Consider the following 141,681-nt stretch of genomic DNA (forward strand, 5'->3'; position numbering starts at 1 on the left):
ACCTTTACTTGCAAGAAATCTTGTCTTTTAAAACCATCTTTTAGGTGTTGAGGGTACGTGTACGGATTGTCTGGTTAAAACCGGTTTCCTTGTTTGTGGGAGAGTTTGGAAGGCAGAATGAACTCCAGTAAAGTTGACGTTCAGGTTTATTTGTGTGTACCCACCCCAGCAAGACTGTCCACTCTTATGGACCCACGAAGGTAACCTTCTTAGTGTGTTACTACTGCTGTAACCACATGCCTTGAAACGTGTCATTATGAGCACCCAGCAGCACTTCCTCACAGTTCTGCGGGTTGGCCCGTGTGGTGGCCGGTGAGGCCTTGTTCTTCAGGGCAGGGTCTTCTACTTTTAAACGTTCATGGAGGGTGGGATTAAACTATAGATGCATTTTAAAAAGATCCTTGCTTGCACGTGAATAAATCCTGTTGCAAAATTGGCCATTTTTAAAAAATTCTAAATAATAGGCTACTTTAGAAAATGCACAGAGAAGATACATATATTTCTGACCCCACACAGATTTCATTTAGTTAACAACTGCCACGTGTCTCATGACTTTCTGCTCACCCTCTCACTGTAATTACACACACAAGAGGTACTCAAGGGGAACATGCCAGCCTCTTTGGGCTTCAGTCTGTCTATCCAGTGGTTCTACAGTACCCATTTCAACAAGCACTTATGGAGCCTGGCGAGATGTTTCAGTGGCTAAAATCCTCACCTTGTAAGTGCCAGGATCCAATGTAGGTGCCGATTCATGTCCTGGCTGTTCCATTTCCTATCCAGCTCCTTGCTTATGGCCTAGGAAAGTAGTACAGGCTGCTTGGGACCCTGTACCCACATGGGAAACCCAGAGGAAGCTCATGGTTCCTGGCTTCAGATCCACTCAGCTCTGGCCATTGTGGCCACTTGGAGAGTAAACCAGCAGATGGAAGATCTTTCTCTCTGTCGCTCCTCTCCATAAATGTGATTGCATTTCCAATAAAATTAAATAAATCTTTTTTTTTTTTAACGAAACAGGTATTCAGGAAACTATAGAGAAAGTGCAAATGTTTACAGGTATACATGCGTGCTGTTTATGTAAGTAACCACGCAAACCAAGAAGTAAATGGATTTTTAAGTAAAAAATCCAAATAAAACAAAAATATTAGCTAGCTGATTTTGGAAATTCTCTGTTTGGTTTAATGAATTTGGAGCCAGGCTCCTCTGTTCCAACTGCCAAACTGCTCCTTAAAAGTGACTCTGCAGCTTTCCCTCGTCAGCTTTCACTGAACACTTGCTGTCGCACAATGAGCTCTATTTCCAGGAAACAGCACCGATTTTCTCAAAGCTTCTCTTTTGGCAGGCAGGGCGGGGGCGGCTTGCAGGGAGTAGGAAGAATTCACTCCAGCTACTCTGTGTGTATAGACATAACTGCACGCAATCCACCTGCTTCCGGTAGCTGGCTCAGCACCGTGGACAGCTCACGTTGCAGTCCACCTGCTTCCGGCAGCTGGTTCAGCACCGTGGACAGGTCCAAACGGACACTAACTTGGTAACTGTGGGGACAGCTCTGCTGGGACTGGGTTGGCAGCGCGGATCTGCTGAGGTGCGCTAGACAGCTTGCATGACACCACGGCTAGCTCTACTGGGAGCTGGGTACTGCCAATAGCTCATGAAAACACCTGGGGTGCCTCTCAACACCCTCCTCCGGATAACCTGGGAATCACTGTCAATCCCAGGAGCGAGCTGGCCACTGCTTGTGCCAAAAGCCTAGGCACTTCCATGAACCCCCTCCCCACTGCTCCTCCCTAGATTCTGGGGATGGCAAGTTCTCCCTGGGCCAACACAACCATCCAGCACTTGCCCCAAAGGGGTTCTCTGAATGCTCTCTGCAGAACACTTGTTTCTATACAGTGCTGTCAAGCCCACAGCCCGGAAGTTTCCCCGCAGTCTTTTCCTGCCCTGCCTCACCTCCACCCTGCCTCACCTCCACATTCACCTAAAATCGCTTGAGTCAGTGTGTTCCCAACCTCGGTTTGTTTGTTTTTTTTCTGTTTCACACACACGGTGTGTTCTCAATCTGACCACAGTTCTGCAATCCCACTACTTAGGTACCCATGTGCAGGTCACATGACTATTCTCCATGTCTACTGCAGCTGCCTCATGGCTGCTCTTCCCAGGCAGCCCAGAGGCACTTCCAGTACATGCACCACAAAGCACTGTCACGAGGGCTCTGAAAATGTGAACGAGAACCCGGCACAGCCCTCCCCAACCCGCTGCCACTGCCCCCCCACACCTACAAGAAGGAAGAAAGGTTCCTTGTCTTCTGGATCTCGATGTGCCTCTGGCCTTGCACCCCCATCGCTCTCCCACACCTGCTGTTCTGGCCGTCTAGCCCTCCATTCGGCTCCAGTCTGCTCCCTTTCCCTCCTGCGGATTCTCAGCATTCCCCTGGGCCTCCTCTTCAGATCTTAGCTCAGAGTAGAATCTCCTTAGGGCCAGTGCGATGGCTGTAACAGCTAATCCTCCACCTTCAAGCACCAGCATCCCATATGGGCACCAGTTCGTATCCCGGCTTCTCTGCTTCCCGTCCAGCCCCCTGCTTGTAGCCTGGGAAAATGGCAGAGTTTGGCCCCAAGTCCTTGGCACCCTGTACCCATGTGGAAAGGCCAGAGGAGGCTCCTGGCCCCTGCTTCGGATTGACTTGGCTCCAGCTGTTGCAGCCATTTTGGGAGTGAACCAGTGGATGGAAAATCTTTGTCTTTCCTTTCCATAAATCACCCCTTCCAATAAAAATAAATGCACTTTTTTTTAAAATGGAACCTCCTCACAAAGGCCTTCCCTGACCACTACAAAGTAATGTGGTCTTGTAGTAGCTATCACACTGATCTCTTTCATAGAACTCCATGCAAAGCATATTTTATTTTGCATTTATTGGATGACGTATCAGCATTTTTAATCACTAGGATATTAAGTCCATTAGACCACAGACTTTTACTTCTTGGCCGCATAGCAGATGTCTAGTGTTTGTTGAATGAATCCCTGGGTCTGAGCTAATCTTACCTTTCCCAGTTTATCTTGGAGTCCAACAGGTGTCTGGACAGCACCCCAGCACCCACATCTCTTAGAATCATGGCCCAAGATCTCCAAGACTTCCCTAGGTCAATGACTCCCTGAGCAGGGTCACAGGACTCATCAGCTAACCACATTCCCAGCTTGGTTTATTCTTTAAAAGATTAATTTTTTTATTTGAAAGGCAGAGTTACACAGAGAGCAGAACACAGAGAGAGAGAGAGATGAAGGAAGGGAGGTCCTTCATGACTGGTTTACTCCCCAGATGGCAGCAGTGGCCAGAGCTGTGCCAGACCAAATCCAGGAGCTAGGAGCTTCTTTCTCCCAGGCCTCCCAGGTGCAGGTGCAGGGGCCCAGGCAGGTGGGCCACTGTCCACTGCAGTCCCAGATGCCCAGCGTAAACCTCTCAAGGCTCCGTGAAATGAGGTCCCTCCCCCAGTCTTCTGCACTGAGCACCCTGCTGTCAGAGGAAGCCGAGAAGCCTGGATGAGGTGTTCCTCGACAAGCTCCCTCTTCTTGCTTCACCTCTGAACTATTCTGGGAATCTATCTGCCAAACATCCAAATAAAGCAAGTTTCTCAATTATGTGGCATTTGTAGAAACTGCTATGAAAAGTTCAACCTCATCCTTCCTCATCCCTGCTGGGCAAACTGGTTAACTCCTTTGTGCCTAGTTTTCTTCCCTGTAAAATAGGAATAATAGTCCCCACTTCTAGAGGTGTTGGAATTCAATGAGATTAGGAGCCAAAGAGGCCTATAAAGAATCCTTCTAATACGTGGTGGTTATATTGATGTTTTCCCCCTCCTACGTTATGTGGGTCCTTCCATTGTCCGTTATTGAAAAGCATGTTAACTCCTTAACTCACACCACCCAATGCTTTACAGCCCTAAGCGTAGCGAACAAGACAGCATAAGGGCATACGGGAGTTATTCCCATTTAACAGAATGAGGCTCAGAATGAGGCCTTAAGCACACTGGCAGTAAATGGCAAAGCTGCCCCGGCACCCCAAGCAGCCTGGTCTGCAGACCCCGCGCACCACGCCCCCTTTCCGGCTGAGTCACCGAGGGGTGCGGGCATAGTTGTGGGCTGCACCTGGGGCCGTCGGGTAGGGCAGGGCGTGAACGGGTCACCCCGCTACGGAGAGACCCACGCCCGTGTCCCCCGGGCGCTGCGCACTCACGGCGGTCTGCAGGTTCTCGCGGCTCCCTCCTCGACTTGTTTGGGTGCAAGCTCTCAGAGGAGCTGGGCAGAGGCGAAGGCCGCCCGCCTGCCCTCCCGGATTCGCCCCGCTTGCCACCCCCACCTCCCACCCGCAGCCTCCGCGTCTGCGCAGCCGCGATCGGCTCCGTGCTGGCTCTGCAGTGCCCTGGACAGGGTCTGGTTGGGGAGGGTGAGTCCTTAGCGGGACCCCCGCGAGCGGGAATGGGCGGGAAAGGGGGTGGGAGTGGGGGTCCCGCGGGCGGCGATCCGGAGATGTGCGCAAGAGTGGGAGTGAGTGGAAGCGAGTGTGTGCGCAGCGGCCCCTCGGGGATGGAGAGTCCGGCAAACGAGGGTCTCCAAGCCCTGCGGGCAGGGGTCTGTCCTGGCTTCGTGCTGTCCTGCGAGCCCGGATCTGCCTCCCGGCCGGCGGATGACACGTTGAAGTTCAGCCTCAGCTCAGCGGAGTGGAGACCCGAGCCGGTACCGAGGGCGACTCAGTGCGTCCCTTCACGCCCGAGAGTCTGTGAGTGCGCCCGCATCTTCGGGCCCCGTGCGTGCACCTGCGCGTGTGCGGTGCGTGTCGGTCTGGGCACGTGTGTGCCATTCTGCGGCGGCTGGGAGCGCAGCCTCTGAAGGGCGCAGAGAGGCGCCGCCCTGCCGCGGGTCTCCGGAAGGCGGGATCCTGGCGGGGTTTGCCGCTGGGAATGGAGTCAGTTGGGAGCAGTGCGCGGGCTGCCCCGGGACGCGCTCGGCCAGCAGCCGCGGCGGCGGCGGGTGCGGCCGGTTACTATTACTGTGAGTGGCGTCGGCGCTGTTGTTGCTGCATTTCCACTAGTTCTGCTCAGGGGTTTGGCGGGCTCGCGACCTCACCAAGAACGCGGAGGCCCAGCGGTGTAAACGCCCCCTCCCAGCCTTCCTCTGACCTTGGCCTTGCGGCTCCTGTCAACCGCACATCTGCGGTTATTCTCATCCCACGCCTTGCTCAGCTAAACCCATGACTAACGGTTGCACAGAGACAAGAGAAATAACGAAGCGCTCTCCTTTCGCTCTGCGTTCTTTCACATTCTTTCTCACCAAGGCCAACTCTGGTTTTTTTTTTCTCCCTTAAGGAAGGGAAAGAACCCCCAAACCATTCTATTCTCTATGCTGGCAGCCCCTTCTCCTTTATGGCGCGCTCTATTCCACAATGAAGTTGCAAACTGGCAGCCGCAGGAGCCATCGGTGCCTCGCTTTTCGGCACTTGAAATAATTAGCAACTTAAAAATAAGTATCCGTTTATTTGAAAGGCAGAGTTTCGAAGAGAGACAGAGAGATCTTCCATTCACTGGTGTACTCCCCGAATGTCCTTCCTAGCCAGAGCTGAGCAGATCCCGAGGCAAGAGCTCTTCCAGGTCTCCCACGTGGGTGCAGCCCCCAAGGCCTCAGGCCATCCTCCACTGCCTTCTCGAGCCATAATTGCGGAGCTGCATGGAGAGTGCGGATGGAGGGTCTCAGACCCTCACCCATACAGGGTGCTGGTGCTCGCAGGTGGAGGATTTGTTTACTGTGCCACAGTGCCAGCCCCAATCAATGACATTTTCAATGCCATTTGAAACTGCAGCTTCCCAGCGCTGTGAAAGAGGGCAGTCGCTCGTCCAGAGACGATGCCTGGGCTGGCTTGGCGGCTTCTTCACACAGAGCCTTCCACTTCTCTCGCCACTGCCCCTGTGCGGGTCCCACCTTCTCTCCCACACCAGACAGCAGTGACCTTGTGTCCACCTGGGCCTCCACTTGGGATGTACTTCTCGGAAGCCCTGTTTCATTCGACCCTTAGAAGAGGTGGAAGCAAAGACGAGGTGGGTTTTTCACACCTGTCCTGTTTGTGCAGTCTGCAGAACCTGGGGCTGCAGGTGGACTGCCATCCTTCCTTCTGAAGCTCTCCCTGCCGCAGCCCTGGGTCTGCGGCTCTGTGGGGCTTTTCTCTGGTCCCCTCTACGCAGAGCGTGGTTCTGGCACCAAGTTCTGGCCGAGAAATGGTTGGGGAAATTTGCCTCTCTGCAAGTGCCTGTGGGTGACAAATTCTCCCAGAGCCCCTGAGGGTAGAGGAGGTTACAGCTAGCCCTAACCCTTTAAAACCCTTTAAAGGCCCTTTAAAACCGTGCTGCCCCCTACTGGCTGCCGTCTGTACCAGCACCGCCGGCCTCTCCACCCTCATGACTGTTTTTGCTCTAATAACATCTGTACTCACACATGTCTACTGGGATTTTTCCCCTTAAAATCACCTCTCTTTTTTTTGCCTTCTAACAGCTTTATTTCAGTAGCTGGTGATAGACAGAACTGTGATAGACAGATACGCCCCGTCCTAACTCTCAGATGCGGTGCCTACAGTTAGATTGCAGTGTGCACTGGGGCACAGTGGCTTACACTGCTGTCTGGGATGCCTGCTGGTTGCAGTCTTGGCTGTTTTGATGCTGATGTCACTTCCTGCTAATGCCTCCAGGGCTGATGGTTCACGTGCTTGGCTCCCCACCACTCTCACGGGGAACTGGATGGAGCTCCAGGCTCCTGGTTTTGCGTTGGTCCCAGCCCTGGCTGTGGCAGCCATTTGGGGGACTAAACAAGCGCATGGAGTGTGATCTCTCTCTTTCTCTCCATTTCCAGCACTTTGTAAACAAGACTGCAGGTGACATGAGGCCTTTTCATCAGCTCTCTTGTAGTAGAGAGAAGATTGTACATGACCTGAATGGCCCCAGTGTGTTTGCAAGGGTTGTCAGAGTGGAGGAGGGACCCGGGAGAGGAGAGGGGGAGGGAGGCAGTGTGAGAATTCAACCAGCACCTGCTGGATTTGGAGGAAGGCACACAGGTAGCTTCCAGAAGCTGGATGAGGCATGGGGCTGACTCTCCCTGGGGGCTCCAGAAGGACATGGCCTGGCCACACCTTTGCCTGTGGTGCTCTGGGCTGAGGTTGTTTGAGGGCTCGTGTATCGGAGTGTTGGTCCCCAGGGTGGCCGAGGGGAAGGTGGTAGACTCTGGGAGCCTGTCCGCCTGACCCTTGAGTTGTTCTCTGGTTTACTGTTTTGTGTGTTTCACTTTTGTTTATTGTATTTGAAAGGCAGACTTACATAGAAAGAAGTAGGAGAGAGAAATATCTTCCATCCCCAAATGGCTGCAATAGCCAGAGTTGAGCCAATCTGAAGCCAGGAGCCAGGACCTTCTTCTTCTTGGTCTCCCACGTAGGTGCAAGGTCCCAAGGCTTTGGGCCATCCTCTACTGTTTTCCCAGACTACAGGCAGGGAGTTGGATGGGAACTGGAGCACATGGCTCCATGAACTTTCTGAGAACATTTTAATGCATGCATTTTGAAATTGTTTTTAAAGACACACACATTCAGAGACAGAGAGAAAGAGATTTTCTATTTGCTAGTTCACTCACCAAATGCTTGCAATAGTGAGGCCAAAGCCAGGAGCCTGGAGCTCCGTCTGAGGCTCCTGTGTGGGTGGCAGGTGTCCAAGGCCATTCTCTGCTGCCTTACCAGGCACAGTACCAGTGAGCTGGGTCAGAAGAGGAGGAGCTGGCGCAGACTGGCACTCAGATGCAGGATGCTGAATTCCAAGCCCTTGTTTAGCCCTTGCCATCACCATGTGTGCTCCGGCCAGCAGAGCCAGTAACGTGGACACGGGGAGGGTCTGGGGATGAAGCACTGACAGGAGACCAGTGATGGTGGGAGTCTCTGTGAAGTCTCCCTTTATTTCTCCTTATATACTCTTTCCCCCAAGCCTTTTAACCAAACAATAGAATGCCAATGAGTCCCATTAGACCAGCCCATTTCCTGTAGTGTTCAGCTTAACGAGTGCTGATCAACTCCTTAGCCCACAACACATGTACACCCCTCGACTAGTTTCCTACACCAACATAAGTGTACCTTTTAATTCCACACACTCAGGCTAAACAATGCTGACCCGCTGGGAGAGGACGCTTCCCTCTTCGGCACTGTCTGATTCAGCGTGTTGTCTCCAGGACAGCCTTGACCGGGCACTCATCAAAGCTTTACCATCGCGCTGGACCGCAGCGACTCCGTTCCTCGCTGCTTCCCCAGGAGAAGCGAGTGCCCGTGTGTGCACACACAGTGTCACAGGAGCGTTGACAGCTGCTGCATTCACGGTGACGATGCTGTCCTAATTCACAGGCAGAATTGCACGTATGCACAGCAAACGTGTCACCGGAAGAATGCATGCACAAATGCCCACTGATCCATGCGCTGGAACATGGTTCATTTTCAGTAAGAGTCCACGCGTAATCCTCAGGTGTGACCCATGGCAACCCGCTCAGTCTCTTCTGCTTATCTCCAGGGCCTGATAATCTCTCTCCAGGCCCCGCCTCTGAGGCCCCACCAGGCCTCCCACAGGACAAAGCATTTCTGAGCTATAACATGGCCCCTTTCTCTCATTTCCTGGCTCTGTGCTTCGGGCAATGCTGTTGAGCGTGCGAACCTGCGTTGGTACACATACCCACCTCCCAGAACACTTGTGATTTGTTGCACTTTGAGTGTCTCTGCACCACACCTATACCGTGTGAGCTGGCATGCAGTTCGTCCCCTGTGTGTCTCTTCTCTCCACTGAACACGTGAATCCGGTGGGGACAGGGAGTCTCCTTTCCATTGGTGTTGTGTCTCTGCTTCTCAGCATGGTGCCGTGTAGGTGCTCAGCAGTCACTCTGTCTCTGCCCATCGAATGTCTGTCTGTCCTTTAGGCTGTGTGTCCTGTGACGGCAGAGCCTCAGACAAGGGAGAAGGAACCTGGCTGAGAAGCTCCACCTGCTCTTTGGAGAAATGCAGAGTTTCAGTCCCGAGCAAACCCGGGGGCTGCTGGAGCCAGAACATACCAAGTCGCTGCTGCCTCGGGACAGCAGGGCCTGGGAGAAGCCAGTCCACCCAGCCTTTGCCCAGGACTGGGAGGCCGTGGAGGTCGGGGCCGCTGCTGGCTGTGACATCGGGGAGAAAGGTGAGGGGCTGTCGATGTCGCGGAGGTGGGCTGGTGGGGCAGAGCCCAGGGAGGGATTGGATGTCCAACTCCTCACTCCTCCTTCAGCAGAGGGTCACAGAGCCCCTGGGTGGCCAACCTCGCCTTGTCATCCTGAAGCCTAGTGGGTTGAGGCAACAGCTAGGCATGAGCTGTTGATTCTGCGGCCCTCTCCAGACCTGACTGGAGAGCATGTCTCTCCTGCTGCCCTCCCTGTGTGTGCTGTCTTCCAGCCAGCCGGTTAGGCTCTCAAAGCACAAAAGCATGTGCAGACGGACGGTAGAGTCGTGAGGCCAAGAGCAGACAGTGGAGGGCACCTGCCTAGGAGGGGTGACCCAAGTGGAGAGCTTTGGGGTCCACTGGGGCGTGGGGGGGATCAGATTTTGCTGATGAATGTGAGGAAGGGAAGGAAAAGAGTTATTAGGGGTGATGGGCAGGAAGTAGTGCCCATTGTTGAGACGTGAACTCTTGAAAGACACACAGGAAAGAGGGGCTGAGCCTTTTACTAGGGCTGTCTTCTTATTTTAAAGATTTGTTTATTTTTATTTGGAAGGCATATTTACAGAGAGAATGAGAGAGAGGGAGAGAGAGGGGGGAGGGAGAGAGAATCTTCCATCTGCTGGTTCACTTCCCAAGTGGCCGCAATGACCCAGAGCTAAGTTGATTCGAAGCCAGGAGTCATGAGCCTCCTCGGGTCTCCCACATGGGTCCAGGGTCCCAAGGTTAGGCTTTCCGTTACTGCTATCTCAAGCCACAAGTAGGGAGCTGGATGGGAAGTGGAGCAGTTGGGATTATATCCAGTCCTCTAATGTGGGATCCAATGCTCTAATGTGGCAGCTTGCTACACCATGGCGCCTGCTCCTTGAGAAAACTTGATTTTCTTGGGCAGGTGACAGAGTGAAGGCTCAGGCAGTGGAGCTCATCAGGTGACTCTGTTTAAGATATTCAGGCAGATCCAGGCAGCTGGTGACAGAAACGGGATCAGAATTTGGGTCTTGCATTCTCTCAGCGCCCTGAACCACAAGGTTGTCTGACTATGTGTGTGTGTGTATGTGTCCTGGGGACTCCTGCGAGCCAGCCTGGCCATCCACTCATAGCTCCTCCCCCTCTCTCCTGTCATCCCCACCCAGGCCTGACTTCTCAGGAGTCAGCACTTTCCCACGAGTGGAGCTCCCTGGAGGAGGAGGAGGAGGAGGAGGACGATGACTTGCAGGACTCCCAGGTATGGCACAGGGGCCACTCTTCCCATACACAGTTATAGCTACAGAAGATGGGCTAACAGCATCTCCTCATGCCCATGCTTAGTCCATCCCCGCTAATATCCTCACTCCCCACGACCCGGTTCTGCCCTAGCTGTGCCACCTGGTCACTGATGGGACCCGGAGCAACACCCTGAATTTCTCTCTGCTTTGAGAACCCTTAGCCGTGAAGGGCGACATCCTACTAGCTTCTTCCTGGCACTTGTGAGCTGCTCCTAAGAGCAAATGAGGGTTAACAAATGGATTGGCAGTGAGATGCTATAATTGCATATGGCAGAATGCATAACTGGTGGGGTGGTTTAGCTCACCGTGGTGGGAAGTCCAAGGTGTTGGCATCTAAGGAGGGTCTTGTAGCCACATCCCAGCAAGCAGAGGGTGCCAGGTGGCCAGGCACAGCTAGCTGGGGTCCCCCTCCTCTTCCCACAGGGCTTCCTCTAAGCCTCACCATGTCCCAAGAGCCCTGCCTCTAGGACTGTGAGTGTCAAATTTCCAAAACCTGGGCTTAGGTGGACAGAGATCAAGTAGGGCATTGGGAAAGAGAGATGAGATCTGTTTTTGGCAGGCTGCTTGCAAGAGGCCCAAGTGGCATCCTTTCCTCAGCAGCTCAGTCATGGTCCAGCTGGGAGATGGGGGGACCGCATACCGCAGCGGGAACCCTGGCGGATCCCGAGAGGGGACGTCTGGAGAAGCTACACAGAGGTTGCTGAGTTTTCGGAGAGGGACACGTGTGTGGGTTGTGTCTGAGATGCCCACTAGATATTTCAATGTGGACATGAAGTGGACAGGTGAATAATGCGGGATTCAGGAGACACATTGGTGCAGGCATAGGCATCCTTTGTGAAGGGAGAACACTGTGAAATGAAGGACGTTTATAAACTCTGGGGCTTTAGAGACCAGCAGCATTCTCAGGTTGTCATTCCACCATTCTGAACTTCTGTTCGACTAGACAGGGATGTATGATTCCCTTTTGTATGTTTGTACCTAGTCACTGTGTCATACAGTTTTCCACACAAACTCTGATGATGGGTCATCCTACAGTCCCTGCTTCCCACAGTCATAGTGGGGGCCCTTCCTTTGCAATAATAATTCTCTATTTTTCTGTTGCAGGGCTTTGTGGAGTGGTCCAAGTCCCCACAGCAAATGACAATTGTCTTGATTGTGTGTGTGGTCTTTCTGTTCCTGGTTTTAACTGGAATGCCCATGATGTTTCACATCTAACAACCGTGGTCGTGGTGGCCCTGAAACAGATGCCCGGGCTTGTGGCAAGCAGGTGTCCTGGCTGACAAACCAGGAATGGATATTGCATACTTATCTTTTGCCTTTCAAAGATCCATGGCGATAATTTTAAACAACTTTTAGCTTGACTGTGTTCCATTGAAATGAAGACATCATTGATCGCAATGCACATTATTTTGTAACATCCCTGAGAAAGAAAAATGCTAATTCCTCACGTGACACCACTAACTGGAAGCCGCCTGCTCAGTTCAGGGAAGGCGGACAGTGTGCAGTTTGCAATGAGTAGAATCTAAGGTTTACCGAAATCAAGCCATCTTTGCATTCTCCGGACGGGCGCAGCCCCGTCTTTTCCGTGCCAAGTTCTGCTTCCGGATGTTTTCCGTGGGCTCCTTCCTCTGTCTTCACACGCGAGGTCGGTGCTATCTTTGGCAGCACGGTTGAGCTTGCCTTGTGGAAAGCGTCGGTCACTATTACCAGGTCCGATGCTTCTGGATCGTGACTGAGCGTGAGAAGTGCCAGCCGCCTGATGTTGGGAAGGAATTGGTCAGCAGCGCCGTCGGCACGGGAGCCGTGGAGCAGATGTCGTCCTGAGCTTGCACAGTCCTGCCCGGCCCTGGGTTATGATTTCATCAATACCTCTTACTGTCTGGATTCATTGTGTTATTTGCAATATTCTTGCAACCTCACGAGAACGCACAGTTCCTTAGAATTGTTCGGGTTTTGCCTATGTCATGGCCACATTCCATAATCAACCCTGTTCTTTTTGTTTGCTCCTACTTTCTTCTTTCAGCTTCTGCTTGCTGTTTACTCATTAGGAGATTTTTTCCCCAAAAGATTTATTTAGTTTACTTTTGTTTTCCCAAATAACTACTGCTGGAATTTATTCATATCCATCATGTCTCCTCCTGCTCGTGTTTCCTCTGCTATCCGTTACATTGTTTCATTCATTACCTCAGTCTTTAACTTGAATACTGACTCTGTTGTCTTGCTGTTTGCTAAGGTAGCTTACTTACTGCTAACAAAGCACTTTTGGATACAGTTTTGGTCACATCTCCAGGCTTGATACCTTGTGTGCTGGTCTGTGTTGCTCTTAAATGCTATTTTTGTTGCATTTTTAGAGTGCTTGGAAACCCAGCTGTTTATTTATTGTTTAGAAATAATTCTATTTTCTCGTCTTGCTACACTGTGAAGAGGTTGTGGCCTATAACAGATCTGGTTTCAAAAGCTTCTATTGTGACTGACAACACGTCCATTTTCCGCAACTGTTTCATAAGCATTGAAGTAGCTCTGTCCATAGACGTCAGAACTTGGCGTGCAGATGCGAATTCCTTCAGTCTCCCAGCTGCACCACGTGTGCGTGTCGGCACACTCATCTCTCAAACACTGATGAGGTTACGTAAGACTGTGTTGCGGCGATTGCATTGCTCATGTGTTTTTGTAACCTTTCCTTGCTGTGTTCCACAGCTTTGGCACACAGTGCAGACAGATGCAGCCCTGTCTCTCCAGCTGTCTCACAGGCACGCAGTAAATGCTAGTGAAAGCTTCATCCTTTGTCAAGTGTGAACTGATGGTCGTTATCCAGTTAACCCCTTGCTGTGCACACTGACTTTTCCAACAACATCATCCTTCTGACCTTGTGCTGGGGCCCCGGCTGGGCCGCGTTTGGGTCAGAACAAAGGACCGGCCCTCGTGATGCCTCACCCTGCTGGACACAACCGCTGTGGAATACAATATGGAGATTAAAAAACAATTTAGCCATGTGGCCAGCCATCCCATCGCTGTGAATACAAGAGGCATGGAAACGCTGCGTCCTAAAGGCACCTGCCCTACTCACGTGGGATCTGCTGAGGTGTCTGTGCTGAAAATGTGACGAACACTCCTGATGGGACCTCTTACTCCAGAAGAGGAACCCTGTCAGTTGCAGCAAAGTGCATGGATGCAGAAGATACCCTGCTACATGACCTAATCCAGAGGCAGAAAGGCAGACATCACATGTTCTGCCTCCTATGTGCGCGCTAGAAAGTCTTGCATAAAGTGTGGATTACAGGGGGTGAGAGGCATGGGAGGGAGTTTGCACCAAGTTGAGTTTATTGACTGTGACAAGGGTACCCTAAGTATAAAGTTTAAAATAATAATAATAATAAAAAGTTTACAAGGGGGTCTGGCACCCAAGCCTTGCCCGGTGTCTACTAACCCAAGGAGGATGAAAACCAGCCAACCGGCCGTGTACCTTCTAGAAGGGTGCATGTTCTGGGCTACAAACACTCCTCTCCACGTGCAGAAAGCGTTTGCCTCTGTTGAAAGGCAGCTCGCAGCTTGGAGATACAGCCATGGAAGGGTGCACTCTATGAGCCGGGAAAGTGCAGGCCCATGGTTTTGTAAAGATCACTGCTCTGTTAAGCGGCTGATTCTTGGCCGTCCCCTTTGTGGCAGGTGCAATGCATTGGTCCCTCCTTCCCCACTCTTCCTGCACTGCCCCAGGGCTTGGCTCTCGGCGTGCAGAGCTGACAGCATCGGGCCTGGAAGCGAGCTTGCTTGTGTCCACTCTCGCCTCTGCCCTGGTTCAGTGGACATCAGGCGGAGGTGGCCCAGCGGAGGCCTCCTCAGTCAGCTGGCAGCGGGAGTTGGGGGTGTTTTCTCCAATGGAGACAGCTTGCTTCCCTGTCCCTCTCGGCAAAGTCACCCTGCGCAGGCCCTTCCTTCAAACCGCTCTGCCTCGCCTTGGTCTTTTCTTCTCTGTGTCCACCCCGTTTCATCCAAGGGCGGAGCCTGTTGCTCCGGTTCACGCACTTCAACGCAAGGTGTGATCCGAAAGCCAGTTCCTGGGAGGCACGGTGGGGGGACAATGCGCAATGCGGGTGTTTCTGCACCCTGGGGGCTGCGGAGTGGGCTCCGGCTGAGATGGCCACTTCCCGCTCATCCTTTCCTGGAGCTCTGTTTCTTTGGCAGGTCTGTGCAAGGCCACACCTCTGTCAGGCCCGCTCCCTCTGTGGCCTCCCATGCAGGTCCCCTTCCCATCCAGCTCCTGCTAATGTGCCTGGGAGGGCGGTGAGGGAGGGTCCCATGTTTGGGTTTCTGCCAACAACATGGAAAACTAATGTGAGGTTCCTGGCTCCTGGTGCTGGTCTGACCCTGGTCTGGCTGCTGTATCCTTTAGGGGAGTGAACCGGCAGGTGGCTCTTTCTTTCTCTTTCAAATAAATAAATACATACTAAAAATAAGTGGGTTTGGAACTCTGCCTAATGTCTCATTTTCACTTTAAAAATCTGAGAGGCACACGTGCAAGCCCCCATCGCCCAGGCCTTTCCAGCATGCCTGCACTGACGGGCTGGCCCACATGGAACCTGGAGGCCAGAGCTCAGTGCGGTCCCCCTCTCCATGTGAGGCCACCTGAGCCATTTCTGCCTCCCAGGGTCCACACTGGCAGGAAGCTGGAGGTGGGCACCGAACCCAGACCCTCCCATGGGGGACACGCTCATCGTAACAACACCAAACCCTTCTCCCAGGCTGCTACATTGCATTAGTATTGGAATTTCGTAAGAGGGGGGAAAAAAGCAACATATGATCAGGAACTTATGGCCATTGTAGGTTCATGGCCAGTGTAGGGCCACTGATGGGGCGAGTGGGAGTGTGGAAGGGCTCCCCTTTGAGGCACAAGTTGGGTTGAGGAGTCAAGAATACAAGCAGGAGCTTGCAAGGTGTGTGTGTGTGTGTGTGTGGTTAGCTGGGGATTTCTTTGCCGAGTCCAGACATGGTGCTTGTACGGGAGGCAGGGACTCTGCCAGCCAGCCTGGGAGACCGCACTTACAGGCAGGGGTGCTAGCGGCTTAGGTCAGTGATTACAGCCTAATAAAATACGTGGGAAATGGTGGAGCAGTTGGTAGGTGGGCAGCAGGTGTGAGCGTCTCCACCTGATATGGCCACGAGGTGGCGCCCTTGCGCAGTTTACAAAGGAATCAGACTTGCTCAACCCCCCTGGCCGTGCAATTAAGTGACCATTACCAGGATGGGTGGAGGGCAGTGGAGAGGACAGGAGTGTGCTCTAGGCTTGGCTAGCACCCTCACCCCAAAGGCTCAGAAAACCCATCTGTCCGGGCCTGCGGGAAGCCCCAGGCTCACTTATCCAAAGCGGCAGGTGTGTGTCCTGTTGGCCAAAAAGGTGAGCACCGGAGGCGCAGGACAGCCTGCCCGCTCCCCGCCAGGTCCTGCGTACTGCCCGGGGGTTCGGAGCAGCCGGCTGTGTCCTTCCAAGCAGGCCTCTTGCTGTGGCTGAAGCGGTCAGGGAGAGAGGCAGGCGTTACTCATGGCTGTGTGGGTTGGAGGGCGTTGCCCTGGTTGATGGCAGGACCTGAGAGGTGCCACCTGCCGGGATGCTCTTCCAGGGCAAGTCGGTTCTCCTGTTTTCCACTGCGGCTGCCACCAAGTCACGTTCTGATCCAAGTTCCACTTGCTTTCTGGATACCCGAAGGGATCTGTGATTTCTTTATTATTATTATTATTATTATTATTATTATTATTATTATTATCATTTATTAATTTTTTTGGGAAAGACAAATTTATACAGAGAAGGAGAGACAAAAAAATGTTCCATCCACTGGTTCACTCCCCAAGTGGCCGTAACAGCCGGAGCTGCGCGGATCTGAAGCCAGGAGTCAGGAGTTTCCTCCAAGTCTCCCCCATGGGTTCAGGGTCCCAAGGCTTTGGACCGCCCTTGACTGCTTTCCCAGGCCACAAGCAGGGAGCTGGACGGGAAGTGGAGCATCCGGGACATGGACTGGCATCCATGTGGGGCCACTGGGAGGAAGATTAGCCTGTTGCAGCACCAAGCTGGTTTTGAGTCCTTCATTCTTCGTCCCCACCCCACTCCTGCTCCTCATTCATTATCTGGGTGGCCATTATCAAGAGACACGTCCACAGTTGTGGGAGGGAGATGTGGCAGTAGGGAGACGGATGGGCCTGTTTGGACAGAGGAAGACTAGGTAAAGGAGGGCAGATGGGAGTAGGCGGGGAGAGAGGGAAGAATTTCAGAGAAATGGATTGGGAGATGAAGACAAACCAGGAGCAGCGAAAGCATGAAGAGGAAACACAGGGAATTGCTGCGCCTCTCTCCCATTCTGCCTGCAGGTGTCCTGGGGAGGACCCCTGGGGGTCCTGGCAGAGCCTGTGCGCTGGGTTGGGGGTGAAGACCCCCTCACCAAAGCCACCTGTGTGATGGCCAATTAGGGCTCCTTGTGGGGTCCCTGGCCTGGGGCAGTGGGGACGGGCAGCAGGGAGTCTGGGAATTGCCTCCCCAGTCCCTCTGTGACCAGGCTCTCCAAGGGACCAGTTAGAGGACTTCAGGAGCCCGCCGTACCGAGGCAGATCTGGGCGTCTCGCTGCCAGGAGTCCCAGACACACAAACCTCTCTTCCCCTCCCTGGGACTGGAAGGTCAGGCAGGAAGGAGGGTGTGGGTGCTGTGAGGAGGGGAGCCGAGGGGTGTCTTGGGGCACCTCCACATATGGGAGAGGCACTAGCAGGAGTTCAGCAGGTGCTCAGGGAGTACATGGCGAGTGGGCGAACAGCTAAGACCTCTCAACTCTGAGCTCTGCATGCAGGGTCCTGGGGGTGTCAGGAAGCCGCCTCAAACTCTAACGGCTGTGTCAGAATTCAGGAACCCACGGCTAAGCAGGCATGTCTCCCGGCTCAGGGTGACCCATTGGAGGGGTCGCCAGGGTTGACCTTGGGCACAGGAAGGCCGCAGGTGACTGTCATAGTAGATGGATCCCACGATGGGGAGAAGCTCGGATTTCTGTCAATGCCTGTCAATGCTCTGCTCCGGGCAGAGCAGCCAGAGTTAGGGTTTTCTATGTGGGACTGATGATTTTGTAACAGCTCAGTGTGTTTCTTAAAATATTCATTTTATTTATTGGCAAGGTAGAGTGACAGAAAGAAAGAAATCTTCCTTTCTCTGGTTCATTCCCTAAAGAGCTGCAATGGCCAAAGCCAGGAGCTTGTGATTCCGTCCAGGGTCTCCCACGTGAGCAGCAGCCAGAAGACGTGGGCCATGCCCCACAGCGTTCCTCTTTCCCAGGTGCACCCATGCAGAGATGGACTGGAAGTGGAGCAGCTGGGACTCGAACTGGTGGTCTGACATGAAATGCCGGGGTCACAGCTTAACCAGCATGTGTGCGTGTTAAATTAGACGGCCTTGCGGGGCACCTGCGCATGCGGAGAGCGCGGAGAGCGAGGGAGCACGCTTGTCTTAACAGAGGAGGGAAGCAAGACCTGCAAGGCCGAGTTGATGTTCTGTGAGTCTCTACAGAGTAAGTCGGATCAGCGCCTCCTGACCAGGTTCCCCTGTCCTTCTGGGGGTGTGGCCCTTACTGCCTGGCCCTGGAGTTGGCCCTGCAGACACAGCAGAGCCCAGGGTGCTTGGAGGAGAGGGGACGCTGGGGGAGACCTCCCGTGCACACAGCTGATCTACTCTGCGCCCTTTGTCTGCTGTCCCTGCTAGACCCTGGAGCTCAGGGAGGAGAGCTGAGGCCACCTGTCTCCGCGATGGACTGACCCCAGTGGCTGGGAGTGAGGAGGCGCAGCTGCAGGGTGAGGAAGGTGGGGTGGGGAGACCACTGGAGAGAAACATGTAGGGACAGTGAGAAACCGGGCGAGAGTGGTAGGGAGGGAAGGAAGGGAAGGAAAGGCTTCCAGAGAAGATGGGGGGGGGGGGGGGGGGGGGGCGGGGAAGAGCGGTGAGGTGGAGGGATCCCAGAGAAGGAGCAAGAGAGACACAGGAGGGCATCCAGCGGGGAATGGGAAAGGAACGGGGTGTGCGGAAGGCAGAGGAGAGGAGTACAGCCGGAGAGCGGAGAGCCGAAGAGGACGGCCAGCCGGGACACCCCCAGCCCAGAGGCACGTGCGCTGACCCTCCCCGCTGTCCTCCCCGCAGCATGGGCCAGGCCCCCTGGAACCACACGGGGACCTCCGACTTCGTGTTGCTGGGGCTGCGCGCCCCACCCTCCCTGAGACCCTTGCTATGGACCGCGCTGCTGCTGGCCTACCTGGCCACCGTGCTGGGCAACAGCGCGCTGCTGGGGCTGATTGCGCTGGACCCGCGGCTGCACCGGCCCATGTACCGTCTGCTGGCCCACCTGGCACTGCTGGACACGGCGTACGTGAGCACCACGTTGCCGCAGGCGCTGGCACACATGCTGGCACAGCACGCCCGCCTCTCCCTGGCGCGCTGCGGGACGCAGCTCTACGTGGGCATCTCCCTGGGCAGCTGCGAGGCCATTCTCCTGGCCGCCATGGCCCTGGACCGCTGCCTGGCCGTGTGCCAGCCCCTGCGCTACGCGGCGCTCATGACGCCCGCACGCTGCGCTGCTCTGGCCGGCACCGCCTGGGCGCTGGGCTTCGTTCTGTCGGTGCCCAACGCCGCGGCCGCGCTGCGCCTGCCCTTTTGCCCCGGGAGGCCCCCGGTCGACCACTTCTTCTGCGAACTGCCGGCCGTGCTGAGGACGGCGTGCGCTGACACCGCCACCAACCACCTGCTGGTGTATGGCCTGGGTACGCCCATCCTCCTGCTGCCCTTGAGTTTCATTCTCGCCTCCTACGCCCTGATTCTGGCTGCCGTTCGCAAGCTGCCCTCCACCAAAAGCCGGCTCAAGGCGCTGTCCACCTGCAGCTCCCACCTGGTCGTGGTGGGTCTCTTCTATGGCACGGTGACCGCCATGTACTTGCGCCCGCGTGCCTCCAGCGCCCTCCCTGCCACGCATCACAAGCTGGTGGCTGTGTTCTACCTGGTGGTCACACCTGTCCTGAACCCACTCATCTACAGCCTTCGGAACCGCGAGGTCCATGCGGCGGCCCGCTACGTGCTCGCCAGGCTCCCGGGGACCCGCACCGCGCGGCGCTGACCCGGGCGTGCTGGGTGCACAGGCTGCCGCTACTCGTGGGAGGCAACATAGCAATGGCCTGCGTGGCTGTGTCCTCACAAAAGCGATATCTGTGAACTCTGCGTTTTCTATGATCCTTATAGATCATTAAATATTATTTCTTGCAACCTTGACAGTGAAAATCATTTTTGGCTCGTGGGCTGTGGGATGCCAGCGCCCGACAAAGAACGAGCGACTGGTCCGTGGGATGTTTGCCCGAGGTTAGAAAGGAAAGCCTCCTGCGGACTCTGTCTTCCTGTAGTCCAGTGAAGGGTGGTGTTTTTTCACCGTCACCCGACATCAGCTCCTCACAAGGGCTTGTGGTGTGGTTCAGGTTCAGAGTAACCTCGTGGGTTGCGCATCGCTCTGGTCCCCAAGGCATCAGCCCATGACAGCTCGCTCTCTCCCTCTCTCTCCCTCTCCCTCCTCCTGTTCTTCTCTTCCTTAAGTTTCATCTTCTCCCTTTTCACCTCCGCCCTCTCTGCTTTGTCTTCCTCATTCCGCCCTCCATCTCCAATGAGTGAACCCGCAAAATGTATGCAAATGAATTTAAAAATGTTTATTTATTTTGCTTGGAAAGCCAAGCAAACAAGAGAAGGGAGGACAGCAGCATCTTCCATCTGTTGGTTCACTTCCCAAATGGCCAAAGCTGAGCTGATCTGAGCCCGAAGTTTCTCCTGGGTCTCCCACACAAGGGCAGTGCTTTGGGCCATCCTCCTCGGCTTTCCCATGTCAGAAGTAGGAAGCTGGCTGGGAAGTGGAACAACCAGGTTATGGACCGGCGCCCATAGGGGATGTTGGTGCCTGCAAGGGAGAATTAGCCTATTGAGCTGTAGTGCTGGGCCCATATATTCTTTTTTTTTCTTCAAATGAGCACTCACCTTGTTGCGTTCTGTGCAGGTAAGAATGTCTTTGCATGAAATGTGGATCCTGGCTAGACTGCCTGCCTTCCTGGACAAGCTCGCGGTTCCAAGCTCCCACCCGTGGCCAGTACGCTCCACCCGCGCTCCTGAATGTGCCTCGGCTCACGCTCCTCCGCTTTCCCACTGGAGAAGGTGGCTTGGCCTTGGAGTTGACTAAAGGGCAGAGACTCTTGAATGCTTCCTGTATCACTGCTTTCAATTGACATCTTTTTCTTTCTTCCTTTTTTTCCCCCCGACTCCTAAAAAGGGGGTGGGTGGGGGAGAGAGAGCGAGCGAGAGAGAGAACACACCAATTTCAAGTGCTCGGTTCAGCGGCATCGTTTACATCTGTGTTGTCTGGTAGCCTTTCCCATGAACTCCTATGTCTTCATGTTGCAAATTTGAAATGCTACCTGATAAATAGTAGAACACCCAGAATCCAGCAGTCCACAGTGGAACCTTTCCGGTGCCACAAGTGGAAAAGTGTATGAGAAGGAGCTGTTGCCTACCCAGAATTATTTATCATGGTACATGAAGTTACCTCTGGGCTGTGGGTGTAAGGTTGCTCATACATGGATATAAATATACATCTGTTTATGCTTCATGCACAACCTTATACATAGCATCCGCAGTGAGTGAGAATGGCCTGGTCCGCTGGAGTCCAACACTGTTGGCTGGGCACACCCCGCAGCTCCACTCCCCACACAGGGCCTTCTGTGGGAGGGGTGTGTGTGATGTGATTAGGTTCTGTAGGTGGACGGGGCCCTCACACTGAGTTAGCACTCCTGCTATTGAAATGCCGCTCTCCTGGGAGGCCGTCGGCACTCCAGGAAGCAGCTCTGACCTTGACCCTGAGACCCTGAACGCTGTGAAATAAATGCTCACTGGTTAGAGTTGCCTGATCTGAATGCTTTGTAAGACACCCTGTACAAATGAGCCAAATGCACTAACTCAAGGGAGCTCAGCTGCCCTGAGATCTTGAAGATGGGATAGCATCTTGCTTAGTTCTTCTCCACGGATCTAAGAGTTGGCCCGGAAGCTCCTGCAGGAGGGGCGAGGGAAGAGGTAGGATGTGGCGGTGCGAGTGTGCAGGAGCAGGTCTCCGGGCTGGGCCCTGGGCTGAAGGACTTCCATGAGTCCCACGTTCGCGACGTGGCCAGGGGACCAGAGTCCAGGGGCTGAGAGCGACCTCCTGCCCATGGCCACTCCCTTGGAGCAGGACACTGGGCACCCCAGCCTTGGCAGCTGCACCTCCAAAAGCAACGGCCACGTGCAGATGTTCTGGGAGGATCCGGAAGATTGGCAGGATCTGCTCTAGGGGCTAGTCCCTAAACCCTCAAGGACGCTGACAAGCCTAAGCTCCTGCTTCGTATCCCTTTGGACAGTATGTGCCCCCAGCACCCCACTTGGGTCTGTGATGTCCTCTCTTCCCTCCCAGGGCAGGGGCTGGGGGTGGGACCCCCTACCGGCTGGCCGTCAGCAGGCAGCCCCGGACAGTTGAGCCTTTGGATCAGCTCAGCTCCAGTCTTTGCAGCCATTTGGGGAGTGAACCAGCAAACAGAAGATCTTTCTCTCCCTCTCTCTGTAAATCTGCCTTCCAAATAATACATATATATATATAAACCTTAAAAATGACAAGAACCTGAGCCAGCGATCCTAGCAGTTGCTGGTATGGTAGGAGGCCGGCACACCCATCTCGCTGCGAGTACAGAGGGGTCCTTCCAGGCAGCTGCCGTGGTGGCCAAGGTGGTGGTCCATGGGACACCGGGAGGTGTGCAGGAAGGGGAGGCGTGGCCAGCAGCTGTGACGTCAGGAGGGCGTCACACTGCCTGCTGTCACCAGCCACCCTGAGCCTGCACTGGATCACACCGGATCATACTGGATCACACCCAGCACTGCAGGCAGCCCGGGACCTGGTGCAGGCAGAGGTCCTGGACAGTCGGGAGCCATGTGGCTGCTCCTGTGCTGTGAGGGGTCGGTGGGCCCAACCACATTCCAGATGCGTGATAGACACATAGATTCCTAACAGACAGAAAATGGGCAGAAGAGTGGTAGATACTAGATATCTAATGGATAGGTAATAAATAATACATGAGAAATTATTAATAGATATATACATAGATAATAGGTTCATAACAAATGGTTAATACTTAGCTAATAAATTGATGAGTCAATAATAGATAACAGGTAAACATAGATAAGTGGATAATAGGTGATAGATGAGTTTAAATAATAGGCATCTAATAGACTGATAATACATAATAGATGAGACAGAGACAGATAATAGGTGATTAATAGCCCCATAGATAGTAGACAGATAATATATATGCATATAATAAATCAGTGATTTATTGGATAGATACTAGATGCTTAATAGGTTCATAATAGACCACAAATGAATAATAGGTGAAGATTAATACAGATCAATACTTAATGAGAGAGATAATAGATAATACATGAAGAATAGGCCATTAATAGGTAGTAGATAAAACATATTGCTGGTTGCATGATAATGATATATGATAGGCAGTTAACAAGTGGATAATAGATCAATAACAGATGGACAATATGCAGAAATGGCTACATAGATAATAGACGCATAGATACTAGACCCGCCCTAGCCTTGGGATCCCACATGGGCACAGTCTGTGTCCTGGCTGCCCCGCTTGCCATCCAGCTCCCTGCTTGTGGCCTGGGAAAGCAGTGGAGGACAGCCCAAAGCCTTGGGACCCTGCACCCGTGTGGGAGACCCAGAGGAGCCTCCTGGTTTCTGGCTTCAGCTTAGCCTAGCTCTGGTTGTTGTGGACATATGGGGAATGAAACAGTGGATGGTAGATCTTTGTCTCTTCTTTTCTCTGCAAATCTTCTCAAATTAAGTAAGCAAACAAATAAATAGAAATTAAATTTCAAGTGTGGCGTCGTGTGCACCCATGGACAATATCTGCTTTTACATCGAATGAAGATAATCTTGAAAACTTTCTGAACATTTCCCTGAACACCTGCTAATTCCCAAGCTGGGTCACCTTCCTTGCCTCTTCAGTGTCCGGTTCTAATCTAGTTCCATACTTTTGTTAGCCACAGACCTTAGAGGCAGGAGCAAGGCCTGGTGTGCTTTTCTTGTTGCCAGCCTTGAAAACGTGGCCGTTCACACAGTAGGGCGTTGATTTAAGCTTATCCACACGGCCTAAAGGTAGGTTCCCAATTAACACTGCCTCTGTCCTATTCTGGCAAGCTCAACGGATTCAGGAAAAATTCCCATCCGTTTTTTTTTTTCCATCTTTTTTTTTTTTTAAACTCCACAGGGATTAGGGGAAGCCTCAGAGCTCCCTCATTTGGCTTAAACCAGCCGTCCTCCTGCTGTGAGGACAGAGACAACCTGGCGTTGTCCAGACGTGGTGGGCAAAGGAGTGAAGAAGGTCTGAGCCAGGTTTCCAACTCGGGATTCCAGGAAGATCGGGCAGGTAGGGAGTTGCTTTGCTCTGGCTGCTGAGCCCCAACTCCATGTGTGTCCCTGGGTGGACGCTCAGGCCAGCTGACCTCTGGCCAGAGCAGGAGGAAGACGGAGACCCGCACACCGGCTGATCTCACTGCAGCTGTAGGCAACACCAAAGGGTCGCTTGGGGTGGTGGGGACACAGAAGAGGATGAGGAGGGAAAGGCATTTGCAGCACAGCCAGCTTCTGCCGGGCGCTCGGCAGGTGCCCCCTGGCTTCTCTAGCTCTCTCCAGCTGGAGTCACACACAGCTTAGTCACCAACGGAGGAGCCAAGTGTCGGGAAGCATTAGAGGAAACGTTTGGCTTCATGCATTGGAGCAACTGACAGTTTGGAGTTTGAACCAAGTTCTCTGTGATTCTAAAGCCCAAATTCTTTCCATAAAAATAGCATTGTTCCTAGGAATGGCTGGGAAAGGAATGTCTGGATTGGGAGGTGGAAACCTGGGCTGGCATTCCCTGGATGAAACGCAGGCCCACTTGTGTGTTCCTGGTGCCGTCCAGAGCTCTTCCAATTTTCCAGCTTCCAGAAGTTCGACTAACCGTTCAACATCAGTGAAAAGGTCCGTCCTGCACGGGATTGCCAAGCCCTGCATGAGAGCAGCCGTTCAGTCCTGGAAGCTGAAGCTTGCCGAGCTTCTCGCTGCTGCGAGTTCCTCCCTGCACAGTAGGTTTGATTTCCATGCCAGCACTGACGTCCAACTGGGAATCAGGTGAAAAGACAATTCACTGTGTGGATCCAAACATGTACAAGTCGTTTCCAAAGAGAGACAGAGCCAGAGAAATGTGCACTTGCTTCAGAAGCAAGATGGGGGTCTGGTTGGTATATTTTCTTTCTAGTTAGGAGTGATATCATCTTGATGAATTTTTGTTGCCTCTTGAACTTTTAATTTCTCTTTTGCCACAGGTAGACAATAACCCCTAAATCAAACTTTTGTACAATCTAGATGAATGAATTAACATGCAAATCATAAAGACAATTATGTATTTGGATATCACACAATTTCATAATCATTGATAGTAACTGTTGCTTATTCTATGCCCCAAATGGGTGCATGGCAGCCATATGAGAACTAAAATAGCTCAGACACATCTATGAGGATGGGTGACTTGTTCAGAGTCTCCCAGCTCTGAAGTCGATATCCAGCCCACGTTTGGTTCTGATTTCACAGTGGAGGTGCTAGCTGAGGTCACTCCCTCACTGCAGACCTCAGACGGGGCTGTTGGGAGCTGTGTGGGTTAAGCAATGCGTCCAAGCTGATCAGCTAAGACAGGGGCAAACAGAAAGCTCCTCTGGGCAGACAGAAAACCCTGGAGCCGTTTTTCTGCAGCTGCTCACTTCCCAGCTAACTCCTGGGGAGTCAGAGCCTCAGCCACTGAGATCCTATGAAGAAAACCTCACACCGTCACCATTCATAGCCAGTCTCACACACTCCTGACTTCAGCTACAGACACCCAGCTGGTCCTGCTGATAATACAGAGTGACCCTCTGCCCTTCCCGGCAGTCCAAGGTCCCGTGGATGCCCAGGCTGTCCCGAACTGAGGCATTGGCATCTTCATTTCACAGAAACCTGGGCGAGGGGCTCAACCGCTCCCGGCTCAGATTATTCTATTTCAAACGCTGTGATGATACATCAGTAAGAGAACTCAACCCCTGAGCTAGAAGCAAAAGGACAAGGAAACCAGATGTTGGGCCAACGCACACGGAGAACCACCAACAGACATTCCCGCTACCGTTCAAATTCGTTAAGATCGAAGAGTAGGAAACGCACATGGTTTGAGGGAGACAGGGGCTTCACGCATTACTTGTTGGGAGTGGAAATTTGGTTGTAGCAATGTTGAAGTGAGCGTGAGTGTTAGTGAGAAGGCGCAGGTGGTGGTGTGTGTACGGCAGTGGGGGACTGAAAACCAAAGATTGCTGTAACCACTCGCTGCAGCTACTGGAACAAACAATGTAATAAATGCTTATTAAATGTCACGACATCCAGTATATGCAGAAAAAAGTACAGAAGATGTAAAATGTTTGCAAAAATGAGAGAAGAGTACACACATGTGGACATTCTTAGGTGCGTAAGAACTTGGAATGCACTGTGTATGACCTACTTTCTCTTCATTTTCACATTCATTTCACAAAATTCACACAGTTTTGATCCAGCGGAGAAGACTCCAGGGAAGATAAGCAGGAAATTATGTTTCTTCTTCAAAGCAAAATAGAAACAAAAGGGAAACTATTACCCATCTTCCTTGATATTATTTGAGTTTTGGGAATTTTACATGTATAATGTATAAGTTAAAATACTTTTGAATTAAAACAACCAATATAGAAGGTGCACAAAATAAAAAAAAAATTCTCTTTCAACATCATTTTAAGGATTGAAAGAATTGGGTAAATTGGGTAAAAAGCCCGACATACGATGCACACTCCATAGATTCTGCATTAGGTCAGTCTTCTGTGTTTGGGCTTCAGGAAACTCAACCTGAGTCAGGGACACAGTGACAGGGACCCAAGAACGTGAGCTGCCTCCCAAGGTGTGTGTCACAGGAAGCTGGAATGGAGAGGCCCTCTGAAAGACCCTCCCCATAGCTTCCAACTCCCGCATGACTCCTGTGCAAGCACTGTGTTGGGCAGCAGAATCAGGGAGAGCCAACTGAAGAGTGGCAACGTCCTCTCTTCCTCGTTGTCCTCTTTGAAACCTCGGGGTCCTCATCTTCAGCAAGAAGGAATCTTCAGATGACAGAAAACTTTCAAAGTAAATATATGCAAAAAGGTTGTGATCATCTTCCCCAAAGTATTTTTTTTTTTATTTTTGCAAAGGGAAATCTATTCATATCTGGACAAAATCAGAAACCTTCCTTGTTTCTTTCTAGAAAATTATCATAGTTGATTCTTCTCACAAAGGAATTTATAGGCTCCATGCAAAGTGATTGCTCATTGGGGTCGTCCTAACCTTTGTATTGCTTCTCTAACCCCACCCAGTCTCCTGGAAGCCAACATCATTCTTCCGTTTTTACAAAACCGAGGCACGAGCAAGCAATGTGCGACAGGTTGTAATAAGCAGATGGAGGGGGATTTCTGAACATAAAGCAATGGGCAGGTATCACTGGGGACTGAAGGTTGTGACAAGGAAGTTGTCCATTGTGGCAATAAGGTGGGTCCATGATGAGTTCAAATCCAAAGAATGAGTCTATGTGTCACTTGATTTTGAAAGGACCCACAAGTTGCTGCATGAAAATGGGTTGTAAAACAAATATCTCCAAGGAGAGGTAATTTCATTTGGCTTGGAGAAAATGTCTAGATCTAGATTAGGACAAGATGTGGAGAGAGATTTGCAAAGCATTATTTATATATTTTTTCAGATGGAGTTGTCTCTGGAATTGGCCAACATGACCAGAGTCCAAGAATTTGTCTTGTTGGGTTTGTCAGCCAAGGTGGGCATCAGAGATGCCCTGTTTGTGGTCTTCCTGGCCCTCTACCTGCTGACGCTCCTGGAGAACTCCCTCATCATCTACCTCATCGGCAGCCACAGGGAGCTCCACAAGCCCATGTACTTCTTCCTGGGCAACCTCAGCTGCCTGGAGATGTGCTACGTGTCGGTGACCATGCCCAGCCTGCTGGTGGGACTGTGGACAGGACCCTACCGTGTGCCCTTCACAGCCTGCATGACCCAGCTCTTCTTCTTCATTTCCCTCATCTGTACTGAGTGTACCCTCCTGGCCTCCATGGCATATGACCGCTACGTGGCCATCTGTCGACCTCTGCACTACCCACTGCTCATGCGGCCCCAGGTCTGCCAGGCCTTGGCCTTGTCTTCATGGCTTGGTGGGCTGGTTGTCTCAGTGGCCAAGACCACATGCATTGCCAGCCTTTCCCACTGCGGTCCCAATGTCCTCAACCACTTCTTCTGTGATGTCTCCCCTCTGCTCAACCTGTCCTGCACCCACGTGGCCCTCACAGAGCTGGTGGACTTCATCTCTGCCATCGTCATCCTCTGGGGTTCCCTCCTCATCGCCATGGCCTCCTATGCAGCTATTGGTAGGGCCGTGTTTCGCATGCCATCAGCTGCTGCCCGCCACAAGGCCTTCTCCACCTGTGCCTCCCACCTGGTAGTGATGGGCATCTTCTACTCGGCCACAATCTTCATCTATGCCCGTCCCAGCCGCATAGAGGCCATGGACCTCAACAAGGTGCTGTCAGTCATCTACACGGTGGTCACGCCCATGTGCAACCCCGTCATCTACTGCCTGCGTAACAGGGAGGTCCAGGTGGCATTTCAGAAGACCTGGCACTGGCCCTGATGTTAGCCAGCTGACCGCACAAAGAGCAATCTCAAGTTATCAATATTCTGTTATTTTATTGAGATGGAATTCCTATGCCACAAATGTCACTCTTTAAGCATGTGTCAGTCACACTACCTGAATCCTTTAATGACAGAAGCCCCAACACACTAGAAGTCATTTCAGCCTCCCACTTCACCCCTCAGCTCTTGCGAGCAATCCTTCCACTCTGTATGGTTATAGATTGGCTTGCTCTGCACGTATCTAAAAATATTAATATGCTCTGTGCGTTAGTGTGACAGCTTCTTTCAATGAGCTTGATGTTTTGAATTTAATACCTTTTTTAGTATACATTCGTGCCTCATTCCGTCTTATAACCCAGTGGTATTCCATATGAATAGCCTCTTGTGTGTGTTCTGCTTTATGATTCATTGGATTAGTAACACTTCCTAGCATGGACTAATGCCATGTTAACACATGTGAACAGCTTTTTGTATTGACAGTTGTTTAAAATTCGCTTGAGACTTGCTCTGAAGTGGAACAGCTAGACCCTACGTTAATCTTATGTTTAACTTGCTGAGTATCTGCCTGGCAGTTGTCCCATGTAGTGGACACTCTACTTTTTAAATAATGTAAACATTCATAAATAAGATAATGGTTAAATAAATTATAATACCTTCCTATGGTGAAATGGAAGGAAACTAGCATATATATATGATATATTTGCTTATTTATATGTATATATATATTTACTTTCTTGGTAACATAAAATTAAATCTTTGAGGAAATTTTAAATATTTAGTTACAAGTGTAAAAACTTGTACATGTCTGTAAATGCATGCGTGTTTTTTTTTTCTGAGATGCTTACACTCAGACATTGAAGTAGAAACAGATACGGTTGTGCAGCTGCTTAAGCTGAGACCTGAAGCGCCTGCCTCCCACTTGGAGTGCTGCTTGAGTTCCCGGCTCCTCTCAGTCCAGCCCATCTTCCTGCTGATGCTTCCTGGGAGACACTATGTGATGGTTCAGGTTTTTAGGTCACTGCCAATCTTGTGGGAGGCGCAGATCAAGTTCTGGGCTCCCAGCTTTGGCGCGGCCCAGCCTTGGCTAGTGCAGACATTTGGGGGAGTGAATCAATACATAAAAAGATCTCTCTGTATCTCTACTTTTTCATGTTTTCTATCTTTCTGTCATTCTGCCTTTGAAACAAAACAGGAAACTATACATTGAATGTTTTGAGGAAGCTCTACAATGTTTTTTGGAAATTCCTGTAACAATATAAGTTACTAATTGAAATTTCTATGATGTTTTGAACTTCTTTTGGCAGTATGTATGAAAAACATGGTGTGTGGACTTGGTGAGAATAGTATGGTAAGAAATTTTGTGCCAAGAAAATAATTTAGGAACCTTACGGCAATCCAGCTGTGAAAATGTTCATAATGTTTCATGTTCTGTTGCAGAAATACTTGAAGAAGTCTATTCAAAATAGAGTGAGGACCCAGCACGGTGGTCTAGCAGCTAAAGTCCTCACTTTGAATGGGCCAGGATCCTATATAAGCACGAGTTCTAATCCTGACTGCCCCATTTCCTGTCCAGCTGTTTGCTTATGGCCTGGGAAAGCAGCTGAGGATGGCCCAAGGCCTTGGGATCCTGCACCTGTGTGGGAGAACCAGAAGAGCTCCTGGCTCCTGGTTTTGGATCAGCGCAGCACTGGCTGTTGCAGTTACTTAGGGAGTTAATCACTGGACAGAAGATCTCTGTCTCTCCTCCTCTCTATATATATCTGATTTTGCAGTAAAAGTAAATAAATCTTTAAAAAAAAAGAGTTAAACTGTAGCACTCCACACAAAGGAATCCTACAGTGGCATGTAAAAGTAATTTTTGTTGACTCCATGAAAGATGTCAGTTACGCGTTATGATATAGAAAAGTCAGCCTCCATGCCAAAATGTACAATGTAGCTATGTTACAATCTTCCAGACACTGTGTGTGCGCGCGGGTCTGAAGTGTGAGGATTTGGAAATATGTTCTCTAAAATGTCAATGATACCATCGTGTGAAAGATACCACCAGTGATTTGCTTTGCATCACTCACTTTGTGGCAAGCATCTGTTGTTTTTTTGTAATTAATGCTGCCATATTAAAATTCACTTTGATCTCTCTTTTTTCCATTGGGTAAGACTTAGTCTTATTGACCAGGAAATCAAGAGGAGAGATTACATTTTGATTTCAGCATGCTAGAGTCCACAGTGCCTCGGTGTGTCCTGCCTGGCACACCTAAGCGAGCTGGCTCTCCATCTGCTGGGAACCCGGCCCTTCCTTAGAGGCCTGTTTTACAGTTGCCTTCATGTGGACCCCGATGGCCCTGGAACCCCTGCATGAAGCAGTTCTGGGGTCCTCAAGTAACACAATATGAAAACAAACAACAGTGGGCCTGGTGTGATGGCCTAGTAGCTAGATCCTCGCCTTGCATATGTAGGGATCTCATGTGGGCGCAGGTTTGAGTCCCGACTACTCCATTTCCCATCCAACTCCCTACTTGTGGCCTGAGAAAGCAGTAGAGGATGGCCTAAAGCCTTGGAACCTTGCACCTGTGTGGAAGACCCGGAAGAAGCTTCTGGTTTCAGATTGGCTGAGCTCCAACTGTTGTGGCCACTGGGGAATAAGCCAGTGGACGGAAGATCTTTCTCTCTGTTTCTTCGTTTTCTCTGTAAGTCTGTCTTTCCAACAAAAATAAATAAATCCACGTCGGAGACCCTGGGATGGGTGGGAGGCTTGGTGTGGTTCTCCTTTTATCTCCCCTCTTACCCTAGGTACAGAAAAAAAGAGAGATAGAGAATGTGGAAATAGTGGTCTTACCCACTTTCCTGTAGCCCTTGACCCTTTGTGCCCTAATCAACTATTAAAGATTATCAAAATAAATAAATAAATCTTAAAAAAAGCCCATGAAGAACAGGATGTGTGCAATGCAGAAGGGTGGAGCTCCTCAGCTCCGCCTGGTGCCCCTGCCCAGAGCAAGGCCTGGCACTTAGTAGGTGCCTCGTGAGATGAGCTGAATACGAGAATAATTCATCAAGGGAAGGAAATGTCTCATTGAGGTTTACATTTCCAATTATTTGTGGCCATCAGAACATCTGCTACTTCGAGAGACCTGACTGAACTTCGGGTTCCCTCAGCATCTTTCACGTAGATTCTCAAGTTTCAGCCTCGCGAAGGGAGGTGTGGAGGCCATGAGAAAAATGCTAATCCAAAATACTGAGTGTGAGTTTTAATGTGTTTTATTTGGTTGGACAAGAGGCAGGAGGAAAACTCAAAACTGAAATTTGACAACTGAATTTTTTAGTACAAATTTGCATTGGTATTCCAGATGGAGAATATTGTGTTGGTTGGAGAGCCCTTGCCTGAAAAAGGAAATTTGAGTTGCAGACATCCAGTGCTTCATGTTGAATGTCGTTGTGGTAGCTTACACATCTCACATGCCATGGGAAGAAGATACTCTACTTTTCTGAGAATTGACTGATATTATGTTCACCCATTTTTCTCCATACCTTTTATCAGGCAGAGGGAATTTTCTAGAGCACTCCAGAATTCTGAAGGAATGATATCCCATATATGTAGCTTATATCATGTATTCTTTTTAAATCCCCACATTCCCCTCCTCTGAATACTGGCTTGTTGCCTGTCAGTTACCACAGGATGTTGTATCAGTCGGCATCCTGGGGCTAAAGTGAAAACAGAAGTTATGTTTCCAGAAACTTTGTAACGATGGCACCCAGCACAAGTCCCAGTACCTAATAGGGCTTCACATGCCTGAGGACGGACTTGGAGTCTACCTTCATCTCCCCAAGTCCCAGTACACACTGATGAAAAGGTTTTTCTCCACTCTGTTCTCTGAACCCACAGAGATTAGGACTGCCCTCGAAGGTCCATCTCTTGGACTTAAGTGGGTCCTTCTTCTTGCAGCTGGTGTAAGGACAGAGCCCTCTTGGCAGCTCAAAACACATAAATGAGGAGAGGCAAATGGTCCCTCAATGCTCAGGGCTAAACACAGCTTCTCTCACTACAGATGATCTGGTAGGAGGTCTGTGGACACATCAGCCAGTGTTTTAAGTCACTAGCACCTTCTTCACCTCTTGCCATGGATAGAAAGTAAGTATTGTGAGTATTGAAAGTAAGCATTGTAAGACTTGTTCCTAGAATCTATTTTAGGAAAGAAAATCAAAGACCCATTTCATTTAGTTTTGAGGAAAGAAGTTACGTTTTATTTGGAGAAGAAAGGTAGTAGCCTACATCCTATCAGACACTGGTGTGATGCTGGACGCTGCCAGGGCCATACAATCTATGGGCGTTAGTCCCCAGTGGCTCTGTGGAGTCAGGATTACTATTTTCATACTGGAGAAGTCTGCCTGGAAGACCAGAGCGATTACCCAGTGTCACCGGCTGAATGTACACAAGTCCTGGGCTAAAATCCATTCTGCTTGATTTCAAGGCTCTGATCTTGAGCTGGTGGCAATACACTTCACGCCAAGATTTATGAGTCCACTTGTTGGTCAATACTAATATTTGAGATGTCACAGACAAGAAGATGAATGGCAGTTCAAAAGGACTCGCACAATGTAGGGGTAAGTATCGTTTTGTGAAACTTATGTTTTATTTGGAAGTGTGATGATGGAGCATGTGTCTCTGTGAGTCATTCACACATAAAGCGTATTTCGTATCATGTTCCCTGGGAAAATGTTTAAGCGATGCTGCACCGATCTGGCCAGTGTTCAATGCAGAGGCAATAAAGGAAGCTATGATTGTGTAGCGTCTTTTTATTCCTGGTGGAAGTATTGTCATTTTAAGTAGTGGGGAACTTAAACCTTGAGAGTTTAAGAATCTTTTTTGTGGTCACCAAACCAGCAGTCACACACTCGGCATGGCAGAGACTAGAAACCAAGTAGACCAAAACTGTATCAGACACCAGAACAAGTCAGATGTGACAAATGTTTGCAAAATGGGCTCAATTTTTTGATCATCACCTAATAGCCCCAAATTTGCTGTTTTTCTCAGTGAGTTTTAAATTTTTGAATTAACATGGAATACTTATACATTTTGAGGGGTTAATGAACTATTTCAAAACATGTCTGCAGTATAACTGTATTGAGTGATTCGCTTTTCCTCTATTTCTTCATGAGTAGGTTAAATCGAGGGTATTCTAAGGCATCTCATGTTATCAGAGGCATGCTAACATCAAGGAGACTTTGTAAAGAAGTTGAATAATAGATGGGCAGAGAGCAGAGAAACAAGGGCAGAAAAATGATGCAAGACAAAGTGGATCACAGAAGGAAATAAAATCCTGCTGAAAAGATGAGCAGGAAGGCATTTCAGCACCAAGGACACCTCCACAGACCCGCCCACGGGTCAGCATCCGCCCTTGCTCGGAGCCGTGGAGAGTGTGGCCAGCTGAGAGCCTGGGCCGCCCCTAGGGAACGCACCTGCACCAGCACAGCTGATGCGCTTGGAACCTTGAAGCTGCAGGTTGGTCTTTTACCGCAAAGAGGACAATCTTAACAGGATTGTCTCCACCTAAACCGGCAGACTTGCAAGTATTCATGCTTTTCCTTAATTTGGAAGGTGAGGAACTAAACATTTTTGAGGGAAAACAATGCTAGGAAGAATGAGAGGAGAGGGCCACTTGTGCTCGAGGGGTGTGAGGGTGGGACAGAGTGTTAACCTTAAAAGAGTTCTCAGAAGTCATGCCTCATGTCTTCAGTCACGTCTCAAAGGGGGAGCAGATCTGCTGGGAGAATTAGGGATGCGCCTAAAACAACTGGTGCTGGTCATTAAGGCCAAGGAAAGAAGGACATAGGAACCACACTGCCCAGACAGTCTGTTTTTAAAACGGGCATGCATAAATTGGACTCATTTCTGTGACTCTTCACAAAAGTAGAAGCTATTTTTAAAACAACTTTCATGTGGATGAAAATGCGAAATACAAGCTTAGAGATCAAAATGACAATGTAGCAAATCCTGCCCACGCATGACCCCTTTTGGAGAGAATGTGACAACTCCCTTGAGAAGCCCTCTGTGCCTACCCCGTTCCTACACGCTGAGAGACAACCACCATCCTGAGTGTCCAGTCCACCAACATCTCTTACAACAGGTGCTGGCATTTCCAAACAATATGCTTCTAAATTTCCTGCGTGTTTTGTCTGTTACAAATTTAATAATACTGTTCACGTATTTTTGTAAGTTTCCTTTTGCTCAAGGTTATGTCTCTGAGGCTTATTCGATAGTGATGTTAGATTTAATTCATTCCTATATTTACAGAACAGTACTTCCTCACTGAATGAACCATGATTTACCCGTCAGGTGTATTGCTACATAACTGGAATATTTCTGCACAGGTTTTCCCTCTTTTTTTTTTTTTTCTAGAAAAATAGTACGTTGTTCTGGGAATAAGCTGTGATAGAATTCTTGAGACATAGTCACATCTTAAACTTTACGAGATCAAATTTGTTTCTGATGTGACCATACCAGTTTAGACTCTGAGAAGCAGTTGTAAGCATTTTCACATTTAAACAATTATTTTCAGGCGTTTACATTGGTACCAATTCTGTGGGTATGAAATGGTCTCTTCTTCCCCTTTATTTTTTTGGTTCCTAATTATGTGAGTGTATTTCCAAGCATCGAGTCTTACTGTCCGATGAAGAGTAGAAGAGTTTATCTGGGTCCTTTACCTTTTTTTTATACTAGAATATGTCTTATGCATTGACAAAATTGCTTGTGTATTATACACAGTGAGCTGTTACCATTTCTCTGTAGTACTCTAAAAGTTGGTGGAAAGTGCATTTAAAACAAACTAATTTTGGTACAAAGTTTTTGAAATCCATGTATAGATTTTTAAAACATAAATGTCTTTACATTACCTTTTGAAAATAACTTGTATGTGCACATTTCAATTATCTGAGCCAAACAGCTTTTAATCACATTATGCAGAAGCTTCTTGACTTACAATTATATTTATCGCATATTTTTAAGCTTTAAAAATTTGAGTTTTAAAGATTTAAAATTTAAGGTTTTTTTTTAAATTATTTATTATTTAACTTCATTAATTACATTGTATTATGTGACACAGTTTCATAGGTACTTGGGTTCTCCCCACCCCTCCCCAAACCCTCCCACCATGGTGGATTCCTCCACCTTGTTGCATAACCACAGCTCAAGTTCAGTTGAGATTCCCCCATTGCAAGCGTAAACCAAACATAGAGTCCAGCATCTTGTCCAGTCAAGTTCAACGGCTTCTTAGGTATACCCTCTCTGGTCTGAAGACAGAGCCAGCAGAGTATCATCCCGATCAATTGAAAGCTCCAACATACCATCAGCAAAAATTTACATCATTATGGAATTAATTGACATAGTAATGAGTAACCAATATGTTAAAAGTAAATGCGAGTTCCCAGCCACCTTCTGTGACCACCTCATTGACATTTCAATTTTAGTTTATACACAACATATAACATTCAAAACATAACATGTTATACATAACATCATATCATCTTAAATTAAGGCAAACATGTGGTATTTAACCTTTTGGGATTGGCTCATTTCCCTTAGCATTATGGTTTCCAGTTTGGCCCATTTGGCCACAAAGAACTGCATTTTGTTTTTTTTAATAGCTGAGTAGTATTCCATGGAGTAGATGAACCATAGCTTTCTTATCCAATCCTCTGTTGATGGGCATTTTGGTTGCTTCCATGTTTTTGCAATTACTGATTGTGCTGCTATGAGCATAGGAGTGCATGTTGGTTTCTCATAAAACAATTGTTCTGGATTTAAAGATTTATTTATTTTTATTACAAAGTCAGATATACAGAAAGGAGGAGAGACAGAGAGGAAGATCTTCCATCCGATGGTTCACTCCCCAAGCGGCTGCAACGACCGGTGCTGCGCCGATCCAAAGCCAGGAGCCAGGAGCCTCCTCCAGGTCTCCCAGGCGGGTACAGGGTCCAAAAGCCTTGGGCCGTCCTCAACTGCTTTCCCAGGCCACAAGCAGGGAGCTGGATGGGAAGTGGAGCTGCCGGGATTAGAACCGGCGCCCATATAGGATCCTGGCGCGCCCAAGGCAAGGACCTCAGCCGCTAGGCCATGCTGCCGGGCCCTAAAATTTAAGTTTTAACTTTAAAATTTTTGTGCATATCAAAGTTCACTTTAATGATTTTTATTTTTACATTTTATAATTTTTTTTTTAAAGATTTATTTTTATTTTTATTACAAAGTCAGATATACTGAGAGGAGGAGAGATAGAGAGGAAGTAGAGCTGCCGGGATTAGAACCAGCAGCCATATGGGATCAAGGCAAGGACCTTAGCCACTAGGCCACGCTGCCAAGCCCTATTTTTACATTTTAAAGAAAGCTAGGTTTAATTCTTTTACCTTATTGTTGTTTTCTAAGCAATTATGAAAACATACTTTCGGTTTTCTAAACTTTCAGAGACTTAGACTTCATATGTGTGATTTTGGTTAACCGAAATAGATTTTTTGAGCATGCAGTATAATGCAGGTGTTCAATTTTGTTTTTAAAAAATGAAGATTAATAGCAGTAACTTTAATGATTTATTTAGTTTAGTTTTTATTAAATTGTGTACTGACCAGATTAGGGAAACCATAGCTTCCCCTGCTGGTACGTCATGGTTATAGTCTGCCGTTCCTTCCTGTTTTTTCCCTCTATGAAGTTTATCCAAGAACCATTTCTTGAAAACTTGTCTCTTTTTCTGCTGCTTTGCCATACGAGTTATGTCCTAAGTCAGGTTTCTGTGCACAGTTTTGCCCAGTAGACTGGCAACAGGTGAAGAAGTTAGCACTCCCCAGCACTGATGGACGGCCCTCAAAAGGCATTTTCATGGTGTTGCTAGGAATGTTATCTGATGTAATATCGGAGACAAATCTAAGGTTTTCAGGGAAGGCTCCAGAGATTCACTTATTTATTTTTATTTGAAAGTCATATTTACAGAGAGAAAGAGAGACTCTTCCAGCTGCTGGTTCACTCCTCAAATAGCCCCCAAAACAGAGCTGAGCCAATCTAAAGCCAGGATTCAGCAGCTTCTTCTGGGTCTCCCAAGTGGGTGCAGGGTCCCAAGGCTTTGGGCCGTCCTGGACTGTTTTCTCAGGCCATAGGCAGGCAGCTGGATGAGAAGTGGGGCATCCAGGGCATGAATTTGTGCCCATATGGGATCCTGGTGCTTGCAGGTGAAAGATTTAGCTGCTAAGCCATTGCACCAGTTCCCCATTAACTTTTTGGAGTACTCTTGTATGTTATTGTTCTTAAGGGAGGTGTGGTTAGAAAGAGTCAGGGAGAAATTTTAGAAAATTCCTGGTCTTTCTAGATAACTGTCTCCGGCAAAGCTTTTTCTAATAAACAGTTGCAAATCTCTTTCAAAATTTAACCCAATTAAGAGAAGCATTCCCCCAGAATAAGGGAATTGTGGGGCTTCCTTTATCAAAAATGGTGCTGGTGCTGTGAATGTTAACGGCACAGCAGGCTAAGTTGTCCCTTGGGAGGCCCACACCCTATACCAGCCTGCCAATTCTGGAGTCCTGACCAATCCACATTGCCGGAGCACCTGAGCTGGCTGACCAAGGAGGGAGGCCTGGTGGGAGTTCCCGCTTCCTGGCTTTGACCTGGCATGCGTGTTGAGCACATCTGAGCAGTGAATCAATCGATGGAAGAATCCTATCCTGGTCTTGTTCTCTCTCATGGCATCTTCTGTATTCTATGAGTCTTCAATATTAGTGTAAACAGATCCTTGGGTCCTCACAAAATTTTGAAAACAAAACAAACAAAAACTAAAATGCCTAACCTAGAACAATCACTTAAGATCAACAAAATTAAAGAGGACAATTATTGCTTCATTAGGAAGCATCTTCTGATTACTCTGTTTTAGTATCCACAAGGATTGGAGACATCACAGGAATAGATTTTCTCCTCCACCTCACAGACAAGGATAATAAACGTTGAACACCTTGTCCAAAAGTCTAAACTTAGTGCATAAAGTAACAGTCCTCTGATTGCTTTTTTCCCCCAATTGCTCCTCACTGTCCCCCCTGACAATAGTTAATCAGCAGCAAATTCATGTCACCTCCACGGGAACTCGGAAACATGCCCGCCAGCCTGCTTACTCTGTTGCTTTCTGCATGGACCAGGGTTTTGACAAAGCTCTCTCTTTCTTCTCTAAGATGGAGATGCCTCTGGAATTGGCCAATATATCCAGCAACCAGGATTTTATCCTACTGGGCTTGTCTGTTAGGCAAGGAGTAAGGGGTGCCCTGTTTGTGGTCTTCCTGGCCCTCTACCTGCTGACGCTCCTGGAGAACTCCCTCATCATCTACCTCATCGGCAGCCACAGGGAGCTCCACAAGCCCATGTACTTCTTCCTGGGCAACCTCAGCTGCCTGGAGATGTGCTACGTGTCGGTGACCATGCCCAGCCTGCTGGTGGGGCTGTGGACTGGTCCTGTCCACATGTCCTTCTCAACCTGCATTGTCCAGCTTTTCTGGTTCACCTCTCTCATTGGTACCAAGTGCACCCTCCTGGCCTCCATGGCATATGACCGCTACGTGGCCATCTGTCGACCTCTGCACTACCCACTGCTCATGCGGCCCCAGGTCTGCCTGGGCTTGGCCATGACTTCATGGCTTGGTGGGCTGGTTGTCTCTCTAGTCAAGACCACATGCATAGCCACTCTGACCTACTGCGGTCCCAATGTCCTCAACCACTTCTTCTGTGACGTCTCCCCTCTGCTCAACCTGTCCTGCACCCACGTGGCCCTCACAGAGCTGGTGGACTTCATCTCTGCCATCGTCATCTTCGGTGGCACATTGCTAGTTGCCATGGTTTCCTATGTTACCATAGGAAGGGCCGTGTTCCGCATGCCATCAGCTGCTGCCCGCTGCAAAGCTGCCTCCACCTGTGCCTCCCACCTGGTAGTGATGGGCATCTTCTACTCCGTGGTCCTCTTCATGTATTCCCACCCGCACCGCGTTGCATCCACAAACCTGAACAAGTTGCTCTCGGTCCTTTACACAGCGGCCACGCCCACGTGTAGCCCGATCATTTACTGTCTGCGCAACAGGCAGGTCCACGCAGTGCTGCGCAAAACGCTCCGCCAGCGCTCTGCTTCTTTGGAGAATTGACTTCTTCTTGCCCTGATTTCAAAGTTTTCACCACCAGAAACGCGTCCCTGAGTTTCAGAGGTAACCAGGAATCAAGGAACATGGCTTCAGCCAATGTGTCAGGGATTTTGAAAAGCGAAAATGGTCATGAACAGAAAAGCTATTGGCAAAGAAACACAATCATTTGACAGCCTCCAAAATGATTAGCAACACATATTGGTTCTGGAAATTAAAGATCAAAGAGAAAACTGTTTTACTCTGTAATGAAACTACGATGTTCATAAATGTGCATGTATAGGATAATGTGGTGCTTACCTATCTCTTCAGAATATCTATTGGGAAATTGCAATACATGATATCTTGGGAAATATTTAGAAGCAATTTAAATGCCCACACATGGAAGATGATTTCAATTATGTTACACGCATTCTGTGAGATCATGTGCCTCCAAGGAAGAGGTGAGATTACAACTGCAGATACTGACATGGGAGATGGTTTGCTACATTCTTGAGTAAAAAGTTAAAGAATCAATTAGACGAGTGTGTTAACATTTCATAAACTTGTAATGATAATGATAATCATTAAAATGTTACGTTAATATGTGGCTGGTTTGGTGGTGTAGCAAGATAATCTGTCTGCAGTGCAGGCATCCCACCTGGGCTCTGATTCTAATCCCGGCTGCTCCACTTCCCATCCAGCTCCCGGCCTGTGGCCTGGGAAAGCAGTGGAGGAAGTTCCCAGTGCTTGAGGCCCTGCACCCACATGGGGCATCAGAAGCTCCTGGCTCCTGGCTGCAGCCTGGCCTGACTCTGCGCTAGCAGCCATTTGACCGGTGATCTCTCTCTGGCTCTTCCTCTCTCACTGTAATTCTGACTTTTGAAAATAAAGCAAATAAATCTTTTTTAAAAATGTGATTATGTGACTTCATCCTCAGAGAGGAATCTGAAGGTGAATTTATCAAAGTTCTCAGCAAGAATTTTTAGGTATGGAGCCACATGGGGCTCATAGTCTGTTTCCCATAGTAAACACTATGTATTCAGCTGGTGTTACCTTTATTAGGGTACCTGTAAAAAGGCTGTGGAAGAGCTGGGCGGCGTGGCCTAGTGGCTAAAATCCTCGCCTTGAGAACGCCGGGATCCCATATGGGTGCCGGTTCTAATCCCGGCAGCTCCACTTCCCATCCAGCTTCCTGCTTGTGGCCTGGGAAAGCAGTCGAGGACGGCCCAAAGCCTTGGGACCCTGCACCCGCGTGGGAGAATTGAGGAAGTTCCTGACTCCTGGCTTCAGATGGGCACAGCACCGGCCGTTGTGGTCACTTGGGGAGTGAATCATCAGACGGAAGATCCTCCTATCTCTCCTCCTCTCTGTATATCTGACTTTGTAATAAAACTAAATCTTAAAAAAATGCCGTGGAAAATGCAACGAATTAGCTAATTTAGTTAAGCATTTTGAAATGCATTTTTTGTAACATTTGTCCTCATAAACCTTTTGAAGACTCCTAATGTATATGAATTTCAATAAATTCTCCCTAAAACTAACACCTTTTAATTACATTTCCATTAATTTAAAAGATACCCTTGCATAAATAAATAGATAAATATAAAGGAAAACACAAATTAATGCTTTTTAAATGAAAATTATGTGGGTGAGCTCTCAAGGGAAATAAGAATATTCTGCTATTGTTTTTGAGAGAGTAAATCAGCACATTTTAGAAGGGTGACTTGCTAATCAATTAGAAAGTCCTTGAAAATTTGAATGCCTTAGTACTCATTAGTTGCATTTTATACATTTACCATGGTACAAAAAAATGTAGTCAAGACAGTGAACAAAAATAGCCATCCAAGGTTATTTATTTTCACAAAGGCAGCCTATTAGTTTATTACAATAAAGAGAATCAACATGACAGGTAAGCCCAGGAATTCTATCTGAATTCTTTTAGTAAGGAAAAATCAAGAAGGAAAATTTATGTATATGAGAATGAAAAAGAAATCACCTGGAAAGACACAAAATTGTAAGACATGGGGAAAGCCCTCTCTTCGTAGGAATTAAACATTGAGGCAAGCTGGGTGACAGATCCCATTTGAAATGTTCACACACTCTGATATGGCAGTTACTATTATTGTGCCTTCAACCTGAACAGAAAGTAGGTTGGTGGTTTCTTGTGGCTATGGGTGGTGGAGAAAGATTGTTTGGAATTACTTCTATTTCAAAAATTTTATTAATGTGTTTAAAAGGCAGAGTTGAAGAGAGGCAGAGATGTTTCACCTGCTGATTCCCACCCTGGTTGGCCACAATGGCCGGAACTGTGCTAGTCCAAAGCCAGGAGTCTCTTCTTGGTCTTGTCTCTCACAAGGGTGCAGGGGCCTCAGTACTGGACCATCTTCCACTGCTTTCTAAGACCATTAGCAGGCAGCTAGATCAGAAGTGGAGCAACTGGGATTTGAACCAGTGCCTGCATGGGAATCACTTTTAATATGTCCAGATTTCTTTCATGGTTCATGAACATGCTCTGAATTTAAACAGTAATGATGCTTGTACAACTTGTGGTCCAAAACGCTACTAAATTATACATGGTTTAAAGGTGAAATTTATAAACATAAGAATTATTTAAACATCAAGGCAAGCTATTAATATCTTGAAATTTTCACCAGGCCGGTTCAACAGCTAACATGAAGACCAATGCCAGGTCTTAAGGAAAGCTGCTTGGAATTCCTTGTTGCGCAGGCAGTAGATGACGGGGTTGCACATGGGTGTGACCACCGTGTAGATGACCGACAGCATCTTGTTGAGGTCCATGGCCTCTATGTGCCTGGGACGGGCATAGATGAAGATTGTGGCTGAGTAGAAGATGCCCACCACTACCAGGTGGGAGGCACAGGTGGAGAAGGCCTTGTGGCGGGCAGCAGCTGATGGCATGTGGAACACGGTCACTCCGATGAATACATAGGAGACCATAGTCAAAATGAGGCAACCCCAGAGGATGACGATGGCAGAGATGAAGTCCACCAGCTCTGTGAGGGCCACGTGGGTGCAGGACAGATCCAAAAGAGGGGCTACATCACAGAAGAAGTGGTTGAGGACATTGGGACCGCAGTAGGTCAGAGTGGCTATGCATGTGGTCTTGACTAGAGAGACAACCAGCCCACCAAGCCATGAAGACAAGGCCAAGGCCTGGCAGACCTGGGGCCGCATGAGCAGTGGGTAGTGCAGAGGTCGACAGATGGCCACATAGCGGTCATATGCCATGGAGGCCAGGAGGATACACTCAGTGCCAACAAGGACAATGAAGAAGAAGAGCTGGGTCATGCAGGCCACAAAGGAAATATGGTAGAGTCCTGTCCACAGCCCCACCAGCAGGCTGGGCATGGTCACCGACACGTAGCACATCTCCAGGCAGCTGAGGTTGCCCAGGAAGAAGTACATGGGCTTGTGGAGCTCCCTGTGGCTGCCGATGAGGTAGATGATGAGGGAGTTCTCCAGGAGCGTCAGCAGGTAGAGGGCCAGGAAGACCACAAACAGGGCATCCCTTATGTCTGGCTTTGTGGAAAGCCCCAGCAAGACGAACTGCTGGACCCTGGTCATGTTGGCCACCTGCAAGGAGTTCTCCATCTTAGAGGAAAGCAAGCAATCTTGTTAGCATTCTGGTTCCCAAAACAGCACAGTCATAAAATAGTGACTTATGAAAAGTGGGAGTGGGTGAAGGAATAGAAAAAATGAGTTTGTGTCATGAGTTGTGATTGATGTGTCATTCTAATATGAAATGTTGGTAACGGGGGACACAGGTCTGCCGTCCTAGTACAAGATGCTAACACTTGTGAAGAATGCTTGCATTGCTCCACAATTTCAATTTCAGAAGCTATTCTGAAATAAAAGGTTTTAAAAGCGGGATGTTCGCAATGCTTGGAGACCACAATACCTTTGCCAGACCGTTTTCTTTGGTAGCCTTTTAAAAATCCTTTTTTCAAGGATTTATTTATTTCTATTTAAAAGGCAGGTTTACAGACAGAAGGAGAGACAGAGAGAAAAATCTTCCATTTGCTGGTTCACTCCAAAAATGTCTGCAATGGTCAAAGCTGAGTCAATCTAAAGCCAGGAGTCAAGAACTTCTCTGAGTCTCCCTCACAGGGGAAGGGGCCAGACTTCGTCTGTGTTCTGCTGCAATCCCAGACCATGAGCAGAGAGCTGGATGGGAACTGGAGCAGCCAGGACAGAAACTGGTGCCCATATGGATGCCACTGGAGGATTTTTCTGTGGGGTCGTGGTGTCAGTCCCTGGTATTTTTTTGTTGCAGCGGAGAGATTGAATGTGAGGTTGGACATCTGAGTTATTTGCCTTTCTTCTTATCAAGTCTCTCATCTTATGCAAACAATTTCACTACGGAAGTTTGAGTAGCACTTCCTGCCATAATAAATCAAGTTGTGGATACAATCTTATAACAAATTAGAAATAAGTATGTTGCAACGCCAATTTTGGAAATGTGAACTCTTTAGGATTTTTGTCTTGTTGTCATATGCAAATGATTTAAGACTATTCTGTAAGAATCAGAGTAGAGTTTCCTTGTCAGCTCTCTTGTGTCAAAAATGTTCCTCTCTTAATTCAATTTTAATTTCCGGAATTATGCTTTTGAATCACCAATTGCAATTTTCAGAAAAGCACAAGACTAAGAATTTTATTTTATTTCCAAACCTTTATTATTGCATATTCTCACGTATGATATTCATACCGCCACAGAAGTAATCGCTGACATAAACAGAAGCACATAGTCAAATAATGAGCATTTCTGCTCATCGAACTCCAGCTCTGTCAACAATCTGCCGCATAACCCTGTTGCTTCCCTTGGGTCATTCCAAGGGCTGGACTAACTGTGCATGAATGACACAGTTGGGACGCACTTCTGTTATTCTATGCCAAATCCATTCAGCGCATCTTCTGTTACAGCAGAAAATGTTTCCTCCTCTGAGGACCTAACTTGGTCCTTCTGAGCACAGTTTATCATTGCCAGCATCATTGGAGTGCATTTAGGAAGTCCCCGCCATGTGGCAATGGGATGAGGGCAGGGAAGAGGTGGCTGCGTTTGAGAAAAATGGGCAATGAACAAGCAAGCAAGAAAAAAAAAGATAAGGGAATTTCAAAAGGATTGCAACCTATGAAGACATACAGGATAAGCCCACAGGGCTCACTGGAGGAGGCTGTTAATGTCAAAATGATTGAGACAGAGGCACCCCTAGCATGGGAGTAGGGGGGAGAGGTTCCAGGGTGAACAGCAGCACCAGGAATGGTGAAGCTGCAGGGAGCTGCTCTCTGATGCCACATGAACCTGTCCTCCCAGATACACACAGTTGTGTTTCCTGGCTCTTAACTCCCCCTTGTTTTTAGTCCGTTAACCACATGTTTCTTCACACTGTGAGCACAGTTTAGCACAGCTCAATGTTACCAATAAACGCCATGACTGTCCATGGCTCAAGGCGGCTATGCTTTCCTGGACCAGCTGCCGGCTGAGGTGTCCAAGCTCAGGCCACAGTTCGGGACACAATCCTGCGACAGCCCTCGTGACAGTGTCCTTCCTGTCCCTCCTGCTCACATTCACCTCGGCCATGACCGCATGTCTGGGTTTGCCTCCTGTCCAATGACTTCAGAGGCGAGGGAGTGTGTCCTGGGTGCCAGTACTAAAGTGTGCAAATACAGCCTGGAGGGTGTTGGCAGGTTCCTGAATCCTAGCCTTGCAACGTTCAGACACTATTTCATTCCATAGTCCTGCTATCCTTATCAGCAACATATGGCCTGGATGCAGAGATGTGGCGCTGCTCTGTGAGCACTTTGAGTGGTTACGCTTTCTAGCTCTGTGCCTTGAACACGACCGGCCTCTCCAAGCTGGGGAGAGCTATGCCATTCAAATCAAGAACACTGATATTCCACCTCAAATTGTCTGTGCTGCCTGCTTATGGAGTGGGGCAGAGCAGACTCCGGAATTTTAAGGCTTGAGCTTAGAAGGTTCATGTTATATGAGTTTCAAACTTCTCATCCTAAATGACACCCAGAGTTTTTGTTATTAAAAAAAAACTACTGATGAGAAAAAAGCTTTGAGAGTCTTTCATCCCACACCATTCCGATTAAGTAGATTCTGTGTGTCAAGAAGGCAGACAGAGTGCCAGGGTCAGAGGACAGATGGACAAGAAGAAGCCTGGATTTTAACCTCAAAGAGTTTAAAAACATTGAAACAATGTGATGCTAGCAATGTTTGCAAATGTGCTGCATCCTCCTTGGCTTACTCTGGAGTGAAAGCGTGACTTCCATCCTCTGGAACTGGCCAGTCACACACAGTAATGCTTATCCCAAGACCCACCTCTTGTGGTTAACCTCAATGTGGTTAAGAGGGTTCGAAGTCAGATTAGGGGCTAGCTCTCCATGTCTAATGCTTGAGTCTTAAGGAAGGCACCTGACCTGCATAGGTTGCTGTGGGTATCAATGCTATAGCTACACCTACCTACCAGTGCTGAGGGCTCCACCAGTTAATGTGACGAAAGTATCTGGAGTCAGTACCTGATACACTTTCGTGATCCACCAAAGAAGTATTCCTTCTGTCTTTGTCTGCTAGGAATGGCCGCTGTTCTCCTCACCTAATGGTGAACAGGCATCTGTCAGATGCTGCACCCGGAACAGACGTGAAGCCCAGGCAACTTCAGCTTCTGTCCAGAGGAGCCTGTCCTTGGGCCGGGAACAGCCATCATCCCCCCTCCTCAGCACTGTGGCTCTGGACTCCAGGCACTGCGGCAACTGATTGTCCACATTTGATGGGGAGGCAGGGTGTAGGCTCAGCAGGACGTGGCTCCTTGGAGGCCTCACTGATCTCTGTGGATTTGAGCAATTGATGCAGAGGGAAGCTTTGGTTCAAGTGGCACTTTGCAGTGGCTGATGGGCACATGGAGCCAGCCAGCCTCCAAACCAACCTCAGTGCGAGTCTCCATGCACGCACCGATCATGTATCTCCAGATACAAGGTCTTGGACAGGGTATCAAGATGAGTAAACTCAGTGTTATTAATTCTGTGTGTAGGCTAGCACACTGTCATAGAATCTAACATATACAATTTGCTCATAGAAGCACCAATGGGCCACAAGACAGAACCATTTAGTACATATTAGGTGCCCAGAACATGCTGCCCAATGAGATCACAGATACAGAGATTTGTGCATCCTGTTTGTAGCAACACTAAATGTGAAAATCATCTAGGCAAATAGCAAGTGATGTATGGAAGAGTAGGATATAACATATGCAAACAATGAAATAATATCATCCTTGAACAAGAAAGGAAATTCTCAGACAATGATATGTTATGAATCATAATAATTTAAGCAAGTCACCACAAAGAGAGAAAAACAATTGTTCCACTTATAGGAGGTACTTGGGATACTAGGATGTTAGAGGCAGGAAGAATTACCAGGGAATGAGGTGAAGGAGGCAGGGAACTTACTGTTCAGTGGCCAGAGTTTCACCTTCGTGGGTAAGGAGGAGGATGACTCACCTCAGCGCCAATGAGAGCGAGGATCAGGATTTTACATCCATGTGTTGTGTGCTCCACCGAGGCAAACTTAATTCTTACATAAGGTGGACTGTTACACAGACAGAAGGTATGTGATCAGAGTCTCCCAAAATTCACTTGATTTCTCCAGCAAATAAATGAATAAATACTGTAGGAAAGCTATGCCTAGACCTCAATATTATTTTCAAAATAATAATGTTTATTGTTCAGAGTGCCACATTTTGATACATGCATACTATATGTATCTATCAAATTAAATGTTTCCTCTTGTTTGACAGTATTTATTATGTAAAACATGCAATACATTATGATGAACTGTGGTCACACCACAATACTGTGTGACACTAAGAACTTACTCCTTCCAAGTCTGACTTGATTTCCATTATTTGGAAAATAGATGTTGAATTGTGAACTATGTGTTCTTTCATCCTTTCCTGGGTAGGTGATGTCCACCGTCTTTTCACATGGACGGTCGTTTGGTCCAGAGGGGAGGAGCGCAGGCTTGAGAGAGCAGGATCAGAGTTAGGGCAGCATTTTGTGCAGCACTGCGTGGACCTCCTTGTTGCGCAGGCAGTAGATGACGGGGTTACACAAAGGTGTGACCACCGTGTAGATGACCGACAGCACCTTGTTGAGGTCCATGGACTTGATACGGCTGGGACGGCAGTAGATGAAGAGAGCTGCTGAGTAGAAGATGCCCACCACCACCAGGTGGGAGGCACAGGTGGAGAAGGCCTTGTGGCGGGCAGCAGCTGATGGCATGTGGAACACGGTCACCCCGATGGCTGCATAGGAGGCCAAAGAGACCAGCAGTGTGCCACAGAAGATGACGATGGCAGAGATGAAGTCCACCAGCTCTGTGAGGGCCACGTGGGTGCAGGACAGGTTGAGCAGAGGGGAGACATCACAGAAGAATTGGTTGAGGACATTGGGACCGCAGTAGGAAAGGCTGGCAATGCATTTTGTTTTCACTGCGGAGACAAAAAGCCCACCAAGCCATGAAGACAAGGCTAAGGCCTGGCAGACCTGGGGCCGCATGAGCAGTGGGTAGTGCAGAGGTCGACAGATGGCCACGTAGCGGTCATATGCCATGGAGGCCAGGAGGGTACACTCAGTGCAGATGAGAGAGACAAAGAAGAAGAGCTGGGTCATGCAGGTTGTGAAGGGCACATGGTAAGGTCCTGTCCACAGCCCCACCAGCAGGCTGGGCATGGTCACCGACACGTAGCACATCTCCAGGCAGCTGAGGTTGCCCAGGAAGAAGTACATGGGCTTGTGGAGCTCCCTGTGGCTGCCGATGAGGTAGATGATGAGGGAATTCTCCAGGAGCGTCAGCAGGTAGAGGGCCAGGAAGACCACAAACAGGGGACCCCTTATGTCTGGCCTTGTGGAAAACCCCAGCAAGACGAACTGCTGGACCCTGGTCATGTTGGCCAACTCCAGGTCCCTCTCCATCTGTATAGAGATAAATAAAATGTTGACACTCGGGTTCCTGAAGCAGCTTTATGGTGAGATGAGTCTTAGGGTGTGTCTTCAGTGCACAGGACTCAGTGACACTGCCAGCTTGATCTCTGTTGATGGCTGAGTGTTAACGAGGGAGCAGCACTAGATCTGTGAGACAAAGTCTGCTCACGGTTACTGCTCCAGATAAATACGTGACCTTGTAGAAATAATTTCCCTGTGTGAAACGTGGAGACGAGCATTGTAAGTAAACCAATGATTATTCAAACACTATGCCAAATCATAAGTAGAATTATTCTTATTTCAGTTTTGAAACATATGCATTTTTAGCAGTTACTTTTTCCTTTCCTAAACTCAAGAGAGGACCTCAAATGTGTCCACAAATGTAACATATAAGACCATTATCTTCCTTTTCCCAAAAATACCCTTTTTCTCTTGACATGATTTTAGAGTTGATGCTGTGTGTCCTTACAGTAAGGACCAGATGCAGACATGACCACTTCTCTTTTACTTGAGCACTTGAGTCAGTCCAGCTATATTTAATCCTAGTAATGAGACTTTCAGCTGCTCCCTGACTCTTGTATCTAGGTCAGGACAATGGGAATGTTGCCACTTGTCCCTATTGGTCAAAGGGGGACTGCATGAAAGCACACCTCAGAGTGAGTAGCTAGAAATCAAGCTCTTGTAAGAGTTCATCTCACTGTCAGTGCTGTTACCTGGGTGAGCCTCAACCTTGGCTGGTGTTCTCTCCTCGTGTGCTCGGTAATGGGCTCCTCAAGAAATCAGATGATGGTTGCATATGTTGACGGTCTCCGTGACCTGAAGGAGAGCCATCATCTAGCCAGATTCTGTTCCCCAGGTGGACTTTCCCTTCACTGCAGAGTGGAACTCTCTCATAATCTGAAGTTACTTGCTACATTCTCAGCTCATCTGCCTAGAATCTTTGTGCCCAGATATGATTCTGTGTTTGTCTTCCTATCCGTGAAACGACTAATTCAGGAATCATGCTGGCCAAGGACAGCCTGTCTTACTCAGTGTACATAAAAGTTTACATTAACATACAACAGGGCTGTTTCATCTCAAATACATCTATGGGCCATGAACTGTCAGAAGTGCCATGAGCTAGAATGGGGATGAAGTGGGGGATTTGAACCACGACATTTTCAAGCTCTGTGGTGTAAGTAGACCACACATACCAGCATGTCTACATTTTATGTTCTTCAATGGATCTGGTGGACAGTTCTGAAAAGAAGACATACCTACAGCCAACAGGCATGTGAAAAATGTCCAGTCTCACTAGTCCTCAGGAAAATACAGATCAAAGCCACAAGTAGATCTTACGTTCTCTTACTGCCTACCATCTAAAAGGCAAAGTCACAACATCTGATGAGGCAGCAGACCAATGAGAACGAACAGGAATGTGAATTAGCACAGTGTGGTGAGTCTTTAAAAATTAGAGTATGGGTCTGATGCAGTAGCTTAGTGGCTGCAGGTTTAGCCTTGCATATACTGGGATCCCACATGAGCACCAGTTCATGTCCTGGATGCTCCACTTCCCATTCAACTCCCTGCTTGTGGCCTGGGAGAGCAGTGGAGGACAGCTCAAAACCTTGGGATTCTGCACTCATATGGGAGACCTGGAAGAACTTCTTGGCTTCTGGGTTCAGTTCTGCCATTGTGGCCACCTGGGCAGTGAAGCAACAGAACATCTCTCTGTCTCTCCTTCTCTGTATATCAGCCTTTCCAATCAAAATAAATACATCTTTAAAAAACTGGAGCTATATTTGCCATATAATATAGCAATGCTATTACTGGGTATCTACCCAAAAGATAACTGATTTGTCTATTATTATACCACAGAGATGCTATCCCAGGGTATATTGCAATTCTATTCACAATAGCTAAGATACGGAATCAACCGTTAGGAGCTGAGTGAATAGTGAGATGTGGCAGATATACACAATGGGATATTGTTCAGATATAAAAAGAACAAAAGTCTGTAATTTACAGGGAGATGGATGGAACTTGAGGACACTCTATTAGATGAACTATTCCAGACACAGAAAAGCAAACCCAACAGGTTCTAACTCACATGTGGATTAACAAAGCTCTGTATGACCATGGTATGGTGGCTCATGCGTGGATGTTAGCAAAGCTCCGTGTGACCATGATATGGTGGCTCCTGGAGGTAGGAGAGGTATGAGGGTAAGGAGAGTGCAGGATCCTTTGTAGGTGATACTACCCTGGAGGAGCCTTCAACTTCTGTGCAGCGATGCCAGGAGGAGGCAGCTTTCCAGCGCAGCCCGGGAGGCGCTGTCCGTGGTGCTGAAACAGGCACGGTCACTCTTGATGCTCCGTGTTCTGGATCGCTGGGTTGCTGAGTTAACTATCCACACTGGGACAAAGAGACAGACAGGTGTGGTTACAGAGACCTACCCGACCTCTGCAGATTTATAGAAGAGGCAGAAGGGAAGGCTTTTTTTTTATGTTCTGCAATGCCTTGAGGGAAATAGTAGCAAAGGATAACTCTCCTCTCCCACAACTGACTGATTTCTCCCACAATTCAAAGCTCTGGGCTTTGAGACTGGAGTATTAATATTAGCACCAAACAGCCCTAGCATTTACTGAGTCAGCTGAGGCACAGAACACATCAACATTGAACCATATGCTGTTTTCAATTCAGGTTGAAAAATACTGATGGCACAGAGAGCCACAAGATAGAATCTTCTAGTAAAGCTAGATACTGAGAGAATATTTATTATTTAAAACAGAAACTGACATTTGTACAGTCTTGTTCATAGTAGAACCATGCATAACAGCCACATTTATAATCTAATCAATGAATAAATGGAAAAACAAAATGAAGTATATATTTACCACTAGAATAATTCCTATATATGAACATATATGTAGTATGCTATAGCATGCATATGTATAATTTTATATAAAACATATACACATGCCTTATCTGTACATGCACATATGCGTATTTTCAGATGCAAAAAAAAAATTGATGCACATTGGAGCTCTTCAAAAAGTTCATGAAAAATGTTTATTATGAAAAACCAAGCATAGATTTTCCCCTCAAATTTACACCAAGGTAAACTTATTTTTATTCTGCTTTCCATGAACATTTTGAGTTATTTCTTGGTTTCGTCCCCTGAGAGGTTGGTAACAATGTATAGACTATGCCAAGATATTGGTTCCTATGTCCATCTTTTTAATAAATGATATATTTATTTTCATTGGAAAGTCAGATACACACAGAAGAGGAGAGACAGAGAAGAAGATACCTTGTCCACTGATACACTCCTCAAGCAGCCACAATGGCCAGAATTGTGCTGATCCAAAGGCAGGAGCCAGGAGTCTCCTCTAGGTCTCCCACACATGTGCAGGGTCCCTAGACTTTGGGCCATCCTCAACTTCTTTCCTAGGCCACAGGCAGGGAGCTGGATCGGAAGCAGGGCTGCCGGGATTAGAACCTATGCCCATATGGGATCCCGGAGAATGCAAGGTGAGGACTTTAGCCACTAGGCTACTGTGCCGGGCCCCTTGTGATCATCTTTTAATAAAAGGAAATTGTCTTGCATGCTACACTATATCCAAGACATTACAGTGAGTGCACTGGAAATAAACGATCATTGGAGACTGTTAAGGGCAACCAATGGATAAAAGCCACCTGCAAAGAATCAATCTGGAATAAATATACCTTGTCTTTCTTCCCATGCTTAAACATAAACATATATTTATTCTTATTTAAGAAGAGATTATTTATCTCATTATCAATGTAATATACTAAATTTAAGCCATCTGACATTTGTGGACATTCAGGCCATTTTTGATTTATTCATTGCAAGCAATGAAGCAGCAAATAATATGATAATTACCTGTATTTGTGAGAACTTAGAAAATCATTGGGTGCATTTTTAGTAGTGAAAAACTGTATTATTAAATTCATGTTAAATATTCAATTTAATATGGATTTGTTGATTTGGTAGTAAGGTTAGACATTTTTTATAGGGGTTACCAGATACTCATAATTTATTTTAGATGTCGTGCTTTTTCATAGACTTTCCTGGTCTCTGTCATCTCAGATTTAACTAAAGCTCAGTAAAGCTCCTTACATGAAAGATTTGAATCAAGGAGTGAGAGTTCAAGGTTTGGAACACCAGAGTCATGAACATTTGAGGGTCTTGAGCAGCACTGCGTGGACCTCCTTGTTGCGCAGGCAGTAGATGACGGGGTTACACAAAGGTGTGACCACCGTGTAGATGACCGACAGCACTTTGTTGAGGTCCATGGACTTGATACGGCTGGGACGGCAGTAGATGAAGAGAGCTGCTGAGTAGAAGATGCCCACCACCACCAGGTGGGAGGCACAGGTGGAGAAGGCCTTGTGGCGGGCAGCAGCTGATGGCATGTGGAACACAGTCACCCCGATGGCTGCATAGGAGGCCAAAGAGACCAGCAGTGTGCCACAGAAGATGACGATGGCAGAGATGAAGTCCACCAGCTCTGTGAGGGCCACGTGGGTGCAGGACAGGTTGAGCAGAGGGGAGACATCACAGAAGAATTGGTTGAGGACATTGGGACCGCAGTAGGAAAGGCTGGCAATGCATGTGGTCTTAGCCACCGAGACAAAAAGCCCACCAAGCCATGAAGACAAGGCTAAGGCCTGGCAGACCTGGGGCCGCATGAGCAGTGGGTAGTGCAGAGGTCGACAGATGGCCACGTAGCGGTCATATGCCATGGAGGCCAGGAGGGTACACTCAGTGCAGATGAGGACAATGAAGAAGAAGAGCTGGGTCATGCAGGCTGTGAAGGGCACATGGTAGGGTCCTGTCCACAGCCCCACCAGCAGGCTGGGCATGGTCACCGACACGTAGCACATCTCCAGGCAGCTGAGGTTGCCCAGGAAGAAGTACATGGGCTTGTGGAGCTCCCTGTGGCTGCCGATGAGGTAGATGATGAGGGAGTTCTCCAGGAGCGTCAGCAGGTAGAGGGCCAGGAAGACCACAAACAGGGCACCCCTTATGTCTGGCCTTGTGGAAAGCCCCAGCAAGACGAACTGCTGGACCCTGGTCATGTTGGCCAACTCCAGGTCCCTCTCCATCTGTGCAGAGACAAACAGCACAGCTGGCTTGTGGTTTGTACAGAGGCGCAGTAGTAAATCTACAAAGTTGGAAGAACTCAAACTGCTTGGCTTAACGACTCAGTTGCTTCTGTTAAAAATGGACTGATATGGGGAGACGTGTTGTAGGTTTGTGAGATAGCTTAAACCTGGTTATTGCAGTTACCATTATTACTGAATCTGTGAGGGAAAAAAATGGACCATTTGTCTATTAATAAGATATGAGGCAAACTAATCCTCTACTTACTGCTCTGGCATCCCATATGAGTGCTGCTCCTGCCCTGGCTGCTCCACTCCCCATCCAGCTCCCTGCTGATACCCTGCGAAAGCAACAGAAAATGACCCTAATCTTGGGCTCCTGTGCCCATGTGAGACATGAAAGAGGCTCCTGGCTCCTGGCTTTGGAGGGCCCAGTTATGGCCAAATGGAGGAGCTCTCTGTCTCTCCCTGTTGGTCTTTCTGCAACCATGTCTTTCAAACAAAATAAATAAAGCTTTCAAAAAATAAAATTGAGAGAATAGCATTTGCTTCTCAGAAAATTAAGCTAGGAATGGATTTAAATCTAGTAAACTAAATAGGAAACTAAAATTATTTTCATTTTAGTCTTGTGAAGTGATATTCTCTCTAGATTATTTTTTCTTTCTTTCTTTTTTTACTCCACACATCAATTTAGGAGTATTGGAGATAGAGCAGGAATAGAGTAAGACTGTCACATTCTTACTCTTTTAGTCTAAATCTTTAAATGAAGACTCAATCTCTTCTTTTCTTAATGCAATATTGTGTCTTAGAAGTATATTCATCTGTGGATTACCAACTGTAAGGGCAGTTTTCTCTCTGGGGTGAGATTCCTGCAAACGTGTTTTCTTCAACCTGCGTCATCACGTGCCCACTTGCATATTATTTACTCATGATTATATTTGAGGAAGTTGAGGCTCATAAAATAGATTATTCATTCAAACTGGGGCCCCATTTATCTCAAAAACTTCTAAGATTTATGGAATCTCTTTTTGTGCCCCAAAATGGGCAAATGAGTTGGTTATATTTTTGAGTTATGTTCCACAGGGGAAATGTAATAGATTAACAGTAAAAAGCCAAAACCAAATCAAGTAAATAGCACTTGTATGCTTGATGGTTAGCAGGGCAGTTGCTCAGCATGACTTCAGGTGCTAGCTTGAATGTTAAATCCTTCAGCTGCTGATATAGGTGGGCGGGTCTGGGTTGCACACAGGGCAGTGCACTGGACATCTGTCCCATGACATGACACTCTCACTAACAATGTGTGCTGATATGAATGCCGTGTCATGGAGCGGGCTTTCTCTTGGTGGGTGCCCCATAGTGATCAGCCCTTGTGGGGACCTCTTCTACTCCCCCACAGCATCCTATAAATCATGGGGTGAGCATGGCATGGTGCCTGGTGTAATGAAAATAAAGGAATCCATGTGAGGAATTTACCAGGAAAGAACCTGAGTGCCAAAGCAGTGTGTTTGGACTTTGTATAGTGTGCGACCTGGATATAAAGAAGATGTGATGGAAGTCTGGGATTCACTCAGCAAACACCAAGGCCTTCAAGCACACACTGCTGTCATTTGGGGATGCTAAATGTCTTCCTGGTCCCATGCTGAAAGCACCCATGAATTATCTCAGGGTTTTTTTTTTAATCATATGTGCCTCTATGTCTATTTCATGATAGATAAAGAGAGATAGAGAACTATACCTGAGGGCTAAATCGGAGTATCTCCAAATACTGAGTCAGTACCTGATACCCCTGGGCGTTCCGTACAAGAAGGGCTCGTTCTTCTGTTGCTTGTCTTCACCGCCAGAAAACAGTGTCTGCCCTGCACATGATGGTGGGACAGGTCCTTTCTGGATGACACTGCACCTGCAGGCAATTCGGGAACTCTGATGAATTCATATTCTGCCTTCCTGTTCCTCTTGGATTTGAAATGTGCACAACAAACCCCGTACCCTTGTCTCTCTTTGAGGGTCTGGGTGCTCTGTGTTGCTGTAAGAGGCAGGAGCCAGGGTTAAACTGGAGTCCTGGACCTTGGAGACGTCCCTGGTCTCTGAGGATTCGGACGGGTGGAAAGAAAAACTTCTTTCTAATGACCTGTGGAAGCTGAGTGGGGCAAGATGGAAGGAAGCCAGCTTCTGAGCCGTCTTCATCAGAGCCGTGTGTGTGGATTGGCTATGCTCCAAACTTCAGGCCATGTGTCAGAAGTCCAGGGTACAGGGATGTGCAGTGGACAAGCCCGTCCTGTAGTTGGTCAGCCTCGGGGGTGACTGAACACACAGACACAGAAACATGATCATGAGGTGTTCTGAGAAGCATGACGGAGGCTGGGGCCACAGGACAGGAAGTAGTTGAGGCAGACACCATGAATCAGGCAAACTTCCACTCCTGCCTTGTCCAAACTGTTTCCTCCATGGAAAACTGCCTTTTCTCATGGGGAAATCCAAGACATCTTTCGAATTTTAAAGTGAACATCACTATTAAAAAAGAAAGTATTTACTAACTGCAGAGCAGTGAGGTCTGATGGAATGACTTTCACATGCCCAGTGGGACCTGCAAAGTGCTGGCCAGACATTCACACTCTCAAACTAAGGTTCTGGAGAGTCGGGTATCGACATTTGTGAAGTTCATCTCTTGCCCATACACAATCTTTTAAAAAAAGATTTATTTTATTTTTTATTGGAAAGTCAGAGATATAGAGTGATTCACTCCCCAAGCGACCACAATGGCTGGAGCTGTGCTGATCTGGAATCAGGAGCCTAGAGCCTCTTCCGGGTCTCTCACAAGGGTGCAAGGTCCCAAGGCCTTGGGCCATCCTCTACTGCTTTCCCAGGCCACAAGCAGGAAACTGGATGGGAAGCGGGGCTACTGGGATTAGAACCGGGGCCCACATGGGGTCTTGACTTGTATAAGGCAAGGAGGACTTTAGCCACTAGGCTACCTTGCTGGACCCCCATATACAATCTTTTTTCCTCCATATACAATCTTAACTTGTCAATTCAACTCTTTTTTTTTTTTTTTTTAAGATTTTATTATTATTGGAAAGTCGGATATACAGAGAGGAGAGAGACAGAGAGGAAGATCTTCCATCAGGTGTTTCACTCCCCAGCTGAGCCGCAACAGGCCAGTGCGCGCCAATCCGATGCTGAGAACCAAGAACCTCTTCCAGGTCTCCCATGTGGGTGCAGGGTCCCAAAGCCTTGGGCCGTCCTCGACTGCCTTCCCAGGCCACAAGCAGGGAGCTGGATGGGAAGTGGAGCTGCCGGGATTAGAACCGGCGCCCATATGGGATCCCGGGGCTTTCAAGGCGAGGACTTTAGCCGCTAGGCCACGCCACCGAGCCCCAATTCAACTCTTTTTTTTTTTTTTAAAGATTTATTGTTATTGGAAAGCCGGATATACAGAGAGGAGGAGAGACAGAGAGGAAGATCTTCCGTCCGATGATTCACTCCCCAAGTGAGCCGCAACGGGCCGATGCGCGCCAATCTGATGCCAGGACCAGGAACCTCTTCCAGGTCTCCCACACAGGTGCAGGGTCCCAAAGCTTTGGGCCGTCCTCAACTGCTTTCCCAGGCCACAAGCAGGGAGCTGGATGGGAAGTGGAGCTGCCGGGATTAGAACTGGCGCCCATATGGCATCCCGGGGCTTTCAAGGCGAGGACTTTAGCCACTAGGCCACACTGCCGAGCCCCAAATCAACTCTTAATCTCCCTGTCAAATAAAGTTGCTCTGCTTTCCCCCTAGGTCGCTAGGCAGACGTCACTAAACCCAGGGTAGATCGAGAACATCCCCCCAGCAGAAGCATTATATTACTGCTGTCACACAAGCACAAAGCCAAATATTTTCAGAAAATTAAGCTAGAAGGTTCACATTGCATATCAGCATGGAAACTGTCATCTAGCAGATCTTCAGTAAATCCTAGTTTATCCCATTGTAAATAGAGAGGACTAAGTTTTCTGCTGTAACACTCTCCATGCTAAATTGTAATTATTGTATTTTTCGTATATCCCATGAAACATAATTAGTTCAGAAAAGGAAAATTATCTGTAATCTCTGTGTCTCAAAGGGCTTAAAGTGATGGTGAGGGGCAGGAAAACCACATCACAGCTTCAAATTCTCCATGAAGCTCCTGACTTCACAGACAGCACTCAGCTCTAGAAGGTTTTCGCATGGTGCAGGCAAGAGGAGGACTATGGAAGGGAAATGGCCCACAATCCAGTGCTCCACAGAGTTAGAGGGAATCTTGACACGTTCTTTGGTTGCTGGAGGGCCTGGGCCAGTGATGAAGACACAGAGCCAGGATTTCTGAGTCTGCACATTTCTCAAAGTCAGGAGCCACCAGGTCATGTTAGAAGGACAAAAAGCAAAAGCAAAAAGAAGGATGTTCTTCAAAGGATGTGCAAACGTCATCTAGGCAACCGCTGGGTCCACAGAGAAGCTCTAGTGTCAGGAAGGTAGGTGAGGGTTGATGCTGTGTTGTTTTGACTTCTTTGGATCTGAAAGTAGAAGTTCACTCTGGATTAACTAAGTCAATTAAAATGTTGTTGAAGACAGTGGAGTTACTGGTGGGAAATCAGGTCGGTTTCCTGCCTTGGTTTTGGGATTAGTATTCTGCTATGGAGCCAGGGCAGAGGGAAGCCTTGTGATGAAACTGATAGACAGAGGGCTCCAGGGTGGGGCTGTTCCCATAGAAACATCCACGCACAGTTATCCATGTGGGCAGAATGGATGCTAGCCAGGAAGAAAACCAATACCCGTGGAAAATGCCTATGTCTGTCTTGGTGGACACTGGCAGATCATCATTTCTCCATTTGCTCTCCTGTGCAAACTGGGCAGATGGCTAGAATACCATTTCTAGACCCCAGCTGCCAGGCCAGCTGGAACTGAGGGTCATATGACTCTACAGGCCAAGGAGGGCACATCTCAGCAGCAAAGCTCTCCTGGTCTTGTCAGACTGTAGACCATCTTCTCAGTAGCTGGATTCAGACTTCTGTGTTGGCTTTCTTTTTCTCTTCCTTTCTTCTAAGGATGTATCTTGCATGCCAATGGATTTCCAACACTTTACACTGCCATTAGCTTGGATGTGTGTTCTAAATATTCATGTCTGCTCACCGGAGTTCACAATTTGTTAGGTAAGAGGCAGGACCTGCTCATATGTGTATGTAACAATCAGGACCCATGACGTGTCTGTACTGCTTCTGGAGTGGTGTGAATCAACCTAACAAATCTATCCATCCACCCATCCACCCACCCACCCATCCATACATCCACCTATCCATCCACCATCCATTCATCCATCCATCCACCTATCCATCCACCATCCATTCATCCATCCATCCACCCACCCATCCATCCATCCATCCACCCACCCATCCATTCATCCATCCATCCATCCACCCATCCACCTATCCACCCACCCATCCACCCATCCATCCACCCACCCACCCATCCATACATCCACCTATCCATCCACCCACCCACCCATCCATACATCCACCTATCCATCCACCCACCCACCCATCCATACATCCACCTATCCATCCATCTATCCACCTATCCATCCACCCACCCACCCACCCACCCACCCATCCACCTATCCATCCATCTATCCACCTATCCATCCACCATCCACCCACCCATCCATCCATATATCCACCTATCCATCCACCCACCCACCCACCCATCCATAAATCCACCATCCACCCACCCATCCATCCACCCATCCACCCACCCACCCATCCATACATCCACCCATCCATCCACCCACCCACCCATCCATACATCCACCTATCCATCCACCCACCCATCCATCCATACATCCACCTATCCATCCACCATCCATTCATCCATCCATCCACCCACCCATCCACCCATCCATAAATCCACCATCCACCCACCCATCCATCCATCCACCCACCCATCCATCCATCCATCCATCCATCCATCATCCATCCATCCACCCATCCACCTATCCATCCATCATTCATCCTCCATCCATTCATCATTGTATTGGTTCTTTTTCTCTGGAGAACTCTAGCATACTCCCAAGAGATCAAGGAGCATATCCCAGTTTCCAAAAGAGCCTGAAGCAGTGCTTGATACAAAACAGGTGTTGATTACACAATCAAGAATTTAGGAAACAACCTTTGACAAGGCAGACATTTTGAAAGAAGTTACTTGATTGAAAAGAATAAAAAGTCATTCTGCTTTATTCAAGGGAATGAATGTGAGGACAGAAGAGATTCTCTTGAACATCAGCATTGAGCATCATCTGAAGCTAATTACAAAACTGGTTACAGAAATTTGAGGTGCTGCATGTTGAATTGTGCCTACCACATGGTAAGTTCTATGCATTTGTAACAACAATGTTGATAGTAATAGGGGCCAGTGCGATGACTCAACTGGCCAAACCTCCACCTTGCAGTGCTGGGATCCCATATAGGTGCCGGTTTGATTCTCGGCTGCTCCACTTCCCATCCAGTTCCCTGCTTATGGCCTGGGAAGGCAGTGGAGGATGAGCCAAAGCCTTGGTACTCTGCCTCCATGTGGGGCACCTGGAAAAAGCTCCTAGCTCATGGCTTTGGATCGGCTCAGCTTGGACTGTTGCAGCCGTTTGGATAGCTCAAGAAGCAGATGACCCTGGACTAGAGTCACTAACACACGCCACTACCTGAAGCTTCCTGCAAATAAGCAGGATGTTCTAAGACACTGAAGTTGAATAGCATTCTGCTGATGGCAGGCAGCTCACAGACACACTGTAATTGGTCTCACGTAGTTTCATTTGTCCACTCCTACTAAGTAACTGTGACAAGAGACTGAGTCCTCGGCCACTTGCCTCTTCTTTGTAGAAAGGGAGAAAGGCCACCACCATGACTTTGGAGGTTGCAAAAACAGAAGACAGGAGACGATCAGAGGGCTGTGCCCAGCCATGGCGTGTGTGTCCCGGGGCGTCAACGACTTCTGGCTCTGAGAAGCGGTCCAGAGGAGCTCATTTATGGGGTCCAATCCCCTGGTGCCCACAACACATGCGCCCTAGGGCAGCCTTCACCTCCTTGTTCCGGAGACTGTAGATGAGGGGGTTGAGCATGGGGGTCACCAGGGTGTAGGACAGGGACACCACCTGCTTGCTCTCCGGGGAGTAGCTGGCCTTGGGTTGCAAGTGTATCACCCCCGTGGTGCCATAAAACAAAATCACCACAAAGAGGTGGGAGGCACAGGTGGACAGGGCCTTGTGGCGCCCGCTGGCAGATGGCATCTGCAGAACAGTGACCAGAATCCTGCCGTAGGACGTGGCGATAAGGCAGAAGGGAACCATGATGACCAGCACTGTGGCCGCCAACACGTTGGTCTCGAAGACCCTGGTGTCAGCGCACACGAGGCTCAGCAGGGGCGCAATGTCACAGAAGAAGTGCCGGACACCGCGGGGCCCGCAGAAGGGGAAACTGAAGAGCCACACGGTGAAGACCAGCGCCACGGGGATTCCGGCCACCCAGCAGGCGGCGGCCAGCATGTTGCACAGGCGCGGGCTCATGACAGCGCTGTAGCGCAGGGGCCTGCAGATGGCCACGTAGCGGTCCCAGGCCATGACAGTAAGAAGGAAGCACTCGGACGTGACGCAAGACAGCACCAGGAGCAGCTGCAGGGCGCAGCCCGCGGGCGACACGCCGCTCCCGGGCCGCAGCAGGCTCAGCAGCAGGCGGGGCGCCACATCCAGCGAGAAGCAGATTTCCACCAGCGCCAGTTGTCGCAGGAAGAAGTACATGGGCGCGCTCAGGGCCGGATCCAGGCTGGTGAGCGTGGCGATGAGGGCGTTGCCCAGCAGCGTGAGCAGGAACATCACCAGAAAGAGGGGCGCGAGCAGCGGCCGCAGCGCGGGCACGTGCGCGAAGCCCAACAGCACGAAGTCGTCAGCCCAGCTCCGGTTGGCCCAGGCCAGAGCTGCCCAGGGCATGGACATGGGCGCCGGGATGAGTGGGGCCCTCACCCAACAGCGCGAACAAAGCCTGGGGAGGGCAGAATGCAGGCAGAGGTGAGTGAAGGGAGGCGGTGAGAGGAAAACTGCACCTGTGAGGCCCTGTGCCCACATCGCAGGCTGCACGAGCACCCAGGGTGAGGTCTTATCCGAAGGCAAGCCTGACTGTGCCCCCGAGGGCGTCCCCTGAGCAGGTTGGAGACATGGAACCAACGATCCACGTGAATGATTCGTGACCGCACCTGCTGGCCTGGCCCGTGTCCACCTCTCTAATCCCTGCACAGGGCTCGTCCCACCTCAGGACCCCTTCCCTCCAGCTGCTTTTCTCTCTGCTCTGTTTATTTTGTATCAGGATTTTGGTGGCGTGCTTTTTGGCTCTGTTCCCATTGCCTAAAGCGCAGCCTCGCAGACATCTGGCCACGCACCCAGACAGATCTGCTGCCCCTGTGTTTGGCCCTACTGGCTCTTTCTCTTCCTCCAGGTCTGCACTTCAATGTCTCCTTCTCAGGATCGCCCCTCCTGGATGCCAGAAATAACACACTGACCACTTCCCCCTGTTGTCTGCATCAGCTGGTTGCAACTGACAGTGGACACCACGAGGCTAAATTTCAGTTCGGGTCAGGAAAGTGTGTTTCCTTCTGTCAACTCGGAACCTCATGGAACCGACTGCTTCTCTCCTGGTGATTAATTAGCGATACTGCAGCACCCAGTGCTGTCCCTTGTCTCCTACAGAGATTTGGGTGAAGTTGTAAGCATCACGGCTAGCCATGGCCGCAGGCTTCCATGTTTGTTGAATGAACCCAAGCCCTTCCATTTCTCTGTTTACACCTAGGAGGAGGCTTGAGTGAGTGGTCACGGTCGTGGTTTTCAATGCATAAACCTGTGTGTCCATTTGTTTATTCATTCATCCAGTCTTGGCAGATACTCACTGGATGAGGCTCGGAGCTGGGGTCTGGGGTGACTAGGAAGTTCAGTACTATTTGCTGGCCTTGCAAGCCTTAGGGAAGCAGAGACACTCTTCCTCACAAGGAGAGGTTGGGGAAAGCTTTCTATGGTGGCGTTCCACCCCTGGGTCCCTTGCCCAGCTCAGTTACTGCATGTGCAGCGCGTTTTATGTCTGGAGGCTGGTACAGTCAGTGTCTGGCCCACAACAGTGATTGAGTTTGCACACTTACTGCGGTTCCTTCTACACTTGGGCCAGTGTCCGACACACACAGCAGAGGTTCACAGAGTGTTTGTTGAGTGACTAAGGAAGAGTACTGCTCTCATTTCTCTGCTCCCTCTCCTTGTATTCACCCCCACCCTCAAGCCATCAGTCACTGTTCATTTCTGCCACATGCTGGTTCTTCATGTTGCACTTTCTCCATAGAGCCTCTGAGTTGAGCCAGTCTTGGCTCACACATCTGACCACACAGACTGATGCTGTAGTCAGAGCGTAAGGGATTGAACACCACTTCTGTTGAAGATAACTCCCTGGGGCTGGCAATTCTTCTCTCCTAGTTAAACTTTCCTCAGTTGTAGGAGGGCTCCACTATGAAAGGGCCTGTATCTCCGGACTGTGGATAGAGAAAATTAAGCATCCCTCTCAAAGTCAGGAGGAAACTGGAATTCTTAAACAGCTTCCAGAGTCGCCCAGAGTCACACACAGCCTTTGTAACTTACCAGATTCTCACACTCACTTCTGAAATGGGGGTGGTGGGAGAACAACTCACTCTCTTCTCTAGGGGCCACTACATGGTACCATCTCCATGGCAACCTCCCTGGCCCAGGTCATACTCAGCCTTTTACATCAACGGGTCATGAGCTCATAAGCTCATGGCTGACTCCCCTGCGTCTACTCTTGCCAGTAGTCTCAAACTGTTCATCGCTGGAGTGATAGGACTGGATGCATCAGAGAAGATGGCCGAGTGACTGTCACTCTTACGAGAACCACGGGACCTCGCTCCTTCATGCCCACTGCCAGATTGCACCTTGTTCTGACAGGCAGGTTTGGATCCCTGAATACCTCTCCAGGGATCTGTATGAACCTCATGGAGTCTGGACATTTCCCCTGATCTTGTTTATTCAGCTAAAATTTGCTGAGCAGCTGCTCTGGCTCCAACATAATGCCAGGCAGCCGGGATTCCCTACCAAGGGTTCTCAGGGTGCCAGGACAACGCCAGGGAGCAGGATCAGGAGGCTATTTGAGTAGCCCCAAGTGTCAGGAGTATCATTGGCTGGAGCTACAGCACTCCATGCTTACCTGAGGAGATGTGGGGACGCTCAAGATGAGTTCTGTAGGTGTTCCTGATAGACTGGCTCTGAGGGATGAGGAATGGAGATACATAGACCCACAGGTGATCAAGGTTGGGCCTGGGGTGGGGACAACGAGGCACTGAGCTGTGAACAGGAGTGTGTGAGTTTGCCGAGACTTCGCAATGGGACTGCATCGGATGCAGGTGTGCCTCAAGTCTGGGGTTCAGGGGCAAGCCTCGGCGTGAGGCCGCTTTCCAGCACAGACCAGACGGGCTTGTTCACAGAGGCCGTAATGACCTGAACCCTTCACTTCAGCTCTGATGGGCGGAGGGGCTTTAGGATGCTTTGCGTTAACACGGACTGCCACCTCTCGGTGTGCTGTTGTTATCATGATGTGGGGAAGCGAGACACAGAGAAGTTGAGTAAATTTGCCCAAGTAAATGGCAAACAGTCCAGGGTGGCCTCTACACACAGTAGATGCTCAGAGTGGCTTATAAACCAATGAATCAGCCTCCTCTTCCCCTGCCTTATCTGCTGCAGATCCCCTATCCCCTACTCCTCGTCCCTCCTCATCTGTGGAGGACTTGTATCTGCATTTACAGAGTGGGAATGGAATGTTCCCCACAGGCGGGCTCCATGTGAACCGTGGCATTGTGGGAAATACTCAGAGCTGTGGTTCCAACCCAGGACCCCCTCCTAGCCTCTTTGGGTATTCATCCCCTTACAAAGTCCAGGGGGTGTCTTTCTATGTGAAGATCTGGTCCAAAACACTACATGGAGACTGCAACGCAGAACTGTACTGTCGACGTGAAGCTATGAGAGTAGGTTTTCAGGATTCACACACACACACACACACACACACACACCAGTAGTAACAGGTGATGGGAGTGTTGGCCAACAGGAACACACTCTATTTCAGAACGTACACACCTATCAGAATGTCCCAGTGCATACTTCACATATGTGTACCTCTTATATTTCAATTACACTTCAGTGAGACTGAGGGGGGAGCACAGACCTGAGAGTTAGGGCTGTGATCACCTGATGGGATGTGTCAGAGCCCAGCGGCCCCCAGCCCTTGGTGGAAATCTCCAAATGGAGCAGCAGCCAAGATCCTTGCGGGATAAAGCTAAATGGGTAGCTACTCTCACCATAACATCTTATTTGTTTAGGGCCCAGTGCGGTAGCCTAGGACCTGAAGTCCTTGCCTTGCACATGCCAGGATCCCATAAAGGTGCCAGTTTGCGTTTCAGCAGCCCCGCTTCCCACCCGTTTCCCACTTTTCTTATGTGGCCAAGATGTAGCTATCACAAAGAAAGGACAAAGGGAGGAGGAAGGGAGCTGGGGAGAGGGAGGAAGCAGGTGCACAGGTAGGTGAGAGAAGAAGAAAACACAGAGCAAGCAAGGGAAGAGGGTGAGAAGGGATGGGAGTGCCTCACAGTTAGGTTGTATCAAGTTTTCTTGGAGGTGAGTCACACCCAGCTTACCTCCTTCTCCACCTGCTCCATGCCTCTGGCACTGCTCTCAGGCAACGTGTGAGACCAGAGATGCAACCGCAGGGCTCTCACTAACCGCAAAGCAAATCATCGGACGTCCACATCTCCCACCTCCCAACAGGAACCACGCTGGGTCCCCGAATGACCAAATGATGTGCTTTTCCTAGGAAGGACAAAGATGAGGACTCACCTAGCCTGTCCACAGCCTGGCGACTCGGCAGACGGCAGGCGCGCGGAGATATCGACCGCCAGCCAGGGACCTGGGGACTGGGCCTCTCCCTGAGGACTGCATAACTGAGGCTCAGTGCCTGCTCAGCATGGCCACACCATCCCCTGAGAGGCGGCCCTTCCCTTCTGTTCAGCCCTCATGGAACACGGAAGGGTGGCCCCCCAGGACATGTACTGACAGGAATCTGGAGTGAGGAGCCGGAAAAGTAGGGCACCAAGGTACCCCAGTGTGGGACCTGGGCATCCTAAAAACTGGACTGCATGCCATCTGAGATTCGGCTGCACACACGGGCTCACTCACATTCTATGTCAGAAATGAATTTACCACTTGGATGAGATTCAACACTCCCAGGCAGAAGTGTGAGGAAACGTGCTAGGCTTCTAAACAGAGCACCCATCACGTCACTCCTTACGGCACACGTGCACCAGGCAGCTTTCTCCTGAGCTGTCTCACGGGGGCGACATTGGAACGTTTCCTGTTGGCAGCTGTGGAATGTGAGATTCCTATTTGCTGGCAGACAAGCCTGAGAGGTCCCAGAGCTGGGAAGCCTGGAGTCACATTCCAAGGGTGCCTTACAACTGATACCTTAGGGAACGTGACAAGATCACCAAAGGAGTGTCCACCCCCCCACCCCCGCAGTGCTGGGCTGGGAAATGCTTGCTCAGTGAACCTACTCAATGTTGCAGCTGGATTGTTGCTGTTAGTATTGGCTCTAGCTTGGGGATATACCAGGGGGCAGGTGCAGATACAATGTAGCAGGGTTTCTGCTCAATTTAGTTTTAAAAAACAACCCCCGGACCTATTGCTCTGCTACCCCTGACTGCATTTCAACTGACTGCTCTGACAAGAGCTGCTGTCTCATTGTCACACTGCTTCATCTTAATTTCCTACTAAGGTTTATTTTCCACAACTGATGCCAGAATTGCATTTCTTCACCCCATTAATGCATTTTTAAACCATTGAATCCTTCCTGGGAACATGTACTAATATTTGTTCTTAAATGATTCTTACTTTATTCTTTACAGTATTTATTTTGAAGGGAGGGAGAAAGGGGGAGAGAAAGAGAGAGAGAGAGAGAGAGAGTGTTTCTGTTCACTAGTTCACTCCTGCAGAATGGCCTCAATGACCAGGGCTGAGCCAGGAGCCAGGATGTCCATGCGGGTCTCCCAGAAGGGTGGCAGGTGCCAGTGTGCCTGGGTTATCATCTGCTTCTCCCAGGTGCACCAGCAGGGATGGGAAGAGGAGCGGGAGGAAGGACCAAACAGAGGTGGACTTGAGAGTTTGGGCAGCAGCTTAGCCACCACCCCAGGAGGCCCTGCCTGGCTTTCTGTTCTCTGAGGAGTCATTGCCTCCCCAAGCCGTGCGGGAGAGTGTGCTGCACCTTTGGGAATCTTTTCATGTGATCCAAATCAATTACTGTGGCATCCAGGCATCAGACGTGTGTAACTTTGGCATATCAGAAACACAGCAGGGTCTTTTGGTTTTATTTTAAAATGTTTGATCTTCTTTTTTGAGAAAGATTATTGGGGAAGCAGATGTTACCTGAAAAGCTCAGTGGGTTCTTTCCTCAGCTTAATATAGAAATCAAAAGCCAGGAACCAGCTGCAGATAGAGAAGTTTATTTGCAAAATAACCAGCTAAGGTGGCATGGGCGGGAAGAGGGAGAGCACCTGCCAAGAGAGGACTGGGAGGTGGGGTGCCTCTGGAAAGGAGAGAGGGAGAGGCCCCGAAGGCTTGCGGAAGGGTCTTGGGGCTTTAAACCTTCCCTGACTCCTCCTTGTGGGCAGTGCTTGTCCACCCACTCAAAGGTGTGGCCAAGATTTCAGCAGACCTGGATGGTCTCAGACACCCCTCCTGGAATCCCACATACTACTTCTGTAGGGAAGGGCAGAGATGTCTTCTAGCTCCTTCCTGCTAGCTCCTTCCTGCTGAAGGGCATCCTTCAGGTCAAGGGGCCCCTGGTGTGTGACAGAAGTTGACCATCGTACAAGGTTGCACGTTCAGAGCCATCTGAAGTCTGAAGACCCGTGATCAGGGGAGAAAAGACACAAGGCAAGTGACAGTACAGGGTCCACAGACAGCCGCCACTGAAATACCTTTCCCACTAAGAACTTACACAGGAAACAGGCGTCTGAGGTTGATCCCAGGTGTGAGTGAGATTTTCAATTGTAGCTCTGTGATAGGCAATTCCTGCCACGGACCCAACATTTTGGCTGCTAAACTTATTTGGCAGGTGCTTTTTCTTGGAAAGCAGCTTCAAATCCTCCAGAGATTTGCAGGCTGGTTTTGGGGAAGTTGGTCGACTGGGGGTGCTGGGCTCAGACTGTACGGTCCGTTCTACCTCATGGGAAAGCCGCCTTGCACTTCAGGAGCCAAGACTAAGCCCATAGGACCTTCACTAATGTCCATGCCCCAGTAAAAAGAGCAGGTGTCACAAGAATGCAAGCGTGGGGGAGTGGAGATCTCTCCAAGTACAAGCCAGTGGTTGAGTAAAGCAGCATTCGAGAAGCTGCCCAGAGATGCCCTGTACAGTTTCCTTGGGAGAGGGATCTCAGACCAGGAGAAAAAGGCAAGGCAGGAAAATCATTGATTTCCAATGACCCCCGTTGACTTCACACAGTTGTAGCAGCACCACGGGGTCTTTTTTCCTGGGGTGGGTGCGCTCACAGCAGCCAGCATTCCACTGTGGCGCCTGTCTTTCCGCCTTTTCTTCTCCAAGTCTCGGTTACGCTGCTGAAAAGCTGGCGTCAAGAACCACAGCCTAGGGACCAGACACAGCACTGTGACATGCAGTGGGAGCATCTTCTTCCTGAGGATGCATTTTACTCATTTGAAAGAGTTACAAGGTGAGCCAGAGACCGAGGAGATCTGACCACTGATTCACTCTCAGATAACCACAATGGCAGCATCCAGGAGCTCCATCTGAGCCTCCTACACGGATGTAGGGACCCCAGGACGTGCCGCATCGTCTGCTTGCTCAGCCACAAGCAGGGAGTTGGGTGGAAGTGGAGCAGTCAGGACATGAACCAGCACCCATATGAGATGCTGGCAGTGCAGGTAGCAGCTTGAGTCATCGCCAGCCCTGGATGTGAGCATCATAACCAGTGTTTAATTGGCTCAGCTGGACGATTACCCCAGTTGCTGTCTTTAACTGTGTAAATTGCATATAAACATGGTCACCATGTTTTTGTGTGCAGTTCAGCAGTGTTAAATGTATTCACACTTCTGTAAAAGAGTTTTTTGTTTTGCAGAGATTTTTCATCTCACAAAGCCACAGCTCTCCTTTCCTTCCCATTCCGAGTCCCTGAGAACTGTCTGCTTTCTGTCTCATGAACTGATTTGAGTTATTGCCCGTAAGTGGAATCATACAGCATTCATCATTTTGTGACAAGTTCGACTCGCCTGGCATCACATCTTGCTGTCGGTCTACACTGGAGTGCGTGTCAGAGTTCCAGTTCCATTTAGGCAAGAGTAACACCCCATCGTATGGACATGGACACCTTCTTGACTCATTCACCCATGTAGGAGACCCAGATGAAGCTCTTGGCTCCTGGCTTCAGCCTGGTTCAGCTCCACCTTTCTCTCTCTCCCTCTGTCTTTCCTTCTTTCTCTGCAACTTGAACATTCAAATAAATAAATACACTGTTTTTGAGCAAGATACTTCCTGCCAAGAACTGGTGTTGGAGCTGAGCGCTGGGGGAGGAAGAGCTAGCGCCTAGCAATGCACGCTGAGCCTCTGTGAGCAGAGGAAGGGCATGGGCCATGGGCTGCTGCTGTCGCATCAGGAACTGGGGCGCTAAGTAATGGAAAGTTTAAGAGAATAAAGGCAGAGAGAGGTTTAATCTTGCCATCAGAGTAGAAGGCTTTCGGGAGGGGGCGCTGCAGCTGCTGGCACGGCAGTAAATGCTGGTGTGGATGGCTTCAGGGACAGAAGCCAAGGGGGTGTGTGGGCGAGTGGGGAGAAAGGTAGGGAAGTCCTATCAGAAGACTGGATACGAAAGAGAAAGGAGTGGCCAGGTCCCTCCAGCTCTCACAACAGCCTTACTATTCTCAGTTGTGAGGCATAGCATGGCATGGCCAGGCATCGGCAGGCATGGCAGGCATGGCAGGCACAGCATGGCCCGGCATGACACAGCCAGGCATGGCACAGCAAGGCACAGCATGGTCTCACTGACATGCGGCGTGTCAAAAGCGAGAGTAGCATGGTGGCTCTCAGAGCCCAGGCTCAGTGGGTAGTGGGGAGCTGTGACTGGTCAAGTGGATATCCACACGAGTTCTAACTTACATTATGGCAATTCTAGCTAATAAATATATAATGTATAGGGCTCGGCAGCGTGGCCTAGTGGCTAAGGTGCTCGCCTTGATCCCATATGGCCGCTGGTTCTAATCCCAGCGGCTCCACTTCCTTTCTATCTCTCCTCCTCTCAGTATATCTAACTTTGTAATAAAAATAAAATAAATCTTAAAAAAACCCAAAAAACTTTAAGGTTGATGCTGAAATAAATCATTAAACCATAGTTCATTATTAAAAAAAAAAAATATATATATATAATGTATAACGTAAAAGACTAAGACAGTCGACTTTCAAGGGTCTCGACAGAAACAACAGAGTGTTAGGTAAAGTCTGTGCTGACTGGCCTGAGTTGGCCATTTCAGGATGGACTGAGATACCACAACATCAGGTGATACACCTCCCCGTATTCACTTGCCCGGTTTTACTTCTCAACCTAAATAATCATTCATAAATAACCGGGACAATGTGGTGACAATGGAAAGAGGCACACAGTGTTAGAACCAGACCCTGGCAGCGTGCCCGGCTCAGGCGGGAACACTTGCCGCATCAGCCAAACCCAAGACCACTTGCCCCAGACATCCGGGCCAAGGCTGGGAGGCACATCTGCGCGGTGGAGAGGCAGCCGGTACACGCTCCTTCAGGAAAGGTGTAACAGAGAGAGAGACAGACAGACCGACACACAGATCTTCTATCTACTGTTTCACTTCCCAATGGCCACAGCAACTAAGGCTGGGCCAGGCCAAAGCCAGGAAACTGGAATTCCATCGTGATCTCCCATGTGGATGCAGGGGCCCAAGGACTCGGGCAATTGGCTGCTGCTTTCCCAGGCCATTACCAGGGAGCGGGATTGGAAGTGGAGCAGCCGGGACTCCAACTGGTGTCCAGATGACATGCCTGCCTTGCCGATGGTGGCTGAAGCCAGTGCACCGCGAAGCTGGGCTTGGTGTTTTTTAGTCCATTTTTCTTTGGAAGGTAAATTTTATTTTTTCAAATTTTTTAAAGATTTATTTATTTTTATTACAAAGTCGGATATACAGAGAGGAGAGACAGAGAGGAAGATCTTCCATCCGATGTTTCACTTCCCAAGTGAGCCGCAACAGCCGGTGCTGCACTGATCCGAAGCTGGGAACCAGGAACCTCTTCCAGGTCTCCCACGCGGGTGCAGGGTCCCAAAGCTTTGGGCCGTCCTTGACTGCTTTCCCAGGCCACAAGCAGGGAGCTGGATGGGAAGTGGAGCTGCCGGGACTAGAACCGGCGCCCATATGGGATCCCGGGGCGTTCAAGGTGAGGACTTTAACTGCTACGCCTCGCTGCTGGGCTCAGAAGGTAAATTTTACCTCCAATGAAATACACAGGTCTTCAAGGTAATTTCAGTAAGATGTTACAGTTGTACGCAGGTATGAAACTCAAATTTCCTTCAAGAAAGGGGCCATCACCATTACACTGAGAAGCTTTTTCATCTTGCTTTCCAGGAAAGTTCAACCCGCTAACAGGAGAAAGTCTGATTTGTCCTATCTTTTCCAATACATTGGTTTTACCTCTTTCACAATTTTGTAAGAATGGAAACTTAAGAAGTGGTGCAGTGGCCTAGCAAGCTAATCCTTGCATTGCAGTGCTGGCATCCCATGGGGGCACCAGTTTGTGTCCCAGCTGCCCCACTTCCCATCCAGCTCCCTGCCTGTGGCCTGGGAAAGCAGTCGAGGACGGGCCAATGCTTTGGGACCCTGCACCCGCGTGGGAGACCCGGAAGAGGCTCCTGGCTTTGGATCAGCTCAGTTCTGGCCTTTGCAGTCTTTTGGGGAGTGAATCAGCAGACAAATGATCTCTCTGTCTCTCCTTCTTTCTGTGGCTCTGTCTTTCAAATAAACTAAATCTTAAAAAACATAGTCAAGTAGTGACTACAAGGGTATAACAAAAATTTGTAGAAAATGGAATTAAGATTATTTTGGTGCCAAGAAACACTCGTGTGCAGCGTTATTGTAATTTACATCATTCACAAGCTTTTTGTGTGGACGGATTTTTAACATTTTACACATGAAAATAAATATTACATCAAAAATAAATCTAGTTACTCCATGTCCATGAACTTGTTGAAGTGTGTTCTTGCTTGTTCCCCCTCCCCACCCACTCATTTCGGGTGATGGACATCACCAAAGGACATCACACCATGCCCCACTGGGTGTGAGCTAGGACTGGGTCGGTCTTGGATTCTTAGAAGCCTAATTGTTTGGTCAGTGTTCAACTTGGGCCAGATTGGTAAGGGTGGGCTTGCTTAGCTACCACATCTGTCAGGACAGACCAAGCAGCTGCCGTGACCTCATCCCAGGGGGGCAGAAAGAGAAAGCAGTGAGGCCTTGACGGGCATGGGGCCTTGGTTCCCGTACACCCTGCACACAGGAAGTGGTGCAGTGTTAGCTCGTAACTAAGCACATCCTCCCAGGCACTGTCAATCACCACCAGAGCAGTTGTAATATCCGATTCCAGGTACCCGCTATGCCCATAACTGCCTCACAGTATTGTTTAGGGAACAATGACCAGGAAAAGTCTGCATGTGACCAGTATAGATGCAACCTTTAAAAATCATTTTCAGTTCATGATGGATTGGCTGCATGCATGAAGAACCCACGGACAGGGAACACAAACTGTGGGCCTCGCAGGTGAGCTGACCACCTAGAAGACGGGCCCTGGGATGGAACAGTCAACCGAGTCCCGTTCTTTGTGCTGGATATCATCATGTTGGGTGAAGGAGCCAAAGACAAATGCCACATGCTCTCTGTCCTGTGTGGAAGTTCAGCAAGAGTTGATCTGAACTATGGATAGTGAATACTACACCCTGGGAGAGTGGGAGCGAGAAAGGAGCAGGAATTCCTGGGCACCAGACCTAGTCAGACGGGAGGGAGGAGGGCTACTGTTCCCCAGCGCAGCAGGTAAGCTGTAGTGTGGCTCTACCATAAGCAGGATGCCAACCAGGAGCTGACACCTAGGTGCCTTGGCAAACAAAACCCTCAGGCACAAACTCAGCAGACAAAACAGCAGGCAGATTTTCACAGCCAGGTGCCCGTGGCTGAGTGCTTGGTTGCCCTAGGCAGTTTGCCAGCAGCCCTGGCGAGTCTCTGTCTGCTCTGGTTCGGCACTCAGCACTGAGCTGAGCCTCCGGGGAGGAGGCGGGCGGGGAGGGCTTGCAGGAGCAGCGGCTTCTTCTCTAATGAGTTCAGCAGGTCAGAAAGTTTCTTGTCAATTCCCAGGCCAGTCTCAGCTCCTTGCTCCTAACGAGCTGGGGCCCTGGTGGCTCCAGGCTCCACCGCAGGGACCTGGCTCACATTCCCAGCTCCGGGTGACTTAAGAGTTTTAGTCCTTGGAGAGCTACCAGAAACTTCAACCTAATGAGGCTTTTCTTGGCCATACAAGAACGGTTTGTTGTGTGGAGCTAAATTGGTGTGGGGCTCCTGGAAGTCCCCACTTGTGTTAGCAGATGAGCAGCGACCCGGTGGACTCGGCGCTCGGTGCGGGGAGCTGTCTGAGGTCCCTGCAGCCTTCAGGGCTGTGTGTGTGTTACACCTCGAATCAGGTTCCTCTGTCCCTCTCTGGACCTTGAACTGGAACACTGCCCAAGCTGTGATGCCGGGGCTGCTGGCCTTCTGCCTGCGGTCATTCCTGAGGGCACAGCAGTCACCCAGCCCTCCAGGCGTCCACTGTGCCGCACGGGCTCCCGCTGACACTTTGCACCCACACAAAGCGGTGTCTCCAGCGAGGCACCCACTGCCTGCCCAAAGCTGTGAGGGCCTCCCCTGCTCAGCTCCTCCCTTCACAGCTGAAGACAGACTGTGGCTTCATGCCTGCAAATCTGCCCTTCCACTAACTCCCACCCACCAGCTTGAGTAAACAGCACGGCTCTCCACTCAAGTTCACGGGACCCTACAGCATGGTAGTGGGCCAAAGCTGCTAGGGGTGGCCTTGTGGCTGCTCAGCCCACTGGCTCTGTGGAGTTGGGCAAACCTTGTTCTGGGCTCTGGTGCCTTCTCTATCAATTTTGGGAGAATATCTGAAGCCAGCTGGTTTGACTCAGTTCCGAGCTGGGAAAGTGCAGGCGTCTTCCTGGTTTGCGGTGAGGACTAGGTGCTGCCTCACCTGGGCAGAAGGAGAGGGAAGGGCGCAGCTGCTCCCGTGAGGACTGGCCCGTCCTTCACAACCACGTGAGTCCCTTCAGCATGGAGCCGCCATGACCCAGGTCCTGACATCATCACCGGCTAATTCCAGAACATTCCAGTCACAGCAAACTGAACAGCTGTACTGTTAGTCATGCTCATTCGCTCAGCACTCACCCCTGAGCCACAGATCTACGTCCACTGTTCATGGCTAAACAATGTTCCAGTGTCTGCACAGCCAATGGGCGGCTGGTTTATTTCCATGTCCCTGTTTCTTGATGTCACGGCCAAACTTCTGGGGCTTTTCTGAAGTAGCTATTGAATGTGTAATAAATCAATAAACCTTGCTCAATGTCATACGTCCATATGTGTACCACATACACATGTGTATGGGGGCCCCTGGTTTCCTTCACTGCTTTGTATGTATTTGGTATTTTCCTTGCCACTCTTTTTTGAGTCAGAGCTCCTACCTTCATTCTCCATATCAGCTGGAGAGAGAGCTAACATTCCCTCCTGAGCCAGCGGCAGCGGCTCGCTGTGTGTGTTGATAGATACCATAAGACACATATGCGTATTTACTGGGGGTGGGTGCGGGGTAGCGAAACTGCACACAAGGCTGTGGTTGCCTTCCAGGGAGGCCGTCCACAAGCTTGCACTTCCCATCCTGTCTCCTGGCGCTGGGGTCCGCAGGCATGCGAGGCTAACTGGCCACAGCACTGGCTTCTGTGGCCTCAGCACACAGGGAGGTGTAACCCCAGCCCAGCGCCTCCCGGGGTCCCATCCCTGCGCCCCACCGCCGCAGCCGCAGCCCTGCCGACACAAACCCCTGCGCGCCACCGGGACGCACCCAGCCCGGCCGCTCGCTCGCTCTTTTCACTTGCGGTGTTCGTGCGTCTTCCCTGCCACTCCGCTGAGTCTCCTCGCCTCTGCTATCTCACTCTGAGGTCCTTACGGAAGCTCAACCCCACTCATTATATTAGCACAGAAATGGGTTCGTTTAGTCTTGCCCTAATGTGGATGTTGTAGACAGTAGTTTGCAAGCCTGTGGTGTGCTTCCCACATGGTCTAGCGGTTAGGATTCCTGGTTTTCACCCAGGCGGCCCGGGTTCGACTCCCGGTGTGGGAAGGTTGTAGGTCGCACAAAGTTGCTGTTTTGGAGGTGGGGGCGGAATTGCGCAAAACTTTCTGCACACGTGAACTGTTTTACGAAATACTTTGCCACCGCCATGCTAGGTGGAAGCGGTTCTCAGATCCCTCAGAAGTGCTTTGCACAAATGAAGACTAACTAGCAAGACAAAAATAATCAAGAGATGGTATATCCTGGACGACGGTAGTTTAAAGGTTAACATCGGGGGCGAACCCAGCGCCAGCTGCTCTGGCCGCAGGCAACCCCAGGAAATGTGGGTGCTAGGGTGGGTCCCTTCCTGGGACCCCAGCCTCCTGATCTGCGGTAAGAAATTTCCCATTCCCCACACGCAGACTGGGGCCACCTCCTGGCAGACACCTGGAATCCCTGTTGTCCTGTCTTCTTTTTTTTTTTTTTAATATGGAACACTTCACGACTTTGTGTGTCATCCTTGCACATGGGGCCATGTCTTCTTCTTTTTTTAAATGGCTATTTTAATAGGAACAATTTATGAGACAGGCGTCATTTCAATAGCTGCGCTATGGACCAGCCACAGCCATTTGGGGAGTGAATCAGTGGATAAACGATCTCTCTCCCTCTTTTGTAACTCTGCCTGTCAAATAAATAAATCCCCTTTAAAAACTGCCTTTCCTTTGTCTTAGCAATTGTATTTTAGCAGAAACTGCCCTGTTCACATATGCAAAGACTACATTTGCCATTTGTATAGACACCATAAGAGCAAAACACAAGGATTAATGTATCGGGCATAACCAACTGGAAAACAAAACCCAGCCACAAACACGGCCCAAGCTCTAAACTAATGAAAGGGAGGAGGAGAGAGAGAGACAAAGTCTTCTAACTTACACGAAGAAATAGACAAAAACGTATTTAATAAACCATAAAATGTCATAGGAGGGTACAAGATCAGTCTCAGAGCTGTTTGTCTTGGCATCGAGGTGAGACCACATGGAGGCCCAAATGGAGGCCCACATGGAGGCCCACCTGGAGGCCCACCGAGAGGACCACGATGGACGAAGTTCGTCAGCCATCTGGTGGGATGCTGGGCAGCCGTGTGAAGAGGTCACACATTTCCACGTGCAAGCCCCATGTGTTAGAAGTTAATCCCCATCACCAAGACATGTTGCTAAGCAATGAACACACACTGAAGGAGCATGGTTTCTGGACAGAAAATGAGGCTTTTCAACAGTATTAACCATGACAGTTTTTGATATTTTTTGAATCCTCTAGAAAGTTTGTATCTGGGGACCTGTCCTGGTGAGCTAGGTTAAATCCCCGAGAGCGAAATGGCTGAGGCAGATGCCACCTGTCAGGGCCAGCTCCTACAGAACTCAGGGGTGCTGGCGCATCCTCAGGGCTCTCCGCGCCACAGCCTATAAAATGGGGACCCACACCCGGGGCGGGAAGCCCCCGCCCGGCCTGGACCAGCCTTGCCCCTGAAGGAACGCTTCAGTTCACCACCAGCCCATTCATCCAGCCTCACACCGCGAGGGGCGTGTGCCCCATTGGCCTGGTAGGTGAGACCACACCCAGCGTGGTGGCCTCTGCGTCCACCACGTGGCGGACCCTGCGCCCAGAGGCCTCTGCATGACACCTGCACCCCGGAGAGCACTCTAGCGCCAAGCGCCTCTGTTTTTGTTTGTTTGTTTTGTTTTATTTTTTAAATCTGGGAAATGGGGATGTTAAAGCAGTTCTTGCCTGGGGGGGTGAGGTGGCAAATGGGTGCCTGACCCCAATTGCACTGCGGTAGTAGGACTCAGGGCATGTGACCTCAATCCCACTTCCCCCCTAAACTAAACCTCAGTTGTTGTCAGATGTTAGCTGGGGAAATCTAAGAATTCATGGAGGTCGAATGCAACCCCGCTGCTCCCACGGGGAAGGCGGGGAGGGAGTCTGCACTACACTCAGCTAAACCTGGGAGCCGCCCCCAGCCCACCCCCCAGCATGACCACACCTGAGCACGCTTTGACCGGTGGTGCCACCACACAGGCACCCTTCTGCTCTCCTGACTGTAGCACTCTAGGGTGTGTACTGCTCCACAGCGGAGATGGCGCTGCCCGCTCTCCGAGATGGCCTTGTCATGGCCCACCACGGAGGTGTGCCCTGAGCTGGCTGCTCCCAGCCCACGAGCGCCGTCGACAGTGAGATTACCCGCACTGTTGAGTGCCTTTGCTTGCCTGTCTGTCCAGGCTTCCTCCACACAAGTTCTACCAGAAGCAGAGCTGCCGGTTCAGAGTGGAAACTCGTTCTTCAAGTAGTAGGACCTCGTGCGGTTCCTGTTAGCAACAGCTGCCGGCCCTTTGAGGAAAACATAGTGAATGAACAGCGAAGAGGAGAGAGTGGTGATTTCGTTGCGGGTCCAGCTCAGACATGAATACGCACTACAGATGGGGAAGGAGGTTGCGGCCGAGGAGCCCTGCTTTGCTGTCCTGTTCACTGGTTTTACCTTCTCCAATTCGGTTTGATCCCCTCGGGAGTGGGCTCAACTTGGAGCTTTTCAGTTATTGTGAAAACTTGGTGACAGAATCTATAGAGAGCCTTAGCCAAAAACAAAGAATGAATAAAACTAAAATATAACTGAATCAGGACTCTCCAAGCGGCACCGTCTAGCCTCATCCCATAGGCTCACTGTAGGGAAAACCGAAGCCCGGGGGTGGGGTTCAGGGTCAGGGTCAGGACCTCCCTGACACAGAATGTCCGTGTCTCACGCTGGTGACTCAGCCAGGGGGACCCAAGGAGACTCCCTAGGTCAGGGTTTCTCAGCCCTGCTGCTCCTGAGAACTGGGGCCACGTCATTCTTTGCTGTGTGTGGGTAGTTAGATCCTGTACGTTGTAGGATCAGTGGGGTACAGGGTACCTGTGCATCCCAAGAGCGTGCTCCCAAGGTGCGACAGAAGCACTCCTGGGGGCACAGTGCTGTCTGCAGCGAGCTGGATGGAAGCTGACGCTGTGAGACTGTGGGTGGGCACCCCGTGGAGGTGGGCCAGACCCTGGAAAGGGAAGCTTCTCATACGTCCCCCTGTCCTGGAAGCCAGGCTTCTGCGGCAGAGCTGGGATTGAGCCTCTAACCCATGACACAGCTTACCTCTGGCTTGTGAGAACCACCCCTGTGACTTCCAGGCTCAGAAGTGGGGGACTGGATCCGCTGACCAGTGGACTGGAGCTGTCCAGAGACAGCCTTGCAAAGGCTGCATGTGAAGACAAGCGACCGGAGACACAGGCAACGCGCAGACACGTGGCGAGGAGTGGAGCTGCCTCCCCGTGCTCTGTGGCAGGTTCTGGCTGCCTGCCTGTGCCCTGGGCGCGGAGGGGCGCTGCCTCCCCATGCGTAGATGCTGCCTTCATTTCCCTTGGCTCGTTTTGGAACTGCAGTGCATACTTAGCCTCTGCCTGAGCAGTTGGTTCTGCCGAGTTGTGATTTTGACATTCTCTCTCCCACTACACATGAAGCTATGTCACCGCTAGACAGGAAGTAGTACCCACCAGGTATGTCTGAAAACTGTCTCACATGGATACCTGCACCCTGTGGGGGCAGATTTCCTCTGACCCTGGGTGTAGGATGCGACAAGGCCATGAGTGGCAAGGAGCTGTGGCCGGGAGGAATGGCTGTGGGTCGTGATGTTTCGTCCCTTTCCTCTGGAACATTCTTACACCTTGCTCAGTCCGTATACTTCCAGCAGCCCCTTGGCTGAACGAATGTGAGCATGCACGGACAGGTGAGTGGATGCCTTACCCAGCCTTAGAGAGGAGGCGTGCCCGGGCTCCTGGTGCTTCCCGGTGAACCCTGGCCACACCGTGCTGACAGAGGAGCGAGCCACTCAAGGGCAGGCTCTGTCACTCCACCTGCACAGCACGGACCAGGGTGCAAGCGGAGGCAGCCACATGCAAGAAAGAGACACTGAGCACAGACGTAGAAACTTCCCCTGCACAAGAGAGAGGAATTCCACACTCTCTTCCCAGCAGTTGTCTCCTTAGGGTATCAGGGTTCTCCACTGATATGGCAATAGTCTAAGGTCACATCCCTGTTCCCACTGCTGAGCAGCCCCTGAGAGGCCAGGATGTCCTCAGGCGGCCAGAGGTGAAGGACGGGACACAAGTTCCAGCAGGGAGTTATCTTGGAATGCCACCTGCAGCTGAGGCCTGTGGCCTTGGCCCGTCAGCTCAGCCCGCTGATGTCTACGCTGATGGTCGCTGGCACTCTCACCGACAATGCCTAGACTAGTCAGTCATTTAGAGACAGAGCAGAATGGCACTTGCCAAGGCTTAGGAGTAATTATGGGAGAACGGGAAGTTTTGTGTAATAGACACGGATTTCTCAGGATGAGAAACTTCCTGGAGAGCAGTGTGGCAATGATCTCAACATCTGCCATGCGAGGTGTAGCCAAACAGCCAATCCCTGGATTCTGTGTAATCTGCCCCGAGCCCTCAGTGTGTCTGAACCTCAGTGTCCTGCTCTGTCACTTGAGAATAATGAAAGATACGTGGTTCCAACAAGATCCAGAGCTTGGCAGGCTCCCATTAGAGGCCTTAACCAAGAACTGAGTATTAATATTAGGCTCTTCATCAATGCGTGTTTCTTGGCTAGCTTTCCAATATGTTCTGTGGACTGACGGTGCTATGTGATAAAACATTCATGAGAGGATATCTTACACTTTTTATTTCAAATGTTTACTTAGAGAGAGGAGAGGGAGGGTGAGAGAGAGAGACAGAATTGTCTAATTCATTCCCCAGGACTTGCAACAGCCAGGGTTGGCCAGGCCCAAGTCAGAGGTAGGAGTTCAGTACAGGTGTCCCACGTAGCCATTACCTTCTGAACAAGAAACTGGGTTGTTTGCAAGTTGAGCCTGGTGCCAGTGCGCTTAGGCTGGTGGGGGCAACAGAGGGGCAAGGAGCAGAACTTATGGGTCTGCCTAACAGCCTGGAAGTCAGGGAGCAGCACGCATGGTAAAACCAAGTGTGAAACCAATGGCCTCCCTGCTATGCAGAGTTTTAAAATGTGAATTAACTGCCAATTTATAAAAGCCAGAAGGTTTCACCTTAGAAAATCTGGAATTCTGGCTTCTCATAAAAAATTCTGGGAATCTGGCATTCAGACCACCACCACGGGCCAGAGCCTAGCTGCCTCATTTGGAAGGAAGGCCGGTTCTCCCGACCCCCACCCCCGCTCAGCCACATGCACTAACTCATGTATCTGCAGTGCTTCTGTGGGCAATCGGGCCGGAGACGCTCGTGGCAGACAAACGAGGCGTTCATGCTTGACGGAGAAGCACCTGGGCATCCCTCCCAGAACGGCACGTCCACCCTTGCCATCTGTCCCTCACAGGCCTTGTTACCGCGACCTCACTTTCACGCACGGCTCGTGACTGTGCCCGGCGCCTCAGAGCATGAGTAACCTCACCGAGGTGTCTGTATTCGTCCTCCGGGGCTTCTCCTCTGTCTCCACGCTGCGGCTGCTCAGCGCGGCCGTCCTGCTGCCCGTTTACCTGGTGGCGACTCTGGGCAATTTCTCCATCACGGCTGCCGTGATCTTGGACGTGCGCCTCCACACGCCCCCAACACCTGTCCCTGGCGGACGTGGGCTCCATCTCCAGCACCCTGCCCTGGGCCCTGCTGGCCACCGCCGTGAGCTCAGGGGAGATTTCCCGCCCTGTGTGTGCGTTCCAACTCTTTGCCTTCACCTGCTTTGGGTCCACGGAAAGTTTTCTCATCACATTGTCTGGCCATCTACAGGCCCTTGGTGTATGGGACAGCCATGAACGCCCGGACCTACCTCTCCTTGGTGGTGGCTGCCTGGGCCAGCGGCCTCCTCTTCTCCACCTTCCACATGGCCAACACCTGCTCCCTGCCCTTCTGCGGCCCCAGGGTGATTGACCGCTTCTTCTGTGACATCCCGGCTCTCCTGCGCCTCGCCTGTGCCCACGTGGACGCGCACGAGGCCGCGGGGCTTGCAGTCAGTGGCTGCGTGGTTATGAGCTGCTTCGTCCTCGCGGTCCTCTCCTACGCTCGCATCTTCGTCACCGTGATCGGGATCCGCTCAGCGTCCGGACGCACGAAGGCCTTTTCCACGTGCTCGTCCCAGCTGGCCACGGTGCTGCTGTTCTACGGCGCCGGAAGCTCGGCCTACATGCAGCCCCCCGCCCGCTACTCCGCGCTGCAAGGGCGCGTGGCGGCCGTCTTCTACGCGGGTCTCACGCCCACCCTGAACCCACTCCTCTACAGCCTGAGGAACAAAGACGTCAGGAGGGCACTGCAAAAGCTCTGTCTCCGCGCACTGCCCCAGAGCTGATCTCTGGTTGGGACGGCCATTTGGGGCAGCGAACCAGCGGATGGAAGCTCTTTCGCTCTGTCTCCTTCTCTCTGTATCTCTGCCTTTACGATAGAAGTAAAATAAAAAAAAAAAAAAATTTTTTTTAAGAACATAATAGGATCCACACTGGAGAGAAATCCTATGGAGGCTAAGTTACAGAGTCCTTTTATAAAAGTAAGCGTATATATATTTTTTCTAAAACATTATACATAGAGAATCTTCATGTCATCCCTCAAGATATTTGAATGCTCACATTGGTCATCAGTCATGGACCCTCCAGGTCCTCCTCCCAGGTGTGGTGACTTGTTCCCGGGACTCGGGGCAGGTGCTTTGTGTTGACTCTGCACCCCACAGCAGAGAGCCTGCTAGGAGAGCTGGCTCCTGGGCTCCAACCCCGCCTCCTGCCAGTGACACCTGCGACTCACGTACTCCTGTTTTGGGCCCTGGCTTCAGCTTGGCCCAGTTAGCAATGTTATGGATTTTGGGGGTGGGTTGCGGGAATGACCCAGTAAGTAGAGATCTCTCTGTGTCTGTCTGCCTGCATTTTAAACACGCTGAAAATAAGTACACGCTTTTAAAAATAAAAGCAGCCAGTGACCTCAGCATGCATTGTGCTCACAGTGTTTTATCACAGAGCAAGAACAAGAACCAAAATGAGCAGCTGAAGAAGGCACATGTGGGTGGGCAGCGTTTGCCGTGAGTTCCCAGAGCTCTTCGGGTGCAGTCCGGAAGGATGCGCTCAGTTCCTCTGCAGTGAGCCACGCCAGCCAACGCTGGCTGTCGCCCAGGGAAGGCCACTAGAGGCTGTGCCCGGGGTCTTTACTGGGGGGATCACAGGCAGGCACCATGTCCCCAGTACACCTCGAATCTCTAGATTCCCAGAAGCAGAGTTGAGTCACTCTTACCACCTCGGCCATTTTGCACACTGCAGAACATGGCTTCCTCGCCGAGTTTTCAGAGGTCCCAAATGCCAGCAGTGCAGGTTAAACCGTGCACTAGCTGATCCACCTGCTGGCTTCTCCCCATCAGACCTAAAGCTGCCTGCTCCCGGACGCCCGATGCCCTCTGCCGACATGCAAGGCTGCTTCCCAGCCATGGAGCGGCTCGGGCTGCTCCTGCTAGGACATTCATTCCCACTGTTGTTGCCACTCCTCCTCCAGGTCACCTCCTCAGAGTCTTTCTTAGGCCAGCCTTTAATCAGCCCTCCTGCTCCCTAACACCTTCTCCACCCACCTACCGATGCTTTTCCTCACAGCACTCACTACTTACTGAGTGCTCGCTTCCCCTGTGCTACGGATTAAAATTAGAAAAACGATGATGCTTAGCAAGAATTGAAGATTCACATGCCCAGGAGGCCCAGGACTTCATGCAAATGGGGAAATGGGCCCTATGGCAGAATCCTGACAGCATACACATAAAAATCTATACAAATGCTACTCCAAAGGGCCCCCCTCCTGTGCCCCGCGAGGGGACCAGGTGGAGACCTGTGCCTGTAGGAGCCACGTGTGTCCAGCCTGGGGTTAGTCCAGGTGGCTGGAGGCTCTTTGGGACTCTTCCACTGTTGGCAGACGGCAAGGAGCCCCAGGACTCAGGGGGCCAGGACTATGGAGAGATATTTTAATATTGCAGCATAGTGAAACACTACAGAAGGGAAAATGCTTGCCAAGGTTACAGAAAAGTTATCTCAGATACAAGGAAGAGATAAGGTCATTCCCAAACAAAATTCTGTCACAATTGGACCTGCCTTACAAGAATGCCAAAGGAGTCCTTCAAAGAAGCAGATACTAGCAAATAAGAAAACATCAGAAACAAAACAAAACAACTCAATGGTTACAGTCACAAGGCAAATTCAGATTGCTCTAATATTGTAAACATAGCAGGCAAACCATTTTCATCTTCACTTTTAGACTAAAAACTATAATAATCATATTAATATGCTACAAGAGAAGGTAATGCTGAAAGAAGTAGAATTTAACATCAAAAATTCAAAACTGTGGAGCGGAAGGAAGCAGAAATATAGTTCTTTATTAGGATTGATTATCTTTGCTTTTTTTTTTTTTTTTTGTCTCTTTCTGTTGTTTGTAATCAACGTTAAGCTGCTGTCAAGAGGGCTTGTTAACACCAAGTTTTCCATAACGGTAACTACAAAGTCTCTGTGTGAAAGACTGAAGTGGCTGGGTGCCAAGCCCCATGTTCTACCGAGTATGCCTGCTGACCAGATGACCCGGCGCTTGAGGAGTTGGAGCTTCCAGAAGGTTCCAGGCTAAGGCCAAAGTGCTAATCCATGCCCCTACCTCTCTAACGGCCCCGATGAGGATCGGCATTCACAGAGCATCGGTGGTGTGGCTCACAGCAAGCTAACTCACCTGGAGGAGGACGCCAAGACGAGGCTGTCCACCTACAAGCACATGGGGGACAGAACAAGCAGCTCTTGGCACTTGGAGTTGAACCAGCCGGCATGCAGTCAGGGTTATCACAGCAGTGGCTTCAATGCACCTAGGCTGACTCGGAGATTGGAGAGTTCTTAGGCAACTGGGAAACGGACCCCCTTCCCAAGATGCTTGCTCTTATGAGGAATATTACACAGAACTCGTCAGAAATCCCACAACTGCAATCACACGTCTGTGACTAAGAAAACTTGACTCTGAGAAATTACAAATCTTTATTGATACAAATCCTTGAATCAACAAAAGAACCACATTTTTCTGGGTGCCAAAATTAAATGTAACAATATGCAAGTCCTCTAATTCACTGTAGGTTCATGACAATGACAGACTTTTCAATAAGCATAAATTTACAATTAGAACTAAAGTGTATATTTCTCATATAAAGATACATACATGTACATAAATACTTTTCAAGGCACAATGGTGGGAGACTCATTAATATATAGCTGTTAAAATTTAATGGAATATAGATCTAAGATAAACTGGCAAGCCAATGAAGTGATGTATATGGTCCATATGTAGAACCTAAAAATACTATTGCTATATTGATCAGTTACTAGAAGTTGATATTGGAGCAATTAACACTGGGGAAGAAGTAATTTTCATTCTTTGATTCACTTAATACACTGAGGCAAATTCAAAGATAGCTAAAGTATATTTCAAAATGAAAATGCCGTAATAGAACATTCTAATATTTAGAGGGTTAGATTTTGTTGGTTTTCAAAATAAAGGGATTGAACTACATAAAAAAATGAAATGCTGTCAAAAAACAATGCAAAGATAATTCCAAAAAAGCCAGAAAAAAGTTACGGTGAAAATGAAAATAACGTTTTCATAATACAAAGAGATTGCTCAAATCGATAGGAAGATGTTAAATCTACATTGATATGAAATAAGATAATGCAAATAGAGGAATATTGCTTATGAAATGTATTTAAAATTTTCAATATCCTTAAAAATGAAACACAGTTAAAATGAGATGCTCTTTCCCTATTAATTAAGTAAAGTAGAAATGTTATTAAAGATGCCAGTTGAGGATGTGTGCTACACACTGCTGTTCCCAGCAGTAAGCTGATGAAATATATTCCAAAGGAGCATGGGTATATTAAGAACCTTGGAATCATTAGACCTTCTCACCCAGCAAATCCTCTCTGGCAAACCTATTTTATAGAAAAGAAAAAATCCTACATTTAGAAAAATGTTTATGCAACAAAATTTTCATAATAGTATTTTTGATTATGGGACATCACGACTAAATCGACCATCCAAATGGGAGGGGGTGTATGCGTGCGTAAGTGGATACACCACACTCACTGGGTATGGACCGCAGCTACCAAGCAGGGCACAGGACAGACAAGGCGCTGGTGAAGGCGCTGTGGACAGCAAGGCAGGCTACTGCAGCTGGAAGGGTCGCAGCTATATGACAGTCACCTGTAAACATCTTAACACAGCTGAAGCAGTGATACGATCAAAAACCCAGAAAAACACAGAAAATGAGGTTTTGTCCCCACAGTACTCTACAGAGGCAACCATCTTTGTGAGTCCAGTGATAATTCTTATATTATAAAAAATATTCAAAGTATTCATGATAATAGTTTTGTTTGGGGCAGAGGGCAGGAAAGATCTTGTGCCTTTTCCCTTTAAAGTCTGGACTGTCTTGAATGGGTCAGGCATCACTTTAAAAATGAAAACTAAGCATTTCAAATCCTCTAACGTATCTTAAGAATCCCATACTTTAAAACATGTATAATGAGTTTGGGAAGCTGCATGGGAACAGTCACTAACCAGGCAGAAGCGCTCGGCTCCGCACAAGCTCAGAACATCCGAAGCAACAACGCGTTAGTCAGCAGAGGATCACTGCTTCGGCCTACCCTACAGGCAAAGGTTTAAGATTTAGGTTTAAAGGGATAAGATAGGGCCCGGCGCGGTGGCCTAGCAGCTGAAGTGCTTGCCAGGATTCCATATGGGCACTGGTTCTAATCATGGTGGCCCCGCTTCCCATCCAGCTCCCTGCCTGTGGCCTGGGAAAGCAGTCCCGGACGGCCCAAAGCCTTGGGACCCTGCACCCATGTGGGAGACCTGGAGGAAGCTCCTGGCTCATGGCTTCGGATTGGCTCAGCTCCCTGCTTGTGGTCACTTGGGGAGTGAATCATGGGATGGAAGATCTTCCTCTCTGTCTCTCCTCCGCTCTGTATCTGACTTTGCAATAAAAGTAAATAAATCTTAAAAAAACGGGTGGGGGGGATAAAATAGCTGGTGATGGTCAAATTGTTCAAAACACATATTTACTTCTATCAGGGAGGGTGGCCGCACTTCTTACGTGACCTTCGCTCACGTGTGCTGTCTGCTGTCTCCGTGCTGTGAACGACTCCCACCTGTGAGCCAGAGGCAGCCTGGCTGGCTGGCAGCATCCACACACTCGGGGGGCAGTCGGCCACCCACTGGGCAACCCTGGCCCCTTGGCTGGGGGCTTGGATGACACAGCCCTTCCAGAAACACACTCCGCAGGACCTTCCAAAAGCCACGGCGACGTTTGCTAACATTTCATCTAATAACATCACCTGCGGAAACCTACTTTAAGAAGGACAGCTGTGAATACAGCACTCTGCTAAACACACACTCATGCAATTAATTAATAAAAATTTTCATTACAAACACACAGGAAAAAAAAACAAAAAAGGAAAAAACAAAACGCATGGGGAAAGTAGAAGTTTCAATCTGTAATGTTATTTTAAATATCACACACAGAAAAATTATTTGTAGAAAGAATACTAAAATATGTGGTTGAATTGTGATATCTAACTGGTTTCCAACTTCAGAAGTCATTGCCACTGATGACACTTAAAAAAAACCCCAAAATCACAAATATTTCATTAAGATCAGCTACTGGTTGTGAGTGTTGGGCACACTTGGGCTCTTTTTCAAGATGAATTTTAGGCCTTTCAACAGTAGCAGGAGGTAGGGCTATCCCCATTATTCAGGAAAACAAGGTTTAATGGGCTCCTTAGGAGGCGGTTCAGAACCCACAGCCTCCCTTCTTTAATGTAACTATATCCCTGAGCTTGTACTAGTGGAGTACTAGGACTATCAGGAAACCTACTTACCTTTTGTGCTTTCCAGAGTTTTCTCTAATACGCTTCGTATAATTTGGTCAGGAAACTGTGGTTGATAAAACTAGGTCATAACTGGGATTCTAACGAACCACCTTATCTATGGCTCTTTTTCCATATCAGAGTTTAGTTCTATTATTTCTTAAACTATGTTCATAGTGCAATACAAATGCGAAAACAAATATGTACTTTTCTAGGTTTTTCTCTCCAAGGAATATATATTAGCCGTATTGCCACAAAACGAAATATGAATGCTGCTAAATTTTAGCAAATTAACCTGATTAGAAGCATAATTTTCAAACTGTCAGATATGTTAGGGATTGATTAGGAGAAGCAGGGAAGTAGCTCTTTACACTGTCCTTGGGAGCCCACTTGGAAGCAGCGAGCAAGGTAGCAGCTACAAGCGGGGGTGGGGAAGAGGCTGGGTGTCCATTACTGGGTAAACTGGAGTTAACTGCTAGGACAGGAGGCAGTGTCCATGCACGTTCTGCGCATTCCAGCCATTGCTGTCAACATTACCACCACGGCCATGTGTGGAGGAAAAATATCCTAAGAGAATTCTCCAGTTTCCCTAACAAAAGCTCCATAAAAAGCCACGTGCCCACACCCAGACCCCCTCAGTGAACAGCCAGCATGTTGTAATCTGAGCGGAGACCAGGCCAGGCTGATGAAGGAGAGACGTGTAGAGAAGGCTGTGAGATCACCAAGAAGCAGCTGACACCTTGACAGTGAAAACTTCATAACCTCACTGCCAATACTCAGCGCAGCGGCTTGGCGCAAGATTTTAAAAGACAGCGCTTTTGAGGAAAGCTGGCATTGTTGCCCCATTTAGTTTCACGAGATGAAAAAGTTTTGCAGAACTGTGAAATAACAATGTGAATGTATTTAATACTACCGAACTGCACTGACGGTAAATTTTAACTTTTTTTTTTTTAACCATAATTACCAACAAGCTGAAAACTATCAGTGCTTACAAGTTAAAAAAGCATCAAGTCTAGTTGTAAGAGGAAGGCTTGGGCTGTTAGGACAGTTCAGGGACAGCATCACCTCCATTACCTTCAGGGTCACACAAGATATAGCTGGAAAAAGAGGGGAGATTGTTTCAGATGAAGAGAGTCGTGAGAGATCAAACAGCCAAATGCAGTTTATGGATTTGGATCAGAATCAGCTAAGCCAACCGAAAAGGACATCTTAGAGACAGTCGGGCAAGTGTGATTACAAGCTGAGGAAAATCAGCTGAGGAGATTTAACATTTTCCTTTCCATGTTGATGCACTTAAAAAGTTTTAAAAAGATGATTCTATCAAAAACATATAAAGCAACAGTCTAGCTGGAATGCAGATTTAGTAAAACTAGGGAGATCTTAGAGCTAGCACTGTCTGTTGCAGAGTCACACATAATTTTTGAATTTCTTGACCTTGGAGCTACTCATTACAAATCAGTCCCACAAACGGCCAGTTGAGAGAACGCAGGGGCGAGTGCCCAGCATCTGCTGCTTCCAGGCAGGGAACCAGCAGGGTCTGAGGCTTTCGGGCCCCACGAGCACCACGGGAAGTGGTATTGATCACCATTCAGGCCAGGGCTGAGAGCTTTCATCACCATATAAACATCGAATGAAACACATTTTTTGGTGCAATTCAGGGTGATGCCCTTAAAGAGCAAAGGGCGATCAGCACAGAGACAGAATCTTAGGTGTGGCTGGGTGTGCCGATGACGCAGTCCAATGCAGCAGAGACAGACTACTTACAAAAGGCTTCAACAACCTAAGGAAGAATAAGGAAACTCCAGCAACCGCCAAATAACTGTACTGGATTAGTAACAGTTTGACCGGAGATGAGAAAAATTACGACAAATCATACGACAAAAATAAACTTCCTAGAGTTAGTGTCTCAAAAAGTCATCACCTAACCCTAAATTGTGAGAGAATCTGGCAATCAGAACCTCACTCAAAGACAGCTCTCTGAGTCCTGGTACCGCCAGCGTCCTCCTTCGATCTGATGTGAAATGATGCTGAGATTACTAGATAGGAATACGGCTGCGGTCAGTATATTAGTCTATCTTTTCTTCAGAGAGAATATGGGCAGAAATATTTTTTAAAATCCTGTCCCATCACTTGCAACCATGGTGAAACTGACAGCTTGGCCCCACAATATTCCTTAAAAGGTCAAATAAGATAATAAACATGACAACGTTCTGTAAACTACAACGCACTTTGTGGAAGAATCAATCTAGGTTTGCAAATCTTTTTACCAGACACTATGCTGACAAATTTTAGTGGTAAAAATATTTTATGTAAACTTTTCTATAAAAATCCAAGCCACAGACAAGTCAGTGTAGAGCCTAACATCTACAATTTTTTTTTTTTTTTGGTCCGAGGTCAAGACCAAGCTTCTGTTTGAGGAAAGCTTCTGAAGGAAGTCTATCTAGTTCCTCCTGTGCATTAACAGCTCTGCAAGCCTTTCTCTGGTATGATTAGAGATACATGTTCTGAGGCCCCTCCTTGCAACATTCTAAAGTCACACCATGATGGGTTTTTAGGTTGCTAGGGTGTGAGTAATACCTCAACGCAGAAGGATCAAAGGTACTAAGAAACATGTGTTCTCTGACTGAAGGGTTCAACAGCCATTACAATGCAGGGCTTTCTCTTGAAAATGGAATTGATAATGTTTGGTGAGGTACGAGGGTCGACTGTAACATTTCCCACACAGCTGACACTGGTAAGGCCTCTCGTGAGCATGAATTCGATAATGCTGAATGAGATGTGAAGTCTGACTGAAGGTTTTGCCACAGTCACAACACTGGCAGGCTTTCTCTCCAACATATCCGTGTTTCCGTTGGTAGCGAATTAAATATGTCTTGCTGCGGGGCAACTTGGGAGGAACGATGTCTGCTGTCTTGTGCGCTTGGAGATGTTGCAAAAGGTGCACATTTTGAATAAAAGCTTTGCCACACTGCAAACATTCATAGTAGTCTTCCCGGCTATGAATTCTCACGTGTGCACAGACACCTTCGGGATGGACGGGAGGCTTTGGTTTGTCACCGCATCGAGGAGGCTTCCTAACAGAGTGCGTCCTCCGGTGTCTGATGAGGTGCGGCATGAGATAGAAGGCTTCGCCACACTGCTGACATCTATAGCGCTTCTTCCCAGTATGGATCTGCTCGTGCCTCAGAAAGGCTATGCGGGTGCTAAAGGTTCTCTTGCAAAGTTCACATGTGGGTTTCTCTGCTGCCTGTGCCCTGGTGCTTTCCTTGGGATTCTTCTCTAGAAAATTCTCTGATTGTTCAGTACGGTTACAGTTTGTCTCAAAATTATCACTGCCTTGGCTTATCTCGTGTGGGATCTTAGAATCACTCATTGCTACAGAACTTAAGAGTTTCTCCTGGCCGTGCTGGTGCAATTCTGATGGATCACCAATGGAAGGCTCTTCTAGATATTCATGCAAGAAGTTATCTACTGTTGGAGTCTCCATTTCTGCCACAAATGACCATTTTATGGGTAGGTTTTGTTCTGGGATTACTTCTTTGGTTTCAGGTCGCTTCTTATGATCTAAAAGAAATGTAAATTTTCTCTATTCTTTTTGCTCACAGAAGCACATCATTGTACTAGACAGAAGAAAGAAACCAAAAATAACAGATGTTCTGGAGGTTTGGGAATTTGGGGGGAGGGAACCTGAAGAGAAACTGGGAAAACTATGGCCAGAAGACTAAGCAAGGTCGAGGTGAAGCAGACAGAAGAGAGGCCGGCTGCTCAGGAGGAGGTCATGTTGATAGTGGTAACAGAGACGTCACAGGAAGACAAAACCAGAGGATAATCTCAGATTGGGTTTTATCAGTATTTTCCAAACTATTCTCAGTAGATCACTAATATTCCAAAAAACTAACAGCTTGGACCATGGAGGAACTTCCAGTGTAAATGTGGGACACACTGTATAATATAAATCATGTATGTTTCCTGTAGGAATCTTTAATAGATATTCTGAATCTCAATTAGGGAAAATATAGAATGCATTTTTCAAAGTCATTCAAGCCTGTTTTTTTAAAGGAAAACTATTCTTTTTTCTTGGCTCCTAATCTCTTGATTTACCTAAACTACAGTGCCAGTGACTTAATTCCCTCCCATTCAACATTTACTAAACATCTGTGCTGTTGCCCAAGCAGAGCCAGCAGACAGTTGTGAATAGGACTCTATAAAATGACAGAGCAGCAGAGCCAGAGGAGTTGACTCTGTTTAGGAAAATATCAGTGGAGGCAAAGGGTTCTGGGCTCAGCAAGCCACAAAAGCACTGGTAACTCTGTAAAACAGCTCCAGCTAAGAATTCTGCAAGTTAAACAGTGAGGCGATCCAGAAACACAGAATTTTAGTTGGAAGATGTGGGGCAAACGAGGCTGGGATGCAAACTTCAAGAACTTCAATTTCTGCAACACTTTGATTTTCTCTTGAAAGTGGTAACACTGGTCAAAATTTGCTGCTTTGAAAATCAAACTCCCTAACTAGGAAAAAAAATTTCATTCAGAGTAGAGTTCTATATTCACAACTCTACCAACACCTGCTGGTGTGGATGTGAGGCGAAAGGAACTGTACTTCACTGTTGCTGGGAGTGTAGGCTAATACAACCACTATGGAAGTCAATATGGAAAGTTCCGAGAGAGAACTGAAAATTGACCTGCCATATGACCTAGTTACCACACTTTTGGGAATATAGCCAAAGCAAATGAAATCTGCATATGAGAAAGTGACCTGTAATCTTACATTTCCAGTGCACAACCCACAATAGCGAAGACCAACCAAGAGACTCACTGAAGGGAGAGTGGGTAGAGAAAGTGTGATACATCTACCCTATGGATTGCTACTCTGCCATTAAAAAAAATGAATTTGGCCCTGGCATAGTAGCCTAGCTTCTTCCACACCTTGCACACGTCAGGATCCCATGTAGGCGCTGGTTCTAAAATCCTGGTAGCTCCGCTTCCCATCCAGCTCCCTGCTTGTGGCCTGGGAAAGCAGTCGAGGATGGTTCAAGGCCTTGGGGCCCTGCACCTGCGTGGGAGACCCGGAAGAGCCTCTGGGCTTCAGACTGGCCCAGCTCCAGCCACTGTGGCTGCCTGGGGAGTGAATCAACGGATGGAAGATCCTCCTCTTTGTTTTTCCTCCTCTATGTACATCTTTCTTTCCAATAAAAATAAATAAATCTTAAAAAAATGACATTCTACCATTTGCAACAAAACAGTCCCAACTAGAGACCGTATGTTTAGTGCAATAAACCAATCCCAAAAGGAAAATAACATGTCCTCTCTGATATCAGGCAACCTTCATGCAAAATATAAGAGCAATAGGTACATAGATAAGCATGCATCTACACACATTCATCTAGAGAAACTGACTAAAACAGACCATCACATTGAAAAGTGAAGATACATTGCAATATGCCACTCTACTCCTGAATCAAGATGGATTCCAAATGAAACTGTTACATATATCTTGACAATAGGATGCTGGACTTTCTGTCATTGTCTATACTTACAATTTCGCAATGCATTTACATAGCATAATGATGGATAGAAGACTGATTTTTGAAGGACTGTACTATTACAATAGTACAGGGAAAACAGTAAGGAGGGGTAGGAGAACAAAGGTGGAAAGGGAAATCCCCGAGCCTGTGGAACTATATAAAATAGATAAAAATTAAAAAAAAAAAAGAAACTATACACAAAGAAGGCAAGTCTAAGATCTGGGGGCTAGTGTGGTGGCTCAATAGGCTAATCCTCCTCCGTGTGAGCTGGCATCCCACATGAGCGCTGGTTCATGTTCCAGCTACTCCACTTCCAATCCAGCTTTCTACTTAAGGCCTTGGAAAGCATCAAAGGATGTCCAAAGTCCTCGGGACCCTGCGTCCACACTGGAGATCTGGAAGAAGCTTCTGGAATCTCCTGGTTCCCAGCTTTGGACCATCACAGCTCTGGTCATTGCAGCCATTTGGGGAGTGAACCAGCAGATGGAATGCCTTCTTTCTCTGTCTCGCTTCTCTGTGAATATGCCTTTCAAATAAAAATAGATAAATCTTTTTTTTTTAGATTGTGGTTTGTAGGGGACAGTGATGAACACAGTGGTCAAATCAGACAGCTGAAATATGTGAGCGGAAACTGCAGAGCCAGTGAGTAACTCAGATCACCAAGAGGAGGACTGCTGGATCCACGAGGAAACAGTCAGTGAAGAGAAGACTCAAGGATGAAAGGTCAAGAGATGACCCAGTTCTGACTGATTTCTTGGTTTTCCTAACCCCAACTCATGTTCAACATTTCAACATGTTTTGCTACTTCTACTTTCAGAGAATTCCTGAAACCAGAAACCATCTACAGTTACAGCACGTCTCTGCCATCTTTAGCCTGATGGAGTTCAATAACCTTGTTAAGCTGCTTCTCTGATTGTCATTCTTTTTTTTTTAAGATTTATTTATTTTGATTGGAAAGGCAGCTATACAGAGAAGAGGAGAGACAGAGAGGAAGATCTTTCGTCTGATGGTTCACTCCCCAAATGAGTGCAACGGCCAGAGTTGAGCCAATCTGAAGCCAGGAGTCTCTTCTGGGTCTCCCACGCAGGTGCAGCATTCTTTTTTTTTTTCTTTTTTTTTTAAAAGATTTTATTTTTATTACAAAGTCAGATATACAGAGAGGAGGAGAGACAGAGAGGAAGATCTTCCGTCCGATGATTCACTCCCCAAGTGAGCCACAATGGCCTGTGCTGTGCCGATCCGAAGCTGGGAACCAGGAACCTCTTCCAGGTCTCCCACGCGGGTGCAGGGTCCTAATGCATTGGGCCGTCCTCGACTGCTTTCCCAGGCCACAAGAGAGCTGGATGGGAAGTGGAGCTGCCGGGATTAGAACCGGCTCCCATATGGCATCCTGGGGCTTTCAAGGCGAGGACTTTAGACACTAGTCCACCGCACCGGGCCCGGCCACATATTTCTAATGGCTACTACACAATTCTCAAGTGTCAATGCTACCACCTCACTCTCTTGCTCAAAACCTTCCACTCCTTTTGAATCTCACTCTGGTAAAATCCACTATCCTTGCTATATCCCTACATGGGCCGGCCCTTGTCTGCTTCCTCATTTTCTGTCCCCCTCCACTTCACTCAGACCTCTTGTATCCAGAAAAATCCAACCTGGGAAACTTGAAATTTGTTGCTCCTATTGACTGTAACATTCCTCCTAAGAATTTTTCATCAAACAACTCATCATCTCATTAAATTCTTCCCCAGATTTTCCCTAACTACCCCATATTAAATAAACATACATATGCCATTCTCTATCTGTATTGTGGTCAGATGCAATTATTTTTCCATTTGTTTTCAAGCCATAACCTACAAGTGCAAGCTCTATGAAGGAAAGGATTTATATGCCTTGTTAATTATTGTAACCACAGAATCCAGGACAGGTGCCTGACCCACTGTAACCTAATAAATACTTATGAGATAAATTAATGAATTTCAGTGTGCTAAAAAAAAATCACAGCTTGGAAAGACAATGAAGTAATAAAGAGGCAGGTAGAGGGATATCCTTGGTAACTCCCTGTTTTTTATTAGGGCATTCATTTCTCAGGAGATGGAGGGGGAAGGCTGTTTGAATTGGTATTATATTGGATACAGCTGTGGGTTCAGGAAAGGGCTGTAATTCCGAACAATGAGACATCAGGAAACGTGCTGGGAGTGTCGCTAAGGAAGGCATTCCTGCTCTTGAGAATGTTTCTTGGACATATCTTTCTTCAGAAACAAAGAAGACACTAAGAATTTGCTCCCAGAGTTGAAGGCAGAGTGGAAAGAAAATTAAATTAGGTCTTCGTTGACATCTCTAAACTTCTCGATCCGAACATCCTTGGTCATCCACTGTTCCTCAGCTGACCTATATTGGAAACTAACAAGCCCCCTTTGACTTAAGACAGTTGGTTTCTATTAACTGAAATTGAAAATGAATATTACTGCTAGCTTGATACATAGTGTGATACAATCCAAAGGAGGGATTTCATGGGGAAAGCCTTTGGCTAGAAGTTAAAATGCCAGTTGTGATGCCCACAACCCATTCAGTGTCGGGGTTCACTGCCCAGCTCTGGCCCCTCATGTCAGCTTTCTGCTAAAGTCCACCCTGTGAGGCACCAGGTGATGGCTCCAGTAGCTGGGTCCTTTCCACACCCACAGGAGAGACCTGGATTGGGTTCCTTGCTTCCTGCTGCAGCCTGGTCCAGACCCAGCCACTGTTGGCATTAGTGGGTGAATCAGTGGCATCTCTGTCTCTGACAGATACATACCTAAATAAATAATTGCTAAGTGAGATTTCATGATGAGGGTAAGCACTATTAGATTGCAGCCACAATGTGTGGAGAAGGTAAAGCTTAGAAGGTTCCTGTTCTAAGCCTTATGATGTAGGCGTAGAACATTTAGGTCAAAGTCTTTGAACAAAGTATGTATGAATATTGTGTTGGCAGAAGTGGGAGGACAGGAACCAGGTGGCAAGAGTTGGCAGGGGAAAAACAGGAAGGAGAGGAAGGCAGAGGAAGGGAAGAAGGGGCAGAGAAAAGACAGTGTTGAGGAGACAAGCCCCTGAACTGAAAGCACACAGAGGCCTTTCCCTGGTAACTCCCTGACCCTGTTTCTCATTCCTCCTTCCATCTCCCTGGACATCAACAGTGCCTTCCCAGGATTCCACCTCCAGGGACTATCCTCACCACTCACCTTGACATAGCCCCGACTTGCTGTCTTCCTTCACTGTGCATGACTCCTCTGTCCCTTCCTGAATTGTGTGCGACTCCTCCTCCTCCAGGTATGAGATAACATCGGGTTTAAGGAATTGGCACCCTGTTGAAGAAAGCAGACACGAACTTGGGGGAATAGTAAGTTCCAACTGGGTTCGAAAAATTGGGATAATAAGAAAGGAGAAAATTCTTCTGGGAGTAAAATGAAGCCTGTTTTTAAATTTATTAAGCAATGATTCTTAACGACTTTGTCCCTCAAGGGGCGTCTTACAAAGTATGGAAATCTCTCTGGTTGTTACCTCCCTGGGAGAAAAGCAGCTGCTCCTGGCCTCTGGAGGTTGGAAGCAACGGTGCTGTTTAACGCACAGCCTCTCTGCCCCCCAAAGCTAACAGTACTGAGATAAAACAAAACAAAACAAAAACAAACAAACAAACCCAAAACCTGCTATTGAATCAACACTGGAAACAGCGAGACGGCAGTCAGGTGCTGAGCTCTTCAGCGAGGGGAATCTGATGGAGCAAAAGCGAAGCTTTCTCACAATAACGTCCGTTCCTCCTCTGTCTTACAAGGCAGCTGTTCCTGCCCCCGTAGTTTCGTTTCCCCAACTGTGATCGTCTGAAACACACTCTGTTTCTTGTTTGCTTTCTGTCTCTCCTCGCTGGAGTAAACCATCTATGAAATTCAAGATCTTCATTTACTTTGTTATTCTAATGCCTGCGCCCGACCTGTCACACTGTGAGTCAGCTGACAAACTCACGAATGACCTCTACAAATACCATTCACAGCAGTATTTATTTTCCTTTAGATCACTTCTCATTTTTAACTTAAATATACTTATTTTAAGTGCAAGCATCAAATCAATTCTATAAATGGAAATTAAAGTTACTGGCAAAAAGGACAATAAATAAGACTGAAGCTAAGGTTGTTGAGTGCTAGTTGGCTTCTGTTGCCTGTTTTTCTCAGACTAATTAGTTTATTTAAAATTTTTGAAATGTAAGTTTTGATGGTGTTTACATAGTTGAGAAGGATGCATGCCCTTGTGGATCACTAATTAGGGTGGGAGGGGTCGAGGATCAGGGGAAAAAGGATGAGACCATTGTTTCCCAGCTTCTTCATCTTCTTTCTGTATCTGGGGGAACGGAGAAGGGGAGACGCTGCACCCCACATCCTAACTGCAGCAGAACTCGGGGTTCAGGGAGGGCCACCTGATGTCATTCCAGGTCCCCAATGTGGAGCGTGCTCTGAGTGGTTTTAATAGTTCTGAAATGCTATCAGTCTCGCTGATCCAAGAATGAGGAAATCCTTCCAAGGTCCACTGGCTGACATAGTCCACCTTAGAGTCTCCGTTCACCCAGAATATTTGCTGGTCATGCTTGGCTGGGGTAGTTGTCCAATTTGTTCTGCCTTCATCCTCTGCACGGTACCAGATGTCCCCTGCAGGCTCCGATGGACTGTCCAATCCTCCATGTGTATTTGGGCATCAAATCCACTTTCTCTGTCTTAGCAACCAAGGAGGCCCAGGTCTGACACAGACTCCACGGTAGACCACAGATCCTGTGGATTCCCCCATGGCTGGAGTTCTGAGTCCAGCGGTTCAGTTGCTGAAGTCCCCAAAGAAACCTCATCTGAGATGACCCCAGACCTGACTCTTGTGTGTGCCAGCCAGTACAGGGTCCAGCTCAGTCTGTCACCCACATGAGCCTACACACACAAGGATGTTTGCAGTTGCTGGGTCAGTTTTGTCTCCAGCCCTATCTCTTGTATCAGCCAATGGATGCTGCAGCCCAGCCCAACCTTGTTTAACACACACTCGGCCCTCATGTACACTAATGGGAACTGTAGACCTGACCCCAACCCTGGTTCCTGTGCATGCCAGTAAATGAAGCAGACTGGTCCAACCTGTCTCGCATCCCATCCAGCTCTTGTACACACCAACGGGTGCTGCAGCCTAGCTCAGCCCAACCAACCCCAATATCCAGCCCACACTTATGCTGATGGATGCTACTGCCTGTCCAGCCAGGTCTACCTCCAGCCCTGGTTCTCACAGTCACTAGTGGGAGTTACAACCCATGAGAGGGGTGCCCATAGTTTCCCTTCTGGGCCCACTCCCAGTCCCCAATCTTGCACTTTCCAGGTGGTTCTGCAGTCTAGTTCAACAGGACTTTTCCCCATTCCCAGCACTTGCCTGCTGACACTGCAGCAAAGTCTGATCAGCTTGCTCAAGGCTTTGGGTCTTTTTTGCTTAAACGGAAGATCAGCAAGCTACAGAGACATGGTAATACATGGTAACACCCAAGTGATGCCTTCTGTCTGATATAATCAGAGTCTGAAAGAAAATCACGGGGTCTCATTGTAACTGCTGATTACACTATTGTACATTGTCCATGTACTGGCTAGTCATCTTCTATTTTCCTAGTGCACTTATTCAACACTCGAAAAAAACAATATCCCGGGTGATACACAAGACCTCTTAAATAAACCCAAGACCTTCAGTGCTTCAAGAAACCAAGGGCTCACAAGAAGACAGAAATGCCTCCAGGTCACTGCCTGAAGCTGAAAAAATGAAATGGATGTATTCCCAATATCTTGACACTTAGTCCTCTCTTTTAAGCCACAAAATCTAGTCATCTAGGAAAGAGCATAAAATCAGTTGAAAAAGCCATTTACCAGGGGAGTGCGTAAAATACATCGGAAGAGGCAGTTCCCTGTGGCCAACACATTCCGGTTACGATTCCACATCCCTGTGGCAGGTGGTTGAGTGCATCTCTCTCCTGACCAGGTCTCTTACAGGAGAAGAGCATCAGGTCACGCTGGTTGGATGGTGTTTTCATGTTTCATATCTCTACGTCTCCCTAAGAGCCACACAATGGGTATCACGGCACTCGACAGAGTCTTCCCACTCATGAGGCGAGGCGACGGTGGCACTGCCGGACGTGGCACTGCCGGACGTGGAGCGACCAGTGCAGACTCTTTTTCTTGCCCAGGTTTTTTCTTTCTTCTTTTTCCCTTTATTTTTGACAATCTTTACATAGTTAATTAGGGCACAAAGGGTCAAGGGCTACAGGAAAGTAGGTAAAACTATTACCTCCACATTTTTCTGTTTCTGGAGTAAAGAGGGAGATAAAGGGAGAAGCCCCTCCCAGCCTCCCACCCATCCCAGGTCCCCGATGTGGGGCATGCTCCGAGGGTCTTGCTCAAGTGGTTTTGATAGTTCAACAGTTCTGAATTGCTGCCAGTCTCACCACTCCAAGCACGATGAGGTCACTGCAGAATCCACTGATTGACATAGTCCACCTTAGAGTCTCCGTTTGCCCAGTTTTTCACTGCCAACACATGGCTGGGGTAGTTGGTTGATTTGTTCTGTCCTCTGTTGTGGTGCCAGGTGTCCTCTGCAGGTTCCTATGGACTGCCATATCCTCCATGTGCACCTGACTGTGCAGTCCACTGCTCCGTCTGAGCCTCTGAGGAGGTTCGGCTCTGACACGTGCACTCCATGGCAGACCATGGCACCTGCACTTCTCTTCATGGTTAGGGCTCTGAGTCTGGCAGTTCGATTTGGGGGGATCCCCAAAGAAACTTTGTCTGAGGTGTTCCCAGACCAGATTCTTGTGTGTACTTGCCAGTACAGGGCCTGGCACTATTGCAGACTCTTAAGACTTGAGGCCAGCAGGAGTCTCTGGGGATCCCTGACTTTTCAAAATTCTATTGCTCATTCAAAAGAATCTATCATTTCAATCCTGCAGGTACACTGAGACCTGATGAAGCAAGCCTCTGTCACCAGAGGAGACCGCAGTCAGAGTGCTCAAGGTCAGGCCCAGATCCAACACCTCATTCAGCATCGCCACACTCAGCTTCCTCCTCTGTGGAATGCCAACGTCATAGCAACAAGAAAAAGAAGCATGCCTCCCTCTCACAGCACCAGTCTGAGAACTGAAGGGGCGGAAACAAGTCAAGTACTTAGGCCAGTACTGGCACTTATTAACAGCCAGTGTTACCTACTTCATGACCAACAGTGAGCTTTATATTAAAATACGCCCTCTGATCTGGGTGGAGACTCACTAGCCCAGCTAGCCATCACTCTAGTGGGAAGACATCTTTCGGCATCATGACAGCTGAGACCTTCCGGCATCGTAAGCAGCAAACGAGCTCCATGGAGGATGCACACTTACCAATGAAGACCAGGTTCTGGTAATTCTCCAGTGTCACCTCGCGGTAGAGTTTCCTTTGATTCGCAGTAAGGCAGCTCATCTCCTCAGGACTGAAGTCCACAAACACATCCTCGAAGGTCACCAACTCCTACAACACCACAAATACTCTTAAAAGTCAAGGAGTTGTTGCCAGGGTGTGAGAAGGGGCTTGATCTGTCAGGCAGAAAGCTGTCCAGTGGTCTACTGAACATCTAGAATTGCATCTTCCTCTGTCCTGTAATCTTGAGAGAAGTGGGAACATTTTGGAGACACTTCCTGTTGCTAATTAGCACAGATTTGGTTGGCAGAAAAAGATCTTTTTTAAGCCACTCAACAAAGAAAGCATGAATGTGAATGTTTAAAAGTTCACAGTAGACCCCAGCCTCAGCCATCAAGAAACGAATTTAAATTCTGGCTAATTCTTATGAACTCTATGAGTTCCTGTAGGAGAAGCCTCAGCATTCCCTACAGAATTTCTTAACAAGGTACGAAGAACAATCAAAATCATTAACTCACTTTGGACCAGATATCCTGTTCCAATATGTTCATGTGTACCTTGAGAAATGTACAGGCATGTTTCTAACATTTTGTAAAATGTTCATAAATGTTTTTTACATACAAATGTCAAGACAACTCAAAAAATCCCATTTATAATACAGAGATACATATGGTATGTTATACAATAAAATAATATTCCAATAAGCCAGTTTTATTAATACATATGTTTTGCTTTTTAGTGAAAACTTTCTAAGACTTATAGAGATTAATGAATATTTGGTTAAACTGGAAGTCACGGGCTGGTTTCTGAGCTTCTACAGGGTTTATTTTGCTCACACGGATATTTTTTTTAATGAGGATGATTCTTAGGAGAAAATATCCCGGGACAGTGTTTCTCAGTTTTCCCTTAGCTCCTCACCAAAGGGTAGGGCCCCAGATGCTGCATATTCTATTCTCTAAATAATAGCTTTATTGAGATATAATTCACATACATACCACAACATTTACCTACCTAAAGTATACCAGTCAAGGATTTTTAGTATATATACTGGGTTGTGTTAACCATCAGGCCAATTTGAGAATATTTTAATTACCCCAAAAAGAAGCCCTGTACATCTTCAGCGCTCACTATCCATCTCCTTCCAATCTCCCCCAAGTGCTCAGCAACCATCAATCTACTGTCTACCTCTTAGAGATTTGCTTATTATGGATATTCCATAGAAATGGAATCTCATGAAATAACATACAAAATGGTGCTGTACTGGTAAAAAGAATGAGATGTTTCATCCATAAGAATCAGTATTTTGATACACAGTACTAATTATTTTCACTTTCATCCACAAGCAACACAAATAGGCAGTGAATAAATGAGACAACCTTGTTGTAAATCTTGTAAGAGCATAATGAGAAATAAATTTCATGTTTGTAACTTTATTAAAATATTATTCACAATTTTAGAGGAACTAGTTGAATAGTAGGACATTATTTTTCATTTATAAAAAATATTCTGGGCTAATCTATGAACTCCATTTTCTCAAATCTCACAGTGTAGAAATTTAGATGAAATAGGGTGGTCAATAAAATCCACTTTGTTCAATTAAATATAAATTACAAACAACAAATAATTTTAGCATGATTATGTCCCAGACATACTTATGCTAAAAGTTTATTTGTTGCTAACTTGAATTTAAAATTTAAATGGCTGTTTTTTAGGATTTGTTTGTTGAATCTGGCCAGGCTAAATAACAGCCAATCAGTGATAAGTACGTGTTAGGCACAGACTCTGACGCCAGCTGGCATGTCAGGGTTCATATCCCAGCCTGACACAACAGACGTGTGGACCTTCCGCCCTGTACGCAGCCCTCCTGCTCCCTCCCCTCATCCATGATATCATAAAGCACACGAGGACTGTTTTGAATAAAACACAATACTAAAAGCCGAGTAAGTTCAGATAGAAAAAGGAAAATATTGAAGATGTAATATGTGGAACGGGGAGAGTACAACAGAGAAAAATAAAGCAGAGAGATGCAACAGAAGGAAACCACACCTCAAGCACCCAGAGGAAAGGTTCAGTTAAGTGATATTTTTACACAGACTTAAAAGAAATGAGGACTTGATTTACTTCAACACAGAAAGTCCAGAACTCAGTCAGGTAAGATTCTCATCTTTGTGAATCAACTCAGAGGAAACTTGACTCACCTGGGCCTCGGTCACTGGTGCGCTGTCTAACACTGCTGCGTTCTTTCCTGCACGGTCAGAGCTGTCAGCAAGGACACCTAGAGGGGAGAGGAACAACCTGCAGGAGAGACCTGCCACCCCACGCTACCCCACGGGAGGCGGAAGCATTACTGAAGCTCACACAGTAAGACCACAGAAACAGTTTAATTCAATACAGCACATAAAAAAAGCTGTTCTGGTCAGTTACCACTAGGAAACACTTCAAGGCTTCCCTTGTTTCCAAGTAAAATGAACTCTCACCTCGCCACCCGCCCATCTTCCCCTAATTAGTGATAATACCTTTACTTCTAAGGGCTCTTATGCGCATGAAATATTTCCCATCCATGGCACACAGTTGGTATTTTTAATGGCAATTTTTTATTATTGAGCCCTGCCTACAATGTTTTGACTCACTGGCATGAAAGATGACCACAATTCCTTCCAAAGCCTGAACTCCGAAGGTCGTCACTGCCCACAGCCTCTTTGTAAAGACATCTCATTACACTGCTGCTACTTTTTCATCTCCTAGGGAACTAACTCTGTTTCTCTTCCCCTGAACTCCAGCTTCACTATAATTCTATGCCATTGGTTAAGTGTCTGACCTTTTTAAGACATCCTGATGTCTGCCTGGGGGGGTCTAACACCATAACCAAGAGAAGGATGCAGAAGCCAGCAGCCTCTGTCTTAATCCTGACTCTCATTTAGTAACTGCAGAATCATGAGCAAGTTAATTGACCTATTGGTGTATCTGTCTCCTGGTCTATAGAATTCCTATTCCAAGGTCCTTACAAGACATTTTAAGTGTCAAATATTAGTGTTTTAAAAATTATTTTTATGAAACATTGGTGGACTAACCATAATCTTTAATCCTTGAACTGTGATAAGCCTTGAACCATTAACAGTCTTCATTTTAAGTTCATTCTATATTTATTATATTTTATATATAAGAATGTGTATTATATTAAGAATAATTAAGACCTATGAAGTCGCCAGCCAACTTACAAGCTACAACATTACCAATAGTCCACACGTACCCATGTGCTTTCCGGCTGTGTTCCAGCCGTTCCTCCGCAGGGGACTATAATATTTGTATTTAACTATTCTCTTGTTTTGTATATGTGTGTTGGTTTTTATTTAGTAATATTAGTTGAAGGATTATGAGGATTCGATGGTTTTCTTGTATCATTCTTAAAATGCCTTCCAATCTAGTAATTTAAGTTTCTAAGAAGTCAGCACATTTTGGAAAATGCTGAATTTCCAAGCTTCGTATCTCCTACACTTTAGGTCATCTTGTAAAAATGATGTGGCCAGTCAACAAATCTTTTTTGTTCTTAAATGGAAAAACTAAGCTGAGGATCAGCTTTCCCCAACTTTGCACTTGGATTAGTGTTCTCCATATTCTGGGGAGAGCTGCAACTTTGTGTATTGTTTCATTTTCTGTTGATATCAAAGTTTATGTTGGAGAAGGAGGACCTCGAGGGAAGTAATAACATTAAACAGCAAAGCTCAAACCTCAGGCTTCTTGTGTCTCACATGAGATTGGACATCTTATGCTGGATATTTAAATGTACTCTTTCACGCCCTCTTTAATGCACCAGCTCCTCCCACGCGCAGGCACAAAGCCCCACCCACTGCGCACTGGCTCCGTGGCCGTGCCCTTCCTCACCTTCCTCCCTGTGGGCCTGGATGAAACTCTCCACCAGGGTTCCTGCCTCCTTGCTGTTCCTGGGCTGCCTCCATCTCACCCACGCCCCAACTGCTTTTGGCAAGGTCACCAGGAACTGCCGCAACACCAACTGGTCGATTATTTGCTCCTTGGTATGGGTCTCTGGCTGCAGCCACTGCCGGCAGAGCTCCTGGATTTGGTCGAGAGCTTGGTGAGGCCCAGTCATGGACAAGTGCTGGAAATGCCTAAGCGTCTCATGAGAAACGCCCAGAGTTCCTGGGTCCGCCTCTTGAGCACACGGAGGAGCAACACGAGCACCCCTCGAGGTAGCCTCGCCTTCTGTCCCACGCATCATCTTGACAGTTTGGTCCTTACAGGATGGATGGACTCTCCAAGGCAGGGAACTCCGGCGCACACTCAGGAAGAAGCTGGCAAGGCTGGTATTGAATACAAGATTGCAGATACCTCGGGACCTGCAAAGATGACACAGAGACCCGCAGAGGGCTTGCACACTTAGTGCCACAGCAGAACATTTCACAGGACTGCCTAATCACACACACAGGGCAATCTCTACATGTAAGACACACGTGATGCCTTTGTACCATTCCTGGGTGCAGAAAACCCACAGGTATAGAATCGTGTCAGAAATGTCACTAAAGGAAAAGGAGCCTAGAACACAATGAACTAACCACCTGGATGAAGTGCAAAGAATTTTCATTGCTTAAGAAATTAGCTCTTTGTTAGAAAATCATCAAACCTTTGACTATAATGTAAATTAAAAACATGTTAAAAGAAAGAAAGGAGAGAGGGAGGGACAGAAAGAAACGGAGGAAATCAGAGAGGCAGGAAGTATCCTTAGATTCTTAGAATTCTTTCTGTGAACTACAAGAAATCGTTCTGTTTTTATCAACATCATGCACTTGCTCTAAGCCTGAGAATCTAACATATTAAAAATGCCTTTAAAAATAAAAAAATTAACACGTTAAAAACCAACCATGTATTATACAGAATAAAAAATATATTCACAATACATACATCATTCATACACAAAATACGTGAAGAAGCCACCCAAGCCAGAAAGAGTCAGACTAAATAAGAGTAGAAAGGCTACAGGCACTACATAAAAAGCAGCTCAACAGGGCCCGGCGAGGTAGCCTAGCAGCTAAAGTCCTCGCCTTGCACATGCTGGGATCCCATATGGTCCCTGCTTCCCATCCTGTTCCCTGCCTGTGGCCTGGGAAAGCAGTCGAGGCACCTGTGTGGGAGACCCAGAGGAAGCTCCTGACTCCTGGCTTGGATCGGTTCAGCTCCAGTTGTTGTGGCCACTTGGGGAATGATTCCTCTCTGTCTCTCCTCCTCTCTGTATATCTGATTTTCCAATAAAAGTCAAAAAAAATTAATATATTTTTTAAAAGGAGCTAAACAGTCCTAAAACAAAACAAGGCTCAAATTCATTAGTTATCAGAGAGATGTTATTTAAAATCACAATAGATGCGATGGCCTAGTGGCTAAATTCTTGCCTTGTATCCACCAGGATCCCATATGGGTGCCAGTTTGTATCCTGACTGCTCCACTTCTGTTCCAACTCCCTGTTTGTGGCTTGGGAAAGCAGTAGAGGACGGCCCAAAGCCCTGGGACCCTGCACCTGTGTGGGAGAACCGGAAGAAGCTCCTGGCTCCTGTCTTCAGATTAGCTCAGCTCTGGCCAACGCGGCCACTTGGGAAGTGAACCAGCAGATGAAAGATACTTCTCTCCGTATTGCCTTCTCTCTGTGGATCTGAGTTTCCAATAAAAAATAAAATAATAGAATCACAATAGATATCACTGCATACTTTCCAGAGTGTGTAAAATGAAAAAGATAATTTTAAGTGTTGGCAAGAACACAGAGCAGCAGCAGAATCCACAATATGTTCATACACTTGAAATCTAAACATAAATGAGAAAATGAATGTATTTCACTGTTGAGTAAAACAAACAAAACTCAAAAGATTTGGGCCTGGTGTGGCAGCCTAGCAGTCAAAGTCCTCTCCTTGAATGCACTGGGATCCCATATATGGGTGCCCATTCTAATCCTGGTGACCCCGCTTCCCATCCAGCTCCCTGCCTGTGCTCTGGGAAAGCAGTCGAGGACGGTCCAAGACCTTGGGACCCTGCACCTGTGTGGGAGACCCGGAAGAGGCTCTGGGCTCCTGGCTTTGCATCGGCATGGCTCCAGCCATTCCGGCTGCTTGGGACATGAATCAATGGACAGAAGATCTTCCTCTCTGTCTCTCCTCTTCTCTGTATACCTGACTTTCCAATATAAAAAATCTTAAAAGTTCATATTTTGTGATTGAATGTACATAAAGGTCCACACTAGGAAAATATATAGATACATTTAGATTTTATAGATAACGGTTATTGTCAGAGGGGGAAGGTTTGTAGTTACTGGGATCAGGATGTACAAGGGGCTTCTGGGATGCTGGTAGTATTGTTATTATTTTTTTATTTGAAAGCCAGTTAAAGGGAAGGAGGAGGAAGTGGGAGGAGGGAGGAATAGAGAGATAGCAGTCTTCCATTGACTGGATCACTATCCGAATGGGCCGTGACTAACAAGGTTGGATCAGACTGAAGCCAGGAGCCAGGAGCTCCCTCTGGGTTTCCCAAAGAGCAGTGGGGCATCCAGCTCACCCTCTGCTGCTTTTGAAAGCATATTATCCAGAAGCTGGACTGGAGGATTGGAAGTGGGGCAGCCAGGACACAAACCAGGGCCCACACAGAGCTCCAGCATCAAAAGAGGTGGCTTAACCCGCTATGCCACAATGCCAGCCCCTTCTATTTCTAAATGTAAGAACTCATGATAGGAACACAGTGTGTTCCATTTCTGTGTCTATATATATATTTTTTCCCTACATACAGAATACAAATAAAATCAGTTAGGTATATATATAAGTTAGTAATTATATAATAATATTATTTAATCATAATAAATATATATAATTATATGTTAATTTTATTTATATTTTGTATGTAGGGAAAATCTGTATCATTAAATGGAAAAACAGAAAATAAACAGAAAATATTGTGATACAATACAAATGCCCATTTAAAGCATAGAAACATATCCCGGAATACTGCACCAGGATATGATTGCTTATGATTGGGAATATTTTCTAGGCAATTTTGTACTTTCTTCTTCACAATTGTTTTCTAGTCTTAGTGTTCTATAATGACCCTTCTTTTCGAATTAGGAAAATAGAACCTACGTCTCTCTTCTAGGAAAGCTGCGCTTTAAGAAATCGTAAACAGATGCCATTTTTAGAGAAACATTTCTCTTTTCTTCTTGGTGACCTTCACAATTAAAGCCATCTGTGCAAAATCAACTATTCGTTCAATCTTTTTGTTTTCAGTAGTTAAAAATTGGTCTATTGTATTACATGTTCTTCAGTCTAATTTCTTATAATAGTTCCCTGGAAAAACCCACTTGCTTGAAATTGAACTCTATTAACACATACTGAATGGAGTATTCTTAGAATACAAGAACTATATTATATGACATCACTCTCTAACCAGTTATATGGCTTACTCATTAGTATTTTCATTGTTTTTATTATTTCTTATTGTTACCTTCTCCATCTCATCAGAAGTACTAGCTTTATGTCCCCGGTGCTATTAATTATATGTTAATTTATGATTATTATTTTAATTCTTGGTTCCTTCAATTTTATCAATTTTTGGTTACCCTGAAAAACTTCGATATAATTACATAATTTTTAAATTCTTTCTTGAGCACTAAAATATATTTATTCATTATATATCAAAAGTTGGGGGATGTCAAATCTTTCTGTAATTTTCTCAATAATTCATAACTGCTCTTATGATTTCTGAACTGCCCAACAGTTCCTTAGATCTCCACTTTAAACACTCATCCTTATCTCTATAGGACAGGTGTTTGGTCTGACAGTTAAGATGCTAACCTCCCACACTGTGGTGTCTGGTTTGATAACACACTCTCAGCTCCTGACTCCAGCTTCTTGTGGAGCCCCAGGAGACAGTGATGACGACTCCACAACTGGAGTCCAAGCACCCACCGAGGACCCTGGGACTGACCGTCCAGCTCCCGCCTAGCACCCACCCAGGACCCTGGGACTGACCGTCCAGCTCCCGCCTAGCACCCACCCAGGACCCTGGGACTGACCGTCCAGCTCCCGCCTAGCACCCACCCAGGACCCTGGGACTGACCGTCCAGCTCCCGCCTAGCACCCACCCAGGACCCTGGGACTGACCGTCCAGCTCCCGCCTAGCACCCACCCAGGACCCTGGGACTGACCGCCCAGCTCCCGCCTAGCACCCACCCAGGACCCTGGAACTGACCGTCCAGCTCCCGCCTAGCACCCACCCAGGACCCTGGGACTGACCGCCCAGCTCCCACCTAGCACCCACCCAGGACCCTGGGATTACCATCCAGCTCCCGGCTAGCACCCACCCAGGAGCCTGGGATTGACTGTCCAGCTCCTGGCTTTGTGCAAGGATCAATCTCAACTTTGGGGAGTAAACTGACAGACAGGAGCACAACCTCCCTGTCTCTCTCTCCTCTCCGCCCTTCTTCCTCTATCTCTAATAAATATATCAAACATTTAGAGAGAGAAATATATTCTCTATAGTTAGAAATAGATGTTTCTATAATTTAATGTAAAAAATTATGAATCTTTAAAACAAAATGGACAACAACTTAATATCCTGAAAGGAGAAAGGTGGTTCTTACACTTTATGTCCATTTTCCCTCCAGAGATTCTGATAGAAAGCATAAGGGAAATCATGATATTAAACAGTCCTCCCTCCATATTCACAGAAGATGGGTTCCAAACTCCAGCCACCAAAAGCAGCAGATGCTCAAGTCCCTTACAGAAAATGGCCTGGCTTGTGCACATAACCCACATCTCCCGCACATGAGAGTTCCTCACTAACGCAATGTAAATATTATGTAAACAGTTACACTGTATTGTTTGGAGAGGTGTCAGGTTGAGGCAGAGGGAGGGGCTGCACTGACAGCAGAGATGAAGGGCTAAGGAAGAAGATGGGTGGGGCACAGAAATGTTCAACTGTTCATGCGTCATCTCTTTAGTGATGATGGTTAACGACAGTATGCTTCCCCACTTCCAGTGCAGCGCCCTGCTGACGGCTGGGAGGACAGTGGAGGACGGTCGAGTGCTTGGTCCCCTGCAACCGTGTGGAAGACTTGGAGGAAGCTCCGGCTTCCAGCTTCGGGCCAGCCCAATCTCTGGCTGCCGCAGCACTTGCAACAGTGAAGCAGCAGGGCCCGGCGGCGTGGCCTAGCGGCTAAAGTCCTCGCCTTGAAAGCCCCGGGATCCCATATGGGTGCCGGTTCTAATCCCGGCAGCTCCACTTCCCATCCAGCTCCCTGCTTGTGGCCTGGGAAAAGCAGGAGAGGACGGCCCAAAGCTTTGGGACCCTGCACCCGCGTGGGAGACCCGGAAGAGGTTCCAGGTTCCCGGCATCGGATTGGCGCGTACCGGCCCGTTGCAGCTCACTTGGGGAGTGAAACATCGGATGGAAGATCTTCCTCTCTGTCTCTCCTCCCTGTATATCCGGCTTTCCAATAACAATAAAAAAAAAAAAACAAAAACACAGTGAAGCAGCAGATGCAAGGTCTCTCTCTCTCTCTCTCTCTCTCTCTCTCTCTCTCTCTCTCTCCCTCCCTCCCTCTCCTCTCCTCTTTCTCTCTGTTCCTTTCTCTCTTTCTCTGTAACTCTGCCTTTTTGAGTAGGATAGGTACATCTTTAAAGAAAAAAAAAGTTGCAACAAAGAAGACAAATGGTTACCCTCACCACTATTGCCCAAGTTCCAAGAAGCATAGTCTGGAAAGGGATGCACTTCCCACTTGAAAAAGGAGGAAGTCAGCTACCAGGTCTTTATTGATTCCAGAGCCAGAAAAGGCCCCACACTTCCCAGCCCAGGACTGCTCTCACAGACTGGGCTTCTGGAAGGACATTAATCTGGAGGCCAAGGAGCTGCCCTAGCACCCTTCCCATCACAGTGGCACAGCACAATGGAGATGGACTACCTGATACGGAGTAGGGTAAGCAAAGAAGCCGAGGACTAGGCCCTGCACAGCAAGACACATGGTGACCTCTAAAGAAGAGAACTGGGCCCAGCGTGGTAGCCTAGTGGCTAAAGTCCTCACCTTGCATGCACCGGGATCCCATATGGGCTCTGGTTTGTGTCCCGATTGCTCTGCCTCCCAGCCAGCTCCCTGCTTGTGGCCTGAGAAAGCAGTAGGAAAAGGCCCAAAGCCTTGGAAGCCTGCACCTGCGTGGGAGGCCAGGAACAAGTTCCTGGCTTCAGACTGGCTCAGCTCCTGCCGCTGCAGCCGCCTGGGGAGTGAATCAACAGATGGAAGATCTTTCTGTATCTCCGTCTCTGTGTATATTTGCCTTTCCAATAAAAATACATCTCAAAAGGAGGAATAAGAAGAGGGGAAAGAGTAAAAGGAAAGAGAAGGAAGGAGCTAAGTGGGCCAGCACAGTGGTCTAGTGGGCTAAGCTTCTGCCTCCAGCGCTGGCATCCCATATGGGTGTCAATTCCTGGTAGGTGCTAGGGCCCCTGCGCCAGTGTGGGAGACCCAGAGGAAACTCCTGATTGCTGGTTTCAGATCAACACAGCTCCAGCCATTGCAGCCATTTGAGGAGTGAACCAGCAGGTTCATGATCTCTCTCTTCTCTATTTAAACATACCTTTCCAATAAAAATAAATCTTAAAAAACCAAGCAAGAACAACCACAAAAACCAGAAGACGAAGAAGAAAACTAAGCCCAAAGCATCCACTGTTCTTTCTCCTTGAGATAAACCGAGAACCAAGAGGGACTCCTGTGAGTTTAACAAGGATAAGGCGGAAGCCCTCAGCACTGCCCATTCCCAGTAGACACCTGAGGCTGTTCCACTGGAGCACCCTGGGCTCCCTGCAGACCTCAATCCAGTCCCGACAGTTTCAATGTCCCCTCATCACTATCCAGCCTTGGGAAAGGAGCTCAGCCCACGCTGCTGGCAAAAAAAAACAAAACAAAACAAAACAAAAAACTCTGTCTTCTATAAAAAGAACTAACAGCCAGTGTTCCACTGCTGAGAGAAGAGCAGGTAGCAGCGGCAGCATTCTGGGCCTGGTGCATGCCAAGTTTGTGTTAACTAGACCAGTATGCCAGCAGAGCTGCCGGATATATACAGCAGAGGGAATGCCAGGCTGGGACGTGCCACTCTGCCCCCAGGTGGAGGGACTGCAGACTGCCTGGGGAAGGAGTTTGGGGATGGACTGGAGTGGGAGAGGCTAAGGACTTACTTGACAGGGAAGGAATGACTTCTGGAGTCTTCCACAGACTGAGCCACTGCCCTCACAGGTAGACAAGGGGGCTGAGATGGAGTGGTTTAGAGGAGGGGTGAGGGCAGGTTGGGATCAGGCCAAGGCACCTGCCCATGTGGGAGACCTGAGCTGGACTAAGTAGCATGGCCTGTTGCCTGATGGCACACACCAAAGCTGGAACTGGGGGACGTTCCTGACTGGCCTAGGCCAGTGTATCCACCCACATATGTCGGAGCAGTGGGTGGGCCATGTTAGACTGGGCCACAGCATCCACAAGAATTGAAGAGAATCAGATCTTGGGGGCAGATTCTGTAGAATTGCAGGCTTGCCTCTGTTGAACTGCACACCCTCAGGTTTACATGCAGAGAGTTAGGGGTAGTGACAGGCTGAGCTATACAAGAGAACTCACCTGACACTTCTGGGGGCTAGGGTTGAGGTTGGTGCTGGGAAAAGGCCAGGAAGGGCCAGACTGCCGCACCCACTACCACATGCAAGCGCTGGGATTGAGGGCAGATCATGCCAAGTAGGGCCACTGCCCACACTGAAGTATGTGAGACCCAGGGTTGGAACGGCCTTGGTAGGGGAGCCTGGGGAACACCCTGCTAGACCGTGGCTCCTACTGTGGAGTGTAAGCGCTGCGGCTGGGGTGGGCCAGGCCAGGAAAGTCTCCAAGACTCAGGTTTGTATGGGCTGGGTTTGGTGACAGACCAGGCTGGGCAAGGCCTCAGCACCTACTGGCATGCATGAGAGACAGGAAAGGGCGTGGGTCATGCCAGGCTGGGTCAAACGACCCACCAACATGTGCAAGAACCAGGGTTGTTACTGGTCTTAAAAGGGCAATTCTAGGGACTTGCCTGCTAGGCTGCAGCTCCCACTGGTGAATGCAAGAGTCAGGGCCTTGGGTGGATCAGGCTGGGCAAGGCTGCAGCACCCATTGGCATGCATGCGGGCTGGGTCTGAGGACAGGGCAGACTGGTCTAGGCTCCAGCATTCACTGGTGATTGCAAGAGCCAAAATGGGAGTGGGACAGGCTGGACTAAGCTGTAGCAGCCATCTGTGAGGGCTGTAATGGTGTAGGCTAGTTGGGCTAGGCTGCAATAGCTGCAGGTGAGAGCCAGGATTGGGGGCTGGCCACCTCAGACTGGGCCACAGCACTTACTGGTACACAGGAGATTTGTTACTGGGGGCAAACCTGATGGGGAACTTGGGGAACTCCCGTGTTAGGAACAGCTTGCACAAGTAAGCAGGAGAGACAGGGCTGGGAGTAGGCTACACCAGGCTGGCCTATAGCACCCAATGGCATACATATGGTGTTGAGTGGGTCTGGGGGCAGGCCAGTCAGGGTCAGTCTGTAGCACACACTGGCATGAGTGAGAGCCAGGACAGGATGCAGGCCAGGTCGAGTTGGAATGCAACACCCACCAGTTCACACGATAGATAGCTGGGGGTGGCCTAGGCTACTGCACTACCAGCGACAGTAGGCTATAATATCTGATGGTAAATGGGGGGGGGTTAGGGCAGGCTGGGCTGAGCCAGGCTACAACACCTGATGGTAAATGCCAAGACTGGGGGGTGGACCATCTCATACTGGGCCACAGAACCTGCTGGCACATGTGAAACCTGGAGCAGGGAGTAGGCCTTGCAGGGGAACTTTGGGGTCTCCCTTGCTGGGTTGCTGGGTTGCATGAGAGCTAGCATGGGGGTGGGCCAGTCTGGGGACAGGCCAGGCTTGGCTATGTTGCTGTACCCACTGGCACGCGCAAGAACCAGAACAGGTGTGGGCTAGCCAGACTAGGCTACAACACAAGCTTGCAAGTGCCAGGACTAGGTGTGAGTCATGTCAAGTTGAACTACAATACCCACTGGCAGACACAGGATCCAGGGCTGGGGATATGCCTTGCAAAGGAACTGTGGGTACTCCCCTGCTAAGCTTACCTATCACTGGTGAACATGAGAACCAGGGCTGAGGGGCAGGTCAGCCTGGACAAGGCAGTGGCACACATCAGTATACATGAAGGCTGGGTCTCGGGGTGGGATGACTAAGCTAAGCCACAGGATCCAGGGGTGTGCATGAGAACTTGATGGGATACAGCTTGGCTGGACTAGGCCACAGTAGAGGCTGGAATGTGCAAAAACCAGGGCTGGAGCATGCCTGGTGAGAGTTATTGGGGGTCATCCCCAACTAGGCCACAGCATCCACTAGTATGTGTAAGGACTGGGTCAATGGCAGGCCAGCTGGATTGGGCTGTAGCACCCATGGGTTCATGTGAGATGTGCATTGGAGTGGAACCGACTATGTAGCTGCATCCACCAGCATGTGTGTTGGCTGGTGGAGGTAACAGACTGAACATGGCCCTGCACTGGCTGGCACACATGAGTTAAGTCTGAGGTCACCCCAGGTGAGGTTTCTTGGGGATGTCCCCAACTAGACCACTGGACTCAGACCCCGGCCACAGGGAAAATCACAGGATGTGTGATCCAACCTTGGAGCTCGTGTATCAGGACTGGGCCTCCTCAGCTGCTGCCTGTGCAGTGGGCAGCGTGCCCAGATGCACACAGGGGACACGGCAGCTAGTCAGAACATCTAGGCCAGCACGGGATGTCAGCTGCCTTTTCAGAGGGTGGAAAGCAGATTAGGTCAATGGAAAATTGGCCAAGCTTTGCAGCATGTTCCTGGGCCTGTGGTTGCACCAAGGTGGACTCTGTCAACCAACACACCTTGGAAGGATTTTCTCAACCCTGCAGCAATGAAAGCAATCACTTCTCTGAAATCACTCAAGTAACACTCTTAGAATACTCTTCCCATATTGGGGTTGCAAAGATGTCACCAAATGGCTATCCCATATTCCTGGGTGTTGATGTAGTCTGAGAGCAAGGAGTGGCCCCTTCCCTGTCCTCTCCTGCAGACACAAGAGAAAAAAAAAAAAAAAGCAACTCTGAAATATTTGTCCCACTCACCCTCCATATCTGATCCTCCTCACCCCAATCAGAGGTCCATATGGGCATGCATCCCTCTCAACTATGTAAATAATGTTAAAAAGAAAACTTTTTTAAAATGACAGTTTCAAAAATAGCAAGAGAAATACATCAGGTCACCTCTAAAGGAACCTTTGTTAGAACAATGTCAGAGTTCTCAGCTGCAACTTTACAAGAGCAGATCATGAAATGGTTGAAGTTACGAAAGAAAGTAATTCCCAGCCCAGAATACTGTACTAAGTAAAGCTAGCATTCAGAAAGATAGAAACAAAAAACTTCCTGTGACAAAAACTGAGTGAGTTCCTCACCACCAGATCAGCCCGAGAAAAAATGCCTAAGGAAATCTTACATGTGACATTAGATACAAAAAGCTGAAAATGCTCGTGAAAACATGGGTCCTGATGAGGCTGCAGCGTCCATTGGCACACGAGGCTGGGTCTGGGAGCAGGCTGGGGTGGGCTGGGCAGTGGCACACGTGAGAACCAGGCCTCTCAGGAGTCAGCCCATCAGGCCACTCCACCTGCTCCCCAACCTCAGGGAGCACCACATGGACTTCATAACACAAGCTGTGGGACTGGGACCCCCACTGCAACTCAAAGCTCAAGGAAAGACAACACACTGGCATGCACATGGAAGACAGAACAGCCAGCCTCTCTGATTCAACAAAGGACCTTGAATGTCTCACCAAAAGATGGAAACAGCAGGTCGGACAACACTACAGGCTGAAATTTCCACCAAGTCATTAGGTTATGGACACGCAGAAACAGACATAGACAGCTGGCAACTAGGAAAGGCAGTATCTCACACATGGTACCATGTCAGAACAATTGAGACTATGCAAGTAACACCCTCAGGATAGCACTGGCACTGTGCTATCACCCTCAGGATAGTGATCTGGCAGCAAGGAGGGGCGTATCATCTCCCTGACCCACCCCACAGTCACAGAAGGCAGCATGAGGTCTCTTCCCTCAACCACCTTCCCCCATCCCTTCCCATCCCACCCAGAGACTTCCATGGGTCTGCAATCCCCTCACCCATCCAGTACATTTAAATTTAGGAATAACATGAAAGTGCAAACCTTGAAAGTAGATACACAAAAAATAAAGACATACATAATGAGTCACTGTTACATCTTTCAGGATTTTGTTTGCTGTAAATTTAGATAAATGTTTTTCTTCATCCGCATTAACCAGGACTACAGTTCTGCAATTTTCACCCATGTACTACAACTAGCTTTTTATAGAAGAATTACGTTGGTCTCTTAAAACGTGTTGGGGGTGGGTGTTTGGCAAAGCAGTTAAGATACAACATCCGTGTGCAAGTACTTCGATTTGAGCCCTGGCTCTAGCCCCAGTTCTGCTAATGCAGCCCTTGAGAGACAGCAGGTCGTTAGCTGGGCCCCTGCCTCCCATATGGGGAAACCCCTGGCTCCAGCCGGGTCCAGGCCTAGCTGTCCTGGGCTTTGGAGGACTGAAGCAGTGGACAGGGTCTCTCATCTCTCTCTCTCCCTCTCTTGGGGTGTGTGTGTACATTTCTACCTTTCAAATGGAAACAATTAGTTTTAAGAATTCAAGTAAGTTGGAAATGATTCACTCTCTACTATCTAAAAGAACATATTACTGGGCTACTACTGGTTCATTTTATTTTTTTTTTAAAGATTTATTTATTTTATTACAAAGTCAGATATACAGAGAGGAGGAGACACAGACAGGAAGATCTTCCATCCGATGATTCACTCCCCAAGTGAGCCGCAATGGCTGGTGCGCGCCGATCCGAAGCCAGGAACCTGGAACCTCCTCCAGGTCTCCCACGCGGGTGCAGTGTCCCAATGCATTGGGCCATCCTCGACTGCTTTCCCAGGCCACAAGCAGGGAGCTGGATGGGAAGTGGAGCTGCCGAGATTAGAACCAGCGCTCATATGGGATCCCGGGGCGTTCAAGGCGAGGACTTTAGCCGCTAGGCCACGCCGCCAGGCCCTACTGGTTCATTTTAAAATGTTTGGTGAGTTAGCATCCACCAAGGAAACTATTCAGGCAATCAGTTATCTCCAGAGGAAGATTTTTAGAATGAATATAATTTCTTAAATATTCATAAAGTTATTTACAATTTTTAGTTCCATTTCAGTTTTCTGATTTTGTGTTTTTAAGAAACACATATATTCCACAGAAGGCATCAAAACTGGTACAAAATCATTCAACATCTTTTTAAAATCCAAACTGAGCTGCCCTATGATACACCAATCCCACTACCAGGTATATATAACTAAATGAAATGAAATCAGTCTGATGAAGAGGTAACTGCAGGCCCAGAGCATGGCACAGTGACGAAGTCCTCACCTTGCATGTGCCAGGATTCCATATGGGCACTGGTTCACGTCCCAGCTGCCCTGCTTCCCATCGAACTCCCTGCTTGTGGCCTGGGAAAACAGTAGAGGACGGCCCAAAGCCTTGGGACCCCACACCCACATGGGAGACCCAGAGGAAGCTCCTGGCTCCTGGCTTCAGATTGGCTCAGCTCCGGCCACTGTGGTCACTTGCAGAGTGAACCAGCATATGGAAGATATTTCTGTTTCTCCTCCTTTCTGTAAATCTGTCTTTCCAATAAAAATTGATAAATCTCAAAAAAGGAAAACAGGTAACTGCACTCCCATGTTTTCTGCAGCTTTATTCACAATAGCAAAGATACAGAATCAACCTGTGTATAAACATTTACACGGATAAATGCCGTGTGGCCAATACACGTAATGGAATATTATTCAGGCATTTCAAAAACTTGAAATCTTGTCACTCGGGATTACATGGCTGAAGTTAAGAGAACATTATGCTAAGTACAAGCCAGGCACAGAAAGACAAATACCACATGATCTCACTCATTGCGTAATTTTCAAATGTTGTCTTCTAAGTGGAAAGCAAGACAGTAGCTGCACAGGGCGCGGCTGGTCTGGGCGGGTGGCAGTCCATGGGCACACCGAGGCGGATGTGTCCCACGGCTGGTCTGGGTGGGCGGCAGTCCGTGGGCACAGCGAGGCGGATGTGTCCCACGGCTGGTCTGGGTGGGCGGCAGTCCGTGGGCACAACGAGGCGGATGTGTCCCACGGCTGGTCTGGGCTGGGAGGCAGTCCGTGGGCACAGCGAGGCGGATGTGTCCCACGGCACAACAGGAGGCCACAGCAAGCAACAGCGCCCCTTGCAAAATGGCTGCAAGGCTGCACTTTGGATGTTCTCATTACCCAAAAACCGACAAGAGGGTGACAGACATGCTATTACTCTAATTTGATCTTTATACAATGTATATCTGTGTCTGTGTGGAAGCACCCTGTTACATGTTGTAAACATGGATTTGTCGGTAGAAATTTAAAATACAGAAAAGAAAAGAAAAAAGCACTGAGGCAGAAGAGAAGCAGCAGGAAAGTGGGGCAGGAATGAGGGAGATGGGCAAGACGGGCCAGGGCAGCTGGAAGGAGACAAAGGAGCGAGGCTCAGGCATAGGGGACCAGGAGACAGGTGCAGGGCAAGAGGGAGGAGCCCAGAGGCGAGGTGGGGTTGGGCAAAGGCGAAGCCAAATAGAGGGGTGGCCTGCTGGGTGTGGTGGAGGGACCGCGAGAAGGCCTGCAGAGCCACAGGGGTGTGGGGCCAGGGATGCTGGGGCAGGGCCAGCTGGGGTGGTGGGGCCACGGATGCTGGAGCAGGGCCACGGGGGTGGTGGAGCCAGGAATGCTGGGGCAGGGCCAGCCGGGGTGGTGGGGGCCACGGATGCTGGGGCAGGGCCAGCCAGGGTGGTGGGGGCCACGGATGCTGCGGCAGGGCCAGCCGGGGTGGTGGGGCCAGGGATGCTGGGGCAGGGCCATGGGACTGGTGGGGGCCACGGACGCTGGGGCAGGGTCAGCTGGGGTGGTGGGGGCCAGGGACACTGGGGCAGGGCCTCGGAGGTGGGGCGTGGGGCCATGGATGCTGAGGCAGGGCCACAGGGGTGGTGGGGGCCAGGGACACTGGGGCAGGGCCACGGGGGTGGGGCGTGGGGCCACGGATGCTGAGGCAGGGCCACAGGGGTGGTGGGGGCCAGGGACGCTGGGGCAGGGCCACGGGGGTGGTGGGGGCCGGGGATGCTGGGGCAGGGCCACGGGGGTGGTGGGGCCACGGATGCTGGGGCAGGGCCACGGGGGTGGTGGGGCCGGGGATGCTGGGGCAGGGCCACGGGGGTGGTGGGGCCACGGATGCTGGGGCAGGGCCACAGGGGTGGTGGGGCCGGGGATGCTGGGGCAGGGCCAGCCGGGGTGATGGGGCCAGGGACACTGGGGCAGGGCCACGGGGGTGGTGGGGCCACGGATGCTGGGGCAGGGCCACGGGGGTGGTGGGGCCGGGGATGCTGGGGCAGGGCCAGCCGGGGTGATGGGGCCAGGGACACTGGGGCAGGGCCACGGGGGTGGTGGGGCCACGGATGCTGGGGCAGGGCCACGGGGGTGGTGGGGCCGGGGATGCTGGGGCAGGGCCAGCCGGGGTGATGGGGCCACGGATGCTGGGGCAGGGCCACGGGGGTGGTGGGGCCACGGATGCTGGGGCAGGGCCACGGGGGTGGTGGGGCCGGGGATGCTGGGGCAGGGCCAGCCGGGGTGATGGGGCCAGGGACACTGGGGCAGGGCCACGGGGGTGGTGGGGCCACGGATGCTGGGGCAGGGCCACGGGGGTGGTGGGGCCGGGGATGCTGGGGCAGGGCCACGGGGGTGGTGGGGCCGGGGATGCTGGGGCAGGGCCACGGGGGTGGTGGGGCCACGGATGCTGGGGCAGGGCCACAGGGGTGGTGGGGCCGGGGATGCTGGGGCAGGGCCAGCCGGGGTGATGGGGCCAGGGACACTGGGGCAGGGCCACGGGGGTGGTGGGGCCACGGATGCTGGGGCAGGGCCACGGGGGTGGTGGGGCCGGGGATGCTGGGGCAGGGCCAGCTGGGGTGATGGGGCCAGGGACACTGGGGCAGGGCCACGGGGGTGGTGGGGCCACGGATGCTGGGGCAGGGCCACGGGGGTGGTGGGGCCGGGGATGCTGGGGCAGGGCCAGCCGGGGTGATGGGGCCACGGATGCTGGGGCAGGGCCACGGGGGTGGTGGGGCCACGGATGCTGGGGCAGGGCCACGGGGGTGGTGGGGCCGGGGATGCTGGGGCAGGGCCAGCCGGGGTGATGGGGCCAGGGACACTGGGGCAGGGCCACGGGGGTGGTGGGGCCACGGATGCTGGGGCAGGGCCACGGGGGTGGTGGGGCCGGGGATGCTGGGGCAGGGCCAGCCGGGGTGATGGGGCCGGGGATGCTGGGGCAGGGCCACGGGGGTGGTGGGGCCAGGGGGACGCCAAGCCCGGACTCTGCGGGCGGTCAGGGGGACTCTGCAGCCCAGGCCGTGCGCCTCAGAGCCGGCCTGGCCCTCGCAGGAGCCGGCTCTTGTCCCAGGGCCGCCTGCCCGGAGTCCTCGGCCCGGGCCCTGCTCCTCGGGCCTTGGGCGCGGCTGACCCCGCGACCTCGACCTCGGCCCCTCAGCGCCCCCGCCGAGCCCCGCCGGCCTCCCCTCGGGGCCCCCGCAGCTCTAACCTTGGCCTTCCAGACAGCAGCGAGCACAGCCCTCGCCCGCACGTCCTGGCAGTGCGGCCGGCGCGGCGGGACTCCCGCGCCTCAGGCAGGGCGCCTCCTCAGGCTCCCGTCTGACAGAACCCCGGCGGTTTGGCGCCTAGACGTGGGGGCGCATGCGTGGTGTGGAGTCTGCGCAGGCGCCGTGCAGGCGCTGAGCCAACCGGGCCAAGTGCTCGAAGCTTCCCTGCCGGCGTGGGAGAGGATGTAAAGGGGGCTGGGGTCCCCGCGCCCTCCTGTGCCTCCTCCAGACGGGGAACATTGTCTGGAAGATTTAAAAATAAGCTTTTCACAATGGAGATCTTTCTTCCCGTCACACGTGCCGCAGCCACCAAGGCGTTAGCTGATTAGCACACGCATGCGGATAACTCCGGTAACGGCTTTCAAATGTCTTCCCAGAATTCATGTATATGAAAGGTGTGCGTGTTGTACAGGCTAAACATTTTACACACAGATACCTACATGTGTTTGTTCTGTATGCTATGCATGTGTAATTCATACTGCAGTGCATAATTATATTTGTTAATACAGAATAGCAGAGTTTTATTTAAAATGTGGTATAATCTGTAATGTGACACCTGGGTGTGTATAGTATAACATGATAGGTAAGATAAAATATGCAATTATATTATACATATATTGACATTTTTGTGGCCATACCTTCAGAAATTCCTTTTAAAGCTTTTTTTATTGTTTTCCACAATCCATTTTTGTTATTTGACAAAAAAAGGGACAGAGAGAGCTTGTGTCCACTGGATCACTTCCTAGCACTGGCTAACGTGTAACAGCTGTGGCTAAGCCAATGCTGCCCGCCAAGAGCTAGAAACTCAATCCTCAATCCAGGTCTTCTGTGTTCGTGGCAGGAATCCAATTTCGTTTTCTTTTTCAAGCGGCTAACAAACACATGAAAAATGCTCAAGCTCTCTGGCAATAAGGAAAATTCAAATAAAAACAGCCTAACGCCAGAAAGAATCGCCCAGATACAGAAAATTACCAACAACACCTGCTGCTGAGGCTGTGGAGAAAAGGGAACCCTGCTCACTGCTGGTGGGAATGCGGCTAGTGCAGCCACCATGGAAGGCAGTATGGAGAACACTTTCAGGGAATTAAAAATTATCCTACCATACGACCCAGCAATACCACTTCTAGGAATATATCCAAAAGACTTGTTATACAACAAAGCAACATGCACCCCAATGTTTATTGCAGCACAATCAGCAATTGCAAGAACTTGGAAGCAACCTCAGTGCCCAGTAACAGAGACTGGGTAAAGAAACTGTGGTTCATCCACACTATGGAATACTACTCAGTGATGAAAAACAGAGAAATGCATTACTTCGTTGCCAAATAGCCTAACTAGAGACCATAATGCTAAGGGAAATGAGCCAATCCCCAAAGGTCAGATATCATATGTTTGCTCTAATATAATATGATGTCAAATCTAGACATATGTGAATCTTACTCTGTGTTAATCAGTGTTATTCATACTTACCTGTACCTAATGTAACAAGAACTTGTGATGTAATTCATTAATTAACCATCCACAAGAGGTGGATTATTTATAACCACCTGTGATTGTCAGTGTCCACATATAACTGTTATTGATATGGCCCATAAACAACGAAGGCCTAATCCTCACTGTACCTATATTAGGGCCCCAGGATACAAGAATTAACCTGCAATGAAAAGTTATTCTCCTACATGGCTGGGAGATACTCCAGTGGAAAAATGATGGACTTGGGAAAGTTCACGATGGACACACATTATGATTCTAGAGAGAACAGAGGGGAGGGGAGGGAATTTGAGGAAGGGGAGAGGAGAACCCACCACCAACTAAATTATATCAAAAAACAATAAAAATTACCAAAAAAACCTTTATATTTTTTACTGGAAAGTCAGATTTGCAGAGAGAAGGAGAGACAGAGAGAAAGATCTTCTGTTCATTGGTTCACTTCCCAAGTGGCTGCCATAGCCAGAGCTGAGCTGATCCAAAGCTAGGAGCCAGAAGCCAGAAGCTTCTTCCGGGTCTCCCACGTGGGTACAGGGTCCTAAGGTTTTGGGCCGTCCTCTACTGCTTTCCCAGGCCGCAGGCAGGGACAGTCAGGATACAAACCGGCACCTATATGGGATCCTGGCATAGATAAGGTGAGTACTTCAGCAACTAGACTAGCGCACCGGGCCCCTAATTTCTTGAATCATCACCACTTCCACCCAGAATCGACACTGGTAAGAAGACAGAAGCTGAGAAGCAAGCCCAGGCACTCCACTATGCAACGCAGATGGTTCAAACACTAGGCTAATTGCTCTACCAGAGAAGTTATTATCATATAGTTCTTTATAGTGCTTGTGTTTATGTTTGCATAAGTACATTCTCACATGGTTTTTTTTTTACACAAAAAGAAAGTCTTTTAAAAACCCTTCTGTGCCTTTTTTTTTTTTAAAGGCTCATTTTATCAGGATATTCTGGAGGAACTTTTGATGTGGCACATATGGAGCCTGCTGGTTTTTTCAGTAGTTGTTTGAGCTTTGCTGTGTGCGTGTGACCTGATTTATTTAACCAGAGTCTGTTTGTTGCACTGTTGAGTTCTTTCTGGCTCTTTGGTTGCTACAACCAGTGATGGCTACACCCATCAGAATGACTGAAGTCCAGCCTCCCCCAGGTCTCGCATGCAGGTGCAGGGTCCCAAGGCTCTGGGCCATCCTTGACTGCTTTCCCAGGTCACAAGCAGGGAGCTGGATGGGAAGCGGAGCCGCCAGGGTATGAGCTGGTGCCAATATGGGATCCCAGTGCATGCAAGGTGAGGACTTTACCCACTAGGCTACCGTGCCAGGCCCATCCCCAGGTGATCTTACACAACTACCAGCTTATATGAATGTGCCAGCATTCACATTGCTGCATTAAGCTTTTTAAATTTTTCTCAAAAGTCTTGTTACAGTATCCTTGTCTTGATCAAGGTGGAACACGTTTTAATGATTCTCTAAGTCAGTTGCATGTAACAAACACACATTTATTCAGGGCTCAGGATATGTCAGCATAACATAGTGAAACATGTGCAGCAAATATTTTATGCATGATGTTTAGGGTGACAACTATATAATGGCTAATATATCTCAAAGTCTTGTTATATGCCACCTAGTGGTCGGACCCAAGATTACCAGATAGTTTTTTTTCCTCACAACAAGCCAGTTTACAGAGTAAGAAAAACCACGCTTAGAGTCGTTTCTGCAAGACACAGGCAGATAATATTGGTGGAATGTTGAAATTTTGGTCTGTCTCTGACCTGGATGTTCGTACATTCATTCCAGCTGGAGTGGGCAACAGATACAGAAACAGAACCACAGGTCCCTCAACTGGAGAGTCAGAGTATTTTGAGGTTCTCGCTGATTTTCCGAGTATTGGCAAACTGATCGTAAAGTTTACATAGAGAAGAAATACAGAGGAAGACAGCTGGAGGCCCGCGTAAAGTTACAGGAATCCAGATGGTGGAGGTGTAGACCTGTGGGTCAAGAGGGCGGATTGGGAAGCACAGAAACGGGCTCCAACTCCAGGGATCTCGGGACAGGGGCAAAAGCACTACGATGGAGCAGACTGCGTCTTCAGCGGATGGTGCGAATAGCTGCAAATCTACATGGAAAAAACCACCTGGCACAAACCCACAGATCACAACAAACAGAAACAAAACAGCTCATAGGCCTAAATGTGGGGTGCAATGTTGTAAGACCCCAAGAAGGTAACAGGAGGAACTATCAGTGACCCGGTTTCCCAAACACACACACACACACACACACACACACACACACACCAGACCAGCCTCATAATTCTTAGTTTGTGGGATCCTACAAATCACGTGGCCTACCTGTTTTATTCTGACAGCTCGTAACTTGAAACTTATGTAAGTTCTCTGAGCTCAGCTTACTAACCCGTTAAAAACCATGCATCATTTAATTGGGGGTTTAATATGAAGAAATATCTATTGAGCATTTAGAACAAGCGTCGAGCTGGAATATAGGCAGGACGGTTTGAGAGCTGGCTACACTTGCATTGCTTCTATGGTGTGCGGGTTGAGAGATGTTTTATTTCACCCAGGCCCACAGCTTCCTGAAATGAATCAAGTCTTCTAACTGGATCTCCTACTGGGTTCTATTCTTTCAGCATCCTTCTGTCATGACCCTAGCCCCTGGCCCTGGACCTCATCTTCCAAGGGAAAACCTACAAGTGACACATCTCCAGGTCAGAGCTTGGTGCTTCAGAGTAGCAAGGACAAAAGTCGTTGGGAAGGGGGGTGGGCCCTGGCAGGATCAGCAGGGGGACCCGCCCCAGCACGCACTGTGGGCTTGGACGGGGTTCTCCCCTAGGGGCCCATGTGCCAGAGGCTTGGTCCCCAACGTGCTACTCTGGGGGCTCACAGGAACTTAGAAGTGGCAGGGTCTTGTGGGAGTTCCTGAGCTCACTGGGAAGCTCGGGAGGCTTTAGAGTAATTCTACACACACTCTCATACACTCACACACACATATGTATATACACAAACACCCTCTCACACGATGACTGTTTAGCTAAACACACACACATGCACGCACACACTCACACACACTCATAATCCCAGAAACTCAGAGATGCATCCAAAGACCCAGTCACAAAGTCTAGCCCCCCAAAAGCAAACAACAGGGACCTGCAGATGTACACACTCCACACACACACACACACACACACACACACACACACACACACGTGCATACAAGCGCAAGGTCATGCTGGAAGCACATGCGTTCCAGATCATCATGTGGCCCTGCTCAGGTGTGCACACCTAGTGCCCCTAGCCCTACCACAGCCAAGTGATCACTGTCACCTGCAGGTCTCTGAGCCACTTCCACATGCTTCCTCCTCTGTGGCACCCCAGCACCTCCAGAAGGGTCCCTCAGACTCCACACCCACACACAGCCCTCGGGATCCCCCAGTGTCTCTTCCTATGACCCAGGGGTCACTCACATACCTGAGGCCTTGACCTTCGGCTCACTTTTCTGGTGTGCGAGAGCCCACTTGGAGGCTCCCCCTAAGACTACTGTGCCCGAGGACTCACATTTCAAATCCCGCAGCCCTCCTTGCCCACATTCACCGCTGACCTAAGGCACCATGCCCTGTGGCCATCCTGGCGGCTGGCCCACTCTCTTCTGATCCCTCCTTCAGTCTTGTCTCTGGGCAAAACAAGCCTACCCACCTAGAATCTCATTACAGTCCAGAAATGGCCTCTTACACATACCTTCTTTTGTCCCCTTCTCCCAACTCCACTCCGTCTTGTAGGCCTCATATACCAGCTGGTCTCACACCCCGTGTCCCTTTGGGCCTCCCTTGACTGCCCGCCAGTCCTAAGTCACCCACTATGTGCCAGCCCCAGCTCCCTTCTTTCTCCCGTGTTTTGAATGTCCACAGAAACCTCAAGACCCGGAGTCCTCTATGGCTCAGAAAGGCTTAAGGGGTGATGGCTGGGGTTCTCTGCCAGGCCCTACTCTGTACTCTTTGGCCTGAAAGCAGTATCCCTCCAGGGGATGCTGGGGTCTGCCCTGGCCCTGGCAGCCCCTCCACTCATGGTCTGCCCACGTGGCCACCGTCAGTGCCTCGGTCCTGGTGCAGGGGTGCCTTTGCAGCGCCAGCCAGAACTGTCCCACTGACTCTGATGGGACGGGTATGGGCTTGCCCAGTGCTTTTCCATGGCCCCAGAACCAGGAGAAGGACCAGGCAGCTCAAGAGGCTCAGTGACAAGTCCCCAGTCATGGCCCCAGTGCCCAACCCCTGGGTTTCAAGGGTTTGGAATAACAACTGAAACACAGAATAGGCAGTTCCTGTGCAGACAACAATTTTATTACTATTCGGGGGATAAGAATCAGCTGGACTCTCCATCGAGTTTGGTCCTGTCTTCCCGTCACTGGGGGTCCCAGTCCTCTTCTCCCAGAATCTCACCCTGACCAGTCCAGACTCTTCAAGAGTTAAAAGTGACACTTGTTTATTGTAACCCCTCAAAGGAAAAATAAAGAGACAAACAGGTCCCCCAAGCCTTCCCTCTGGATCATAGCAGCCTCTTTGGGATTCTTCCTTCAGGGCGTGTGGGAGAAAGCAACTCTGCCTTTCTCCTACGTTGATCAATCTATCTTGGTGACACTTCTGTCTGTGGAAAGTGGGGCAAGCACAGACACAGCACCGCAGCTGAGACAGGCTGATCAGAGGCCTTTCCAGCAAGGAGACTTGACAGGCGCACCTGTCCACAATTTCCTTCCTCCACTTTGGCTTTGCTTTAGCTGGTGTGAGCTTAGTTTCAGTTACTTGCAAGCAACAAGATGATGGTGAATATAAACAGCTACAATTCTATCCTTATACAAAAGAAGGTCCCCTCCCTCCCACCCCTCCCTCCACACCTCACCACAACCCATTCTTCATACACACACACACACAATTCACAGATAGAAACAGCAACCATTACGCAAAGAGATTCCCACACACAGTCCTCCTCAAAGCTACCCTGAGCTGGTTTACAGAAGGATGCGGCCATGTAGCCCGAGAGGGTTGCTACTGAAAGCCCCAGCAGAGTCCTCAGACTTACTCACCAATGGTCTCTCCACCCTCATCCCAAGTCATCTATGGACCAGCGATGAGAAGGCGCCAGAAAGAATCCAGAGCGCCTGAGTCTATCGCTGTATGCTCACTCCTGCTGCTCTAGGCCTCTTCCAGGACAAGCATAAAGCCACAGGTTGAACACGCTGGGGATTTCCACCTTCTGCCTCCAGGAACCAAACCTCGCACGCCCACCAACCCCTAGGCAGACGCAGATTCTGGCTTGATTGTTGCCCTGCCAGGGCTTCTCAAGCTGTGGGTGGCACTGGGTTATGGCTAATGGGATTGACTGAGGAGGCTATGGCTGGCATTTTGCTATGAGAGAGGATGAACAACTTAAAAATAGAAAAGAGGTAAAGAATACTCACTTAACATACCTATCAAGTGTGCACAGACACTATCTGAGTGCACACACAAACACAGGGAAGGGGAATATTGAACACCAACACCAAACATCTACTCTCAACTCAACGGCACAAACGTTCAAGAGACTCTGCCCTCGAGTTGATCTCTAACTCAGTTCATGTCAGCTCTGCTGTCGTTCAGAGAGGAGGTCGGCCAGCTTTCCCTGTTGCATAGCAGGTGCAACTGGCTTTGAGGCTGCCAGATTTCTGTCCCAAAGTGATGCTGCTGTTGTATTCCCAAGAGTGTCCAGGGACAGTTCAGAAATCAGTGGACACAGCTGTACCAACAACACCTTCTAGACAGCAGGCTGCAATTGGGATTTCACACTATTGCACAACCCCGGCCTTTTCAAGAGTTACAAAGTGATACTTGCTTATTGTAACTGCTTAAATGAAAAATAAAAAGACAAACAGTTTTATCCTTATACAAAAAGAAGGTCCCCTCCTGCATCCCCCCCAACCCATTCTTCATACACACACACAATTCACAGATAGAAACAGCAACCATTACACAAAGAGATTCCCACACACAGTCCTCCTCAAAGCTACCCTGAGCTGGTTTACAGAAGGATGCGGCCATGTAGCCCGAGAGGGTTGCTACTGAAAGCCCCAGCAGAGTCCTCAGACTTACTCACCAATGGTCTCTCCACCCTCATCCCAAGTCATCTATGGACCAGCGATGAGAAGGCGCCAGAAAGAATCCAGAGCGCCTGAGTCTATCGCTGTATGCTCACTCCTGCTGCTCTAGGCCTCTTCCAGGACAAGCATAAAGCCACAGGTTGAACACGCTGGGGATTTCCACCTTCTGCCTCCAGGAACCAAACCTCGCATGCCCACCAACCCCTAGGCAGACGCAGATTCTGGCTTGATTGTTGCCCTGCCAGGGCTTCTCAAGCTGTGGGTGGCACTGGGTTATGGCTAATGGGATTGACTGAGGAGGCTATGGCTGGCATTTTGCTATGAGAGAGGATGAACAACTTAAAAATAGAAAAGAGGTAAAGAATACTCACTTAACATACCTATCAAGTGTGCACAGACACTATCTGAGTGCACACACAAACACAGGGAAGGGGAATATTGAACACCAACACCAAACATCTACTCTCAACTCAACGGCACAAAAGTTCAAGAGACTCTGCCCTCGAGTTGATCTCTAACTCAGTTCATGTCAGCTCTGCTGTCGTTCAGAGAGGAGGTCGGCCAGCTTTCCCTGTTGCATAGCAGGTGCAACTGGCTTTGAGGCTGCCAGATTTCTGTCCCAAAGTGATGCTGCTGTTGTATTCCCAAGAGTGTCCAGGGACAGTTCAGAAATCAGTGGACACAGCTGCACCAACAACACCTTCTGGACAGCAGGCTGCAACTGGGGTTTCCCATCATTGACCCACCCTCCAACAAACACCAGTTTGTGCCCATTCCAGTTGTTAAAGAATTCAAACTACTCTTTGTGCTCAAGAGTAGTCCAGATAGAAATGTAAACAAGCAAACTTTTTCAAAAAAGGCACATTAGGTAATAATTTGGACCATGTCCACGTGAAGGAGTATAACACAAAAAGAACACTTGGGTTAGCAACGGAATCTCACTTCATGTGAAGGCTTGGCATTTTTTAAAGCAAACGTTCTCAAAAACCTCAACTCTCTAAAAAACAAAAAAGATAGTTCCAATTTCATGGGATCCTGGTAAGAATTAACGAAGATAATCTGTAAAAAAAAGATTAGCACCATGCCTGATGAATAGAGTACTCAGTAAACATTTGATATTTATCAGTAATATTGTCAGGAATACTCCAGGAATGAGAATGTGGCCATGCGGTGAAGCGCTTGTAAATTCTGAGAGCTGAAAGTGACCAGAGAGTCCTGGACCCATTCCTCCACATCGTGTTTATGAAATCCCATATTTTGGAGGTGAGGGGGAAATAGAAATTCAGTCTCTCAAAGCTGTGCCCCATTTCTCTGCTTTTTCGGGACTTGCTGTGTGATCAGTGGAGTGACTGGAGTCTCAACAATTGCTGGCCAGAACTTCCTGTGGTGCGGGAGACGGTCTCCAACTGCACTGAGATGTCCAACTCGAGAGCGATGGTTGTCTTCAGTGTTCTGTTGGCTCATTTAAATTCACGTATGCACATCCAGTTGGTGCTCCTCTACTGGACAGTACAGAAGATTCCACCCGAATTCCTTGTAAGAGTCAGTTACCCACAGGGCTTTGTCTCAGCTTCTCGAAGCGGTCACCAAGGACATTTGCTGCAAGGTTGTTGATGTGGGGGAACTTCCCCTGCAGCAGCAGGTGCATATCAACATCTTCTGTTTCTGTCCATGGCAGCCAGCTGTGAGAAGTGTCGAAAACTGGACATGGCACATATGTGCCAGATGTGGAAAGGGGTAGAGCTGTCTGACGATTTGAGAGTTATCGAGCCATCAGCCAACCTCTGATGCGAAACAAAGACAGCATCCACTGCCCTCTCTAGTGGTCATAAAGGTGTGAGGTTTTGGCTGACAGCCCTTGGCACATTATCGGGACACCTACTACGGCTCATCATCATCCTCGTGTATCCGGAGGTGGGACATCAGAGAGGCCAGGTGCTTGAAGGATTTACCGCACTTGCCGCAGGGATCGGTCCTCTCCTGAGAGTGGACTCTGTGGTGATTTTTCAGGGTGGTCCTGTCAGTGAATCCTTTACCGCACTGGAAGCACACGAAGGGTTTCTGCCCCGCATGCAACCGCTTGTGCCGTTGGATGCTTGACTTACAGCGGAAGTCTTTGCCGCAGCCCTGGCAGTGGTACAAGGGCTCCTCCGTGTGGCTTCTTTGGTGATGGAGGAGGGCCTCCTTGCTGGAGAAGACTTTCCCGCACTCCAGGCACTCCTCCCGCATCTCGGGCAGGTGCAGCTGCTTGTGCTCCAACAGGTGGGAGCCGTTCCGGAAGAACTGGCCACACTCATTGCACTGGAAGGTTCGCTCTTCCTCATGGAGCCGCAGATGCTCCGCGAGGTGTGAGTTGACCCGGAAGTTTTTTCCACACACCTGACAGCAGTACGGCTTCTCTCCCGTGTGGATCCGCTTGTGGTCCCTCAGGGAAGAGTTGCGGCCAAAGCATTTGCCACACTCACTGCACCTGTAGGGCTTCTCGCCGGTGTGCACCCTGAGGTGACGTGTCAGCTTGGTGCTCTGCCTGAAGGTCTTGCCACACTCGTTGCATTTGAAGGGCGTCTCCCCGGTGTGGATTCGGTGGTGACTGCTGAGGGTAGAGCTGCTGTTGAAGGTTTTCCCACACACCTTGCACTTGTAGGGCCGCTCCCCCGTGTGGATCCGGTAGTGCGTGAAGAAGTACGAGCTGTGCCGGAAGCACTTCCCGCAGGCGTCGCACTTGTGGGGCTTCTCCCCCGAGTGGATGCGCTGGTGCTCCACCAGGTGGAGGGTCTGGTTGAAGGTCTTCCCACATTCCCGACATTTAAAGTGGTTCTTCCCCTTCCTGGCAGTCTGGCGACGCTTGGTGAAGCGCACAGCATTCTGGGCTTTGCCAGGTACATCGTTCTGTGGAACCTCCTTTCCTCGAGAGGTGCCCGCTGCTGCTACGGCTGCTGATGTGCGACCTAATCGTGTCGCCAAGGCCATGGGCTCGTGCCTTTGCTGGCCAGGCAGGCTGGTTTGGAGAGACTCTGCAGCCACACTTGGGCCAGATTTCCTCTCATCCACAGATGGCCCGTCCTGACTTTCTGTTTCTGGGCTCATGCGCAAGGGCGCACTGCGCTGGGTCGCCCTCATCACCTTCTCCTGCCTTGGCGTCCGTGAGCTGCCCGACTTGGGAAGTTGTGTCTTCTGTTGACATCCTTTATTCTTGTCTGAAAAACAATTTAGAAAGTACATCTGTAAAACTTCTTTACTCGGAATGTTTTAGGGAAATATACCATACAGAAAAGCTTTAAAAAATCATATCCAGTTTTGATGAATGTTCCCTTTGCACATCCGCACCCACCGCTGTCAAGTTAAGATGAAGGAACAGGATGTGAGCAAAGCCTCCACTCCACTCTCAGCCAATCAGCAGTCGGCCAGCAGTGGAGTCAGGACGGACTTGTTCACCCAGTGCTGATGAGCTGTGCCTGCCCCTGCACAGCGTCCCAATGGAACCCAGTGGAACCTAGCCTTTCGCAAGCGGCCTCTTGCACTCAGGCGTTACCTGTGTGACAGCCATCTGTAGCATTTTGTGTCGTTGTAAGTCAAGCATTTGTATGTACGCATTTGTATTCTGTGGCATAAATATATCTTAATATATATTTTTAACGGTATTTATTTATACAACTGAAAGGGGGAGTGGAAGCCTTCCCTCTGCTGGTTCACTTTCTTATTAAACATTTGAAAATTTGAAGATTCAGCAGTTTTAAAAATTGTATAATAAAATAGGTGTTGACAGGTGTTTTGGGTAGAGCCCAGTGCAGGGTCATTCTGAGTAGTGCCGGTGTGAGTTTCCTGTACATCCGTCGTGTGCGCATGTGCCCAAGACTGTGCACATCTACTGGAAACTGCCTAACAGGGTTGGGTTTTTTCCCTAACCAGCTACACCAACTTGTGATCCCATTAACAGTCTACAAGAGTTCCAGCTGTTCCACATCTCTTACCAACTGTTGCCACTCAAAGTGCACATCTTGAGGGGTCAGTGTTATGGTGCAACATTGAATTCCAGGCCCTTACTTTCAGCCTGGCCCTGGTCCCGGCCCAGCCCCAGCCCTAGCTGTTACAAGCTTGTTGGGAGTAAACTAGTACATGAAAAATCTCTCTCTCTCTCTTTCTCTTATCACTACCTTTCCAATGGATGAAACAAATCTACAGAACATTAACTTTGGAGGTTATTAGTTAATAACCTTTGAAGGTTAACTAATAACCTCCAAAGTAGTAGTATTGGCAGGTACAGCCCAAGCACAGAGCCCTCATGAACAGGAGTACTGATCCTACCAGAAGCGGACAGAGAGCTCTGGAATCACACCTTACTTTGTCGTCCACCGTGTGAAGACACAATGGAAAGTCAGCCCTCTGCAACTATGAAGAGGGCCTTCCCCCAGAACTTTGCCCTTGGACATCAATTCCACAAATACAAGAAACAAATGTATGTTATCTGTAAGCCACCTCAGCTTTCGTTCTAGCAGCCGGCACTGGACACAAAGGCCTTGCCAATGTCCTGATTCCCATTTAAATCATCCAGGTGGATTTGTAACAATGCCATTGGAGGCTGATCTGGAAAAAATCTTTAAAACATGGCTTAAGTGTATCCATTATAAATAGCAACAAAAATGAAATTGGGGAAGTGGAGACTGGAAGTAAGAAAGAATATTACTGATTTTTTTGGTAAATATCATTTATTGCTATTTTGAGACTTATATTAGACGCATGCATTGTCAGTTAAAAAGAACTTTCAATGTTGTACATTCCTGAGGTTCAGCATGTGGTGTGTGATAGCCGTGGTATTTAAGCAACGTTCTTTCTTTTATATATAGACAGCTGTAACCTGATAAAAACCTATAAGTTCAGATATACTGAATTCCTATAGCTGTTTAACCTGCACAAAAGAAATTCAGGAAACAGCTTTTCCAGGAGAATCCTCTCATGCACTCAAATGATTCTTCTCGGAGGAGGATTTGAGGATGCAGTCGTCAGCTTCCTGTTAGTGCATCCTGAGAGACAGCGCGTGATGATCCAGGGCTCGGGCTCAAGCCCAGCCTGGCCATGGCAGAGATTTGGGAAATGAATCAGTAGAACGGAACCTCTCTCTCTCTCTCTTCCCACTTGCATGTGTGCGTGTGTGTGCGTGTGTGTGTGCGTGTGTGCGTGTGTGTGCGCGTGTGTGTGCGTGCGTGTGTGTGCGTGTGCGTGTGTGTGTGCGTGTGCGTGTGTGCGTGTGTGTGTGTGCCTTTTTTGGAAGGTGAAGATGGATAACTGCATACCTTTTAAAGGAGCCTGATGCAGAGCAAGTGGGAAAGTGGGAAGCATGAATGGAAGAGTTTCTCAGACAACACCTCCTCGTCCTTCTCTCCAAACCCCTTGGCACAATGGCACCGAGGGGGACTGGCTGTGAGATGTCAATGGTGCTGCTTTTACTTACCCGAGGCAGCACTGCTCACACTGATCTCCGCAGCGTCTTGCTTGTGGCGTACAGGGTCAGCTTCGCTCTTCCTGATAAAAGGCTGTATCCCTTGCTCCAAGTTGGAAATTAACACTGGTTTGAAAACTGGATGACCCACTAGACGGGAGGAAAGAAACATTGCACACCTCTCAGAATCCTTTTTCCAAGCCAGCTGCTGGCATAGCAAGAAGCTCAGCTGTTTACACAAAGGACAGCTAATGGGCATGTAGAGAGAGCTGTGTCCATGTCTGCCCCGCCGCCCCCTCTCACCAGTTCAAATCTCTATTGAAGAACCGTGTGGTTCCCACAAAGCTGAGACCATCTCCTGAGACCTTAGACTTACAAGATGCCATGATCGATTTAGCTGTGGTCACATGACTGGCACCGATCCAGTCATGATAAGAATCGGGGCTGCAGAGGGTACCACTGTGATACCCAGCAGTAGTACATTCTACTACTCCTGCTGTAAGTGATTTAAGAAGCGGAGTTACTGGTGGTTCTGTCGAGACCATGAACAGAGCAGAGCCAGCATTCGGATGAATCCAACACCGGGGAGCCTCAGGGGCTGGGCCCAGGCACAGTGCGTAACTCCTCCAAGTCTTCTGAAAAATGCATAACTTTGCAGGGGCTCCCAGGAGCCCGGGTTGAGCTGCGGGAGTCTGTATTTACCTAAGAAGGTCAAGTTCTCATAGTTCTCCAGCATCACTTCCTTATACAGGTCCCTCTGAGCAGGACTCAGCAGCTTCCACTCCTGCTGTGTAAAGTACAGGGCCACATCCTTGAAGAACACCGGTGCCTGTAACACAAGAGCCAAGAGTTCACCCAGGGACTGGCCGCTCACTTGGTCCCTAAGAGGGGGTCAAAAGTGGTTCCCATTTGAGACATGCTTACAATTCTGCGTTGTGTTTGACTGCAAAACTCTTCCCAGTTTCTCACCCTGTCCCATCTCTGCAGTGACCTTCTATTCTGAACCTGGACTTGACCACAGAACTTGCTTTCACCAGTGGGATGTTGATAAAATGTGATTTAAGGGGAAACTCGGAAAATCTTGCATAATCAGTGCTCTTACCTGCTCTCTCTTGTCTGCTCTCACTCTTACGCTAGCACACCTATCATCTCTACCAATGTCAAGGGAAGAACATACCCAGGCTAGTCCGCTGGAGCCAGAAAGATGAACGTTCAGGGCCGTACCAAATTCCCCCGTCCTCATATCTGGAGCAGGAATCAACTCTAATACCCAATATCTTTCATAGTTATTGTGAGGACTAAGTGGGCCAATGCCAATCAAACATAATTAACTTACTACCTAACCATATGGTCAGTGTTCAAGAAATGATTCCTAATTATTCAAGGTATCTGTCTAAAACACGAGGGCCCTCGTCAATGGGAAACAGGTGCTGGCTTGGACAGTGAGTTTGCTCATCCCCGTACTCACTGTGGCTGGTGCTGGGGATAAGCTAACTAGCAAACCAGGGTTGTAATAGACAGAACGCCCGTTCTCCTTTTTTGAATAATAGCTACAGGTCAACATATGGCTGTCTGGCGCATACTGCATTTCCCAGCATTCCTTGCAGCTGGACTTGGTCATGTGAGTTCCGTGTTCTAGCCAGTACACAGAACAGAGAAGCTCGGATGGCTAACTCTTTGGGCTGCCACTCCCCGCCCTCACTGCTCACGCACCGACGGTCACATGAGGGAGGAGTTGACCCCATCTATTCCAGCAGCTGTGTTTCAGAGTCTCCTAGGATGCAGGAGGTGAAATGCAAGCTGAGTCTTGCAGGAGAGGTAGAGCAGAACAGGAGTCATCCACAGGGAACTAAAGGCTGAAGTGAACAGAACAGCTTAAGAAGGAGAGAAACAGATGAAGAGAACATTAGTGCCTGTTGAGGCAAGCCTTCCGCAGAACGGGGTGAAGCTTGTGGCATCAGGGCCACCTGCCTCAGCCACAGAGGAGCTGCGGCCCTTTCCACAGTGCAGGGGGAGTGACCACAGCACTGCCTCTCAGGCGGTGAGGGTTAGACAGGAATCTAAGGATAGCATCTCTCCATAACGAAGGCTACCACTTAGGAAGAGCTGGAAGCATGCTGGCTGCCGCTCCCCACTGTCCCTCGGCCAGAGCTGCTTCCCTTTGGGAAATACCATTATCTCTTTCCCAACGTAAAACAAGAAATCGGGGCTGCAATGATTCCCACCAAGACTCCTAACCTACCAGTTACAGCGCACTGGAGACTGGCTTGGACTGATCTCAGAGTCCTCGCCAGGTAGCCCCTGTTGGTCTTTCTCAAAGCAAACGAGGTGAGAGTACTTTGGCTACTTTCCACTCGTTAGGATAAAATTCAAAACTGGGGACGAACAGGCCAGAGGTCAGGATGAGAAGCGTGCATCTAACTTTTGAGGATTTATGTTACAAATACTCATCTAAGGGCTTGTTCCAAGGTCAGTACAGTGTGCGCTCAGTCTCCGTGATACCCCGATGATGGTGGTGCTACTTACCAGTCCCACTTCACAGATGAGGAAATCAAGGCACAGAGAGAGAATATGCCAAGATCACACTACTGTTGGTGGCAGGGGAAGGGCTGTCATGAGCTGGTCAGAACCCCGAGTGGGTTCTCAGCTCCACCCAGTGGACAGGAGGGCTGGACCCTGCCCTGTGCTCTTCCTTGCAGATCTGCCTTCTTTGTACCAAGTTTCTCAGTCGTGGCAACACTGCCACTGGGAACAGCTGTCCTCGGTGGTATCTCTGGCCTCCTCGGCCTGCTGCACGTCAGTAGTACCACCCTTCCAGTTCTGACAGCCACTGGACAGCGCCCTCAGGTGAGAGCCACAACTTCTGTCCGTATGTCCATTCTCTCTAGGGAGAAGCAGGGACCTCCCGCTGACTGCAGGGCTGACATACGATCTAGCCTGGACCAATGAAGCTCCTGCATCCCCCAAAATAACGGAATCAGTGGTAAACATGTGACTCACAATGGGCCAATCAGACTATCCCCTGCTTCTAGGTTATTAAGGCGTCTCCCCACTGATGGCTCACTAGTTATCTGCACGAAGGGGAGCAACAGCAAGTGCTCAGTGTGGACATCCGACAACCGCCCCGGCTGTGTGGTCAGCAGCAGCAGCAGCTTTGCTGGTGGTGGGAAGTGGACTTCATACACGACGCACAGATCCAGATGTGAGGCCCAGAGAGGAATGCAGGTCAAGGGCCAGAGCATAGCAGCGTGTGACCCCAGTGTTTAAACATATCAGCTCATGAAGACTGTCTACTTTATGATACTCCAAACAGGATTCCATACGGAGGAAAAAGAATGATAAAAAACTAAAAATTTGCCGTAATGACAGTAGACTTGGTAAAGAGCATGTATCCGTGTCAAAAATGGAAAGGTCATAATGCTACCTTGGTAACGTAGGAGAACAGCGAACTCCTCGGAGTCACATACTGCAGGATCTAGGGATGAGGGCTGTGATTTCCACTTAGTGGTTCTGAAAACAATGTGTAACGTATATATCATGTATGTAATGTATATGTAACACACACTCACACACAGCAGTGTCCAAATGGCAAAGTAGACAATGCTAACAATGCTGTAACTTGATTATTTCCGCTCTACTGTTTTGTAATATTTTACAATATTTTACTGTGGGCTTTGATACCTTGTGGATCGGTTCCTGCATGAACATTCTGGAATACCCAAGACTTTATCTGGTACTGCCAGGGTGTTCCAGGTTGGGGGCAGCAAACAGCCCCTCCTGGTACTTTCTCATAGCTCCCTCCACCCCCCATTTGCTGCAAGGGCCCCCCCCAGGCTCCCCTGGTATTAATTGGGCAATCCAGGTGTTGAAACAAACAGAAGTGCCAGGATTGATCTTCACTGGCCAAATCTGAGCCACACGCTCCACCCTGAAGTGCTCACTCGCTGTGATTCTGGTGATAAAAAGCTCCTTCCCACCGACACGCAGAGTATCCATTCATCAGCTCTGCTCCCAGGAACGGGGGCAGCAGACAAGGTGGTCAGCAAGCAAGGGTTGAGGTTCCCACCCTCCCAGAACTAGCCTAAAAGGCTAGACAGAGGATGAACAAACTCATATAGAGAACCCACTGTCAAACAGCAATACTTGCTCTGAGCACATCCAGCCAAGTTCAAAGCGCGGAGAGTGATGAAGCCGAGGCCATAGCATGTGGTCAGCGATGGGAATTAGCAAAGAGGAGGAGCAGGCAGCAGGAAGGAGGGCAGCTTGTGCAAGGAAAACCAACCCGCTGCGGGGCTGGTCCTGGCTCTCCTTGCAGGGCAGTGTCTCTGCTGGGCAGACAGGGTGGCAAATGGTCGTCTCTGAATCGCTTACCATTTCCCAGGCTGGCGGGAATCTGGCCGTCATTCTCGCGCTGCTTTGGAAGAGCTTGCCTGGCGTCTGGGCAGGATTCTGTAGAGAGGAGGCTGCAGAGGAGGAATTGAGTGGTGAGGCTTCAGAGACGTGACAGTGAACCCCTCACGCCACTTGGCAAGAGTTGACAGGCCTGGAGCACGCACCACCAGCCAGGCACATACTGACCGATGCTTTGCGAAAATGATATCACGAGAATCAAAACCAAGATCAAACAGATGTGCAGAATGAATTACCACATGTGTGAAAAAATATTTATTCACAGATACAAGTATGCTCCAAAAGATGACCAAAGCTGGAACTGAAAGCTAAGCTTATTGTGGTACAAAATTTTTAAGATGTATGCATATGAGCAGTTACCCTAAAGCTTATGAAGATGTGTATTACAAAAACACTATGCCTGGATTTCCAAAAAAAATGTTCACCTACATAAAGGTATCTCTTAAAAATGTATTTATTTGGGAGGCAGAGAGAGATAGAGATAAAGAAACAGAGACAGAGTCCCCCATCTGCTGGTTCACTTCCCACAAGCCCTCAACAGCCTAGGGCTAGCCGGGCCAACAGCTGGGAGCCAGGAGCCCAAAGCAGGCCCCCTGTGTGGGTGCAGGAACCCAACTGTGTGGGGCCTTATCACTGCCTCCAAGCTCTGCCTTAACAGGCAGAGTGAGCAGTCAGGGTCAAGGATTGAACCCAGGCGCTCTGGTAATGGGATGTGAGTGTTTAAACTAGTGTCTTAACTGCTAAGCCAAATACCTGCCCCGAACTTATCCATTTTCCCCAGAACCGTTTAGAAAACTGCACCTACATAGTGACACACACAGGCACACAGCTGAGGGAACACAGAGCACGCGGAGGTCGCACAAGACACGGGAAAGTACCTGTCTCCAGGGAAGGAGCTAGAAGGCCAAGCAAAGAGGCATGGACACTTCAAAGTTTGCAGTCTCCTGCACATTGCAACTGCGGCTGAGTACCTCACGCCCAAGGTTTTGCTACAAAGATGTTCCAACATAGAGGTAAGTTGAAATAATTGCCAGGAAAACACCCGGTTTGCTCTGCCTACCTTGTCCCATGTCTAACCGCCTGTCACCTGCTCACAAATCCCATTGGGCAGGGACGCTGCAGCCCTCAGTTCATTTCCCCTGAGCATTTTCACGTGCAGCTCATTAACCAGCGCTACGATTTGTTTAACTGTTTTCAGCTAACAGTGCACTGGACACACACCATGACATGATTGCAAGAAGAACTGATAAGCATTCTCCTGTGACTAGAAACTGGCCTTTATTATTATTTTTTTACTAGTTTGAATGTTAGCCATATACCAGCAAGCATTCTCCAGGCAATGGGTTAAATTAAAGGGGAGGATTTAGGGAACAGTAATTAAGATATCACTCAGAATGACTGCATCCCAGATCTGAATTCCTGGGATTAGGTCCTGGCTCTGCTCCCAACTCCAGCTCCCTGCCGATACACACCCCGGGAGGCAGTAAGTGAAGGCTCAGGTACCTGTCGCCCACGTGGGAGACCTGGACTGAGTTCCAGGCCCCAGCTTCAGCCCTGCCCTTGCCCGGCCCCAGCTGCTGCAAGCATTTGAGCAGCAAACCAGCAGAGACAAGGTCTCTGCCTGCCTTTTAAAGGAATAAAAAATGAAAACATAACCACGTTTTTTAGAGTAAATTAAATCTAAACAGTTAAGAGATGATTTAGGTAGAACAGAAATCCTGTTGATATGTTCGTGTTCTGACCTTGACTCCCAGTTCTACCAAGGAACTCCTGATTCCCTCCCCCCCAAAACACACTGATGGAGACTGGGGCTCATTCATCCTCCGAGAAGCAAAATGAGGAGGACACTGCGTCTGAGGGGACACCTCAGCTCTCAGCCCCCAGCCCCCAGCCCTCAGCCCTCAGCCCTCAGCCCCCAGCCCCCAGCCCCCAGCCCCCAGCCCTCAGCCCCCAGCCCCCAGCCCTCAGCCCCCAGCCCCCAGCCCCCAGCCCAACCCTCAGCCCCCAGCCCCCAGCCCCCAGCCCTCAGCCCCCAGCCCCCAGCCCCCAGCCCTCAGCCCTCAGCCCCCAGCCCTCAGCCCCCAGCCCTCAGCCCTCAGCCCTCAGCCCGGCTCCCTGCAAACACACGCTCATGCGCAAGCATGCATGCCTAGGGACACACACATGCACGCGCATGCTCACGGGCACACTTAAGAGGTGTGAGTTTACACCTCTGATCACTACCATGATTGGCACAGGAAAGTTCCTGCCTTTATTCCATGGTGGGTTGTTTCTCTAGTCCAGGCGCAGCTGACGCTGTAGGGAATGAAACCGCCAGAATGTTCTGCCTCTTTAAAGCTGACACTTCAGAGAGCAGAGGCAAAGACCCAATCAGATCACCAGGGTGAAAACCAACAAGAGAGGTGTGGCAACAAATGCCTGAGGTGCGAGGCTGAGGGCAGTAACGGGCATCCCTACAGAGCTGGCGAGCCGTTTCCACCTTGATGGCTGTGGGGGCCTCGCACTGCTGCCTGAGTGACACTGAAGAACACACACACTGTCATCACCCACTCTCCCCGTGTGTGGTGTCTCTTACCATCGCCTAACAGCAGGCCACGGGGGAACTGCATCCAAGGCACATGTGACAGCTCCGTGGACACGTCCCCGCAACGTGCACTTCTTTATTTTAGTCTTTAACGAATACCTAAGAGACTCAGCGGGACCTGTAGATCCAATTCTAAAGGCCCAGTGATGTGCCCCTCCTCCTCTTACTCCCTCCTCCACTTTTCTCTGACTTTTTTTAAACTTTTGAGATACCATATTCTAGATTCACACTACAGTGAGAGGTGAACACATCACCAAACAAGAAGTTTAAGCGGTAAAAAGCAAAAAGACCTTAGCTTAGTGGAAAGACAATGGCTAGGGAAGGCTGTAAATTCTCTATACACATATGTACAAATGAAATTAAATCCATACCTCTCATCATACACGACAATCAACTCAAGATGGATCAAAGGCCGAAATACCAGACTAGGAAGTTACTGGAAAAAAAAATGTAGGAGCAACACCCCAAGGCACTGGTGTAGGGGACGAATCCCTGAGTAAGATCCCCAAAGCAGAGGCAGCAAAACAGACCCGGAGGCTTCCATACAGTCACTGAAACAATCAAGACAGTGAAGAGGCATCCAACAGGATGCAAGAGGGACTCGCAACGGCTTCAAGCAAGTGACATCACAGCCAACTAGCGCCTTTCTCCACCCAGGGAAGCCATCACCAGGATCCGTGACCTGGACCCAAGCCAGCCAACTACGACCATCCCCACTGCCACCTGCTTGGGCTGGTCACCATCATCTTGAACCTGGGTTACCAGGCAACTGGCTGTGTGGTCAGACCCCAGGAGAGGACTCAGGGTCACTTCTAGCTCCCAACATACCAGGAGAATGCTAGGATCAACCAATGTGACCTAAATATCCAGGTGGTTCCACGGCAGGGGTCCCTCTGACCCGTCTTACTGCAGAGGAAGCCAATGGGAAGATATTTGGGAGCGGCTCACGCCCACCCTGAGTCTAAACCCTCTTTTTGCCACCCCACCGTGGAGGCCACCTCCTCTCCTGTTGGGCCCCATGCGATCTTCCTGCTGCATGTATCTCTCACCTGCTGTGGGTTTCATCTCTGGGAGGCAGCAGGGGCGTTGTGCAGGCAGAGCCGCTGGAGGGATCTGGAGCCAGAAGACTTGGGTGTGAATTCAGCACAAGGCAGCTGGGGGTTGGGAGGTAGTTCTTGACTAGCTGACGTCACCTCCCTAAGTCTTGGTGTCCTCGACCGGGAAGCACAGCGCCAGCAGTGTCCCCTCCACTAAATGATGTGTGATACAGCAGCTCTGGGGCCTAGGGCCTGGAGAGGGTCCCACTTTCAAAACAACAACAGAACAGAAAGGATAGAATGACGTGAAAGCTGCTGAGCCCAAGGCGAACTCAGGAAACTGGCCCTAACTGATCTTCCCTCTGTGTCCCAGACACTGTGTGGACCCATCAACATACTGGAGGGAGTAAGGTCAGTGAGCAGGCAGGCTTAGATGCAGGAGGCTTGACCCTTGACCCCTCTGGGTACCACTGAGGGCTGCAGGTCCCCCTGACCCCTCTGTGTGACACCGAGAGCTGCAGGACCCCTGACCCCTGACCTCCCTTTGTGTGTCACTGAGGGCTGCAGGCCCCTGACCCCTGACCCCTCTGTGTGTCATCGAGGGCTGCAAGCCCCCCGACCCCTGACCCCTGACCTCTCTGTATAGCACTGAGGGCTGCAAGCCCCCTGACCCCTGACCCCTCTGTGTGTCACCAAGGACATACATGAGGCACAGAGGATACTTGCTTGCCATGAGACCTTAAAGTTCCAGATTTCATAAATAAACACACATGGCACATGGTGACGTTTTGTTTCAGATAAATAATAAATAATAAATAATAAACTTCAAGT

The 141,681-nt window shown here is 49.0% G+C and overlaps 11 protein-coding genes and 1 non-coding gene across 12 annotated transcripts; 6 read left to right on the plus strand and 6 right to left on the minus strand.

The window, feature by feature from the left end:
• The first annotated feature begins 4,008 nt into the window (after window positions 1-4,008).
• SMIM17 (small integral membrane protein 17) lies at window positions 4,009-12,016 on the plus strand. The gene is made up of 4 exons (XM_058674946.1): window positions 4,009-4,438; window positions 8,977-9,227; window positions 10,376-10,467; window positions 11,612-12,016. Exons 2-4 carry the CDS (start codon window positions 9,056-9,058, stop codon window positions 11,720-11,722), a joined length of 375 nt encoding a protein of 124 aa, XP_058530929.1. The 5' UTR covers window positions 4,009-4,438; window positions 8,977-9,055; the 3' UTR covers window positions 11,723-12,016.
• A 6,651-nt stretch (window positions 12,017-18,667) lies between these two features.
• On the plus strand, window positions 18,668-19,633 carry LOC101525148 (olfactory receptor 2A1/2A42-like). The gene has a single exon (XM_004597074.2). The coding sequence runs from the start codon at window positions 18,668-18,670 to the stop codon at window positions 19,631-19,633; it is 966 nt and encodes a 321-aa protein (XP_004597131.2).
• Window positions 19,634-27,374: 7,741 nt separating this feature from the next.
• On the plus strand, window positions 27,375-28,408 carry LOC101524913 (olfactory receptor 6Z7). The gene has a single exon (XM_004597073.3). The coding sequence runs from the start codon at window positions 27,402-27,404 to the stop codon at window positions 28,338-28,340; it is 939 nt and encodes a 312-aa protein (XP_004597130.2). The 5' UTR covers window positions 27,375-27,401; the 3' UTR covers window positions 28,341-28,408.
• A 10,113-nt stretch (window positions 28,409-38,521) lies between these two features.
• Window positions 38,522-39,549, plus strand: LOC101524668 (olfactory receptor 6Z7-like). The gene has a single exon (XM_004597072.3). The coding sequence runs from the start codon at window positions 38,534-38,536 to the stop codon at window positions 39,488-39,490; it is 957 nt and encodes a 318-aa protein (XP_004597129.2). The 5' UTR covers window positions 38,522-38,533; the 3' UTR covers window positions 39,491-39,549.
• A 2,584-nt stretch (window positions 39,550-42,133) lies between these two features.
• LOC101524437 (olfactory receptor 6Z7) lies at window positions 42,134-43,078 on the minus strand. Its single transcript, XM_004597071.2, has one exon. The coding sequence runs from the start codon at window positions 43,076-43,078 to the stop codon at window positions 42,134-42,136; it is 945 nt and encodes a 314-aa protein (XP_004597128.2).
• A 4,452-nt stretch (window positions 43,079-47,530) lies between these two features.
• On the minus strand, window positions 47,531-48,478 carry LOC131482173 (olfactory receptor 6Z7-like). The gene has a single exon (XM_058673971.1). The coding sequence runs from the start codon at window positions 48,461-48,463 to the stop codon at window positions 47,531-47,533; it is 933 nt and encodes a 310-aa protein (XP_058529954.1). The 5' UTR covers window positions 48,464-48,478.
• A 4,165-nt stretch (window positions 48,479-52,643) lies between these two features.
• LOC101524202 (olfactory receptor 6Z7-like) lies at window positions 52,644-53,597 on the minus strand. The gene has a single exon (XM_004597070.3). It carries the CDS (start codon window positions 53,580-53,582, stop codon window positions 52,644-52,646), a length of 939 nt encoding a protein of 312 aa, XP_004597127.2. The 5' UTR covers window positions 53,583-53,597.
• A 7,000-nt stretch (window positions 53,598-60,597) lies between these two features.
• Window positions 60,598-61,566, minus strand: LOC101523967 (olfactory receptor 10A7-like). The gene has a single exon (XM_004597069.3). It carries the CDS (start codon window positions 61,564-61,566, stop codon window positions 60,598-60,600), a length of 969 nt encoding a protein of 322 aa, XP_004597126.3.
• A 13,468-nt stretch (window positions 61,567-75,034) lies between these two features.
• TRNAE-UUC (transfer RNA glutamic acid (anticodon UUC)) lies at window positions 75,035-75,106 on the plus strand. The gene has a single exon. It is a non-coding gene; the product is annotated as a tRNA-Glu (tRNA).
• A 5,402-nt stretch (window positions 75,107-80,508) lies between these two features.
• On the plus strand, window positions 80,509-81,410 carry LOC131482174 (olfactory receptor 14J1-like). The gene is given in 3 exon segments (XM_058673973.1): window positions 80,509-80,675; window positions 80,677-80,835; window positions 80,837-81,410. Coding segments are annotated over 3 exon segments (900 nt in total).
• An 8,161-nt stretch (window positions 81,411-89,571) lies between these two features.
• Window positions 89,572-104,117, minus strand: ZIM2 (zinc finger imprinted 2). The gene is made up of 5 exons (XM_058674905.1): window positions 103,798-104,117; window positions 102,114-102,190; window positions 99,900-100,026; window positions 95,710-95,832; window positions 89,572-90,534 (listed from the first exon to the last, which is right to left on the minus strand). Exons 1-5 carry the CDS (start codon window positions 104,021-104,023, stop codon window positions 89,603-89,605), a joined length of 1,485 nt encoding a protein of 494 aa, XP_058530888.1. The 5' UTR covers window positions 104,024-104,117; the 3' UTR covers window positions 89,572-89,602.
• A 25,146-nt stretch (window positions 104,118-129,263) lies between these two features.
• On the minus strand, window positions 129,264-130,352 carry LOC101522756 (zinc finger protein 239-like). Its single transcript, XM_058673974.1, has one exon. The coding sequence runs from the start codon at window positions 130,350-130,352 to the stop codon at window positions 129,264-129,266; it is 1,089 nt and encodes a 362-aa protein (XP_058529957.1).
• Between the last annotated feature and the right edge of the window lie 11,329 nt (window positions 130,353-141,681).

The sequence above is a fragment of the Ochotona princeps genome, chromosome 16 (assembly GCF_030435755.1).
Source record: "Ochotona princeps isolate mOchPri1 chromosome 16, mOchPri1.hap1, whole genome shotgun sequence".
Taxonomy (NCBI): domain Eukaryota; kingdom Metazoa; phylum Chordata; class Mammalia; order Lagomorpha; family Ochotonidae; genus Ochotona; species Ochotona princeps.

Coding starts and splice junctions, on each gene's coding strand:
- LOC101522756 (XM_058673974.1), bottom strand. CDS start 130,352: ATGGCCTTGGCGACACGATTAGGTCGCACATCAGCAGCCGTAGCAGCA.
- LOC101524668 (XM_004597072.3), top strand. CDS start 38,534: ATGGAGATGCCTCTGGAATTGGCCAATATATCCAGCAACCAGGATTTT.
- LOC101524913 (XM_004597073.3), top strand. CDS start 27,402: ATGGAGTTGTCTCTGGAATTGGCCAACATGACCAGAGTCCAAGAATTT.
- LOC131482173 (XM_058673971.1), bottom strand. CDS start 48,463: ATGGAGAGGGACCTGGAGTTGGCCAACATGACCAGGGTCCAGCAGTTC.
- LOC101524437 (XM_004597071.2), bottom strand. CDS start 43,078: ATGGAGAACTCCTTGCAGGTGGCCAACATGACCAGGGTCCAGCAGTTC.
- ZIM2 (XM_058674905.1), bottom strand. CDS start 104,023: ATGACTGGGCCTCACCAAGCTCTCGACCAAATCCAGGAGCTCTGCCGG. Junction 95,833..99,899: donor CCAGAACCTGGTCTTCATTG/GTAAGTGTGCAT, acceptor TTTCTTCAACAG/GGTGCCAATTCCTTAAACCC. Junction 90,535..95,709: donor CAAGTCGGGGCTATGTCAAG/GTGAGTGGTGAG, acceptor CATTTCTTTTAG/ATCATAAGAAGCGACCTGAA.
- LOC101523967 (XM_004597069.3), bottom strand. CDS start 61,566: ATGTCCATGCCCTGGGCAGCTCTGGCCTGGGCCAACCGGAGCTGGGCT.
- LOC101524202 (XM_004597070.3), bottom strand. CDS start 53,582: ATGGAGAGGGACCTGGAGTTGGCCAACATGACCAGGGTCCAGCAGTTC.
- SMIM17 (XM_058674946.1), top strand. CDS start 9,056: ATGCAGAGTTTCAGTCCCGAGCAAACCCGGGGGCTGCTGGAGCCAGAA. Junction 9,228..10,375: donor CTGTGACATCGGGGAGAAAG/GTGAGGGGCTGT, acceptor ATCCCCACCCAG/GCCTGACTTCTCAGGAGTCA. Junction 10,468..11,611: donor ATGACTTGCAGGACTCCCAG/GTATGGCACAGG, acceptor TTTCTGTTGCAG/GGCTTTGTGGAGTGGTCCAA.
- LOC101525148 (XM_004597074.2), top strand. CDS start 18,668: ATGGGCCAGGCCCCCTGGAACCACACGGGGACCTCCGACTTCGTGTTG.